The 107,659-nt window shown below is 33.5% G+C and overlaps 4 protein-coding genes across 4 annotated transcripts; 1 reads left to right on the top strand and 3 right to left on the bottom strand.

Moving 5' to 3' along the window:
• Positions 1-5,511: 5,511 nt before the first annotated feature.
• Positions 5,512-11,839, bottom strand: LOC134271670 (arrestin domain-containing protein 3-like). Its single transcript, XM_062753882.1, has 7 exons — positions 11,526-11,839; positions 11,209-11,322; positions 10,080-10,306; positions 9,657-9,839; positions 8,686-8,868; positions 8,251-8,470; positions 5,512-5,826 (listed from the first exon to the last, which is right to left on the bottom strand). Exons 1-7 carry the CDS (start codon positions 11,650-11,652, stop codon positions 5,690-5,692), a joined length of 1,191 nt encoding a protein of 396 aa, XP_062609866.1. The 5' UTR covers positions 11,653-11,839; the 3' UTR covers positions 5,512-5,689.
• Positions 11,840-26,466: 14,627 nt separating this feature from the next.
• LOC134271672 (lysophospholipase-like protein 1) lies at positions 26,467-29,451 on the bottom strand. The gene is made up of 5 exons (XM_062753884.1): positions 29,327-29,451; positions 28,181-28,280; positions 27,931-28,100; positions 27,437-27,552; positions 26,467-26,844 (listed from the first exon to the last, which is right to left on the bottom strand). Exons 1-5 carry the CDS (start codon positions 29,412-29,414, stop codon positions 26,620-26,622), a joined length of 699 nt encoding a protein of 232 aa, XP_062609868.1. The 5' UTR covers positions 29,415-29,451; the 3' UTR covers positions 26,467-26,619.
• Positions 29,452-36,348: 6,897 nt separating this feature from the next.
• Positions 36,349-37,903, bottom strand: LOC134271673 (lysophospholipase-like protein 1). The gene is made up of 4 exons (XM_062753885.1): positions 37,827-37,903; positions 37,569-37,738; positions 37,072-37,187; positions 36,349-36,546 (listed from the first exon to the last, which is right to left on the bottom strand). Exons 1-4 carry the CDS (start codon positions 37,901-37,903, stop codon positions 36,349-36,351), a joined length of 561 nt encoding a protein of 186 aa, XP_062609869.1.
• Positions 37,904-42,151: 4,248 nt separating this feature from the next.
• Positions 42,152-98,030, top strand: LOC134271671 (neuropeptide receptor 15-like). Its single transcript, XM_062753883.1, is given in 4 exon segments — positions 42,152-42,247; positions 79,282-79,683; positions 79,686-79,770; positions 96,859-98,030. Coding segments are annotated over 4 exon segments (1,233 nt in total). The 5' UTR covers positions 42,152-42,222; the 3' UTR covers positions 97,580-98,030.
• The last annotated feature ends 9,629 nt before the right edge of the window (positions 98,031-107,659 follow it).

The raw sequence follows: 107,659 nt of genomic DNA, 5'->3' as shown, positions 1-107,659 counted from the left end.
TTGATCAGATTAACCCCAGTAAAAGGTTTAAGAAGTCTGAAAATACAGTCAATAAAAAGAAGACTTTATTTGTTTTGGCGTGCTTGTCATGGCCATTTAATAATAAATTAGATATAACACAATGTATGCGCCGATCATTATGATTATATGGCAGCATAGGTAAATGAATATAGATGATGAGCAAGAGAAATACCACCTTGATCCAAGGAGTCAGGAAAAAACAGTACCCCCCGGAGACAGCATTCTTTGCAAAATTATGCCAAATGGGTCAAGGGACAAAGTCACGTGACCCATTCGCCACAAACTAAAATTGGGGCGGCAATTTTGCGGCCCATAGTAACAACAGCACAAATCGTGCACAAATTAGGTACAAATCGCACCAAAATATATGCATTAAACCAAATGGGTCAAGGGACATAGTCGCATGACCCATCCGTCTCAAACTAAAATTGGGGCGGCGATTTTGCCGCCCAGATCAACAATAAAAGCACAAATCGTGCACAAATTAGGTACAAATTGCACCAAATAACCAAATTGGTAAGTGAAAGGCACAAATTGCGCCTTAAGATTGAAATTTTAAAATGGATGCAAATTGCATTGAAAATGATAAATGTGCAACTCGCACACAATGGGGCTCATGACAAGCATCGCAGAAATGTTCACAAAACAAAATTACACAATTGATATAATTTCTCAAAGTACAAATAAAAATTCTGTTTCCCAAATCTGAAAATTGAACTCCATTATCTCCCTTGCAATGCGTCCTAATATGTGGATAACTGATTGATGCACCACGACCCTTAAACTTACTTACCACAAATGTAGCACATGCACTATTAATCCTATGTCTACACTTCTGTCATTCTGCATTTGCAAGGCAATTTATCAATTATTTTGAGGCAAAATATGTGACCATATATGTAATAAAAGATTGTGGGAATACTCAGTAAATGTCAAAGCAATATTTGAATTGCAGCGTTGTGTCATAATATCAAACAATACAATGTATATAAACAGAAGGTTAATCTACGACAATGGTCTTATGTAAGATTTGTAGGCTGCTGACTGTAGGGTTTTATCAATTTATCGATACGTATCAATATACAAGAAACATATCGTATCGAAAATTAACTTCCAATACGTATCGGACAGGCATTTTTTTTTTTTTTTTTTTTTTTTTTAAATTCTGTTAAAAAGATGGGAACTTCAATCACCAAAGATCATATTTCACTTTTATGAATTAAATCTGTTCAATAATCATTCAATTTTTAAGGCAATAACACAGTTTTTAGAATTATTACTAAAGCTTAGACAATTTTAATTTAAAATGTTGATTTTACAGTCATTAAATGTCTTGATTTGATAGTCATTAAAAGTTTTAATTTGAGGTGTAAGTTGTAATGACAATGAAACACTTCATTTTTTTTTTTTTTTTTTTTTTTTTTTTTTTTTAAATTCATACGTTAAATAATTTATAAGCCTTTTATGATTGACTTGTTATAGAATCCAATATATCGCATATATCTTAAGAAATAAAAAATTATTGTAGCGTATCGTATCTAAATTTTTTGCTCAATACACAGCCCTGGCGCCCGACTGCCACCTTCCCATCTGCGTAATATTTTCCTCTGAAAACACTTTTGTATACAAGTGGATTGCAACCCCAATGTGAAAAATCAGTGCGTCTTAACTTCAGTTGACTGAATATTTAAAAACTGCAAAGCTTTGTTTAAAGTTTATTCTATGTATAACGACCATATTTTGTACCTAAGAAATGAATAGTCCGATATTTTAAATCATGGTAGCAAAATATTTTGATTAATTAATTATTATTGTTCTACGCCAAGTCGGCAATATTTTAGTCATAATTTGAAGATGTTGTAAAACAAAAATGTTCCAACAAGGAATTTACATGTTGATTACTAACCAATTAATTGCACCTTGATTTTAATATTCAAGTCTATGGACAGCGCATATGTTTTTGTAAGATATTTTAAGAAGTAGTCTGAATTTCAAACTAATCCAAGTATTATCTCTTGGTGAAAATATGCGTTTGTTTGTTTATTAAAATATGATATAAAATGAACTTTATACCGAAGAAATTTAGATAAATTAATTTTTTTTTTTCTTCAATCAAGGTCAGATAACTCTTAGGAACTTTCAATGTGCAAAATGACCGTCTCTGTACATGTTATTAGTCTTGCGAATTTTGGTTCATTTCACTTTTATCTTTATCTAAAATCGTCGAAAATTCCTTCATTATACATTGAATACCTTAAGATGGACGGAGACTGATATTGGGATAAGAGTTTTGAGTTTAAATGTGAAAACTGAGACGCCCTTTTAATATTTGTACATAATACAGCAAAAATCTGCAAAGATTGAAACAATCACATTGTAATATTTTTCAACATGCAAACATGTCCCCAAATCAGTTTGGCCAGTCTAAAATGTTGTAACAAAAACAACAAGAGACATTTATATGCTTGATACCCAAAGCCACTATTTTACTCACTCTTTAATAGTAATGCAAAGAAAGCTCATGTAAAAGCAGGCTTAAATAAAGCCGCTTCAAAATCATGTAAAAGTAAACTTAAATAAAGCCACTTCAAAATCATGTAAAAGCAGACTTAGATAAAGCCGCTTCAAAATCAGAACACAAATATGGCAAAGCACTGACAGTGTTATCCAACATAGGTAATATAATGGGGTTTTTTTATCCTGAGACGCATTAGTTACAATAATACATCTCTTGAAACCAGCCCATAACTTCTTTATAATAAATGAATCGATTGGATTCTGCCAACCATGTAAGTTGATGACAAAACTGATTCCTGATAAATAACATTTGACTGTAGAAAAAGCCATAATACTCTCTGACATATATGCTATAAAATTAATCATATGATCAAAAAGAGGGGACCAGATCTGCTGAAATGATACCTGTTGCCTGAAATTGAAAAAAAAGACTTTTGCTTTCTGTATTTTGAGATACACCGGTTTGAAGGAGACTGGCTATAGCTAGCTCCTGAATAGCTCTGCAAAACTGAATAGGTACATGTACATGGAGGGAAAAGGTTCTGTAATGAAACCTGGTCCACCGAAACCGAGAAATTGCATCTGGAATTTATTTATTATTATTATTTTTATAATATACCTTGTATATGTTGAGCTTTTAAATGTACATTAAACTTAAAAAGTCTGCATAACTAACATCCCGACTAATGCCATAATTCTTTTGTTTTTAGATGATTTGTGATTAAATTGCTGTAAACCAAAGAAAAAATTGTCAATATATAAAGGTTTTTTTTTTTTTTTTTTTAATTTAAATTAAAATTTCAGCTCAGATCATAATCCTTAATACAACAGATACAAGTTCTAGGTAGGCGATATCCCTGTATTACTCCTCAGGCCAGTCAACAGGTCAATGTGGGCAACACCAATGTTTACTAAACACCACACCGTAACCATTGAACTATCTAAATAAAATTGAAGTGCATGGAGCATTAATTATATAGATTATTCATATTTAGAGATATAGACATACATATAGGTTTGCCAGAAAGGCTGCAAGATGTCCTCGGTAATGCAAATTCGAAAATTTATCTCAGAGGAGATAATGGCTCCTTGTTTAGAGTTTTGCCTCATAGCCACTAGGTTTACCGACTGATATTTTACACGCCAATGCATACACAACCGAAACAAGACTTTAAATGGAGATTCATGCAGTAAACAAAACAAAATACATACATAAGTAAATTTGCTGCGTGTTCATACAACAAAATTTACACACATGAACTAATAATTTGCTACAAAGTGTATGCAAAAGTTAATTTGCACCTTGTCCTGACCAGGTGTAAATTTACTAAACTGTGCAGAATTTGCATATGAGTAAATCAGTTCACACGGCAAAAAATGCACATGTGAGTAAATTTACTTATGTGTAAAATATACTGAGGTATGCAAATCATGTCGTATATATGAATGGGTGTTTTGGTAATTTGAAATTTGAATGTTTGAATCAAAGTTCTAACTTTCTAAAAATCTAAAACATTTTGAAAGTTGAAATTCAGAAGTTTGAAGTAAATTTGGAAATATCAAAAGTCGTCAAACTGTACTGAACTTAAGATTGTTACGCGTAAACGTATTAAATAAACGGTAGGTTAAAAACTCAAAAGTTTAAAATACAAAATTTGTTTTTGGAAATTTGAATTTTGAATGTTTAAGGTAAAAATCTAAAAACCTAAAATTCTAAAACCTGTTTGGAAATTTGAAAATTTAGGTTTTTGAACTAAAATATTAAATTCCAATATACGAAATCAGTTTGAGTTTTTGAAATTTAGAAATTTGGACTATTATATTAACATTCTAAAACTCTAAATCATTTTTAAAATTTAAATGGTTAAGTGTTACACAGACCGAAAAAAATATATATAGTTGGCGATACAAGGATATCGGTTGTCTCATTTTAAGTAAATTTTATGATCGATGGAGTGATCTGGACACCAACTTAACATATATTTAAATATTTGAACCTAGCCGTCTTTAATTAATTTTAAGGCAGAATTGTATTTTAAACTATTACGTATATAGATGCAACATTATAGCGAATCCAAGCTGTTCTTGTGGATATAAGGAGGATAGTCATCATTTTTTTCTTTATGTATAGAAAATACCTAGAAGCTAGAAGTTTAATGTTGAATTCTTTACTTGTAGTTAAAAATGTAAAAATGTTAAATGTCCATACACTACTTTGGGGAGATGAATTATTATCTTTGCAAGAAAATGAAAGAATATTTGGTATTGTTCAAAAATTTATTCAGGATTCTGGTTGTTTCAACTAACAATTATTTGTATTTACTACCTCTTTCGAAACTATGTTATTATGGTTATTGTCGTCATTATAATCAACAGAATATTAATTGATATCTTAGGCAATAATAACTATTATTTTTGTTCTTCTACGATCATGTATATTATTGTAAAATTGTAAATATTGTATTACTTTTGATATTTTATGTATGGGAGAGGACTATCTAAATTTTAAGAACTTGTGTCCAATTCCTTTGACATGTTTGTCAATAAAATATGTTCAAAACAATTTTACCTATCTTCAAGTCGATTTTTTTATCTTCACATTTTTTCATCATTGTGCGGTACTACTGAAGGTTCTTCTTCAAATCTTCAGTACTTTGCCGATGTAAAGAAAATGGTAGAACCACGAGGCAATGTAGGAAAACCCCTCTTAATTTATTTATAGAATTGTAGCAGCTCCACATATACTGCTGTACATGTATCTTTACCATCCGTGCATCGTATATTTTTCAAAATTGTTTTACTTTAATTTTGTACTGAATACTTCGTAAGTAGTGTCTTGAAACTGAAGTTAAGAGTAAAATATAACAGATTCTCATGACTGTGTTATTTTAGTTTTGTAACTAAGTAACCCCCTCTCGGTCATAAACACTACGTTGTTTTTATTTTTGCATTTTATTATCTATAATAATACATTTTTCCATAACCATGCATGATAAGAATCAAAATTATCTTTATTTTATTTTACTCTGAACATCACTTTCATTATATTCAAGTGTAAACGATATACGTTGGTTTAAAACTTTATATAATATGGACATAACATTATATGAGATATTATAGACATGTACAATTGTTTGCATAATATGTGATTTTACATTGTAAGAGGACCTGTGCCAAAATTGTAATAAATATAAGTTGGTTTGAAAGCTTTCTCTTTCTTTTGGCCTTCATTTTTCTCTGTTACGATTGTTCCTGTAAATTCTAAGCTATCATGGTAACTGGGTGGAGCTGAAAAAATAATAAGATGACAAAAATGTAAGTAAGACTGTTCTACAACTTCTTCAACTTAAGAGATATTTTTTATGCAGTTAAAGCTTTTACTTCTTCAAGGTGATTAATACATGTACATTACTTAACAACTATTTTTTTGAGCTAATATCAATGTACTGGTTTCACCAAGAACATGCAGATTTAGAAAAATAACGTATAGTTAAAGACATTGCTTATGTCAAGCGAACATTCCTGAGGTGATGAAACATACCTTATTAAAATCTTTCAAAATGTTTTTGTGCTATCCAATTCTTAATTCTCTATCTATATTAACATTTCTTTTATGGTAGGACTCCAAAGTACGATGGGACTCCAAAGTCCGGTGGTCTATGCCAAACCCCGATGGTTTGACACGCTATACCAAACTGCGATGCCGCTCCATGCCAAAGACCGATTGTTTTAGATAAATACAAAATATCATAAATACAAAGACAAACCCTCATCTTTTCGATATAGGTGTGATACTAACACTTATCTGTCGAAAAATGTGTAACAACTATAGCCTAACTAACCCAAATCAGTCCAATAGTGTACGAGGACTAACCCTAAAATCTCTATGGTTCGAAGAAACACATCAATTAGTGTTCAAGGACTAACCCGTATCAGTCGAATGGTGTACGGGGACTAACCTTAATAGCTCCAGTGGGCGAAAACAATAAACAAATCAGTAAAATTGTATGTGAGACGAATACTAACTCAATGGAATATATTTACATTTGCAAATGTTTTCCTTTATATAACACTACTGACAGCAAGCGTTTTTATAACTGTGTAAATACAGGTACGGGGTCAAGAGGTCATAGATGTGCGTTTGGATAAACGTTTGACGTAATCTGTGTGTGACGTCATAAAGGGTCAACGCGTGTTTAGTGGATTACATACATGCCGTTGGGTTTGAAAAATAACGCATTTCTCACGTTAAAAGCACAGGCCTTTAGATCGCTTAGAAAAAAAATTGAGGTGTTGAAAAAAAAAATAAAGGTATGGAACTCTTTTCATGGGGTACCTACTTTAGCCAATAAAATTCTTTTAAATAAAATGCTTTACAATTTTACTTTCTATCCATATCTATTCAAAAATAAACAATCTTCATTACTACCAAAGTTCATTCCGTAATTCCTTATACTTCTCGAGATATTCTGAAATCAATTCCCAAATTGACAATAATTTTTTTACTCGACATCAGCTTGGGCCTTCACTAATTGTAAAGCGGGAACGACGGGACAAATTTTCCCCGGAATTTATTCTAAACTCAATGAATATTTGCTCATTTGCATTCAAGCTTTACAAGGTTTTTCTTTAATTTGAACATATGGTGTAACTAAGTCATAAACAACATTTTAGCGGTCTAATTGTTTTGAAAATCGAAAGGTATATAATGCATTCCGGGAAAAATTCGTTCTACCATGGCTTCATTTACATTCGTAATCAACATGGCGGTAGTTGTTGATGTAGACGTTTTCAAATTAATTTTTCGCGAAAGGAATATTATTACGGACTTAACGTTACAATCTGGAGTAAGAAATCAACTTTAAATTGTTGAAAGATTTTGCAAATACTATGCAACTCTTCGCCGCACTTCAAACATCGTCTGTTTACATGTGAATGGCCAGGGGCCCAAGCTAATGTCGAGTAAAAGAAAGTAGGTCATTTTTGAAATTGATTTCAGAATATCTCAAGAAATATATGGAATTTCGGAATGAGCTTTGGTAGAATTGAAGAATGTTTATCTATGAATAGATTTAAATAGAAAGTAGAATTTTAGAGCATTCGAATAAAAAATATTTTAATAGCGAAATTAGGTATCCAGTGTAAGAGTTCAGTACCTTTATTTTTTTTTACACACACAATTTTTTTTAAGCGATCCAAAGGCCTGTGGTTAAAAGTAACAATCAGGCAAATTTAAAGTATGAATAAGTCACAAATGTAAATATAAGTAATAAGGTATCATTTTTTGAATTTTATTGAGATGTAAAACGGGTTGGCACATGATCAAATCTTCCATAAAGTCCTTCGGGCTTTATGGGGTTTGATCACGTGACCAACCCGTTTTACATCTCAATAAAACTAAAAAAATGATACCTTATTTCTTAATTGAATGCAGGACAACGTCATGACGTCGGACTATTGTGACGTCATAAACGTTGATTGTTCCTCCGCACCATCGGACTTTGGCGTATCAGACCATCGCACTTTAGCGCAGTGCGTCTCATAGGAAACGAGCCATCAGACTTTGGCATGACTATCGGACTTTAAATGGCGTCCGTAAAGACAGCGAGCCATCGGGATTTGGTGCAGACCAACGGGGTTTGGCGAGACCATCGGACTTTGGCGTCACCATCGCACTTTGGAGTCTTACATATGTATACTATATATACTCACGAGCAGATGGTAAGAGTCCTGGCTGAGTGGTTATTGGGGAGAGTGAAATACCTGCCGGGTCCACCAAGGGTGGATTTGACATGGTAGGGGGTTGGGTCAAAGAAGGGGGTGGCATGAACCCCCAATTGTTTGGCATAGAGTAGACATTACTTAGGGGGACACTTCCAATTAAAATAGGAACCTCATGAAGCACACCAAGAAAACCTATGTCCCCTACAAACTACAAACGCAATGTCATAGTTTTAGCAAGTGTAATCATGAACTAGAGCAACGGTCTCAATAAATACAGTAAGTGCAAAGACAAGAAGGTTGACAGGGCTTCATATGAGTGCTGTATATGAACTTTAAATTTTATATTGATTTAAAAAAATCTTATTGTGCAATATTCCTATAATACAATGCATATAGACAGACTTGCGTAAAAATTTAACATACATGTAAGTAGTACGTAATATCAATAATTGTGCAGTCTTCCATCAGCGTTGGAGGACAGGGTGGAATATGAAGCCTGTCCCGACTCCAAATATCCTGACCCCCGGGGTTTGTCGATCCGTGTCTCAATTCAGCTATCTTGGTTTTTTTCGTTTTTCTATCTGAACCTGCCTTCAGCTTTAGTTTCTAGAGTATGAAAAATTATTTGATTTTTATTCCAATTTTGGGGTAACACCTATATCCTAAAAGTAGAGTTTTTTTTTTCAAAAAGCTTACCGTCGTTTGCAACACCCTTAAACAGTAAACTAACCATTCGTGAACGGTTATAACAAATTCGACAATTCTTTATATCAAATCAAAAAAAAAATCTTCATAGATCCTAAATGGGCTTCCGTAAACTTTATATCTTAATTGTTGAAACAAATTATTCAATTCATTAGAGCGAATTAAATTCGTTTTAACAACTCTACAATTTTTTTTATCGAATTCTTAAATATTTTACTATGAGCCCTAATGGTTGAATTTGAAAAAAACAGATTTCATTTCATGTAACATAATTCTTAAAGAAATTGTTTTAATGGATTAATTTTGTTAACAATTTTTTTCTATTCATCATAGCAGCATTATTTCAGCGAATATTTTGATAGGTCCTAAAGGGGCTTCCATATTATTACTGTTATCTCGCTTTGCTCTCAGAACATCCTTCTACTTTTGCATTTAGATTCATTATGCATTTCTTTACAAAAAGACTCCAATCTATAAAGGGTTACAAGTACTTTCGAGGGAGTTGGGCAAGATCTACTATCATTTATTTACTATATAAGTGTTATAAGTGTTTATATAGTTAAGAATTCACAGTGATAACCAATAGGCGGCCAATCTCTACATCAATCCTATTATCAAAAGAAATCTGCCCAGGCACTCGCCAATATTAAACGTTTATTTATAGCCGTACATCAGACCTAATCCCTTACCATCCATAGCTCCACCCTTGACTCGCTCATCACCTTGGAGGTTCTGTTGTCGATTTCAGCATTAATGCCAATATATTCCCCCGGGACATAACCAGCCCTGTCGACCTTGAACTCTGACCTGATAGGACCTTCAGCACAACAGCAGCAACCAACAGTGTCAGTATCGGTAGAATGCACGGGTGTCTATCAACCACGAAAATAATAGATACCTGATTGTTTTTCTTACCTTGTGAATAATTTTAAAATTTTATCATGATAGTTAAAATCAATATTAAACATAATTTCTGTTAATTTACCTGGACTGTTTTTTTAAAAGCACAAGCATATTATTATCAACTTTTCCCTAACTCACATATCAAAATCTTTATTTCATCAATATTTTTTGAAAACTGAGTCTTTTTAATGAGGTGTATAAAATTGCACCTGGGCCTCCGGTATAGTGTTTAGGTCTATAATAGTCAGCACTGTGAATGGTTCCCGGAACTCGTAATCTTTCTTCCAGCCAGGTCGACTGAATTTGGCACAGACAAAATAACGCACGTATGCATGTTTGGATTCAAAGGATGTGGGTAAATCCTCTCTTAATTTGAACGAAAAGTTATGTGTGTGTTCACCCACGTGAAGATCTTGTTTAAAATCATTAGAGTCTTCTGACAAAGAAAAAGAAAGCAAGGAGACAATAAGAGAAAAATTCATTCCGAAAGGGAATCTAAACATTCTATTTTTACTGTAAATTATACTTAAAATTGACAATTAAGGAATGTTTTTAAGTTTTGTGTGAGTTATTGGTGTGTGAATCACACAGACTTGTCACGTAGGCATATCTCATGAGGCGCGCTATAAATTTTAAAGAAAATTGACCACTCAGCAAGGATTCCGCAGACAGATATACACTTACAATTTTTAAGATTGGATAAAAAGATTGGATAAAAGAGATAATTTGATAAAAAATATATATATGTATATATACAGCAGATTTGAAATATACTGCAATTATGAAATTCAATAATAAATATTACGGATATTTCCTACCTGACTAATGACATCATTACATTTTTCGAAACACAGACCTTTTTATTGAAAGGCTGCCCACCTCCGCTTTATTTAAGCGTATATTAATGATGTTTATTTGTTGTTAACAGGTCGAGAATTTTGCCTTCATATGGAAACGCCACCACTTGACGGTGGAGAGCTGCAAATTTTGTGCTATAATCGGTACTTACGGCCATTGAGCAGTGAGGGATCTTTTTCGTGCCAGCACCTACTGCGAGACAGAACTTCGCATCCAGAGGGATTCGAACCACGCAGTAAGGATCAAGACAACTGCGATTCTAGAGCAATCGCTCTAACCATTGCGCCAAGCGAACGAGTCAAGAATTTGGTCATGCATAAAATAATATTCAAAATAATATTTAAAATTCTGTTTGGGGAAAGAAGCATCTATCCCCTCTCACCTACTAATTTGGATATTAATTTGGGGTTAGGATAGGTAGTTATTTTTATTTTTCAGTCGTTCACAAACCGACACTGGGAGAAAGTTATGTTTACGTACCAGATCCAACAAGATAGACTTTCTCCTCCATGTACAGTTCGTCATAGTGGATAGTTTTATCATCATCATTCTCCCATTTCACGTGGGATTTCCCCTTACATTTCAGAACAACGCCTACAAATAATGGCTTTCATAGTAACAAAAAGTTGGCTTAATTTCAGGATATTTACAATAAAATAAACTTATCAAAATCTTCCAAAACGCTTTGAGGGCTCTAGTTCTGTCGAATTCTTGAATGAGGTGAAGGCTTACATTTGGGGTCAAACAAAGTTCAGTCTTGAACAATCAATATCATTTGTAAATTAATTAATACTTACTGTTAACAGGAAACTCCTCTGCCACCCGGAACTTCAGTACTCCGTTTACCGTCTGTCCAGCGAAATAAACGGACCGTGGCTGACCCTGATCATCCGTAAACACGGCCTCTACATGTTCAATCTTCATTATGCTGGGGCAGCCTTATATCTTTTATGGTTGAGATGATCCGCGCAATCGGGCAATGCACGGTCATTCATACACGTTCATAATTATCTGACCGCATGACATACGTTTCCATTTTGTTTGCACCACTGTCATTATTGAGGGTAGCAGGACATTGAATTGATTTTTCATCAGAAAAATTCACCTCGGAATCGGTTTGTTTGTATCGAATTGCAGTAAGAATGTACGGAGACTCATGAATGCAATATATTGTTATGTTCTTCGCCCTTGTGTACAATTATAGTCCTTAATGAGGACCTTTAATCTTTTCAAATTATAAAAACATCTACTGTTGTAGAGTTCATTCTATATAAAGTGTTTTTTGAGTTTTATTTATAAATAATTTATGTTCGTTTGAAATGGTGAATTTAGAACATAAATACTAGTAGTTAATAATGAGGACCTTAGATCACTAATTTTTATAGCTCACTAATTTTTAAAAATTGTTTTGATTACTCTAAGTGTTATGAGGGTTTCTAAATGACAAATTATTAATTATCAATATATTTCTACATCAATGTTCTATGATTTTTCGGTCTTGTTTGACATCTGTATTTGAAAGTTAATTGTTTTCATTTGATGTTTAGAAAAGGCATTTTTGCACATGGTACAGTGCTTTAAGCAGTTCCGAATAATTTTAATTAAATAATTAAAATTATGCAAACATAAATGTTTCTGTTTCTAATGATTCTTTACATAAATGAAGCTTTATGTATTGTCCATACTCTGGATGACATAGCGAGATCAAGAACTCCGTCTATCTTACCGTGTCCAGGCTTTTTGTTTACAACCGCAAGCGCTTAAGTGACGTTGACCGACATTAAACACGTGCTATTTTGAAAGTAAAGACGTGCTCTGAAACTGTGGTAAGGTATGTATTTCATTTAAGATATGTGAATGAAACATTGATGTATCTTCTATCTCATGAAATTTCGGTTTCGTTAAAATACGGCGTAAATCCAAAATAAAGAGCAATATTCACAACATCCCATTTTAAGCAGTTCCGAATGAACCATAAACTGGGTTGTCTCAAAAGAGCTGGTAAAACAAACAAGAGAAAATACGTAAACAAAAAGTCAGAAACATGAATTTATTTTACATTCAGAGTTTTATCATAAATTATGTTGATTTTAAAAGGCTGAGAAAGTATTATTAATTTCAAAGTCATGGCTTTAAGTATCTTTCTCTCTCCCCCATATAGCTTCTCTCTCTCTCTCTGACGACTCTCTCTCTCTCTCTCTCTCTCTCTCTCTCTCACACATGCTGTTTACAGAAGATACTACAAATTCAAAGATCCTTAGAAGAAAATACATATAAACAAATTAATAAAATTGAATCGAGAAACTGTAAAGAATGAACAATCTCATTAAATATTATACAATGTAGAGTGTTTTTTTTTCCAGTGTTTGCTATATCTAATATATCACTGAGTCCAAAGAAACTTAAAGTAGTCAAGGGAAGAAAAAAGAAGAAAATATCCGAAATCAAAAGAAAGCAAGAACTTTATGAAACCACCAATGAAACCAGAAGAGGGTTACTGCTAATTACAATGTATGTAGCAGGCCTTCTGATAGGTCATCAGTGTGCCGAAAGTTTTATCAAATTCTTTTTAGACAATTCTGGATTAAAATGGAGAATTTTTTGCAGAAGTTAATAATGTATATTACACGTAACATGTATAGTGTTTGTCATGTCCGTCATCTGTCCTTCTGTCAATCTGTGACACTTTGTGTTAAGCTCAGTTTCAAAGAAATTTTTCAAGATATTTTTATCAAACTTCATTTGCTGACACATATAGTGAGAGGTATTCAACTGCTTAAAGATTTTTTTTTACCTTGACCTCACTTTTTTCAAATTTGCAGCTTGCTAACTTTCAAACCAAAAAAACTATTCTAGATATTTTTGTAACTTATACATAATTTTAAATTTGGTAAGAATTTATCAACTGTGTGTATTTTTTTTAAAACTGACTTCCCCTATTGCCTTCAACTTTCTCATCTACTGTGTATAAAAATGATTTATTTTGAAAGTACATGTACTCAAGTTTAACCTTTTCTTCAAACTTCACACACTATATAAAGCAAAGTTTCATGTGCATTCAAATACAATTAAGTGAACTGGTGAATTATATGTTGGGCATTTATGTCCTATTCCTCGTTTTTTGTATGAAATGAACAACAATTCCTTGATTAATTATATTTTTTATTTTGATGATTTTCTTCTAGTTTTTTCCAATGCAATTTTCTAATTTTTATGTTTTTTTTATTTTTTAAGATATTTGATAGTTTATTTTATCGTTAATAAAGTTGTTGAAACATGATCTTTTCTTCTTTATATATGATATAATTGATATTCCATTTTCGAGCTCAAGTCTTTAAAAAAGTGGGGAAAAATATTATTGTCCCTATTAACTTAAGATCTGATCGTTAAAAATGAATTTTGAGACGACCTCTGTTGTTACAACTATAAATAACAACGATAGGTGGCGAAAACCGGAACTACTTGAAATCATCTAAACTGCTTGAACTCCAGCATATTTTAATTGGAAAACTTCGATTATAAAGTATAACGTTTTAAACAAAATATTAATGTGGCTTGAAAGAGTAAATAAAGGACTATTTATTTCAATGTAGAAATCAAACACAGGTCCTGCATAAATAATTTACCGAGTGTTTTTCCCGTTACGATCCGGAACTGCTTAAATCACTGTAGCAATATCTAATTCTTGATATCTCTTTCCTGCCTCACGACACCAGTGTCATTTACTCATACTTGTTACCTACTTTATGGTTAGATCTTAAGATTGTGTTCTTTCAGTTTGAATTTGTTATGCTTAGCTCTACCTAATTTCAGTGTTGTAAATTAATGTCTTACGGATTCCCCCTGTTCACGCAATATTCTATTTAATTGTCTGGTCAGTACGAAAGTGGGCGGAGTTGTCAAAGATTAGATGTGAGTGAGTTTGCAAGTGAGTCAATCTAAGAAAAATGTTGTGTTAAATTCAGTTTGTTCCATCTAGGAAAATTCTTTGTTAAATTCAGATTGTTCCATCTACGAAAGTTCTAAATTGTATTTTGTGAAATTTATATTTTTGGACTTACAATAAATTCTAAAACTTTAAAACCGACTTATCAATTGACTATATTACAAATTTCATATAAATATATGGAACCCCGATTCTTTAACTTGTGTAGGAATTTCATAAATATTATGGATTCTGTAGAAGATTACGCGAGGCGATGGGCCAAATATGAAAAAGAAGACCTTGTCACTGTCAGAATGGATTAAATTTAAAATCACACATTTAAAGATTGAGGTGCAATTTTACGAAAATTACTAGTATCCTTCAATTGAAGAAAGAATAAGAACTGTTTTGTCCCTGCTGACAAAGCAGGTAACAACATTGTCTTTTTTATAAGACTCATTATAGATGATTGTTTGATTGTATATTGTTCAACGTCCCTCTCGAGAATTCTTCACTCATATGGAGACATCACCGTATGCCGGTGAAGGGCTTCAAATTTTGACCTATAATCGGCACTCAGAGCCATTGAGCAGTGAGGGATCTTTATCGTGCCAACGCCTGCCTCTGACACGGTCCTCGGTTTTTAAGGTTTCATCCGAATGACCCGCAACTTCACTTCAAAGTGGCGAGCGCATGGCGAAGAAACAGTTGCTACCCACTTTTTATCGACTTAGGTCAGTCGCTGCCGAGATACGAACTCACGACCTCCCGATCACGTTGCGAGCGCTCTATCGAATGAGCTACCGTGAACGGTAACTCATTATATAAAATGTATATTTTAAAGAAACTGGGATTAAATTCTACAACATATACTGATAGTTCCCTTTCTAAGGAAGAAATTCCTCAAAATCATGTGCCAGTTTTGAAAATTTTTCGCTCACCTGAGCCAAAGGCTCAAGTGAGCTTTTCTGATCAAAATTTGTCCGTTGTCTGTCATCGTTGTCGTTGTTGGCGTCGTTGTAAACTTTTCACATTTTCATTTTCTTCTCAAGAACTACTGGGCCAATTTCAACCAAACTTGCCACAAAGTATTCTTAGGTGAAGGGGATTCAAGTTTGTTCAAACGAAGGGCCACGCCCTCATCCAAGGGGAGATAACTATGAATTAGTGAAAAATTAATGGCGTTTTAAAAAAATCTTTTTCTCAAGAACCACTGGGCCAGGAAAATTGAAACTCATGTGGAATCATCCTCAGGAGTGTAGATTCACGTTTGTTCAAATCATGACCTCCGGGGTTGGGCGGGGCCACAACTGTTATGCAAAAAATTGTTCTTCCTTTAAAAAAAAAGCTTATTCTTACTTATTCCTCTTCCCCTTATTACTCCCCCATAATCGAAGATTCGAGGTATATATAAAGTTTTAGTCCTGTCTGCCTGTTTATCTATTTTGTCCACAAAAAACTTACATTACCAATAACTTGACGGGGCTATGGCTTTCAAATTTTACAGGTGTATTCTTCGTGACAAGATCTTTATTTGGATACCACCAATTTTTGACTTCTTGACCTTGGAGTTTAACCCACTATTACAAAAGATTACCTAACATTAACTTTTGTCATTAGTATTGTAACAGTTGGTGCCAGTGCTATCATACTTCACATGTACGTGGGGACAAGACCTTTCAATGTGTATAAATATTTTTCCCCTTGACCTAAGAGTTTAACACACTTAAGGACAGATGATACCAACGAACTTATATAAGAAAAAAAAATTGAAAATAACAACTTGGGTCATGTTTAAATGAGTAAAATGTGTAAGTTTCACCGCATAGTTTTTATTTTTTTTATTCAAAATTCCACAAAAATAGGATATGAAGTGAAAAATATTTGTATAGATTACTAGTATAAATAAGGATGGTTTCAGAAGGGTAGGACATCACAAAAGGTTTTCAATCTCTTTATATTCTAGAAATTTGTTTTTTGCATCATTTGCAACGAAATTAGGTCAAAAAATATATACCGATCCAGGCATCCATTTTTGTTTGTATCATCTGGCCTTATAAAAAACTTTACTCTTCAATGGTCATATCTTTTTCACTGTTAGTGTTAGAGTTTTTATACTTCACAGGTGTATTCGTTATGACAAGAACCCTCTTCTTGATGCCAACAACTTAACCTTTTGACCTTGGCCGTGTAGTATGATTTGGGAAACTTCAACCTTGTCTATAAGCTGCCAGACTGAGGCATCAGTGTTTCACAAACTTCTTAGTAGTAATACATTTTTTGAAAGAAATTAGGTGACGTCCTGTAAATTTGTAACAAATAAGGTCTTAAAACGATGCTCATTTTTATATCTAAAAATGGGTTTCGAGAATTGTTCTCTTTTTTTCATCAGTATTCTTTTTCCTGAAGATTATAATACGTGTAATGTATATGTGCTAAAAGGTTTCTTATTTTTATTTTGCCCTGAAGGCAAAATGGTTAGGACTTTTCTTCCAGCTTCCCAGAATTTCTTATATATATATATTTTCTCTTTCTTTTATATACAATTTTATATACACATAGATGGTGTCCTTTGCGGAAAGTGTGGGGAGCAAAGCATAGATATCGTTCCCAGAACTTTCATAAATTTAACTATACAGGAGCCAATTCATTTTTAGATGATGATCCATGGTTTCCGGCAGATGCGAGAAAATTTTTTTTCTTATTTTTGCTTTGAGCCAAATGGGGGATTCGAAAAAATAGATATTTTTTTCTTCGAAAATATCTATGATATCGCACAATATTTCATAATTTCTCTATCAAATATCTATGTCCTTTCCTGAAAAACCATTCATTTCAAATTGGGATAACATGGAAATTAAAATAAGGAACATTAATTCTGCTCTAAAAGCCTTTGGTAGTCCAGTAATATCAGTTAATTTCAAGGGCGATTTTCCACGGAAATTCAGAAACTGTTTTCATAGAGCACACCACTTTGCCAGACATGTTTAGTAAAAATTTCACTACACAAAATGTTTACGTAATTTGTTAATGCATGGTTGTATTATGTGGATGCATTGTCTATTCCAATTACCCAGATATGGTGATAAGCAAATCGCCCTGTTCCCGCGAATTTCTATAGGGAAATTATTAATTGGAAGTAGCGAGGCATCGTGTCCAATGAAATCATTATTTTGTTTACTTCCTATAATTACTTTGTTGATTTGTTATTGAGAGGGAGTACCACCGTAGTAAACAAACTCTGGAAAAGAACTAAGGCAGTCCTTCCGGAACTTCACAACATGATGAGGGTACGTTTAGAATTAATGTAAAATTTTACAGGACACTTATTGAAAAACAAATATGTTCTGAAGAAACAATCATTTTATATTCTAAACATAATGAATAGAAATTGTTTATGTTATCGCTTCAATACTGGTTGATTGTTTTTAGATTGTTGGTTATGGGATCATTTTTCTTACAACCGTCGTGTTTGTTGTGGAACCACTGTGCAAGAACTGTAACTACAGAAATCAGGAATACTTATATCTGTCCAGTTTCGAAACGGAAGTAGATGAATGTACCCGGGAAGTTTGTTTCTGTAGATGTAACGGAACTGCAGTCTGTCCACCTTCCAAAATTTATTCCATCTGCACCGAAAACTGTGGAATATGTCATCACCCAATAACGCGCAATCCAATATTTGCATATTCAACATTTAATTTTGTGGAGAATTGCATCAGGTATACGTGTATCTGTGATTGTGACGGTACTTATAAGTGTTCATCTGGAGCTGGAAGAATTTCAAATTGTTAAATGGCGGAAGATCAATGATATTAACTCATCTAGTAAAGCTTTATTAATTTTCAATCTTATAGACATTTTATTAATTATTACGTGGAAATTTAAAATTGCATTTATAGAATATTCTGCAAATAAATTCGATAAACTGTCCTCATTATTATAATTTTATGCAAGTAAGTTAAATCTGATTTGTCAAGAAACATTTGCTAAAAAACACTATTTCTGATTGATGAAACCATGCCCACCAGCATAGCAACGGTCAACATTGGTTGACGACGGGTGATCTTTCAAAAAAATATTGACTGCGCAGAATTCATGCGCACGGTTCAGTGTTACATTATGTGAATAAAAATTTCAGTATGATATATTTTTTGTTTGTATGCTGTTTGAAGTCTATCAAGAGAATTTTTCCCTCATATAGAGACGCCAACACTTACTGTTGGCTAGCTGCGATTTTTGTCCTATACTCGGCACCCACGTCCATTGAGCAGTGAGGGATCTTTTTCGTGCCAGCACCTACTGCGAAACGGAACCTTTGTGTATACGGTCTCATCCGAACGACCGGTCTCCACGTCCCACATTGGGATTCGAACTCACGGTGTAAGGATCGACTCTATTGCGACTCTATATAGCAGACGCTCTAACCACTGTGCCATGCGGGCGACAATATTATATTTTATTTGGGGGAAAAAAGAAGTCAACGGTTACCTCACAACAAAGCATCATAGTAAACAAAGTAACTTTAGTTTTTTTTGTCTTCAACTCTATTCTAACCTTATTTCCTTACTTAATCCTGGTCACCACATAAGGCCGTCACCAGAGACCTACCTGTAAACCTGTCTTGGGTCTATTTCACCTGCATGGGGATTAAAATTCTTTCAGTTGATTCTATACGAAAGAGCATGCTTTGTGTACGAACAATTTCTATAACAAGGCAAGCTATCGATAAACAAGTTAATGAGACAAAGATATCAACTGTCTCGTTTGAAGCTATTATTTTGCAAGTTTTTGATCGACACAGTGGCTTTGTCGGCAAAGAAAGCCTATGTAATAAAATCGGATGCTTACTAACGGTTTTCAAACATTGGTATGCCAATGTTTACGGATTTTTCCGTGGACATGGAGCACACGGCGAGTATGATCGATCGGCATGGGATGCTCTCTCCTTCATAGCACTAGATTCCACCTCTGATGTTTTTGGAAGTCCTTGTTTGCACCGCTCCCAATTTGTCTTCTTTGAGCTTAAATAGTGTTAATATCTACATTTAATATTTTCATTGCTCTAGAGTTGCGAAGTAAGAAGTCGATAATTACGTCGCGGGTTTGAATCACACTATGGGACGTGGAGACCGGTCCTTCGTATGACACCGTATTAACCGATATCCCGCGTCGCAGTAGGTGCTGGCAGGAAAAGATCTATCACTGCTCAAGACCCTGAGTGCCGAGTATAGGACAAAATTTGTAGCTCTCTATCGGCAACTGATGCGGGTTCCAACTCCACTGCAAAACATGGAGATTGGTCCTTTTTCTAGAGACCTTATATAAATTGAGGTTCTATATGGCATTAGGTGCTGACACAAAGTAAATAGCCCCCGAGTTCGTCTTAATTTGTAACCCTTCATCGGCATGTGGTGGCTTCGAAATAATTATGTGAAAAGGTCTTGAAAGGTTCGACAAGCAATTAATGTTTCCCACGGACAATTTTTCAAGATATTCTTTTTTTTTTTAATTCTGAATACTATCAGATGTTTAAAATAAAAATTCATCAAATGTTACTAAGAAATTAGACACGATTACAAATGATAAAAAAATAAGAAGAAAAAGATTTACCTGTCATTTAAAATTAATTAGGTGTATAGTATAATAAGTCTTGATAAAAGCAAATCCAAGAAATCTTAAATTAAAGTATTTACTCGTCAGCTTTTTAGGAAATTCCAGCCAGAACCTCTTACTTCAAAGCTTTTTATTATAATTCATTTGGAATTGATGGTATTTCGGCTAAAATTGTTAAACTTAGCCATGAACATATATTGAACCCTGTGACCAATATTGTAAATTTTTGTTTTTCTAAAAATGTTTTTCCAGATCGTATGAAAATTGCACAAGTGGTTCCACTTCACAAGAAGCAAAGTATTTTGGAAAAAGGAAACTATAGACCAGTTAGCATTTTACCTACATTGTCAAAGATTTTTGAAAGGGTTATTCATAGTCAATTGTCTGATTTTTTCAATTGCCATTTTAATGATATGTTATCAGCTTTTAGACCAGGGTATGGTTGTCAGAGTGTGTTGCTAAAGATTGTTGAGGATTGGAAGTATGCCCTTGATCATAAAAAATATACAGCAGCAATTATGATGGATTTATCTAAAGCATTTGATTGTATTCCACGTGATCTAGTTTTAGCAAAACTTAATGCATACGGTTTTACAAATGCAGCTACTAGTCTTTTCTCAAGCTATTTAAGCAATCGAAAACAGTGTGTAAAACTGGGGGAAATTTGTAGCGATTTTTTAGAATTGTACAAAGGTGTTCCACAGGGTTCAATACTTGGTCCTGTTATTTTTAATATTTTTATCAATGATATTTTTCATTTTGTGTCAGATTGTGATCTCTACAACTATGCCGATGATAACACTCTCTCAAACTCAAGTGACGATATTACATCACTAAAAAATACTTTGGAATCAAATTGTTCGAACTTAGTTAAGTGGTTTGGAGATAATCAAATGCAAGCAAATCCCGATAAATTTCAAGCTATATGTCTTGGAAAGAAAACTAAACAGGAAAACATTTGTTTTGAAATTGATGGTAATATGATTCATCCGGAAAACGAAGTAAAATTACTTGGTGTTACTATAGATTTTGAGCTTAAGTTTAGCTCTCATATTTCAAACATTTGTAAAAAAGCTTCACAACAATTAAATGTACTTAAAAGAATAGGGGTACACCTGACCAAATTAGGAAAACTAACTATTTATCATACATTTATCATGTCAAACTTCAACTACTGCCCATTAGTTAGGCATTTTTGTGGTGAACGAGAAACAAGAAAAATGGAAACAAGTACAGGAAAGAGCATTGCGTTTTGTTTATGACGACTATAAAAATTCATACAGTTATCTTCTGGACAAATCAAAATTACCATGCCTCAAACTCAGGCGTATTAGAACAATGGCCATAGAATGTTTTAAGATTTTAAACAAGCAAAGCCCGTCTTACCTGCACGATTTTATTCATATCAAAGAAACACCTTATTCTTTTAGATACACAAAAACTGCTGTTTTACCAAAAACAAGATCAACAACATATGGGTTGAAGTCTTTTAGATATGAGTCTGCAAAACTTTGGAATTCTTTACCAGAATCTTTTAGAAATATTACTTCTTTTAACCAGTTTAAATCCAACATAAATAGTTGGTACGGAAATTGTTGTAATTGCTGTGCCTGTCGCTAATTTTATTTTTTAGAAAGTTGAACTAGTAAACAGGGTTTAAGTTATTTTAGATTTGTCAGTTTTAATGTGGTGAATAATATGTCTTTGTAAAGCACCACGGAGGAATAGTGATATTTTAGTAGTGTGATATCGATGTAATATTTAAAAACTGTTTCTTGTTTATTATGTATGATTGTTGTATTTTATGTAACATTATTATTTAGTCGGAAAAAAGCTCTTCAGAGCTAATGTTCTTTGTTGATGTACCCGACTTTAAATAAATATTATCTTATCTTATCTTATCTTATTACATATTTAAATTAGAAAAACTGCTCGAAAATTCATAAAGAAGCAAGATTTATGAGGAACTATTTCTATAGTGGTGGAAGGATATTTAGCAGAAAATTCTACAAATATGCACATTTCTTAAATTTAATATTTCTAAAATTTAGCCTCAAAAGCCCATTGAAACAATAAAAATTGGGAACAAAGCTAACTTGAACATCGGAAACACCGAGATGGGATCAGGTGCCTTAGAAGAGTAAGCATCCCCTGTCGGCCGGTCGCACCCGCCGTATGCTCCTTGTCATCGAAGCTATGATAAGAGTGTCCGAGAGCTTAAGAACATAATTTTTAGCGAGGTTTGATTTCATTTTCTTAACTATGTAGGAGGGTTGTTCGAAAAGTTCTTGGACTTCTGTCATACCTTTGTTTTTAATTTGAAGTCATATATTATCCAAATTCAGTAGAAATATTTCAACAATAAATGCAAATGATTTTAAAAGATTTTATAAATTCAAAAATCTGATCGCGGAGCAGATCAAAATTTAGTTAGAAACAATCTGTAAATTGGAGCAAAAACGAAAAACAACCTTGAAATTGAAATTAAGAATTGTTACATTGATTCGTATTCCAAATTATGGCTCAATATTTTGCTTTGTTGAAAAGAAATCAACTTGAGAAGATAGGTTGTCCTCGTTGAAACGACAAAAACGATGACGTTTTAGAACGTCACGTATATAGCAGCAGATAACGATGCAGTTTCGTGTTTTACTCATGAAAAATCCCGAATGAACTCTACAAAAAGTGTTGAAGAAATAAAAAAAAAATATGTCACAAGCAAGTTGTGCGTGTGTGTACAATTAGTACAGGCAGTATTTGAGTGACAGAGACTCTGTATCGGATGAGGACAATCTGTGTGAAGAAACGTTTTTTTTTAAAATCTGAACAAAAACTTTTTAAAAAGTTGGAAAGTCAATGAAAGACGTAGGCGCTTCAGAGTTGCTTATCCTGTGAAAGAAAAGTAAAGTAAGAAAAGAAATTAAAACCTTAACAGAGGAAATTATATAACGAGAGCAATTTTTAACAAAAGATGCCAAGTATTAAAAAAAAAGATTTACTGATTGGGCATTGGATTATACTGTGTGAAATGTATAGTGATAGTATTTTTTAGAAATTCTTGACGCTATGTTTTGACGTTACATTGCCGTTAAGGTAGGATTCCTCTCATATTTCTAATATTTAAAAATTAATGAAATTTTCACAGAATCAAGAAGACAATATCAGTAAGCGATATTATCAGTGAAATTAAATTTGACCGTTTTATATTAGAGGCAAGGTCAGGTCAAGGTCATTATCTTTTTTTCTTGACATTAAGAATAAAAAAAATACTGTTGCCAATCATGTGATACCTCCTTCTATTTCAAAAGTTTAAAGAATGTTCTTTTTGCATAAAAACATATTACTATATCGGGTCTATAGCATGATATTACCAAATTTACATAAATAATTTAACAACTGGATATTGGCTAATCCGAATTTTCTCTGTTTTTGTTAATTTTTTAGGATATATTAGTTATTTTCAAATGCTTCCTATATTATGTACAAAATGATACAAAAACAAAAAGTTTTGATCGTTTCATAAGAGAAAAAAAAAACTTTTTATGGATTTTTGGATCAAATCTGCACTTAGATAGGAAGCGTTTAAAAGCTAACAAAGTTCTAGTTTGTTTGGAAAATCATATTTATTTGACATATTTTGAAAGTTTAGTCCCTCATTATTAATCTAACTTACATTTGAAATTTTCTCCAAGTCTTCGATTGCGTAAAAATTATAATTTAATTCATTGTTCTATTATAATTTTGAGAGGCAGAACACAGGTGCTTGAGGACAGGACACCCCTCCCCCCCTCTCGATATAGACCCCTGGGCTTTTTCGATTTTTTTCTCATAAAAAATCTTTCATTACATATTTGTGATAAGATCTATAGCAACAAATCGAAAAATTACCTAAAACAAACGTTCTATTAAATCTACCCTACATTCTTTATATAAAAATCAACAAGGTTAATTTATATATAAAGAGGGTAGATATTTTTATAAAAAAAAATGTAACTTTAAGCAAATTTTCTGAATTGATAGGATAGATTATATCACAAATGTGTCATCCATATATAATTTATGTGAAAAAAGTCTAACAGGCCCGGGGGTCTATATCGGTGGGGGGGGGGGGGGTCCTGTCCTCAAGCACCTGTGAGGCAGAAAAGAAGATATTTTCATACGTCACCATTCCGCCAAAAAAATAGTCCCTGCTAGTTTTCAAACGCAGTTTTCCATTTCTATTTAAAGTTGTACAATTGTGATGAAGGAAGAAAAATATGGTCTTTTAAATTCCTCACACCTCAATATATAAGACATATAAGCAAATATACTTTGAATGTTTCATCTAGTCAGAAACTAGAGAAGAATCCTACCTTAAGTGTGCTCTGGTGGTACAAAACATGTTGATTTTAAAATGAAGTTAATTGATTTCAGTTGAATCGAATGCAATGAAACTTCACACATCAACAAAACAAATATTTATATTATATATGGACATGGATGTATTATTATCCATTGTGCTTATTTTAAATTTCTAGTAAGTAATTTAACGAAGATTGACATCGTCCACGAACAACCCTCGAATAAATGAACACCTATATATATGGGAAGAGTGTTTTTCCTTTATTATTATTATAAAGCATGTTTGTAATGTTACTATTGTTGAACACGAAACGGACACATAATTTTTCCTCAATATAGCACAAAAATGGCATCTGCACATGTGATAACAATTTTTGCAAACGTTTTATTACATTAGACAATTTATTTTATTCTAATAATATCAATTGCACTCCAAAAAGTAAAAGTTGATCTACACCAACTGTAACACATTTTTTTCTATACTAGAAGGTCTTAGCTCAATTTCATTAATAATTATAAATGAAGTTTTGGGGGTAGTTAAGTCTGAATTTTACTTGTACATATTTCATGAGAACTAATATACTTTCATAATAGCATTTCTACTTTTCATCACAATTCTTAGGAAATGGACTATTTCATATAGTATCCCGTAGCAAGTTTCTGATGTGGACACATTTTTTTTTTTACATATTAACACAGGATATATTCAATTTATCCTTATTATTAATAGTTGTGCCACTCTTATATGGTACGCATGATTTACTTGTGCTTTGTCATATTGTAATTTTTTTATCTACCGAGTGGTAGTAAATACAAAAATTACAATATGACAAGTTGTCATATTGTAAATTTTGTATTTACTACCACCCGTTTAATTAAAAAACTACAATATGATAGCTTCCTCAAATGATGGATTTACGGAAAATCCGTTTACAATTTAGTGTGTAAATATTTGCCTAACGATTGATATGAAAAACACCAGGCAGCATTCAACTTATAATGTTATATTGCACTTGCTGACAGGTTTATTGTATCGACCATAGAACTTGCAAAATAATACAAGGCTATTGAATTCCAAGTTTCATCAATTTGTCAAGAGCTTTCTTTGTTTCAAAATTTTTCATTCGAGGAACATGCTCTTGCGGATCGAATCAACTTAGGAGACATTTCACGTGATAAGGGTTTATTGCTACTCAAGCAGGGGAAGTTGACGATAGAAAAATTGAAGTCAGCACATTTATCAGAATGCAATAAATCATTGCTTCTTTTAATTTTCAGATTTTTTTTGTTCCTTATCAGGATAATACAAAAATAATTTCTGTGAGAATCAACCTCGCTTCAACAACTGTTCAAGCCTTAAACTTTTACTTTTAGAATTTAAGTACATGAAAAGTTTCTGGAATAGTAATAATTCATGGTATCCGCTGCGGAGGACCTTACAAGGTGGGCAGACAAAATCTAAATCACCGCCAATTGGACACAATGAGTCGAGATTTACTGTTAGCAATGAATGCAGACGGCAGATGTCGAGATTAGAGTCGTTTTGCAGACAACTGTGTCCTAGAACGCAACAGATTTGGAGGAGTTCAGTTAACCACAATTTTCGCTAACAACTAATCATTTTGAATGGAGCCCGCGCCTCCAGTAGGTAGGTATACGGAATTCTTCAGCCTGTGTTAGCACCATTATTGCAGTAGTAAAGACAAGGCAGGTTAATTTTTCAACAGTACAATTCGATCGAACATACGGCAAGGTTGAAATAACATTTCCTTCAACCGAAGGACATCAACGTCCATGATTGGCTCGCTATGTCCCAAGATTTAAATCCAATCGAGTTAATATAAGTAAAAGATATATTTGCTATAAGTAAAATCAATAAGTTTATAACCAAAAACAAGTAGATTTTCATTTGTCATTAAAAACTTAACAATATTTAAAGTGATTTAAGGTTGTGATTAAATTCTTTGAAGATTGTATGAAGGAAATATATCACACAGGTATTAAGGTGTTTAATCTGGAGGTAATTTAGTAAGTATCCACTCTCTCAGTAGTGTCAATTCCTTCTTATTGAATTCATGAAAAATGTTAAATTCTTGAAATTCTCCAGAAATGCCCAAGTTTGTTAATGTTTTGAATGTCTCTGTACCCCAGTCAAACAAAACTAATTCATCTCTGGTCCCATGACACTGAAACAACGGGGGAAGGGATGACTTGTTTTGGATATTTTCAACTTCCTGTAAATAGAAAAATTAAATTAAGAGAAGGTTCAAGACTCGGTGTATCCATTATGTATAGCCAGATATACACCCATAAAAGACAGTCACTAATAAAAGTTAAAGAGGTGTTCAATGTAAGGTAAATCTAAAGTACAATTAATCTTTATTTACTAGTACCAGATAAGCATTGTTTGTACACCATTTGTAGAGAGAAGAGAAAAAATAATTCTTAATTGTTGCATTACAGGATTCTTGGAATTAGCTACAGTTTGGAGGAAATTAAGAAGTATTGGCAAGTTTACTTGTTTACGAGCTGCACAGGAACATGTTTGGCACATGTACAATGTATTCCAAATAAAAAATCACTTTTGAAGAGCAACAATCGGGAAAACTTGCATGTAATACATGTATATTTCATCTTGAAAAAATCCTCTGTTGAATTTGTAATTAAACATGGCTAAATTGTTCTTTAGGAAACGTTTAAAAACTCTAACATAATATTTGTGTATCAGGAAAGACAAGTGTGCATATTTCTGTGATTAATTTTAGGCTATGTGTATTGTTCATAAACATTGATCAAAAGAAATATGCATACTTTCAGAATCATTACCTTGTACACTAAAGAGCCTTCATTTAGAAAACTTGACAGAGCAAAACAGCCAGCTACCTGCTTCTGATACCTGTAGACTTGATGTAATGCCATGGCACCACCCATAGAAAAACCACCTGAAGAAAACTGCATATCTTTAAGGTATGTTCACAGTGGAAAACTTCTTTAAAAACACAGATGAAATTTCTGTATTTGACCAAAAATTGCATATATATATCAGATACAAATTTGGTTCTATTCTCTTAAGGAAATTATTTTTTACCAGAATTTCTAATTCTTCATTACTAGCATTTCCTTTAAACAACCAACTGAAATCTTTCAATGATAAAATTAATGATAATTTTTGTACTAACAAAATAGGAACAAATTGTATTTGAATGATCTTTAAAAATCTACAATGAAAACAAATGATATCCATGAAAATGTTGTTATTGCAAATTCTAACATTTTTTTTCTATTTTGGTAAATCTAAAATATGTAAATAAAACAACAACCTATGATAATCCTTGAGAGTGGAATTCCACCATCAACTTCTGCTTGAATCAACTCATTCAGTTTTGTTGCTGAGGCATCTATAGATGATAAATTTTCTGGCACAAAGGGTGAAATTTTTTGTCTATCAAACCACACCGTAGAAACCTGACCATTATTAGGAGTGTAAGGACTTTAAAAGTGAATATATATAACGTTTGAGTGTTCTTTAAACTAATAAATTAAGTACAAAATCTGAGAACAGAAACTTACACAGGATCAGCTGATGGGAATATTAATCTAATGTGTGGAAACTTAAACTCTTCTTTCCATACCATGTTTATCCATTCCAAAATACCAGGCCCTGTGTCACCTTGACAATAGAATACATGTAACATTACACAAAATATATACAAAATGTATTTGAAAAGATTCAAACTTATTTTACAACAAAATTTAATTAGTGAGTTATCTGATTAATGGTTAGAAGTATCCTGGCGTATTGTATTTTCGACCTATTTAGATGTAATTTATTAATTTTTTGCAAACTTTATAGAGGTTGAAAAACTTTGGGCCTAAAATGTTAGCATACGTGTCTATGAATAAAATTATATAACTCAAATTGCAGTTTTGTGTTTATTTCATTTATATGCCACAATATGGGGAGGGTTCATTTTTACCTACAAAAATATTAGCGTCTTGTGTTTTCGACCTAAATATAGTATCAAAGCCCAATCAGTATTGGCTATAAATATCCATTGGATATTCCAAACAATAAAAAATATGATTGTCTGTCCTTCAAAAAATCATTGAACAGGTTGCATATTTTGGTTGCAAATACATTTATTCGTTGGTTGAATCCATCTGTCAGTAGCTGTGCATTTCCCAAAAAAATCAATGAAATTACGTTGCATTTTTCTGTAAAAATCTGTAAGAAAGTGCTCATTTTTAAGGAAGAAAAAAAATTGTTTGATCCACCCATTCATTTCAATATTCATGCCTATCTTTGACAGAGATCTTAATTTTCTTTCAGAAAAATGTCTTCAAAAAATCTTTGTAATTAAGCGATTACGGCTTTGATTAATCAACAGATAAACTGTGCATGAGTAAAAAGACTAGAATTTCTGACATCGGACTAAAACCATCGGGGAAAATCCGTTGAATTAATTATTTTGGGTATTTTTACAACATTTGTGCTTCAAAGGTATTTTTCCAAGTGTAGCAACCGAAAATAATGTTCTACCGCGCGGAATCTGCACGGGAAGCAGATTGGAAAAATAGGTCGAAAATAGAATACGGTCGAAAGCAGGATACTGAGATGATACTATTTTTTTATAGAACTGTAGATTCTGTAGTTAATTATGTCCATTATTCCAAAATAGTTTGGGGGTAAAGTTTAAGATCGGTCTTTTGTAATACCTGAACCATGCAGCCATATCACCGAGGCGCTGTTTCTTAGCCCTGATTGAGAAATTATTCTAGGTAAAACCCTCCACCTGCTACCCATAGTATGATAGTAAGTTCTACCTGTTGAACTAGTCACCGGAAACTAGAGAGCAAGTCTTATTTACAAAACCAATATACATGCATGGGATTATTCCGAAAAAATATATTAAATTAAAAAACAGCCAATAAATTGGGAGAAAGACCACAAGTGCTAGAGGTCAGGACCTCCCTCCCCGGGTCCATATATAGACCTCGGAAGAGAGAGAGATAATTTATGGGGGGAGTGGGAAAGGCTCGGTATCTATATAAGAGGGGCGGGGGGTCTTAACCTCAAGCACCTATAAGTACACTCTCTTCCATGTCTGAGAGAGTAACGAACGACATGGGAGATTGCTGTGAGAAGGACTATTATATAAACTTTGCCAATCTTTTTTTTAATAAAAATAAAGCATCTTATTCATGTTTGAGTGTAAGTTAGTAACTTGCAAATATGTTATAGACAGTCTCGTTTGAAGTAATTTTCTCTCAAGTTTTTTGGTCAATACAATGAACTTTGCAGCAAATACAGCCTATCAATGAGACAAATGCTGACTGATGTTTTTCATACTGATTGCTACGCCATTGTTTTACTTTGAAGTGTCTTTGTTTTTTCTTCCATTTCTCTTATCATGACAAGGAATACACGAAGGTTGTGACGGGTCTTCAGGGGATGCTCACTTCTCCATGGCATCTGATCCCATCTCCGATGTTTTGGAGGTCCGTGTTTGCTCTGCTCCTATTTTGTATTGTTTAATGGACGTTTTAGCTTAAATACTGTTCCTTATCTCCATATATTTCACAAAAGACATACTTCCCTTGCCAGCATCTGTTATAAAAGTTAAAATCATCTCTCCTTTTTGCATCAAAATATGATAATACACAAGGTCTATCAGATAATTCTTTTGAATTGTTATACTAATTTGATTTAAATCGATAATCACCTACCCGAAAAACTTCCTTTATTCTTTCCAGGAAATTGTAAAATAAACTTTTGCTTTTTTCACATATGTTAAGGTATTGGTGTAAGCTTAAGGATACAAAATAATGCAGTAGTAATAGTTAAATTTCTAAACTATCTATTCCCACTTTTTGAAAATCAGGTAGAAAAAGGCAAAGATTTTGTTTGTGAATAGGTTGAATTTTTGTGTAAACAAATAATTAACTATGAAAACATATAATTACTGTGCAATCAATGATTAATGAACACCTATTGGAATAGAGGACAGGTATATTTGCTTTATCAAATTATAAATCAGACTTTTTACTAATATTTGAAAGAAAAAATGGATTTTTAATAGAATTAAATTATATTTTTCTCCGTTAATATATTCATGCTAAAATCCAACTACTGTATTTGAATGCCTTTTTCAACAAATCTATTTATCTTATGTTCTTAAAATTAATATATTAAGTTGCTTTTTCTTGTAAGACCTTTTCATTATTTTAAAAATCCGAAATAAATAATATTTTCTCATAAATGTATTCATCATTTTCTGTCTTAATATGTACAAAATACATGTAAATCTAAAGAGCAGGTGTAATTAGTCTAGTTACTGTAAAAACAAATTAACTATCTAAACATCTGTTGTTATTTGCAAGTGGGAATAGGTGGAATTGAGACTTTTAAAAAGTGGGAATAGGTAGAAGACACCAGTCTTATGACCGGTGTAAAACTGCTAAGTGGCAAACAAAGTAAACCGACAAAAATAATTTTACTTAATGATATTAAAAACAATATTATTATATGATATGATATATGATACAATATTAATATTATGATTATTATATAATATGATTAAAACAATTCACGGCTAAAGATCTCGAAAAACATACTATAACGGTATTAATTTCACATACTTAAAACATTTTATGGCTTCGATCGTATAAAATTAAAATTATTCATTTTTCAATACTAACATTTTGCTACACAAGTGAATTAATTGTATCCTATCGTACGAGTATAAACAGTTTTGAGGTAATTAAATCTGAATCTTGTTATTTTTTTAAATGAAAACTTGCATACTTGCAGGAGATCATTATAGATATCCACTCTTCCTCACAATTTTTAAAAAAGTGGACTATTTTCTACATAATCCCGTAGCAACTGTCTGATAGAAAACATAAATATCTTACAGATTCACACAGCATAGGCGTCGGAAGCAAATTGAAAGTGAGGGGGGACTAATTGAAAGTGGGGGGCTAAACCAACAAAAAAAGGTAAACCCCAATTTTCAATGCCTATATTATATAATTATATATTTGCAAAAAAGGGGAGAGGCTAAGCCCCTCTAGCCCCCCCCCTCCCCCCGGTTCCGACGCCTATGCACAGAATAACTTCAATTTATCCTTATCAATTAATTATTTGTGCCAGTCTCATATACGCAAGATATTCGTGTGTTCCCTCTCATAATCAATGATAACAGGATAAACGGAAAATCCGTTTACGATTTAGTGTGTAAATATTTACCTAACGATTGGTATGAGAAACATCAGGCAACATTAACCAAGTATAATATATAATGTTTATATATTGTACTTGCTGACAAGTTTATTGTATCGACAATAGAATTGCGAAATAATAACTTTAAACAAGGCTTTTGAAATCCCTGTTTCATCATTTTGTTTGTCAAGAGCTTTCTTTCATAACTTGTTCGTGACATTTAACGTTTCATTATAAAGCAATTAATTATTGCTAGTTTATACTGTGTCAGATTTTTTCTTATGATAATATAAAATTAATTCTTGAGAGATTCCTAGCTTCAACGGCTGTTCAAGCCTTAAACTTTTAGAATCTTTATAAATAACATGCATGGCCGTAGGAACCAGCCCCCCTTCCCCCCGATAAATTTGGTGTCTTCTAGCTATTCCCACTTTTAAAATATCTCAATTCCACCTATTCCCACTTACAGACAGAAAATAATGAATACAACTATGAGAAAATATGATTTATTTTGGATTTTTGAAATAATAAAAAGATCTTACAAGAAAAAGCAACTTAATATCTAAATTTAAGAACATAGTTAATTATTTGTTTACACAAAATTCCACCTATTCCCACATATGATCTTACCTTTTTCTACATGATTTTCAAAAAGTGGGAATTTAGGTAGAATAAACCATAAATTTGCCGACATATAGTATACTTTAGAAAACATACAGTATACTATAGTGAACTTTAGTTATACTATGAAAACATTGCTACTACATGTTTAAAATGCCTATAATGCCTGATGACGATTGTTCTTGCTTGTCAAGAAATTTTAGGTTGTTGATAGTGCCCCAGACTGAAAATATATAATAGCTGTGCCCATCCCCCAACCCCCTGACCCAAACTGAAATTGCTTCCTACGGGCCTGTAGCCAGTTTTACTAAAGGTCGTAAGTCAAATCGTAGACGTAAGCGTAGACGTAGCCGTAACTTACGCCGATTTTGCGTTTTACTAAAAGTCGTATCTTACGATTTGACGTAGATTTACGTGAAAATCTACGTGTGCCCTATAGCAGTCGTAGGAAAACACGTAGCCTTATAAATATTACTATAACTTTATAAATATGACTAGTACTTTAATCTGAATGTATCTTTGGGGGATAAAAGTCATTAATTTTTTCATTAATACAATCTCATGTTACAATTTTTATTTCCCGTGATTTTTCTGGAGTTTATCGAATAATAATAACATGTCAACTTGTGCAATATAATGCCCTAATGGACATACTCGAAAATTTACGTAAAGATGAAATAAAAAAAATACGCAATTAATTTTGAAGTGTAGAGTATTCATAAAACGATTTGTTGTTTTAAAATCTTATAGGCACAAGTGCGGGGGAGGGGGGTACAGAATCAATTATTAAATTTATATACTGTATCATGTAAAAAAAAAAAATAAATAAATAAATTAAAAAAAAGGACTCGTAAAAACGGGGAATCCCATGTTAAATTGGTATTACGTTGTCACATGAATTTTTAAGAAAATATAAAGTTGAAAAAAACAAACAAACACAAACCTCGATTTCAATCGCTATAAATAAAATTTGAGCACTTGCAATTTATTTTACTATCATGTTACACCTATAAATATGAAGCCTGCATGTACAAGTACATCTTTACGGAAGAAAACTTTTTTAAAAAAGATATTGCAAAATTATATTTGTCACGTAAAAATGACAGAGTTTCTTAACAAAAGCATTTTAATAAAAAATACCGCACACTGTAAAGGCCTATCTTTTTTCCCGGAGCCATATGACGTCATAGAAGAATTTACGCAATGGATACAGAAAATTACGTCATAATTTAGAAATGCAAAATAGAATGCACCTCTTGTAAAAGATTTTTTTTTATTATATGCAGACATGTTACATGATACAGTGTATACTCTTATCAGTGCTTTGTTATTCATTGTATGTAAAGAATGAATTTCTAAAAAAAAAAAAAAAAAAAATTCACGGATCATGTGCTAATTTCTGTGACATTTTATCGCAAATCACATGGCCTTCTTGTACATTGATAACATAAAAAAAAAACTATATACGTGAGAGAGAGAGAGAGAGAGAGAGAGAGAATTAGAAAATAACAATCTATGAGGGTCGATTGTAAGTTTTTTTTCTGTTTTCAAATTTTTACAGAAAAGAAATTAGAGAAAGTTTTAGCAAACCAATATTGCATATTGTTATTAAGAAAAATATAATTATTAACAGTATGTTTTTTCTATCATGAACAATGCTTGGGCTTTTAATCTCTAAACACTTATAATGCACGACTAAGTAAAATATTTTCAGCAATTAATTGAGATATATAAAGAGGAAAGTTTTTTTTCAGAGTTTTATTTTTCAATGCGTGTTAATTTGGCAGTCACGTGTAACGCGCAGATACATGTACTGTATAACTTTTCAATATGCCCATAACCTAACTCGTACTCTTATGAAAACAGCCTGAAAAAAGTAATTTTTGAAAAAAAAATTATGCAATTAGTTAGTTCATAACTCTTGATTGGCTTATAGATTTTTAATATCTTTCTCCCATTTTAGGATTATATTTCTAGAATAAATGGATAATCAAAAATCACAACTGACATCTATTCTGATTTTTTTTAAAATAAAGACTAATTGCTTATTCTTTTGATAGCAAATTAATTAAAATCATTTTGTAAAAAAACACCTCGGAAAATTAATTTTTTATCGGCAAAATTAATTGAAAATCAAGAAACCCCATCTTATTTCTATTATTTCTTTTACTGATAATTATTTAAAAAGATTAATGATGCTGCCTGTTCATTTCAGTTAATTAATATTTCTTCTTGATTCATCTGAATAAATGTAGCTCATACGCATGCGTAGCTTCCGTTACTAGGTTAGTTTTTCTACCTTTTACTGAAGAGTTCCTGTCGTAAGTTACGGGAATCTTTACGTGTAGCGCTACGTTTACGGGCGCAGATGCGACCTTTAGTAAAACGCTATCTACGCACACGTAAATTCAGTCGTAAAGTCTACGTTTACGTCTACGTCTACGGCAAAATTTACGACCTTTTGTAAAACTCGGTACTGACTTACAAGAATAGAGTTTAGAATACTAATACGCCATGGTATGATGGTACCGCTGTTACAAAGAGATACAACGTAGACGCATTACTACAGTTACAGATTGCAATGGGCCAGGCAAAATCCGAATCAATGCTAGAATTGGACACAGATTGACTTTTCCAATGATTCGAGATTTAATGTTAGAAATACAGACGGCAGATGTCGAGTTTACCTGTGTGACATCAGCCTTTTGTTGACAACTGTGTCCTGAAACGCTACAAATTTGGTATGGGGTAGCGTCATTGTCTTGAGTTCAATTAACCACCATTTTCGCTCATAAAACTGTTATTTTGAACGGGGCCCTCGCTTCCAACAGGAAGGTAGACGAAATTCTTCGCGGCAACACCGAACAGGTTAATTTTTCATCAGTACTATGCGATCGAACATACGGCAAGGTTGACACGAAATTTCCCTCGACCGAGCGACACCTACGTCCATGATTGGCCCGCTAAGTCCCCAGATTTAATAGCACTGGCCCCGGGATCATGAAGCATCTTAAGCTTAAGTCAAAAAATGCCATAGTTGCTGAAATTTTTTAAAGGTTAAGTAGCCCAAAATGAAAATGCTTTCCGATTTTGTATCATCAATTTGCTGTCATATTCAAATTATAAGTGTCCTTTAACAAGTTTTAAAGATTTTATAGATTATTGAAACTTTTACTTAAGTCTAAGTCTGTTTTATGATCCTGGGGGCCTGGTTCTCTGCCCTTGATTCCAGTCGCTGCCGCTAGTAATTGGTTTTTCAGGGCGCTTGCGCCCTTTAACCAATGTCAGGGTACCAGTTTACAGATTTAAATCCGATCGAGCATTTGTGGGACGAGCAGGGGAGACATGTTCGCGTCCGCCAGCTTCCAGCCTCAGAACCCGGAAAAATCTGTTAGAGCCTTGTTGGAGGAGTGGCAGTCACATCGTCTTCGCGCCGTCATCAATAGAGGCCGTACTGGAGACCAAAAGCACATTTTTAGCGTAAACGTTTTTGACATTCCTTACAACTGTATCTTTTTTTGTTGAAAATCAACGTACATTAGACATTGAACATGGTAGATTATATACTTGAAATAATTTCTTCATTAGATTTATAAATACAATTAATTTGCAATACAGAAAATTTTCAAGCATTGCGTTTCTCAAGTCTGTCAGTATCTATATTAATAGTTATTTTCCGGGTTAAATCAATTATTATTTATAAAATCTTATGTAGATTCCTACATAGCCTACTTCTGAAAATATTTTGAGGACATAAAAACAAACTTTAATCAAGTACATGTATCTAACAAAAATTAAGTAATGTTAATATAAGTATATTAGATAAGTTAAATGGCATGAATGAAATATAACAGAGGTAGCAAAGTCTTTAATCCGGAGGTACTTTTGAAAGTATTCACTCTCGCAGTAGTTTCAGTCCCCTTTTACTGAATTCATGAGTAATATCATATTGTTTAAATTCTCTGGGAATGCCTAAGTTAGTTAATGTTTTGAATGTCTCTGCTCCCCAATCAAACAAAACTAATCCATCTCTGGTCCCATGACACTGAAACAACGGGGGAAGGGATGACTTGTTTTGCAAATTTTCAACATTCTGAAAATAGAAAAATTAAGGAAAAAGAAGTAACAATGGTTAAAGGGGAGTTCAATATGTAAGGTAAATCTAAAGCACAATTTATATTAATTTACCATATAAGCATTATTTATACACCATTTGTGGAAAAAAGTGGAAAAATGAAGTTATTAATCTTGTGACATTACTGGATTCTTGGGAAAATTAACTACAGTGTAAGGAATAGAAATATTGGCAAGTTTACTTGTTTACAAACTGCACAGGAACATGCATAGCACATGTCCATTGGATTCAAATAAAATGCAAATAAAAGTTCTTCGCCTTTGAAAGATGACAACTGGGAAATTTGCATGTATATTTTCATCTCGAAAAAATTCTTTTGTTAATTTGCAACTTGGCAGAGCTTAATTCTGCTTTAAGAAACGTTTGTGATCCAAGAAAGACAACTGTGCATATTTCTGTCAAATGACACAGGCCAAGAGTATTTTTTCATAAACATAAAAACTAATTGATCAAAAGAAATATACATACTTTCTGAATCATTACCTTGTATACTAAAGAACCTTCATTTAGAAAACTTGATAGAGCGAAACAGCCAGCTACCTGCTTCTGATACCTGTAGACTTGATGTAATGCCATGGCACCACCCATAGAAAAACCACCTGAAGAAAACTGCATATCTTTAAGGTATGTTCACAGTGGAAAACTTTAAAAACACAGATGAAATTTCTGTATTTGACCAAAAAGTCGCATATCATATCAAATTTGTTTCAATTTTTTAAGGTAAGGATTTCTTTGTTTCATAATAATTTCTAATTCTAATCTTCATTTTCTTAAGCTTTAAACATTAATTAAAATCTTTCAATACTAAATATATAATTTTTGTACTAACAAAAAAGGAACAAAAATTGTATTTGTATGTTCTTTAAAAATCTACAATAAAAAAAATGAAATATACATGTACTGTATTAAAATGTTGTTATTGCAAATTCTAACATTTTTTCTATTTTGGTAAATCTAAAATATGTAAATAAGACAACAACCTATGATAATTCTTGAGAGTGGAATTCCACCATCAACTTCTACTTGGATCAGCTCATTCAGTTTTGTTGCTGAGGCATCTATAGATGATAAATTTTCTGGCACAAAGGGTGAAATCTTTTGTCTATCAAACCACACCGTAGATACCTGACCATTATTAGGAGTGTATTGACTTTTAAAAAAGTAAATATTTATTGTTTGCTCATTAAGCTAAAAAAAAATTAGTACAAAATATGACAACAGAAGCAGTTCAAACTTACATAGGATCAGCTGACGGGAATATTAATTTAATGTGTGGAAACTCTGCTTTCCATACCATGTTTATCCAGTTCAACATACCATCCCCAGTATCACCTTGACAATACAATAACGTAACACACAGGTTATACAAAGTTTTATTGCAAAGGCTAGCGCTTGTGCTTATTTTTTACAACAAACACTGACAAAATCTAGATAGTCATATAGTGAATTATCGAATAGGCCATAACAAACTAATAACTAAATGCTATAATGACTAGAAGTGATTCAAGTGGAGAGTTAATCAGAAAAATAAGTATTGAAATTTGTTAATTTAATATGTCCACTGAATTACGGTAGGCCTAGATCCGTCTTTTGTTCTACTACCTGAACCATGTGACAATGCAGCCAAATCACTGAGGCGCTGTGTCTTGGCCCCGATTGAGAAATTATCTGAGGTAAAACCCTTCTTCTCCATCAGCTAGGCCTACTCATCGTGAGTTATCTATAACTACCTATTGAAGCCCAAGCTAGTGACCAATAAACTAGCGGTAAATATATGACATATAGGTTGATGTTGCAAGGTACTAAGGGTGCATATTTCGTGCAGTCTTCAATTTTCATGTTTTTCCTCAAGATAGTAGCATTAACCCAATCTTAGTTACTGATTTTTGCTTGGTTACACTGTGTTACCATGGCAACCGTAAAAACTATTTGTAGGATAATATTGCTTATACCTATATATTTATGGTCGGTCAAAAATTTTCATGTTTTTTGTGAGAATTTTTTGTTTGCTTTTCCCATTTTTTATTAAGGCTCAAAAAAGATAGAAAGTAGCTTAAAATCTCAATTTCTCAAACTTTCCCGGCTGTTACCATGGCAACCAAGACACACAGCAACAAAATTTCATTTGATATATGTTTCTGGTGCCAAGTGCTAAGAATTGGTTAAGATTCACCAAAACTGGTGACCATTCAGGGAAAAGAAGTTTTAGTGGTTACAGAGAATGGCTTTTTACTTTTCAAAGACGAACTCCAGTATCAAAATTCAAACCCCATAATTAGCCAAAATTAAATCACGTTCATGTATGTCAGTACGTATGTAATTCCCGATAAACGTTTAAAAATCATACTCTTTTGACTGATTTATAACAATTACCCGGTATTTCGGTTATACTTCACAAACTTCACCGGTATTAATTGACTTTGTAGAAAACGTCAACTACTTATGGCGTCACTGACTAGTTTATGGCTAAACAAAGAATTTATGCTCATAACATAAATCAGATGCTTCGATTTTATAAAAACATTGGCGTAGTTTATAGTCATACAGAAACATCGGCAGTGTATCGGCCATTTTGGGAACTAAATTATGGCCATTTACTATAGTTTATATAGTTGTCCTATTATTTTGTTCTAATAATTCCGTGCATGTTTTGTAAATATATCAGAGGTGTGTTCTCTAGTTCTCTAGTACCCGTTCAACAAGAAGAGGCCAATTTGCATCGGGTTCGATAAACGCACTTTTCTAGTCCATAAACAACAATTTGATGAAGAAAACAACACCAGTCCATAAACAACAATTTGATGAAGAAAACAACACCATTGCTATGGTTACCAAGAAGGGAAAATGCTCGATTTTGTAAACTTTATATATCAATATTAAACCGTATTTGCCTATATTACAGAGAATGGCTCTTAACATTAACTTTGTGTAGTCTTCGAAGACTGTTTTATATTAGGATGAAAGAGACGTTAATGATAACCCTATAAAAAAGCCTTTTGATAAACGTGATGACGATATAAAGCAATATAGCATGCTCTATGTATAAACAATTTCTACAACGGGACAAGCTATTGACAAACAAGTCGAAATAAAGATTTAGGAAAACAAATTATTACATGTATTCAGTCTAATGTCATTAATCAGAACGGAAATCGACAAGCTTTTTTGTAGAGAATAAAACCAAGCCCGGTCCTATAGGTCAGATACCTATTTATAATGAAGTGATCCTTAAAGGCAAATTACTTCTCTTGCCTATTCTATTTCTACAAAAAGAATTAATATATTTCTTTAACATCAATTGATGACAAAAGAAAGATATTAATTCTTTGACCATCAGACAATTCTTTCGGATTGTTTTAATATTTTGATTCAAGTACATTGTAGATAACCGAATTTCCTCCTTTATTCTCATTTCTTCAGGAAATATATATTTTTCTATCCGGTATATAAAATTTTGCTTTTTTCACATATGTTAAAGTATTTTGGTGTAAGGATACAGAATGCTGCAAAATGTATTAACGATTAAGTAAGAAGACCGACTTCATTTTCCATGACGTTCTGACGTTCCTGAAGAAGAATGATCTCAGCTAGAGTTTAAATAAATTTTCAGTGAAAATGCAGAACTGTTTGATGAGAAGAAAAAGGTGTTTTCAATAACGAAATATAAATATTAAAATCATTTAATCAAATATACTTTATACATGTATATTGTATTAAATCATGAACCAGAGAAGAATCCTTCTTTACCCTTGGAATAAACAGTATGTAAAAATCATCTATGGATATTGAATGGGGAGAGAGAGAGAGAGAGAGAGGAAAATGTGTATATCGACTCAAGAGGGAAAATCTTTCCTTACAAAGTATTATCTTAAGGACATACGCAACGTACCCCACCTACTGATAATTTTTCAAGACATTCTAAAAAAAACTTACAATACCATTACATGTTCTTCGACAAAAAATCAGCATGCGTTACCAGGGGTTTTGAAAGATATCAATTGTGAAAATTTTTGCATTATTGAAAGAAAAATGCACAAAAATGACAAAACATAAATTCCAGATTTTTTTCATCAAAAATTGCTTTAGAAGAGGTGTACAAATCCATATATAGACATTAAAAGTATTGCACACGGGTCCTTCATTTAGTGGAACTCTTCAACTCCAGGGAAGAACCCAATAAAGTTCAAACTACATTGCGTATGACCTTAAGATCATTTCTTCAAGGTACATTATAAAAGACGAAATTTTAATGAAAACACATATAAAAAAAATTCTCATAAAGAAATGTCTTTAGAATTTTTGTAAATGCATAAGAAATTTGTAATGCTTTGATTTTTTTTTAATAATAAAATGATTTGAACAATTAATTTTATAAGATTAAATGAACGTTTTCGGCTTGCTTTTGTTACAGAAACGACCTCCAGTATGGTATGAGAATATAACTCACTTCAAAATCAACATCATCAGGTATGCTTTCCCTTAAACGTCAACAACCCTTTAATTATCAAAAGTATTCTATTTGTAAACCTGCTTTGGAGCATATTAAATACGTGTTTAATCTAATTGTCTAATCATACTATGACAATCGTCATTGTTACAAACCAAATAAAACCAAATATGTATGAAGTTTTTATGAAGACCATAGACAATAAATCAGTCAAACAGTCTATCAATTAGTCCAATAATCAACTGTAAAAAAATGTCTAAAAATCGAGACATAATCTTGAAGTAAAGGTGTGACGCACGAAATACTCGAAATTTGAGGGGGAAAAAAAAAGGAAAAAAAATCTCGAAACAAGAAACTAAAAACATATAGTTAAATATCAACAGAGAAATAATAGACTTTTAAAGCCAGTAATCTGTATTTTTGAGAATATTGTTTTGATATTTAAATATGTCATTATGGAAAATTTGTAAGTAATTTAAGAAAACAATAGTGCACAGGACAACAATAATATAATTTTGTATCATTAAGAGCTTGTAAATAGTTCCTCTACTATACATAAAGCAACATACTAGTAAGTGTTCTTTTTCTCTGTCCTTGAAATAGTTGATTTTTTGGAACACAAAATTATGGCATCAAAGTTGCAGCTCATATTGTTTTAAAGTATTTTGGTGATTTTTTCTATAGTTGATTTAGACACCCTGGAACCCTGAAAAATCATTGTGCATCTTTACTTTTTCAGGTAAGACATTTCCATAGTCAAAATCTAAGTATTTCATTTGCAAAGGTGTAAATGTACCAAAATCGCATACATAGTCCGTTTCTTTGTCCTAGTTTATTTTGTTGTCATAAAACGGATTTCGAGCAAGTGTTAATTAATTCAGTGTTGTAGATTTTGGAATATGAAAGACGGAAGAGTCAGCAAGCCAGCGATTAGAGTGCAACAGAGAGACCTTTCAGTCATGAGATAAAGTAACCTATGTAAATTAACATTCTTGCATATCAGAAGACTTTTGTTTGATTGACAAGTTTTATTTAATGGCGGTCTAATCAAGTTTTTATTTTATGCCCTTTATGAATTTATAATGTAGACCTAATTAAATAGGACTTGCAGTTGACTTGGATGCTGTCAGCCCGTGCATGGCGCCTTACGACTCCTTTTGTTGGGTTGTCGATGCCCAGAAAACACAATGCTCTCGGGATTTTTCATAAGTGGTAAGTTTATTTGCAATTAAATTTTTATAACAGATAATTTTTAGCCCCATTATATGAATAAAAAGATAACAAAATGGTTTATGTTTTAAAAAATGGTTACTACAGTGCTATAATCGGGAAGATAAATATGACTTGAATGATTGTGTTGTAAAACGAATTTTTTCAAGTTGTTCCTAAAGTTTTCTTTTTTCAAATTGATTAAAATGCAATTGTGTAGATAATGAACAGTTATCAGGATCAAAAATCCATTAAAATAACTTAAAATCGGGTGCAGAGCAGGACGATCCTATACAAACATCCTACATTTACTCACTGTCGCCCATATGTTTTCCTGCGATTGTTTTATCGGAGTAAGGTAGCATCGTTTGTTTGATTAACGCCCTTATTAGATTATTTCACTAATTTAAAGATGTCACAGCTTGTCAGTGGATTGCTGCATTTTAGATCTATACTCATCTCTTAGAGACATAGAGCAGTAAGGGGTCTTTTTCGTGCCAGCACCTTACTGCGGCATAGAGCCTCGGTTTATATGGATTCATTCGAAGGATCTGATTCCGCGTCCGCAGTGGGTTTCAAATTTGCGACGTAAGGATCAAGTCCTTATTCTGCGACTCTGTAGAGCAGACGCTCTATAGCTACGGCGCCATGCGAGTGGTCACTTTCTTGGTAGTTTGTTAGTAAGTTCTACCCCCGGATAGGATGGTTTTTTTCAAGAAAAAATTTGCTTTCTCTGATGGAACAGCACAAAAAACTTAAACAAGTTTAAATATTATTTAATAAATTCGTACGGTTAACATCAGCTGGAGAGTTTAAAAGTTGATTTTATGATCCCTTAAGAGACTAATCATGAATCTTTAAATTGTCTCATGATTTTTAAAGATACCTTTTTGGTGTTCATTTTATCTTATCAGTATGCTTCTGAATATGATTTATGTTATTTTTCACTGTTCGAAGCGAATTGGTAAGCAATGGATATTTTTGAACAATGAGAAAAAAACTTGCGTGCTTCTTCGTTTACCGATATTTGTCGGAGCCTCGTTCTACAATCTTCAGTCCGTCTGTCTGTAGGTCCAAAAATCACTTGTAGGGACTATATTTTCCCTCTTCTTAGCGCACTCTCGCTTTCCCCTTGTCCTATGTAATCTTAACGAAGATGTAAACTGAAGTTCATGATCAAAGCAAATATATTCTGTAAAATCAATTTGTGGGCATATTTCTCTTTCCTTTCACCAATATGGGTCTGTTTCATACGTTAGTCAAAAAGTGTCTGTGATTAGTGTCTACACCGACCTTTAAAGTTTTTAAGTAAATATGTATTTTAATTCATGTAGAAAAAGAGGGGTCAAAAATGATGTAAAAATCAAAAGGTACAAAAACATGCAACTTCTCAAAAGCATGGAATCTATTATTTTTGTTTTGGAAGATATTGTTGATTAGAAGATTTTTTTCAGGAAGAAATCTCTTCATACATGTATCCCTTTGTTTAACTGAGTAAAATGTAGGAGATTTCATTTTTCGCTGAAATTAAATGATGATTTCTTATTTAAAGAGGCAAGCTATTGTTAAACATGTCGAAGGAAGCCCACATTTCGCGAGTTCTTTTGTCAATAAAATAACCTTGTCAACTCATACAATCTATCATTAAGTCAAAAGCTGGCTGTCATTTTTATAACATTTTTGCCGTTATTTACTAAATGAATTGTTTACGTATTTTCCCGTTGTTTTACCGATCACGAGAAGAAGCACACGGTGTGTATGCACAGTTGACAGAGATTGCTTACTTGTCTATACGCATTTTGTTATTTTCATGATCATGACAAGGAGCACACGGTGAGTGTGACTAGTGGACACGGAGTGCTCACTCCTCCATGGCACCTGATCCCACCTTTGATGTTTACAGAGGTCCGTGTTTGCTCTTATTCCGATTTATATTGTTTCAATGGACCTTGGCTTTATTACTATTTGCTAACTCTATATTTCTTGGGAAAACATTAAAAAAGCAAAATGTGTGCAAAACGGTTTTTTTTTTAAATCTTAAGCTGAAGGATGTAGTCGTTTAGCCAATTTTCAAATTTGAATTCCCGAAATCTTTACATTACCTTAGAGTATTTCCAGTAGGCTTGTTCATATCTTCAGACACCTCTAGTACTTTAATTTTATTTATTACACAATAAGACAAGAAAACATTTGTGATATGTCTGCATATAGTGTAAATTAATGATATATCTGTATACCGGTCTACAAAAGAAGGCCAAGTAGGTAAGAAAACTATTAAAAAGAAACATAAACCTAACAGAGTAACCTGATTCGCTGACATGCGAGGTAAATACTGTTACCAGACTTATTAGCATTTCTAATTGCAAAGATAAATAATGAAGATCTGACAGTCGAACTTGGTTCATGAGAATCTCCCCAGAACATTGTCAATATCCCGACCATTTGTCACGGAACACTGACGTTTCTTAGTAGTCAAAAATAGATTTCCTTTGATGAACATTGACTCAAATTAATAACGATAAATTAACATGCATAATACAATTTTCATGTATATTAACCATACAAAATGTTATGTTTTGTTCCAAAACTGAATGACAAATTACATACGATGGCCAAGGGCTAAATTAGATTCCTCATTCTCTTATAGTATGATTTAATGATTTTAAGATATTTTAATTCCATTGAGAAAGGAAAGTTTTACTATAATTGAATTCAAGCTATAGTATTTATCGTATAATAAAAAGTTTTAAGGCCAAACTTAATTTTTATTCATCGTATAATAAAAAGTTTTAAGGCCAAACTTAATTCATTAGCCTCTACGGGTGTTTGTCCCAATTTTTTCACGATTAGCACTGATTTAGAATGGGTTAAGACTACCTTAGGAAAAGACAACCCGTTTTATGTCTTGTCAAATCCTTTTGCAGCTGTAGGCTTTTTCATCTATTTTATGCGATTTTCTTCGGGTTAAAGATGTACGTACACCTGGGTATTTGTATATTTCTGGTTTGTTACAAAAAAGTTGCTTGTTATTTCACATTTAAAGCAGATTTACAGATCACATTAATTTGCTTACCATTTCCAAACTTCTTTAATAGAACTAATAGTTGTTTAATGGTGATTTAATCCGCTGAATCTTCGTGATCTTGTGGAACTATCCAGAAAAAATTGCAATGCTACACTACCCCGTGTCCTATATTTTTAATCATTCAAAATGCATTCCTGTTGTTTTTAAGGGTCCTCATACGTATAGGTTTTTTGCCAAAATAACTTGCGAGTCAAAGGAATATTATACTAGTATTCCTCATATCATACTCGGATAATTTAAAGTCACAAACTCTCTATAGATCATCTGGTTATTAAATACGATTTTTAACAGACAAAAGAAAATCATACATCCGCTACTTTAATTAAAATTATATTATGCATGTTCCTTTTACGCCACTCAAAGGTTTAGTACAAGATTTTGATATCCATCTTATAAATTTTTTGTCATTCTCAAAGTTTCCTTCATATTTAGCCCTTCATTTGGAATAATCATTCACAGAATTCATATCACCAATTGAAATATAAGAATTCCTTTAAAATTAACGTTTTCTTTCTATCCATTCAGAATACGTGCTGTTAATTTGACTATACATTAAAGAAAGAACTTTATACAAAATTGTTGGAGGTACTGGTTACTAGTTGTGTGTTCCAAGGGTCCAAGCAAGTATATGAGCCAAGAGTATCTGTTGATTAAATATAACAAAGTTTATATAAATATTTTAATGTTTGCAAAAGAGAACGAGGATTGTTTGAATTCTATCAAGGGAAAAGTAAAGATGTCCTTATAATATACATACGTAACCACTAAGTTTCATCTATTCCTTGTCAAGAATTAATATTGATCTTCCAAATTAATGTCTAAAACAAAGGCAGAGCAGGTAATCGTAGATCAACCACAACAAACATAGTGTCAGAACCAAAGGTAATATTGAATACCAATTGAATATTTATTACACTGTTTTATCGGTATCAACAATCCCTTAATATTTACTTCCAATGAATAAACCTTATGGTAAAGCCTTTAATTAGTGGACACAGATATATAAGTATTTGTTTAGGACAGTAACCTGTTATCTGAGAATGCTGGAATTGTCAGACTTCTGAACGACACACCAATTTGTCGTGTTTATTCTGCACTTTATGTAACCAGCAAGTGCAACAAGAGTGTGATATTTATATAATTTACATAACAAATGTCAACTTAAATGAATTTGTCGACAATCAGAGGTAAGCTGTGCCATTGTCTCCTAGCTTTGTTTTTGTTCATAGTTTGTGTTATTCTTTACAAATATATGTATTTTATTCTCAGCTTTCAACATAGTTAAAATGGAATGTTTTTTTTTTTTAATTCGATATAGACGTCAGAATACAAAAAAAAAAAAACCAATGTATTTTGAAGGCTAACTGTTGGCATTAAATGTCATTTTCAATGAATTCTCTGTTTGTTTCAGGGATAAAAATTGAATGCAGTATAACTATTCCATAATCATTTAGAAATTGAGGTCTTGAATTTTTTAAAATGAATAATTAAGATTCATTTTTGGAAAAAGCAAAGATTAACAGTGAGTCAGGAAAGAAGAAAATTATTTTTGATCAGAGAATAACTCATTTATTAGTGTAATAATATATATAATATAAAAAACACAAATGATGTTTTAAATTTAATAGTACTGTAAAATCACATATTTTCTAGGTGACGAATTTTTAAAGTTTGAGGGAAAATGGTTTTAGAGGATTTGATGTTTGGTTGAAGTTCAGCTTTTTACATATTTATACTCATATTTACAGTAAGTGTAGGACATAAAGTTGTCAGTATTTTTTTAACTACTGATACAACGAAAAATAAAATATCACGGATATAAGTGAGTTCAGTATGCACTTCACCTGGGTACATTCTCATAGCCTGTTTGGGATAGCATGTTAGGCTGTCTCTTCAAAAATTGTGATTTTTTTTCCGGTCCATTGAACTCTGGTGATAGGGCAGAGGTCGTTTGATTATCCCTGTATATACAAATACATTAATGCTTTAAAAAACCTTCAGATCTCTTCTGTTTAGAATAATGCAAACAAAATGCAAAGCTATGTTGAGCAAGTGTGCTTCTTCCAAAATTGTGACTTTCATGGCTTCCGGTTAAGGGGGTTCTTGGGTAGGGTTATGAGTCGCGTTGAATCTATATAGTGAGAATGAATTGTTCTTTGGAAATCTTCTCTGCTCCTTGAAATCTAGCAGGCAAACATTGTAAAACAAGAGTATTTATAAGTTTGTGGGTTTTTTTTTAAAAATTCTTGATTTAGTGTTCTGGTTCTGGACATGCCTCTTTTGATTCGTATACTGGAAAGTTAATCCCCTTCACTTCGTATTTGGATATTTTACTTGAAAAAGACATTAATGGTAATCTAACAAGCAAGCTCTATGATAAACGTGATGACTTAAACTTTTCTATCGTCAACTTCCCTTACTTATGCAGCAATATACTTTCATCACCTGCATACGGAGTATTTTTCGCTTAATCACCGGTGTTAGATAGTGTGAGATTTTTCTGTCTTACACTATGTATTACTACGCTATAACGGCACTACTTTTTAAATGTAAACAAATATCGTCTGCAATAAATAAATAATTATCATGGAGGGTGCAAGTACAAGTGTGCGATTTGAAAATGTGGAAACATCTACTTTTATTGAAGCAAATGAAAACTCAAAACACTTTACGAAAAACAATGGGCCATTTGAACATTTTACGTGAGTATTTTGAAATTAAAGGGGAGTCAAGAGAAGATTACAATATATCCCCAAATGAGTTGGACCCTCTCTTGTCGAACTTTATTGTGAATGTCCGCACAAAATCTGGCGAAGAATATGAACCTTCAAGTCTTAGGGGAATGATAGGGAGCTTTGAAAGACACTTAAATCGTCATCATTACCAACTTTTAGATGGTGTATTCAGATTTTTAATTAGATGAAAAAAAATGTAATTTTTTTAGTGGCGCTGACAGACCATTAAATGGGTAAAATAATACGAGAAAAATAATCATTCATTACAAACTCGTGTGGGATAGTGAAATTCCACCTCGGGGCCAAGATTCACGGTCTAGGACTCGGCAAAGCCTCGTCCTAGACTGTGAATCTTGTCACCTCAGTGGAATTTTACTATCCCACACTGGTAGTAATGAATGATTCTATTAATCTCAGTTGCTTCGATACGCAAGAACATGCCCTACGTATGAACAATTTCTAAAACGAGATTGATTATTGACAAAAAAAGTTGATGAAACATGAATTTCAGCAGTCTCGTTTTGTAATTATCATTTCGTAAGTTCTATGACCTTTTCAGCAAATAGAATTTATCATTGAGTCAAATGCTGACTTGTGTTTTAATATTTATTGAAAGTCCATTATTTATACACTGAACAGACGACGGAATTTCTGTTCTTTCCCGATCATGACAAGCAGCACACGGCGGATGTGACCGGTCGGCAGGAAATGCTCACTCCTCCATGGCACCTGATCCCATCTCTGATGTTTTAGAGGTGTTTGCTCTGCTTCTATTTTGTATTGTTTTATGGGCTTTTGATCTTGCATGTGTTTCATTACCTTTTATAATTTGAAATCACTGTAAATAATGCAATAATTATTGAAAATTAAATGAAATGATATTTGCACAAAAAAAAATTGTTTTGATAAGTCAGAATGGTGATAGTGACAAGTGAAGGCAAGTACATGTAAGTAAATAAATGTAACGGTATTATACCGACTATTGTTTTCACTATAAAATGTAAAAATAGAATAAGGGTGAAAACACTATTTCTGATAAGAACAACAAATGTCTATCATGTTTTGAACGAACTACAGTTGACAAAGTTCATTTTGACTGGCCAATGACCGACGTGACAACTATAAGATTTGTTCCTGAGTGAAAGACATAATTTTGTTGATCTCTTATTATCCCATTTCTCCTGTTTTTGGCACCATAACTTTATATATCAATTTATTTTTTTTTATTTTTATCAATCTCTTGATCCTTTGCACTATATTGTACTCCGTTGACGGTTAATTAAGGCCCCTAAGCTTCTTGTTTAATACATAAGAACTCTGACATATATCAAAGGCATCCATTTTGAAGAGAAAAAAAAAAGATTTGTTTGGAATTTTAGTACACTTGACCTCAAAGTCGGGTAAACTAAATTGTCAACAGTTATAATTGCCTTATTTAAGTGTTAGGAAAAGAAAGATAAATGTGTTTGTTATCATAAGAATTAACAACATTACAGGAAAAAATAATCGCCTTCATTCCTTTGACATAGAATCGTTTTTAAGAGTGGGGAGGGCAATCAGAGAAAAAGAAAATTCTTTATTTCGTGTGTCGGGTGGGGAAGGGAGTGTGTAGGTCCCAACCTCATTCAAAACCAAGTTTATTCATAGATTGCCACACTACCATGATTATACGGCAAAAAAGTGCGGAGTCGCTCTTTTGATGAAATGTTTCAATATTAATGAAAATGTTTTGGGAAGGGGGGACCTGACCCCCATTCCACGACCCTTCTCACACTACTGATCCAATGTGCATGGATTTAGAATTTAATTTCTAGTTATATTCATATGTATAGCAAAAATAACGGAAAAATCCTTCGTCAATTTAGTGTGTAAATAATGGACGAAATATTAGTATGAAAAACGTCAATTAGTGTTTGACTCAATGACAAAATGTATTTGCTGACAAGGTCATTGTATTGACATAGAACTTAAAAAATGATGACTTTAAACGAGACTACTTTAAAAAAAAAAATCATGATTTTAATTTTTCAATGGTCTACTTCCTCTACTTATATACCTTTAATTAACAACTGCATAAGGGTTTTATTTTTCTCAGTTGAAGCATATTGTAACGGAAATAGATAATCAAGGGAAGGAGACAGGGCGTTCCGAAGGGACCCTGAGCTCGTAAAACGCCGAATGCCCAGACATTCCGAGTGGGTATGTCACGTGATATACTCATAGTATATATAAGGCGTCGAGACTCGATAGAGTCAGTTTCTGATGCAGTTACTGATGCGATAAAGCGCCAGAGAAGAAGTCCGGAAAGCCTTTATAGTTTGAGATAGACAACAGCGGTAAGTCTGTTCATAAGTCATCATTGCTATGCGATGTGCAGAACGGGTTTTACCCAGTAATCTAGTAACAGTCTACGTGAGCGTTACATAAACGGACTTTCTGTATTACCGGTAAGCTAAGAGCAACCTGTCGCTTCTGGGAGAAGCGACGTGCTGGCGCTTTAGTTGTCTCTTTGGGCGCTTCCTAAAGTCGCTTCTGAGTTAGAAGCCCAATTGATTAAGAGTCAGTTTGATTAATTATTCCGTTTATTTGCGTGCTAGGGAAGCACCCGATATCTGTATATTTTGCATTTGTAAATAAGTTCCAGTCAACAATCAAATTCCTCAGCAAGGTATCTGAGGGGGCCCTAGACCCTGAGAAAAATCATAAAGTATATGTGTTAGGCAAACACGTTACAGAAAATGGCGCCCAACGTGGGGCTTGATTTGGTTGCTTGATTGAATTAAAAATAGTAAACTTAATTTATTTCTTATGTTTCATCATTTGTAAAGTTTCGTTGCTTTAAAAAAAAATGTCGAGCTTAGATGAAGAAATAGCAAGGTTGGAAGCCGAAATTACACGTTTAGGAAGGAAGACGCTTGAGAATTCTGAAATATCCTCGGGCAATCACGATCAGAGAACGTCTACTCCAGCTACCGTAAGAACAACAGCCGCAGCCAATAGAAGCGACTCTGGAATAATGACCCAAAGTCCTATAGAAGATGTTAACCAAGCTTCGACTAGAATCCATAATAGAGTTCTTCGTGAGACACCAAGAATTCGCAATTTAGAACAAGATCCCAGTTTAAGAAGCGACACAAATATCAAGGCCAGAGAGGATGAACCAGGAGTAACAGTCAGACTACGGCGCTTCCTTGAAAATACTGACTCTAACGAAGGAAAACCAAAAGAAGAGAGTACGGTAAAGAAGCCATCTAATTATATTAAACCAGCCACGTATGACGGGATTGGGTCGTGGCTTGATTATAAATCACACTTTGAGGCGTGCTCTTCATTGAATGGTTGGAGTGTTAAAGAAAAAGGTCTTTATTTAGCAGTCTCTCTGAGGGGACAAGCACAGGGAGTGCTTGGGAATTTGAGTAGAGATGATGGAAGGAACTATGATGAACTGATTAAGGCGCTTGAGGACCGTTTTGCCCCTGCAAACCAGACAGAACTATACAGAGTTCAACTACGAGAACGAAAACAGAAAGCGACAGAGACGCTCCCAGAATTAGGACAGTCAATTCGGAGGCTAACACATCTCGCCTATCCTACAGCACCAAACGACGTTCAGGAGACTTTATCTAAGGAACAGTTTATCGATGCTTTGGTTGATGCAGACATGCGTCTTAGAATTAAAGATATGTATGCCGTGTTAAACAGTATTTTTGCACAGCTGAAACCAAACAAAAATTTCTGGAGTATGATAAGCTACCAAAAATGAAGCATTCTTGCAAATTCGATGAAATTTTATTCGGTATTAACAAAGTACTGGTGAGGAAAAGAACTCGATATTCTCATGCATATTTATAAAGGATTGACGTTTATCCTGGATCTGCGCATGTGCGCGGGAAAAGCATCGCGAGAATCATCGGGTCAAGGAAAATATTTTTTGTGACGTCTGTTCTGTGAGGGACACAAATAGACCAATCAGCTCAATGAGTTGCATTTAATGCATTTATGGGTTACTACATAAAATACTACATGTGTTTTTCAAAAAGGCTAGTTTTTCAAATCGCTCTCAGGAAGACTTGATGCATTGTGTACATTATTATCTACTAATCCCATGCTCATATTTGCATACAAATGATTAACAATGATGAAAATTTCCCAACTCCATTGTACAGGTCCGTTTGTTTAGAGTTTCCCCGTGCTGTACTGCTAGTGGACATTTTCGGTTGGGTGAACATTTACGGATCTTCAGTATGGAGCGCATTATGCGCAAAAAATATTGTATGTCAAGTACAATGTATGTCGATGAACACCATTAAGAAAAATTAATTCAGGTAGGTACAAGTAGCATCGGGTTTTTTTAAAGTGGGTGGAGGGATAGAACAGTTAGAATAAAAATCAACTAGCTCGAAGAAATCTGACAAGTAACCCAGATAGCATGACTATGTTGGGCCAACATTTGTTAAAGGTTGTATGGTTGGCGTTGGGGGAACAACGTTGGGCCAACGTTAGACCAATGTTACCAAGTCAACCTTCTCGACCATGACGGAATTCCTATGTTGGCCCATCGTTGGTCCAACGTAAGCAACTTCCATTCACTTAAGTTTCCAAAGAAGGAAGGATCATGGCGTTGGCCCAACGTTGGCCCAATGTTTATAATACACCCTTAAAGAAAGTGTATTTACAAGTTGGTAGTAGTATGTTGGCCCAACGTTGGCCCATTGTTTGTAATACACCCTTAAAGAAAGTGCCTTATCAAGTTTGTAGTAGTATGTTGGCCCAACGTTGGCACAATGTTTGAAATACATCCTTAAAGAAAGTGCCTTATCAAGTTGGTAGTATTATGTTGGCCCAACGTTGGTCCATTGTTTCTAATATACCCTTATAGAACAAGTCCTATCAAGTTTGTAGTAGTATGTTGGCCCAACGTTGGCACAATGTTTGAAATACATCCTTAAAGAAAGTGCCTTATCAATTTGGTAGTATTATGTTGGCCCAACGTTGGCCCATTGTTTGTAGTACATCCTTAAAGAACGTGTCCTGTCAAGTTGGTAGTAGTATGTTGGCCCAACGTTGGTCCATTGTTTGTAATGCACCCTTAAAGAACGTGTCCTATCAAGTTAGTAGTAGTATGTTGGTCCAACGTTGGCCCAATGTTTGTAATACACACAAGTGTTATTTTGTTTAGGTCTTTCAAAGATGGGATATTTATATTGGGCCAACGTTGGCCCAATTATTATACTGCCAACTAATTGATGGTGTCAATTTTATAATTAGCTGCTGAGCTTTACGTTGGGACAACGTTGGTATATTCTGAAATAATTAAGAGGACTTTCTATGTCCATGCTTATCATTGGATGACTGCTTTTGTTTAGATATGATATTTTCAACATTTTAAGTTTGCACTTAAGTGATCAAGCACCAAAGAGTGTTTTATTCTATTTTCTGAATTGTGTATATGCTTATTTATTTGAAATAACCCAGATAGCAGAACACCGTTGGCCAAATCTTACATTATGGTTGGGTTACCTTGATTGGGCCAACAATGGCCCAACATGGAATATTGATAGCTGGTTATGTATAATAGTGCGCTAATGTTGGGCTTACTGTTGGCATTATATCATAAAACTATTATCATGAGAGAAAATATTTGTTTGGGGATTGGCATCGGCCCTACGTTGGCCCAATATACCATGAATCAGACTGAGCATCATGGGTAGACAACAACCGGGCTACTTGTAATATCCGCGCCATTTTTAATCTGACACGAGCGTAATGAGACTGATACCTTGCATATCTGCACTCACTTTGTAAGTATTAATTATATGTTTGCCTCGGCACAGCTGAATTAACGTTAAGTTTTTAAACGATATCATGTACAAATCTGTGTAAATCAGACACGGGGAAGTGTAGTGGCCAGGTGCTGCTGGGTCAACACTGTACAGATAGCATGCTAACATTGGCCCAACGTTGGGCCAATGTAATTGGTTACATCGGGCCAATGTTGGCAAATGGCATTGACCCAATTTAAGTTTGCTCATCGACCCAATGTTGGCCCGATATGTTGGGCCAACATTTGCCTAATGTAGAGTGTTATTTCTACAGATATTGGCCCAACGTCGCGCCAACATTGGCCCAATGAATGCGACATTGTTGGCGAAACGTCAACAAGAACATTGGGCCGATGTTGGCAAATGACGTTTACCCAGTGCCATTTTGCTCCTTGGCCCAATGTTGGCCCGATATATTGGACCAAAATTGGGCCAATGTGTATAAACATTTAATTGTTACAAATCTGTATATTAACAATTCTGATCGTCTCTACAATCAGAAATAAATCTACAACCAATCCTACTTGAAAAATCAAGCTAGCTAAAATAAATCTAAAATTCTTATAATTTATTGAAACAAAATAAATTATCAATGATTAAATTTTTTGTTTATATACAAGAAAAATAAATGAAAATATAAAAATGTATAAAAATGTGTTTTGATACAGTTAAAACAATTAATAATTTGCTCCTTATTTAAATTGAAATTTGTGTCTAGTAGAATACATTTCCGAAGTCTACCACTTAATTTACTTATATACGCTTAACGTCGAGAACATGATCAAACATTTTGAAAATGTTGAATTTGCTGAATTTATTCAGTACTAAAAACAAATTGGGTTCTTTCATTTAAAATTTGTTCAGTGTAACGGCAAATTTTCAATACATGTATTTTATATGGGGCAACATTGAATCAAAATTGTTTTGATGATGATTATCAAGCGTACAAATATTATGCATAAATGCCTTCATCACGCAAGCTAATCACTTAATCACACCATGAAACAAAAAAGACGGTTAATATTATTCCTTAATTGACAGCTTAAACATTTAGTGATATACTTGTAAATTTAATCGTATGTTTACTCTTTACTGAGAAAAGTAACAAATGTATTAAGTACCAAATATTATAATTTTAGTGCTACTCGAGATTCTAAAAAGACATGGAGAACGCAATCAAAGAATGGCTAAGGTATGCCAAGGACAGGGATGAGGGAGGAAGAAACGGAACGAGAAGAAAAGAAGGGGGAGGAGGAGATTCGAGAAGAGGAAATGGAGACTTATTTAGGAGAGAGATCCGATGGAAAGTGGCAGTGCCTAACTTTTTTCTGTGATATAGTGGGACATACCTGTAGTTCTACCCTTTTTTTGTGTCTGTTTGTCGGTTATAAACACGATGCAGATGTCAGAAACATTTTTTTGTGTAAGTAAACAAAATGACGGGATTCATTTTAGTATTATTTTAAGAACAGGAGGGCTTTGTTTATTTGTTAGACGTGCTTATTGATACCTGTAATTTACTGAACTTGTGCATAATTTACATCAGAGAGGGGAGTATACAGTCATGTAACCCTACATGTATCGCTTGAAGTGAGCATCAACTTTTAATTCTTTATTAATGTTTTCTTCATGCACTGAGCAATAAAATTATAGTATGCTATAATTAAGGTCTTCCGTCTTCACGGAAGACCTTATAGCGATTCTATTGTTTCTTATTATTAAGGTCTTCCGTCTTCACGGAAGACCTTATAGCGATTCTATTGTTTCTTATTATTATTATTATTTTTCTGACCATCTAATTTTGTGCACGCGATTTCTCGAAGACTACTGGGTGGATTTTCACAAAATTCTCAGAAACAATGTGTTGTTATCTGAAGTTATTTTATCCGAGATATTTTTTGGAAATTCCCTTCCGGTGCCAAGTTACAGACCTTTTCCTGATTTTAAAATGACATTTTGTCTGTGGTTAATCTCAAGAACGGTAAAAGATATCAGTGTGAAACTTTCAGGGATTATAGATTGTGATAGATACTAACCAGGACGCGACCTTTCGTTCGTCGTCTATACTTCCTGTCGTTCGGAGATGAGAATTGAAAAAAGCGTATTTTCTAACTTTTTTGTTTTTCAATATTTTTCATTTATTTTTGGAATGTTAATAGAGACCATTCTATTGATGTTTACTATATAAGTTGTTTGAATATTGGGTTATCTGAACTCTAGATATTAATATTTGAAAATCTGAAGCGGGCCCAAGATGGCGGCTGCCTCTGTCAACTCCGCCATTTCGCGAGTAGGGGTTTATGGAGGCAGCTGAGCGTTTGATTGAACGATTCTGACATAAGGATACATGAAATGTAAAAAACTACTTCGACTCTCACGTAGTAGTGAAATGGTTGGAGGAGTTACGTCCCGTTACTTGTTTATATTACAATAGCTAATCAATAAAAATATTGTAATTAATTGGTCAATTGACAAAAGAATTATACAAGTATCATTGATAAATGATGTTCTGTTAGAAAATAATAATAGTGTTGCCAAAAGAAAGGCAGTCTTTTGTATTTTATCAATATGATATCTGATAACTTATGATCATTGATTAAGTTGAGGTACAAGGGGGCAGTACAACCTACTGGCTTGTGTTTTCACTATGGTACAGAATCCATTTGGTGTAATGATCAAATCGGATTGTGCAAAGTTGCTGTAGTTAGTGACTAGTTAAAACACAGGTGTGTGACGTTAGATATAGGTTTGTCATTAGGACAGAGAAGCTCTTACAAAGTTAAATCATACTTTGTAAGTATATTGTAGCCACTTGGCTAGAGTTATACGAGTATAGTGAGGCAATTATCAGATGGCACCAGGCAGGTGCCGGTATTAACTGAAGATATATAAATAATTATACAAAGCACTTAGGTCATTTGATTTAAAGACACCAGGCAGGTGTCATATTATTATGTGTATATATTGCATTCAATCATATCCCCAGTAAAACTCGGTAATCCGAGCACGGACCTACTGACCGCTCAGATCCGACACGTTACATTAGTACGTTGCAATTGAGTCAATCTTAAAACTTAATTTCCGTTTCACTGCTTCAGTGTAACTGGGCTAGATACGATATGTATTGTGTATAATGTGTTACATATACTTTCTTAACGTCGAAATAAAATAAAGGCGCTAAGAATGTTTTATTTTTAAAATTTAATTGATGCTATCATACCTATCTAATAGATCAGTCCAAAGAAAAGGCGCGAATATTTACTCGTGGCGTTTGGCGCGAAATTATTAATGCTTTTTAAAATTCTTAGACTGTTGCAAAAGTACCATGGTATACACAAGTATATTTAGAGCAGTACTCCCAATAGCTTAATGGTTAGAGCGTTGGGGATATAAAAGTAAAAAAAAAGAGCATTCACGTTGGCGACATGGTTTCAATCCTCCTTGTGATCAAAATTTTGAATCTCTTTTCAGCTCGATTTTACGTGGGTTTCTTTTCCTAAAACGGACGGAAGACCTCTCGTTGCTCGCAACGAGATCGTATCTAGTTATTATTATTTTTCTGACCATCTAATTTTGTGCACGCGATTTCTCAAAGACTACTGGATGGATTTTCACGAAATTCTCAGAAACAATGTGTTGTGATCTGAAATTATTTTATCCGAGAGATTTTTTGGAAATTCGCTTCCGGTGCCAAGTTACGGACCTTTTCCTGAATTTAAATTGACATTTTGTCCGTCGTTAATCTCAAGAACGGTAAAAGATGTTAATGTGAAACTTTCAGGGATTATAGATCGTGATATTCTCTATCCAGGACGCGACCTTTCGTTCGTCGTCAGTACTTCCTGTTGTGTCCAGATGAAAATTTAAAAAGTTGAATTTTCTAACTTTTTTGATTTTCAATATTTTTGAATTATTTTAATATGTTTAATAGAAACCTTTCTAATTAGGCTCAATATATAATTTGTTTATAAATTGATGAATCCAAACTCTAGATATTAACATTTGAAAATTCGAAGCGTATCCAAAATGGCGTCTGTCTCTGTCAACTCCGACATTTAGCGCGTAGGGGGTTATGGAGTCAGCTGAGCGTTTGCTTGAACGAAACTAACATAAGGATTAATGAAATGTAAAAGAGTACTTTGATTGTCACGTCGTAGTTACGTTGCAATTCTGTTTTAACTAAAGTTTTAATGCGAGGTCTTCTCAAAGTAGTTTTATCTGGTTCTCAAGGTAGAAAAAGACGAGACTACATTTACAAATGAAATACATTATCTACAACCTTTTGTTTTGCATCATGGAACAACAGATCTTGAATCACGATTAATATACATGTAAGCATAAGTTTATCAAGAAACGCTATATTCAGTGAGTATAAAATGCGGCCACTGTTTTCCCATGCAAACTAAATAAGTGAACAATTTTTTCAAAAGATCGTTTAAAGAAGTTTATGTAAACATTTATTTTCTAATAGATCTAATTCAAGTTAATGAACATAAATGGTATCTTAATTCTTGACCGTCGTTGGGTGAGGCACGTTTTTCAGTTTCAGTTTTTTAATGAATGTGAAACTGATTGGCAAATTGAAATATGTTAAAGAATCATAGCCATATTCCACTGCTTTCGTATTACTTGCGTATGAACGATATGTTTTATGTCTCGTACATTGAACGTATTAAATGACTTTTAAAACTCAATTTAAGCTATATGAACGTTCTTATTTTAATTTGATTGAAGCTATCACACCTTTTTAATAGAACTTTCCAAAGAAAAGGCGTGAAGATTTATGCGTGCTGTTTGGCGCGAAATTATGAATAGTGACCAGCCTTTCACAATTTCAAAACAGATATACTGTTGCAGAAATATTTACAAATAAATTTAGAAGAGTGGTCCCAATATAGTAAAGGTAAGCGCGTTGGAAATATTTGCTGGTAACCCTGGTTCAATCACCCATCTGTACAAATTTTTCAAATTACATTTTCAGCTCGATTTTACTGGGTTTTTTTTTTCAGAATCGGACGGAAGACCTCTCGTTGCTCGCAACGAGATCGTTTCTAGTTTAATTTTATATTTTGATTTCTTTTTCCTCAGCTTTTTAATTAATGTAGAGCTACTTACAATGCAATACTTCTTGATGGCAAATCTATGAGAATATTGAGAATATGTATTAAACTATTAATCTAGCATATATAGCATATATAGATAGTATTAAAGGGCTTTTACCATTTAACTGTACAACAAAACTAGTATAACCTTATTGTATATATTTGTTTGTCAATTTTGAGGACAAATGGCCAACCAGTGAAGAGCAAATGAGTTGTCATGATGGAGAGCCAATAAGATACAAACCAACGTTGGCCCAAAAATGATGTTTTCCTAATTTTGAAAGAATAAGTGGCCCAACAATGGCTCAATGATATCCGTTCGTTGGTCCAACAATAAGCCAACAAGTTGGTCTGATTAAGGGCCGATGAGCAAATTACCGTTGGCCCAACATTAATTGCTTACAATGGCCCAACTGTACAAAAATGACGTTTGCCCAACATTGAAAAAATACACTGGCCCAACAGTGGCCCAATATTAACTGTTACATTGGCCCATCAATAAGCCAATAAGTTGGTTTGATTAAAGGCCGATGAGCAAATTATCGTTGGCCCAACATTTGTTGCTTACAATGGCCCAATTGTAAAAAAAATGACGTTTGCCCAATATTGAAATAATACATTGGCCCAACAGTGGCCCAAAATTAACTGTTACATTGGCCCAACAATAAGCCAACAAGTTGGTTTGATTAAGGGCCGATGAGCAAATTACCGATGGCCCAATGTTGAATTCAAACAGTGGCCCAACATAAGGAGCGTTGTTGGCCCAACAAAGGTCCAATAACATCCTGCTATCTGGGAAAATAGGTTCCAATATCTTTCACTACTAAATTTTATTCAATCACTACAATTTACTGCCAAACTCCACAGTTCACTTTCGACTTAGCCCGAGCCAATGCTGATAACCTACTTGCAAGATTTTTTTGGTTCATATGTTAAGTGTTTGTATGTATGTAGGCCCCTATGTCTGTATATGTACTATGGTTCATATGTAAAGACATGCCAAGAAATCTCGTCCGGTTTACGCACTGATGAAGTCAATAAAAGTGTAATTGATGCAAATCACCCATATTCCCCAAACGCTAGCAAGACATTACGGCAGCAGATTTCGATTTAAGGTGGGGGGATCATAGGTTTTCAGCTTTCTAAGTTAAAGAAAATAAACTTGATATATTCCACCATTTATTTCTATCAGTGATATTTTTACATTAAAATGAAAAAATTAACATAGCCAATCAGATTGCGTCACACGGGTAATTGTTTTGACTGTAAAATTCCATATAGAATAAAAAGTCTTTAAAAAAAATTGGTAGTTGTTTACTTGAAAAAATATCTAGCAGGAGGTGTTAAACATTACCTGTCACACTAGCTGACACACTCTCACACACAAAACGGTACCTGCACGGCATTTTCTGACTTTTTCTATCTGTAAACAGGGCTACCCTCAAATCCACGTGTTTTCAATGTGTCTATAAACATTCCGAGTGTACCGCAGGAAGTAGCCTCCTATTCCCGAGAAAAAAATAGTTCCTGTCGAAAACCTTTATCTGTTCAAAAGTACATAAAATTTACTAGGCACACAATCGGCAATCCTCGGCTGACTCCGCTACGCTCCATTCAAACCTCGGATGTGATTAGTGGAGGAATACGCAACAGATCCTTACATTTCTCCGCCGGAAACTGCCTTATCACTCATTTCATATCTCGCTCTGCATAACGTTCTTCGAAAATGTTTCTTAATTTGTGCAATTCTTTATCGTAAACAGGTTTTGTTTACATTCTCATGTTAATAGGCTTTGAAAGCAAGAAGAAACTGTTGAGTGTGCCATAAAATAACTCCGATCTCAAATGTATGACATTTGAAAGAAATTCAAATAAGATCACATGACTGAATCGGCAAGATGGTAGATCACCGTTGACGTCCGAGGTTATGTGCGAGGTACGAGTCATCCGAGGATCTCCGAGTGCTAGGCACAGGTACCAAAGTTGTAAAAATGGCTTGGAAGAGAATAGAAAAACGTCACAAAAGAAAGGAAAATCAATTTTAAATGTATGGACCTACATTTCTAAGTTCATTTTGATTGGTTAATTACACCGGGTTAATTACCGGTGTGATACCTCTACCCCACTCGGAGATCCTCGGATGACTCGTACCTCGCACATAACCTCGGACGTCAACGGTGATCTACCATCTTGCCGATTCAGTCATGTGATCTTATTTGAATTTCTTTCAAATGTCATACATTTGAGATCGGAGTTATTTTATGGCACACTCAACAGTTTCTTCTTGCTTTCAAAGCCTATTAACATGAGAATGTAAACAAAACCTGTTTACGATAAAGAATTGCACAAATTAAGAAACATTTTCGAAGAACGTTATGCAGAGCGAGATATGAAATGAGTGATAAGGCAGTTTCCGGCGGAGAAATGTAAGGATCTGTTGCGTATTCCTCCACTAATCACATCCGAGGTTTGAATGGAGCGTAGCGGAGTCAGCCGAGGATTGCCGATTGACCTCTACCCATTTAGTACTCCTCTCCCCTCTTGTTTAACCAGGAAATGATGTCAACTTCCGGGAATCTGGTACCCCTTTTTCCCATAATTCGACGCGCGCTACTTCCACAACTACCATGTTCATCGTACCCGACGTTAATTTATGCTCAGGAAAAAAAACTATATGGAATTACGTAAAAAATTGAAAGACAGCTTATTTCTACTGACGAATGAGTTTACTATAATTAATAATTTTTTACTTTCTTTTTCTTTAACTTACTTTTTTTTTTACAGTATTTGTTAAATATGACCCCCCCCCCCCCCAAAAAAAAAAACAAAAAAAAAAACAAAAAACAAGCAAACAAAAAAAAAACAAAGAAGGGGTACAAAGGCTTCCAAATAATTAGTTTTGTACCTATGTTTCAAACCCAGTAAAACTTAAGATCCCTCCCTCAAAACTGCTGACATTAATTGCCTCGCCAACATCTCTGGGAGGAGTTTCACAGATTAACGTTAATTCGGCTTTTATTGAGTTCGCTCTCCGGACAGACTGCTAAGGTTTTCTTGGCATGGTAAAAGATCTCAACCCCCCTTTTCTGTTAGTTTGAATTCCATTTCTAATGCATCAAATTCTTTTGATATAATATATTTAGACATAAAATGACTTATACCGGTAATAATTTTGATTTAATGGACCAGGCGAAATGACTGAAATCTGCAGAACACCATAATATACATATAAAAGTAACACTCTCAAATATTTTTATGCAAAAATAATTAAATTTAAATATTTGAAAAAAATCCTTAAACGAGCAAAATTCAAATCACGACAAGGTCAAAAATCTTTATATGTATCTCACACAACTTTTCTGGCTGATTTTCTGACGGTAAAAGATCTCAACCCCCCTTTTCTGTTAGTTTGAATTCCATTTCTAATGCATCAAATTCTTTTGATATAATATATTTAGACATAAAATGACTTAGACCGGTAATAATTTTGATTTAATGGACCGGGCGAAATGACTGAAATCTGCAGAACACCATAATATACATATAAAAGTAACACTCTCAAATATTTTTATGCAAAAATAATTAAATTTAAATATTTGAAAAAAATCCTTAAACGAGCAAAATTCAAATCACGACAAGGTCAAAAATCTTTATATGTATCTCACACAACTTTTCTGGCTGATTTTCTGACGGTAAAAGATCTCAACCCCCCTTTTCTGTTAGTTTGAATTTCATTTCTAATGCATCAAATTCTTTTGATATAATATATTTAGACATAAAATGACTTATACCGGTAATAATTTTGATTTAATGGACCGGGCGAAATGACTGAAATCTGCAGGACACCATAATATACAGATAAAAGTAACACTCTCAAATATTTCTATGCAAAAATAATTAAATTTAAATATTTGAAAAAAATCCTTAAACGAGATAAATTCAAATCACGACAAGGTCAAAAAACTTTATATGTATCTCACACAACTTTTCTGGCTGATTTTCTGACCGCGGAATATATTTATATTATTTAGCAGTATTCTGGTTTTGACATTCGGTATATTGTGCAGATTTATACATGATATTCTGTGGAATACTTTTTTGTTGTTTTGAACCATTAAGAAATGCAGAATCGAATGTATCTAATAACCATTTTGATTGATCAAATTATATCATTTGTTTGTATTAGTTATTTCATTTTGGCACAACATGGTTTCCACACTTCTTTATCCATAGTCGCTGACATCTGTAGACGTTCACCCAACCGAAAGACAATTGCACGTGATTATTCCTCGGTACAAAGAGTTACCAACTCTGAGGTGCTCTCAATATTGACAATCCCTAACTCACGTCTTTGTAGTATAAACGTAGTAGACCATCATGCTTTTCGGTTCATTCACGAGATTGGACCATTGTTTGCTGTAAACATGCGAGACAACGTGATCATGAATATTTCAATAAGAGGCGGGTTTTTATCCGACACGGAGAGAAAATAATTTTTACCAAATAATATTTCATAACTTTTAAAAGTGATGGAGTGGAATTGTCTTATTTGCAGAAAGTATATAACTTATATAACTTGATGAGACACCACATATATTTATTACTTTTAAAATAAAACATTAATACGGCATATATAGCTTTAAACAAGCTAGACCCCAGAGTTTGAACGACGCTATAAGGCTAGCGGTTGAATTAGAAGCCTTTGTCAGAGCTGACTCCCGAAGATCGGAATACAAGTCACACTTGCGTGTAGTTACAGAAACAGATCACGATAATGTTCAGTTCAAATCCCAGATAAATACCGATGAGCTGACCAAAACTCTTAGAGATTTGCAAAGTTCTGTTATGGAACTTAAGACAGAAATGCGTGAAATGAAAAGTAAGTCACTTGGCTCAATGAACTGGACGGATCGCAATGACAAGAAGCCACGGCAACCCCCAAGAACAATAAAGTGCTACAATTGTCGTAAAGAAGGACACATAAGCAAACATTGTCCTTCGAAGCAGCTAAACGAAACAACAAAGAAGTTTGGCAAAAGCTCTAAAGCACCGGGTCATCGTTCTGGTTCTGCTAAGACAGTTAGAACACAACGTAAGCTGCAACCAATTGCTTACAATAGACCCAGTGAGGCAGGAATGTATCTCTCAGCTAAAATAGAAGATGTAGACACAAAAATGTTGATCGACACAGGAGCGACCGTTACGCTCATTGCAAAGAATGTCTTCAGTGAAATTCAAAAGGTTCATCAAAATCTTGTTTTGGATAGTATGCACCAAGACATAATGTCTGCTGAAGGTAGACCTCTAAAACTTTTTGGTAAAGCTACATTAACCTTAACAATCGGTTCGAGTAACTTTGTGAGAACAGTGGTGGTCGCTGATATAACAGTGGATGGAATCCTGGGTCTGGATTTCATGAATGAACAAAATTGCACGTTAGACGTCTCCAAGAAAGTAATGTCAATAAATGGTGAACATTATTCTTTATTTCTTCAAGGTATGTTAGGATGTTATCGGGTAGTAGCTTCAGAGTCATTCACTATACCACCAAGAAGTGAAATGATTGCAAGCTGTGACGTATGCGTACCAGAGGGCAAGAACCTTCCAAGTGGATATGGTGTTGTAGAGCCAAGGAATTGTTTGCTAGATTCAAATAAAGGTTTGGTTGGCAGAACTCTGGTGAGCAATCATAATAAGGTTCCAATACGAGTTATGAATCTATCGACCGATGCACAGACGATTTACAAGGGAACAAATATGGGACAGCTTAGCCCCGTGGTAAAGATATTAGAAGGAGAAAATCAAGATAGCGGTCATAAGAAACCTTTTTCAAAAGAGCTGCAGGTCTTAAGTGAAAAGTCAAAAACGTGCTTAAACCAAAAACAGAAGACTGAAGTAGATAAACTGTTATCCAGATATGCTTTTCTGTTTGCTGGTTCGGATGATGGACTTGGCAGAACAAATGTTGTCAAGCATTGTATCGACACGGGAGACGCACGCCCAATAAAACAGCCACCAAGACGGTTACCGGTACACATGAGAGAAGAAGCAGATAGGTTGGTGGACGATATGCTTGAGAGGAATGTAATTGAACCTTCGTCTAGTCCATGGGCCTCGGGTATCGTTCTAGTTAAGAAGAAGGATGGATCAACTCGATTTTGTATCGATTATAGGCGATTAAACGCGGTTACTTTGAAAGATGCTTACCCTCTTCCGAGGATCGACGACATGTTAGATAGTCTAAGTGGTGCTTCGTGGTTCTCAACTCTCGACTTGGCTATGGGATACTGGCAAGTAGAAATGGAGGCCAGTGACAAAATAAAGACTGCTTTTGCCACAAGAAAAGGATTGTATCAATTTAAAGTGATGCCCTTCGGCTTGTGCAATGCCGGAGCGACATTTGAAAGATTGATGGAGACAGTCCTTGCAGGGTTGAACTGGGAAATATGTTTGATTTACTTGGACGATATCATCGTCATTAGTAAGACATTTGAGGGCATGGTGGAGAACCTGAGCAAAGTGTTCGACCGATTGGCAAATGCAGGCTTGAAACTGAAGACCAAGAAGTGTTCCTTGTTTTGCAAGTGTGTAGAATATCTCGGACACATAATTTCCGAGAAGGGTATTACTACGGATCCAAAGAAGATTGAGGCGATTAAGGAAATGTCAGTGCCAGCCAATGTGAGTGAGCTACGTTCATTCCTGGGTATATGTAGCTACTACAGGAAGTTTGTGAGAGACTTCGCGAGCATAGCAAAACCCCTTCACAAACAGACAGAGAAAAGCAAATCCTTCGTTTGGAGTGAGGATTGTCAAAGAGCTTTCGAAAAATTAAAATCTACACTGACAAGTGCCCCCATCCTTGCCCATCCTGACTTTAGTAAGCCGTTCGTATTGGATACGGACGCAAGTAACTTTGCAATGGGAGCAGTATTGTCGCAAGTGCACGACAGTAAAGAACGTGTGATTGCTTACGCCAGCAAGACTTTTACAAAGTCTGAAAGGCAATACTGCGTGACGAGAAAAGAATTGCTGGCGGCGGTATATTTTACTAAGTATTTTAAGCATTACCTCTACGGACGTAAATTTATTTTGCGCACGGACCACAGCTCGCTGAGATGGTTGACCAACTTTAAAAATCCAGAGGGTCAGCTTGCTCGCTGGCTTGAAGTGCTGTCCACGTATGACATAGAGATCCAACATCGACCAGGCAAGTTACACCAAAACGCTGACGCGCTAAGTCGTCTTCCTTGTAAGCAGTGTGGATTCAAAGTAGACTGGGATAAGGAAGAAGAAGAACCCAAAGTAAGAACTGCAACAGTCGACGTCCCAGTTATTCAAGAAACCTATCTCCATAAGGTCCAAAGCAAAGACAAAGAAATTGTTCTTGTAAAACGTTGGATGGATCAGGAAAAGAAACCATCGTTTAGAGAAGTTGCCAGTCAAAGTGCATTTCTACGTTCTCTATGGTCACAGCTAAGTTTACTTACCATTCAGGACAATTTACTATATCGAAAGACAATAGACCAAGAGGCAAAGACGGAAAAGCTCCAGATAATAGTGCCTATGTCTGAGAGAAGGCATATTCTAACGGAATACCACGACAAGCGTACCGCAGGTCATTTAGGCATAAACAAAACCATTGCAAGGGTAAGAAGTCAATTTTATTGGCCAGGGCTTAACAAAGATGTTCGTCGGTATATAAATGGATGTGACATCTGTGCCAGAAGAAAGCCATCATTTACTAGCCAGAAAGCGCCGATGCAAATTGTTCAGAATGGTTTCCCCATGGATAGAATAGCAACAGATATTATGGGGGAACTGCCATTGACAGAATCTGGGAACAGATACATACTGGTAGTTTCAGATTATTTTACTCGCTGAACTGAATGTTTCCCGATGCCAAATATGGAATCAAAAACTGTGGCAAAGATTCTGGTTGAAGAGGTCATCACTAGATTCGGAGTACCATATACAATACACTCAGATCAAGGACGTCAATACGAGAGTGATTTGTTCCATTCGGTGTGCGAACTATTGCAAATAGAAAAGACTCGCACTACACCCTACCATCCGCAGTCAGATGGTATGGTGGAAAGGTTTAATCGAACTCTTGAAGCCATGTTAAGTTCCTGCGTGAACCAAAATCATACAGATTGGGACGAACAGTTGCCGTATGTCATGATGGCATATAGATCAGCGGAGCATGACACCACTGGCTTCTCTCCAAACTACCTTATGCTTGGTAGAGAAGCGACAACACCTCTAGACCTCGTATACGAAATGGAGGTACAGCGAAAGCCACTTCCACAGAATAGATGGGCCTGGTTGCTTCAAGAAAGACTGGAAGAAGCACACCGTATTGTGAGAGAAAATACTAAAGGGGGAATGATGCGTCAAAAACGCTACCATGACAAGAAGTTACGGTGGCAGAGATTCTCCCCTCGAGACCACGTTTACGTATTCTTTCCTCGCAGACGTATGGGTACTTCGCCAAAGTTAACCAGCTTTTGGCAAGGACCTTTCGAAGTTCTAGAAAAATGTTCCGAATTTACGTACAAAGTATCTTGTGGTAGTAAAGGGTCGCCACAGGTGATACATGTAGACAGAATGAGGTTGGTTAAACCTCAGATTCTGTCTGGTGAGGTAGAACTAAGTGATTCCGGTGATGTCGATCAGAATGAAAGTATCACTTTACAGCAAGATGAGTTTGAAGAGTTAGGCATTGATAGAGAGGGTGTTAATGATCCAGTAATCGACCAGAAGCCTCAAAGATCTGGTAGAAGCAGACGGACTCCTGCTTATTTATCAGATTATGTGGTAGATCTTTGCTAGACAGCTTATTGATGTAATACTTGTATATAGTGTTTACCTTGTCAAAGGAATTGACAGTATTTGAATCATTGTAAATAAGAAAAATTGTCTTTTATATGCCTCTTTGTTTTAATTTCCTGTGCAAGCGAGGACGCTTGAATCTGAGGCGTGGGTAATGTAACGGAAATAGATAATCAAGGGAAGGAGACAGGGCGTTCCGAAGGGACCCTGAGCTCGTAAAACGCCGAGTGCCCAGACATTCCGAGTGGGTATGTCACGTGATATACTCATAGTATATATAAGGCGTCGAGACTCGATAGAGTCAGTTTCTGATGCAGTTACTGATGCGATAAAGTGCCAGAGAAGAAGTCCGGAAAGCCTTTATAGTTTGAGATAGACAACAGCGGTAAGTCTGTTCATAAGTCATCATTGCTATGCGATGTGCAGAACGGGTTTTACCCAGTAGTATGTAACAGTCTACGTGAGCGTTACATAAACGGACTTTCTGTATTACCGGTAAGCTAAGAGCAACCTGTCGCTTCTGAGAGAAGCGACGTGCTGGCGCTTTAGTTGTCTCTTTGGGCGCTTCCTAAAGTCGCTTCTGAGTTAGAAGCCCAATTGATTAAGAGTCAGTTTGATTAATTATTCCGTTTATTTGCGTGCTAGGGAAGCACCCGATATCTGTATATTTTGCATTTGTAAATAAGTTCCAGTCAACAATCAAATTCCTCAGCAAGGTATCTGAGGGGGCCCTAGACCCTGAGAAAAATCATATAGTATATGTGTTAGGCAAACACGTTACAATATGTTCTACATACGAACAATTTCTAATGAAACAACTTGAGCTATTGATAAACTAGTATAAAAACAATCTCTTGATTTTATCATTTTGCATGCATTCTGGTCAATACAATGAGCTTGTAAGCCTGTTTTGAGTCAAATGCTTACCGATGTTTTTCATACTAATTGTTAGGCCTTATTTACGAGGGTCGTTCAATAAGAGTAAAAATACTAACAAGCAGGAAATTTAATATTTGCGGGAATAAAAATCATAATTAATCATACAGTGTACATTGTATAATTCTATGAAAAATTATAAGGGTAAATTGAAAATTACTTTATTCTGTTATTAGATTCGAAAACAGTAGTTTTTCATTCAAACATAAAAATCAGTAATTAATAAAGCGGATAGGTAGACAGTCATACTAATTTCACGTATGCTGGTGAACGGATCAACATTTAACACGTAAGTGTTGTGTTTGTAAAACAATTTATAATAAAACTTCTGTTACTAGAAGTTCTGATACCCATTAGAGATGCGATGTTATTACGTATAATACTTTCCAAGAAATCAAACGGTCGCGATTTCCAGCTAATTGACCAAATTGCGAACTTTTCAGACAGCGATTTTGACCTGCTGTACAGAATAAGAAACAAACTGGTCGAAACCAAAAAATGTCAATGTTGTGTGTCACATGCTATCTGAAAAGATGTTAGGAAAAATATTATAATATTTCTATCAGATACATTGTATGTGCAATATTTTCTTACAAACACGCGTTAAATTTGCCGCCATGTGCTCCTTTGTTCATACGTAGAGCATGCTTCCGTATCTATTCAGCATAAGTAAGGGAACTTGACGATTGAAAAGTTTAAAATCTTCACGTTTATCATAAAGCTTAGTTGTTAGATAACCATTAAAGTCTTTTTCTAGTAAAATATACAAATACAAAACAGTGTCAGACTCTGTGGTATCTTTTATCTCAAGCTCACCAGGATATATCGTATCGACATTAGAATGGAATGACGCATATGGAGATAACGCACAGTATTCAAGATCAAAAGTCCGTAAAACAATTCAAAGTAGGAGCAGTGGGATCAGTTGCCATGGAGGAGTGAGCATCCCCTGCCAACCGGTCACACCCGCTGTGTGCTCCTTGTCATGATCGGGAAATAACGGGAAAATCTGTCGTCAATTCAGTATATGAATAATGGACTAACAATAAGTATGAAAAACGTCAGTCAGCACTTGACTTAATGATAAATTGTATTTGCTGACAAGAACATTGTATCGACCATAGAACCTACGAAATGATAACTTTAATCGAGACTGTTGAAATTCTTTTTTTTTTCAAAACGTGTTTATCGATAACTTACCTCGTTTTAAAAATTGTTCATACGTAGAGCATGCTCTTGCGTATAGAATCAACTGATATATAAAACTGCAATTGAAAGTATATTGCTGCATAAGTAAGGGAAATTGACGATAGAAAAGTTAAAGTCATAAAGTTTATCATAGAGCTTGGTTGTTAGATAACCATTAACGTCTTTTTCAAGTAAAATATCCAAATATGAAACAGATGTGTCAAATTCTGTGGTAGCTTTTATCTCAAGCTCACCAGGATATATCGTATCGACATAAAAAATGGAAAGAAGAAGGTATGGTTTTAGCTTTATTGCGCCCTAAAAATGTAATGACATCATAAAAGTTTTAAAACTGGCTTAAATATTAGTTAAATAAATGACTCTGAGAAATCAGGAAAGAATATGGCATGAAGGTTTACCATTCTGCAAATATGACGTCATAAATGTGAAGCATTTCTCTACTTTCAACAGAAAAAGACTCAAAATGGCACATTTCAAGGGTAATTTTCCTTTAGAAAACAGTGTCCACAGCCGTCGCCCACGTTAATTTTTTGTTATTTTGTGCAAAATTCAATAATAAATCAAATATCTCAAGATCTTTGTGTGCGATGCCTGTGGACAATGTTATCTGAAAGAAAATTCCATTGAAAATTGGTGTTTTCTGCAACTTTTTGAGAAAATACGGGAAAATGCACACGTTTATGACGTCATGATTAGCATTTAAAAACACATGTGAGAAAAATGACTTGTGTGATTTTTCTGCATTGAATTTCAATTATTTAAAAAGCATGAGTTTTCAACTTTTACACCAGTTTCATTTTTAAGAAAATCACAGGGCAAAATTTGTATGGAAACCATACCTTCTTCTTACCATTGTTAATTGACAGTACGCCGTCGATATATCTAAATTTCGAGTTGAAGGCCACAGCGTTTTCGTCTTTTCCTGTAAAGGTATTTGAATAATTTCTGCTTCATATGAATACAAAAATAGGTATGCTAATAACGGGGCGCAATTGGTACCCATGGGAATTCCAATAGGTTGTTGGAACACCAGGTCTCCAAAAATCACATAGATATTGTCAATCAGAAACTCGAGCATCTTTTTGATGTCAACTTCAGAGTACCTGTGTGTACAACCAGATTGTTTTATAACATAGTAATTTTGCAAATGACCAACAGGAGCATTTTTATGGCCGAAAGAGAAAATCAGTAATAAAAATGTGGAATCAAATTAAAAGGTGTAATTTTATTATGGTAAAGAGAAGCATGGGGTCCATTCATGTTTTAGTTTTCGTATATTTCAAGAGATCCAGAAATACATGTACATACACCCAAATGAAGGATTAGCAATGGTAATTTAATGTTCAAATTACACGGAAAGTTAAACCTGTCAGATTTTCTGAAATTCCAAACACCGGGCCCCAGGGAAATGCACCTGACAACACAGCTGCAAGTAAACTAAGAGAATTAAATGAGATTATAAAGAAAGTATGCAGAGCTTTTTCATCACCCATGTAGGCTACACCTCAGCCATTGTGAAATCTTTCTATTCCCAAAACGTATAAAACAGTCAAAGGAAGTTTCTACAAAATTAGATATGTCGTGGGAAATTGCATTCTTCGGTGTCTCCCTAATGATGAGTATGCTGAGGATTTCTGTTTATGGGTACAAAGACATAAGACGTGTGTAAAAGGTAAAGAGAATGACTTGAGGGGTTGAAACTAGTAACATTTTGTATTACGTACATTCCGCAGTTTTAGATGACATGCAGTTTGCATTATTTGTTGAATGACTCTAGTACACACTAAATTGTTTACGATTTTTTTTGTCCAGTCATGATAAGAGCACACGACAGTGGGACCAGTCGATAGGTGGTGCTCACTCTTCTATGGCACCTGATTCCACCTCTGATGATTTTGGAGGTCCTTGTTTATTCTGTTCCCGATATGTAATGTTTAAACAGACTTTGAGCTTGAAGTTTGTTCGTTATCTAATTATTTCATGAGGAATTTTGGTAAAAAATAAGGCGTTAGCCGTGATGTGAAGGGAAGTTTTAAATAACAATAGAGCTGTGAATTAAATTCCGTCGTTTTACCACGGTTTGATTGTTAGAATTCCAGAAACATATACTATAGTATCTCTCTTTTTAAAAAAAACAAATATTGAAAAGAAGTCTATTATATTTCCAAAAAAGAAAAATGTTTACAATCGACTTCTTAATCTCCTCGTATTAAAAAACAAGCATTTAAATATTAATCAAATCTAAATATACATCTGAAAGCCACATGTGTAATTTAAATAAGTTGAAGATTCTTAGTCTCATGGACATCAACTGATGCCAACATATATGCTATTTACACAGTTCTCTTTCGCCACACTAAGATTGTATTGAAAACAAATTTTCAATTTCTTCTTTATTATTAGATTTCAATAATTGAAAGGATTTTATGATTGCTTCACTGAAATATGTGAATGGATTGGTTTTTGCGCTTAATTAAAGGATTTGTCATGAGGCACCACATTGCAAGCTTGATTTGTATTTTACCCAGCCCTGTGCATAATTACATTAAGACGATCAGGCCCCTTGGGCTTCTTTGGTATTCTCAACTTCAGTAATTTTGCTTTTCCAAAGGAAATTGAATAAAGCCCATAAAATTTCTCTATCTGGACAGAAAGCTACAACTAGCCTTTGGCAACTTTTTTTGTGTAACCTTTTTTCTCTCTCGCTTTTTTTTCTGGGAAAGTCATACAAGGATAGTTACCAAAAATGAATACTAGTGTCTTGACCAGTATTTTGTAAACCTCCCTTGATTGACCTCTTTGAACGACTCAATATTTTGTTTGTTTTCATTTTTTGTTGTTGTTTAACGTTCCTCTCGAGAATTTTTCACTTATAAGGAGACGCCATCACTTGCAGTGGAAGACTGCAAAATACCTTATTCGGCAATGAGAGTCATTAAGCAGCAAAGGATCTTTTTCGTGCGAAGAACTACTCCGAAGGACCGCACTTCCCGCAGTGGATTTGAACCCGACGCAATTTTCTGTTTATGATTTGGGTAAAAACTTTGGTGTGGACAAGATAATTTCTACCGACATTTCTTACATATGCAAGCTATATTTTTTAGAAGAAAAAAAATTATTTTTTTTAATAAATACGTGTATTTTTTACTTCTATAAATTTGAAAAAAAAAATCATATTGTATAACCTGTGTTGTCTACCTCACAATGACCTACAACATTAACGTATTAGTCCGCTTGATGTTAATGAACAAATTCGGAGACATTTTTGAAGGAGAAATTGACTTATCTTCTAACTTTAATGATGGCGTACAAGAAGAAATGTTTTGCAAAGAGTTTCACTGTCCTTATATTTCTCTAACATTTTTTTTAAAAATTAAGAGCAAAACTAAACAATTTATCTTTAGAACAACGTTAAAAATGTTTTTGGCAAAACTTTAACCTTCGTCATAACTTTTGAACCGTGAGAGATTCAGACTTCATATTTGGTATGCATACCCCACTAATTAAGCTCTTTCAAATGACATCAAGCTCAATGACCTTGTGACCTTGACTGTGGCCTTTCTGCTAAAAATAGCTTTTTCGAACTTCGCCATAACTTTTGAACCATAGGAGATAGAGACTTCATATTCAGTATGCATACTTCAATATTTAAGTTCTTTCAAATGGCATAAAGGTCAATGACCTTGTGACCTTGACTGTGACCTATATGCTATAAATAGATTTTTCGAACTTTTTTGCTCTCATTTTTTCTCTCATTTTAAGCCCACGATTTGAGTTGAAACAAGAACATGCTACACATAAATCGAAAAAGTAAACCGACACATTGAATAAATCTTAAAGACAGATGTTGCAGGCAATATTGTCAAATATATATCCCTCTTTGTTCGACTTTTTTTAATTGGTTCGTCAGTACAAGACTTCGGGAGGAAGATTGCACCATATACCTCCATCAGCCACCATCTCTCAAAAAATGTTTGATTGCCCTTTCGCGGCCGACTGTCTAAAATGGTCCGACTCTTAACTTTTTATCCTCCAGGAAACATTTCTTGGTTTGCATTCCGAAAAATGGATTGTGAAAATTCAGCATTGATTATGAAATTTTTGCAAAAAAAAAAAAAAAATTCCCCACCTACTTAGCTACCCAATTTTGTGTTCCTGAATTGGGAGGGGACAGACAATTTTTTTAGTTTAACGCGAAATAAGATAAAAAATTGTTTGTTTTTTTTTAAATCTTATTTTTGTTACATTGAGTGTTGCAAAAGTAAAAAAAAAAAATAAAAACCCCGTTATCACTAATGCAATGGTACTGGCCATTTTTTTTTCGGTTCTTAAAGATTACTTAAATTTTTGTTTTATATTTTCCCCTAATACATACAGGGTTTTTTTTTTTTGGGGGGGGGGGAGGCTTTAATTCTAGATTTATGTGGTAAGGTATACAAACTCAGAATAATCACAACATACACCCCTCTCAAGTCTTAATTGGTTTAGTTACAGGGAAATTTACTTACAAGAAAATTGCTCCTTAAAATTAAAGAACGATCGGAGAAAATACACTTGTTAACCCTTGGGAAGGCAATAGAATCGATCAGTGTTATCTATAACATCTGATGATTCTTCTAACAGCTTAACAATTTATGGACCTAATACAATAAAGTACTACTCAGTATCAGCTTTCTTCCTTGAGGACATAAGAATGCAGTAATAGAGAGTTTATTGGTGTTCGAAGTCATGTGGCTTAATGTTTACTAGCACACAATAAAAAAGATTGTAAGAAGTTTTTATATACAAGTAGATTTGCAGCATAGTATCAATACAATTTGGTTTAAATATTATCTTAAAGACGAGTAATATTTTTATAGTGAGATATATTTGTCTCCTATGTGAAAATTAACAGCAGTGAAGGCAACACTTCAGACTACTGTACAATGATATTTTTGAGAACTGGTGTAAATCAGCTGCGGATATAAGTTTTAAAAATTCCGAGGAACTTTAAAAAAAAATGAAATCACCGAATTTTACCCAAATCAATATTGTCAAAACTTTAGAATTTCTCAACACTCTATACAACTATTCCCATGACAAATTAAAATCCAGTCATATTAACATCATTTATAGCTTAGCTCGTAAATTAATGAACCTTGTCATTGATCATTTGCAAAATTGTTGCATAACATTTTGTATACTATATATATCACTTCAAAGTTGCTTGAATTCCTGATTCTTATCGTGCCCCTGTTATCAACAGATCTAATTTTCTATTATATGAAGCAGAATTTATTCAGATTTATGAAAGAAGAAGTCTCTTGTTATGGCTTCAGTGAGATACATTTAGGTATTTTGACGACGTTTTATCAATTGCCAATATTTATTTTCATCCATACCTTTGATTCAGTACATCCATTTGATGAAACAAAAAATACCACGGAGTCTGACACATAGGTTTCATATTTTGGTTTTTTTTAAACTAGAAAAGAACGTTAATGGAAACCTAACAACAAAACTATTTTACAGTTAAAGACTTTCATTTTCAATGGTCATCTTCACTTATTTGTATTGCAATATACCCTTGCAAATGGGGTTTATAAATGTCTCGGCTGATTTGATGCACAGGAGAATTGCTCTACTCCAGTTTCATTTGTGTTTATATATCGTTACACTTTGTAAATATAAATCTTATAACATTTATCTGAGAGTCAATCTAGACAAAAAGTGAAGCATTTTTAAAGCAGTATGAGCTGCAACTTTGATGTCGAAATTTTTTTGTTGTGGAATGGTAAATCAGAACTGTATACAGGGAAATTTTCGCCTCCGTTTCATTTTCGCCCATTCCGCCCTTGTCAGAAGTTGGCGAATTTAAAACGGGTGTATACAAAGAAATTCTTAAACAGAAGTGGAAATGGGCGAATTTAAAACGGAGCATTTTTAAGCAAGTGTAAAAGGGCGAAAATAACACGGGGCGAAAATAATCCTGTATTCAGTATTTCAATGACAGATAAAAATAATGTTAATAAACTCGTGTTTTTCATATTTGCGGTTTTTGAGGAACTGTTGCCGTGGTTATTTATTCTTTCAAAGTTCTATTGGCATAGACTACACTAAGATACATAATTCTGTGCATCGGTTTTTGATTTCGATGAACGGTGTTGCCGTTTACTAAAAATAGAAATTTCTTTGAAATTCTTTCAAAATGCTACTCCTCCTACAGTTTTGGTCCAATTTCAATATTACTTGGCACACAAGTAGACTACACTAAAATACATAATTCTGTGCATCGGTTTTTGAATAACGGTGTTGCCGTGGTTACTAAAAATTTTCTTTGATTCTTTCAAAACTGCATGTATATTGGATTGTTTATCGGTTTTTGATTTCGATAAACGGTCTTCATTGTGACTTTCAATGCTACTCCTCCTATGGTCTGATTTTGATTAACTTGGCATACAAGTAGACTACACTAAGATACATAATTCTGTGCATCGGTTTTTGATTTCAATGAACAATGTTGCCATGGTTACTAAAAATAGAAATTTCTGTGAAATTCTTTCAAAATGCTACTCCTCCTGCAGTTTTGGTCTGATTTCAGTATAACTTGGCACACAAGTAGACTATACTAAGATACATAATTCTGTGCATTGGTTTTTATTTTGATGAGTGGCAAGGATCATTTTTCTATTTATTGCTGATTTAAAGTCTCAAGTCCCAACTGCTACTTTTCTCTTCCTTTGTTTTAAGTATAAACCAGTAGAGCTACAGTCTCGACAGAGACTTCTGGTTCATATTTGCGGTGGAGGAACTATTTATAAAGTTCTATTGAATCAAAATTACATTATTGTCGTCCTGTTCAATAATGATTTCTTATTTAAAACTGTATATTGGATTGTTTAGAAGTCTTCATTGACAATCATGGTTGGATTTTTAGTCAACCTGCCGATTGCTCTCTCCGATACCTGTCTAGGAAATCACCAGCTCATCATATTCTTCATGTATATCATTCCCAGATTCTGTCAATAATCATGATCAAGAACAGAGAAATCAAAGTTAGCAGTGAAAAATAATCCTCAAACCTTATCACTGTATGCACAAATATATGAAATCAATGGCTCTGAAATCTCTCAACCAGACATATACATGGCCTCTAATTTAGTTATCATATTGTGTTACTATGAATAAACAGCAAAATCACATCTTTTATCAATAAAACAAGGGACAAGAATTCCAATTTAACGACTTTATTTCGTATTTTTCATATTGGAATTTCCTCTTCAGATCTTGGCTCGGAAAACGGGCTGCTCCCTGAAATGCTGTTATGTTCATTAAGTCTGGTTCAAGAATGTTTGGGATTTTATCCGTACAAGTATTGCTCAAATACCTTGAGAAATGAAAATGGTTTGACTCCCTGGTTTAGGACACACATAAGAAGTATACATAACACCTGTTCATACGACAGGATTGTCAAAAATCTTGATAATTTCTGAAACTTGACAAAAGGTGCATGATTTGTTTGCAAAAGCTAAAACTGACCTGTAAATTCAAATATGAAATTTCCCCTTTAATTCTCTGAGAACTTTGTACACATAGTCAGAGCATATTTTCAATTAATTAAACCAATAACTTCTTTTACTAAGTCTTAGAAAACAATTAAATTGTTGTGTACTGATTTCAGCTGCATTTATTTCTGGAAAGCTTTAAGAATAGCTGTTAAAAATATAGTTCCCTATAAAATAAATGCAATAAAAATAGAGTATAAATCATACTATGTCACGAAATTTGTTTTGATGTAGATAATAAACGGGAACATTTTTCCATTACTTTCTTATCGATACGAAATGGTGCAGAAATCCTTGTTTTATCGTGTGGATTGCGTGCTCAGCTTCCTAAGCCCATTTGAGACGGTCATGACGGTGATATTGCTGAACGTATTCGTTTGCTGATATACTTTAATGACCATACAGTTTATTTATGATGAGAAATTAATTGATGAGACTCCTTCTGACGTGAACAAATTGAGTAACGAAATCATGCTAGCCTTCATTGATCACAACTTAACACGAAATTATAAAACTCAGACCTGAGATGGTATGGTTAATTCCGTTATTGAGAATCTGTCGACCCGAGCATCTGTTGCACGGAGAAGACGAAGGATCGCTCGGTCAATTATATCTTTGGTCGGAATATCAAGCTTTATGAAACGAAATTTTTATTCATCATGTTGACTGTTTCATAATCTGAAGAGGATATAAATCCATAAAAAAAAATATATCGAACAACCAGAGCGCACTTGAGAGAAATGAGAAAGGAATTGAAATTGTGATGAATTAATATAAAAGAAGCGGAATATTGAATTATTATATCTTTTTTGAGTAGCATTATCGGTTAAATGAAAGTGCTTTTAATTTTTCTTCCTGTAGGTTTTATGATGCACTAACAGGTAAAAGTGTTGTGCGCTGCTGGTAAGATAAAGTTAAATCTGTTTTGACGATATGTGATAATGCGCTTCAGATACAGCAGTAGTACAATTTGATGACTTCTGATGGTGCACCTTCTGGCTTTATGATATATGTTTGAAGTGCATTAGTATCCAATCAGCATATGCCATTATGTTTAACGTTAATCCTTGCTCTAAGTGAAACATTTATCGTGTCTCGATCAGCTTCCGCAGAAATTAACTAAAAATCGGATCTTTTAACTCTTATTTAAGCGTTCGAGTAAGTCTTAAGCATTTTAGGATTTTTTTCTTCTAGTTACTGGTAAGTTACTTTCCGGACAGGAATATTCTTTGCACAATGATTATTTTAAAATCTTATTTGCAAGAATAATCGATCCTTAAGAAAAATTGTCGATCTAATTGCGATCTTATTCCACTCTTTTTTTCAACCTAGCATCAGCTATACAGATAGACTTTGATTAATAATTTTATAATTAACAACATTCCCTAGAGAAAACTTTTACACCTTAAGCAAAGCATAATGAAGGAAAATGCTCGTTGGAAAATAATTTCGTTTTTCATTAAAAAGAGTTTGAGGCATCTTCTCAGCTTAATGACTCGGGCTAGTTTGTTCGGAAATAAAACTTCGGAATTCCAATTTTGAGTGACGGATGTTTCTCGGAGAGAAATAAGACAGGGTGTAAGTTCGATGAAGGAGGACCACCCTTTGGTTTATTAGACCGACTAGCCGTCAATAAACAGTTTACTTCGTTAGGACAGCGTATTTACTTAGAACCGAACAGCACAAAGGAGATTGGACTATTTTACATAAACAACACATACAGACACTGCATATATATTTTACTTATACGTGTTCTCATTGTCTTGTAGATGGCGAGTCGTCTTGGGAGAGGATGGATACATCTACTGCTAGTTCGCTTGGTCAACTGAACTTATCTGACAGTGGACTTTATATCTACAATCTGTCAGAGACTTCTGTAAACTCAACAGCTATGGAGAACGTCACTAGCATACTTAGCTCGCCTGGAGAATCCCTAGTACCACCTGTATCCTTGGGAACAATCATAACTCTGAGCATTTTATTTTTCATTATTGGTGTACTAGGCATTGTGGGAAATTCCCTGGTAATAACGGTCATCTTAATAGACAGGAAAATGAGACAATCTGTGACCAATGTCTTTATTATGAACCTGGCAATAGCTGACCTCTTCATTATGGTTTTCTTCGTCCCTGATATAATTCAGTTTATTCTCAATCGAGGCTGGATGATTGGAGTGGGATGTGTAAATTCAATAGATACATCCAGGTGACGTGCCTGTACGTTTCTGTTCTTTCTCTGGTGTCTGTCTGCATAGAAAGGTAAGCCTCTACACATAAATCACGCTAAATACCCCTCTTTGTTTTTATTTCATTTATTTCTCGAATGAGCTTGAAATATATTCACCCAGGCTGTGTAAATGTATCGAGGGAAATGTCGGAAGTTGTGGTGGAAATTGAAAAGTAATTTGTTTATGGCATTCATATCTGGTGGTAATGGCAAAAGATAAACATTTGCTTTGTAATACACCAGAAGTTGATTAATTTCCAGTATCAATAAACAACGCTGTCATGTTGTACATCGCTAATATACAAATTTTATGCACCAATTGAGCGATTCTTTCAATGTTTTAGGATATATTTATATATGTATGCGATATAAAGAAATCACTTTAACGTATTCTTGTGTCGAGTGGTCTATAAAAAAAGATATTTATATAATATATAAGAATTAGACTAAAATTTAATGAATTTTAAAGAATTCATTTTAAACTTTTTATATACGTTTACTGATAGGACTTTAAAAAAATTGCTTGAGGAATGGAACAGACTTGTAAATCACGTTGGGTATAGTGTAATAAACACTAAGTACTAGTGAGCATATCGACCTTTATTTGTTATATTACATACTCTCTCAATCCTTATTAAAATAGATATAATTAATTTTACACGATTGAGAAAGTGTCAGCCAAAGAGCATCATAGTTCTGTTGACTTTCTTGAAAGTTAAATAAAGAAATAAGAAGCCCATTACCTTGACTGAGAGTTTCACTAATTGAGTTCAGTTTACCCCCGTGTGGGCTTACAATGGGAATTCTCAAAGGAAGATCGAACTATCCATTTATAATGTTTATTTTCAAAGAGAGAGTCTAACCTTCTAATAGGATGACATGCAAGTCTATTTCTTTAAATTCAATTAAGTGCCGAGTTTTCAAAAAATTCGCAATCAATTCAATGGACTGCGCTGTATTCTAATACACAGGTACTCTGGGAGTTTATTTACTCCTTGCTAGAAATATCTCGCCAAGAAAATGAGTTTATTTTTATTGATCACGTATTGCAATGACAGAATCTTTTATGTCTAGTTCATTTCTAATGTTTTCCTTATTTTCACTTGAGAACGGTATTTCATCATAAATTGGAGACCTAAATACATTCTGTACACACTAGTTACCTTGACGACAAAATTTGAGGTTAAAACTTTTTTCCTCTTTTTTTACAAACCCTCTCTTCTGATATTTAGCAACATGTTGCAATCTTTAAAAGAAGGACATCAAAAGTGAGATGTGAATATTACGGTGACAAAACATTAATGTACCAGTAATTGTAACAATAATTGGAACTCATGTTTATACTTCGACTTTTTAGAATACTATCGTCTTCGCCTTGGCGTTTGACCTCAGATTTGTCAGCTATAACGTCTCCATCACATTAGTCCATCGTTTTAATCAATGTTTAAAATTTATGTGATGAAGAAATAATAAATGGAGATACTAGAAATAATTCAATTCCACGGAAACAAAATCTATATTTTCATTTATAAATTGACACTTCATGCCCTTTGATTAGAATCATAATATTCTACCGAGGTTTTAAAGTGGTAGATGAAAATAGCATGAAACTCATTTTGATACTATGTCTAAGGAAGTTTTGCACGAAATCATCTCTTACACTGTGTCTACGACGGTTCTTTATTATAAAATTATATATACATGCATATTCTTTTTCAAATTGAATATTTAAAAACTGTAGAATTAAGTAAAGTAAGGCAAAATGTAATTGGAATAAATATTTTCTGAAAATGTTTTTCCTTTCCTTTATTTTTTAAAATGAGGTTTACTTGCTAATTGAGTTTTATACTAGTACTATTACTATATATCTCTGTGAAGAATTCGTTAATTGTTAATTCGTTAAAAAAAAGTAATGGCTTTCTTTCGTGCCATTAAGAGTTACAGTTTTCGTCTTTGTGCGGAAGTGCGAAGGTTCTAAAAGCAACATGAAACACCTTAAGTGATTATTCTTTAGCCAAAATTGACCAAGCGTGTTCGAGTTGACGACCGGAAGCACAGATTACCGGTTCGTATAAATGTTTTTGATTGTGAATGGTAGGCTTTATATTACATTGCATCAACTAAGCAGCATCTTACTTGATACCAAAATTTGATATCGTATCGCTGTTAATGTGCCCCTAATTACAAAAATTAACCAATTTTTTTCTCTTTCAAACGGCCATTTGACATCTGGTTATTAACAGTTCCTCGATTTTAACATCTCTGATTAAAAGAAAATCGCGGGCGGGTTTTACACCGGAAGTGACACTTTTTATCTGTTTTGCAATTGGCGAAAGCAAGTTTAGAAACCACTCGATGTTTTACGCTTGTCGATCAGTAAGTTAGGTTACGGTTAGTAAAATGGTTTGGATTTAATTATTCAACCTGTACACCGTTTTTCGACGTGAATTAAAATGCTCATCTTCTTTGGCAGAGATTTTTTTTTTGGTATTTACCACAGAGGTCACTATCTTTAAAGGATGTCTTTGCTATTAAATCCATGTTATAACTGGTGAGAAAAAAATAAATATTTATTTTGATTATTTACATTTTATCTTTATTAGTTATTTGGGCAATTTGCTATAGATAAGAAAGTTAAAACACTCATGTACATTCTACAAATTAATATATCGGTAACTCACGACTTTAAGTATTAAAAGAAAAAATATGAGAATACGTACCCAAGTACAATGTAAACAGTTTTTAAAAATGTTTCCTGTTGATTAATGATGAAAAAGAGTACGTTACAAAGTTGTTTAATTTCGTACAACATAATTGTAAAAGCATTTCAGCTTATAGGGAAAACAGCGGATCTCAAAGGTTTTTTTCTCTTTCCGATTTTAAAACGAAAATTCGAATTGAATTGACAGAGGATTATTTATTCTAATTATTACGCGGGGATCAATTTCTATTTTACGAGGTGCACCTACATGTAAGAGTACTGTAATGCCATTTTTTCATGAAGTATTTATTTACTTAAAAAATCATCTATCAATTATGGAACAGTATTCAACCTCAAACATCCATTAAAATTAGGAGCAGGGCAATCACAGACATCTAAAATATAAGAGGTAGGATTAGGTGCAATGAAGGGATGAGCTTCTCTTGCTGACCGTAAAAACCCGTTGTGTGCTCCTTGTCATGATCGAAAAAAGGAAAAATCCAAAGTATGCAAATAACGGCCTAACAATGACAATCATTCATCAGTATTTGGCAAAATTATAGAGTGTATTCACTGACAGGACTACTGTTGTTTAAATAATGTAATGATCATGATGATATTTGTTTTATGTGAATAGATACACAAGAAAGTATTTTTGTTTTTAAGATTAGACAGGAATAAAGTATGCCTTTGGTGTGTGATGAAATGTAATTTTTTTTATTACACATATCTGTGTCGTCATTCTTGTATTCTCGATGTTCATATTTTCACTTTAGGGGGCCAATAATAATAATGCACGCTGTTTTTGGAGTGAAATTGTTTTTTGTCTATGGCCTTCTTATTGAATTTATCTTTTGAACAGTTTAGAGATGTTATGAGACCAGAAAAAGAGGATTTCAAACAGTGTGATATTTTTTTATACAATGCTGTATTTGGCATAAATCCATTACGTACTACGTTCGCTTTTGACATAAAATGCATTTTATTTTATTTTCAGTTGGGGTTATGTTTAGCAAAATTATACAGGCCTTATCTTTTTTTCCTGTACTTTTGCATTATTTTGTGCATATTTTGCATAATGTTGATATAAATAATTTCAGTCGTTTTTGATAGGAGAATTTAGATTAGAATCTTTTAAAGAGAAAAAAGTGCGATTCATGATTTAAGGGGAAAAGGAACAGTACGTATTTGAATGGTTTTACCATGTTAATGTGAATATCACTTTCCAGGTCTTCCAATAAACTGTTGGATTTCCTTTTGGCAATAACTCTGATCCTTTATTTGTCGACCTGTTTTATATTCCTATGAAGCAGAACTCATTCAGAACTTATAAAATTGTACAAGAAAATTTTTGCCTTCATCATTTAAGAGGGTCGTTCAACAAGGTGTGCAATATAAACAGTATGTCATAATTAATGTAGAAGTATTAATTTTTATTTTTTGGCGTTTGAAAACAGCTATTAAGGAGCTCCTAATCACAGTAAATCCCATAATTTTTTTCTATTGTCATTGCAAAGAAATTCACTTGCACTGAGCTAAAAACTGTACATAAATGATTTCTGCCAAATAGATGAAAATGAAGAACTAATATTAAAGATATGATTTTTACATGAGGAAAAAATAATCTTTACCGCTGTATAGTTTTCAGATGAATCAGAAGGAAAAGAGGAGAGTTAAAATATAAAAGTCAATCTGGTCGATTGGAATTTGTAGGCACACCAAAAAATATCAATGCTATTTGCCACATGATATCTGAAAATGCTAGATTTACATTGAAAGAAATTGTTAAGACACTTAACACTTCATCATTTCAACATTTTATTGAATTCTGACATAGAAAAAAAATATTAAAATATTTCTATCAGATAGGCTCCCTATTTCCCTACATTTCTTGGTGAATATACGCGTTCATCGTCACTGCGGTCTATTAAAAAACAAATGATTTAATAAAATAGAAGATTTGGTAACCTTGTTTGATGGATGACAAAACAATTAACTTTTGATATAGCCGAAATATCAGACCGGTAATGAAAACATGTAATAAAAGAAAAAGATGTCATTTTATTTTGGTAAAGAGAAGCAATGGCTCCAAACATGTTTTTTTTTTTAATGTTTTCATGTACTAGTATTTCAATGAGTCCAGTAAAACATTTACATGCATCCAAATGAAGAACTAGCAATGGTAACTTTTATGTTCAAATTGCACTAAGGAAAGCTTAACAGATCGTCCTAATACCGGCCCCTAAAGTAACTTTCCTTTACCTAACACATAAACTGCAAATAGGTTTTGAGAAATAAATAAGATTTTGAAGAAAAGAAAGTATACAGAGCTTTTCCATCACCCATAGTCGCTAGATCTCATTCATTTTCGAGATTATTTTATTTCCCATATCTCATGAAAGATTGTTCATTGCCATATATGGAGATACCGAACAGTATTCAACGCTCAAAAGTCTCTAAAACAATACAAAGGAGCACAGCAAACATGGAGCTCCAAAACATCAGAGATAAGACCAGGTGCCATGGAGGAATGAGCATCCCTTGCCGACCGGTCACAACCACCATGTGCTCCTTGTCATCATCGGGAAATAACGGAAGATCCGTCGAAAATTCAGTGTGTATTACAATTAATATGAAAAAAGTCAGTCAACATTTGACTTACAGAAAAATTGTATTTGCTGACAACATCGACCGTAGAACTTACGAAGTGGTGACTTTAAACGAGACTGCTGATATTCTTCTTTCCATAACTAGTTTGTCAATAACTTACCTCGTTTTAGAAATTGTTGCGTATTGAATCAACTGAGAGATATATACACATCGTATGCAGCTGATGAAGGTATATTGCTGCATAAGTAAAGGGAAGTTGACGATTGAAAAGTTAATTCATCTCGTTTTTCATAAAGATTGGTTGTTAGATTATCATTAACGTCTTTTTCAAGTAAAATATCTAAATAGATAAAACAGATTTGTCATGGGAAGTGATATTCATCAGTGTCCTTGGGACATCCCTAAAGATGAGTATGCTGAGGTTTTATGGTCATGGAGACCTAGAGCATTTGTAAAAGGTAACAGGGAATGCTTTGAGGGATTGAAACTAGTAAAAATATGCATTACGTACTTTTCTGATTTTAAGATGACAATTTTGAATTACTCCTATTTATTGAAAGACCCTCGTAGATTTTTGTAGAAAATATCTTACGTCTTCACTTATTGGGTTTTTTTTCAATCTTTTTCTTACAAAGAACAGTGGTAATCCTACTTATACTCATACTTCCCTTTCTCTTTTTAAGAAATTCTTCAAAATCATAGGATTTTGTGTGTACATATTTTTAAAATTCCACAATCAAAATGAATTTGAACTACCTTTTTTAAATATATTTGATTCCGAAACTTCATAAAAATCCTCACAAACAAAGATACATTGCGGGTTCTAGTAAATGTTCAACCAAGCCTCTTTCGTTACTCCTCACTAAGATATTGACAGTAGTGAAGGAAAAACTTCAAGAGTACTGTGCAACAATATATTCAAGAAGTTTTGTGAATCAGATGTCAAAAATTCCAAAGAACTTTTTGACAATTTGAAATCACAAGATTTAACCAAAATCTAAAAACTTATGACTTTTCAACTTTATACACAACCATTCAGCACGATAAATTAAAGTCCAAGCTTTTTGATATCATTATCAGCTGCTTTTTCAATAAAAATGGAACTCGTAAATTTACTTACCTGGTCATTGGTCATTTGCAAAATTATTTTGTTAAAACACATTCTGACTGCACACACAAGGACTTTGAAGTTGACATCAAAGTGATGTCTGTGTCGATTTCTGATTGTGTTACAATATCATTTTGGTTTTCTGGAAACCGCAGAACCAATTTCAACCAAATTTGGTATACAGCATCTATGGGAACCAATTGTGAATTTTACGTTATTGGGGCCACCTATTTTTTTTATATTAATATGACAGCAAGAATTTGTGCAAAACTGTTATGTGTGAATGAACATTGAAAACATTGTTATGGCCTTCAACTTCATTTAGATATATGGACGGGGCTATATAGATTATATAGTGAAAATGCATAATTCTTTGAAAACTTCGTCTCCGCTCCTATATATAAACTAACCAAACACATAGTTATGATATAAAAGTTACCAAAATTGTGAATTTTATGACACATCTGTTCTGGTGTTACTTGGATATTTTACTTATATAAAAAATGCATTTATTGTAATCTAACCACCAAGCTGTAGGATAAACGTGATGACTTTAACTTTTCTATCGTCAACTCCCCTTCCTTATGCAGCAATATACCTTCATTACCTGCATACGGGTTCTGTATATATATGGGGCCCTATTGATTATATAGTGAAAATGCATTAATTCTTATGAACAATCTTCTTCTCTGCTCGAGGTAAAATAAACTACCAAGCAAGTTGATGAAACAAGAATATCAGCAGTCTCTTTAAAGTCATCATTTGGTATGCCCCAGGTCAGGGGTTCTGACTTTGTCAGCAAATACAATTTATATAGTGAAAAATGCATTAATTTTTTCAAATCTTAATTGTTAGTCCATTATTTAAACACTAAGTACATAGTTATGATGAGCAAGAGTTTTCCAAAATTTCCCGATCTTGACAAGGGCACACGGCGGGTGTGACCGGTGTTAGGGCGGGGATGCTCTATTGGTTATATAGTGAAAATGCATTTATTCTTTGAAAATCTTCTTCTCTATGTTCTGGGTATTAAATAAACCACGTTTGCTCTGCTCCTATTTTGTATTGTTTTACAGAATTTTGATTTTGTGGCCCCTGGGTCAGTTCTCTGTTATGGGGCCTTCTGATTATATAGTGAAAATGCATTAATTCTTTGAAAATCTTCTTCTTTTTCTGGGTATTAAATAAATTTCATTATCATCGATGATGCATGCCTCTTCCAAAATTTTTTTATATTTGAGTTTTGGTTATATAAAAAGCATTATTTTCACCACTGATGGGTATTAAATAAACTAACTATACATAGTTATTGTTCAAGCTTCCAAAAACATAAAGCAACAAATTTAAAGAAAAAAAAAACAGTTATTTTTAAATTTCATTTTTGCTTTGCGTGAATTTATTTTACATCTTTAACATAAATGTGTCCTTTTTCAGAATTTTGAATTTTGTGGCCCCAGGGTCAGGGGTTCTGGTGTTAGGGTGGGGCATTATATAGTGAAAATGCATTAATTCTTTGAAAATCTTCTTCTCTGGCCATTATTAAAGCAATACCAAATGAGGCGAGTGCGCTTTCCAAAATTGTGAATTTTAAACATTCTGGTGTTAGCTGTTCTATTGGTTTTATAGTGAAAATTCATTTATTCTTTGAAAATTTTTCCTTTGCTCCTGGGTTTTATGCCAAATTAAATATATATATATATGATGAAGAAATTATCTCAATATTGGTTTTTTTTCCCCCCCCCCCCCCGGGGGGGGGGGGGGGGCGGGGGGGGGGGTACAAAGTCTGAAAGTAAATTAATGCTTTGAAATCTGCTCTTTGGTATTAATTGACCATTGTATGATAAAATTTGCACAATTTTGAAATATGTGGCCCCAGTTTATTTTATTACATTTTGTGGAAGTATTTTCTCTTATGTTACTTACAATCTGGCACATATTAGCTTTACAAAAATAAGCATTTTTTAATTATGATAAGAAATTTCTTTCAAAATTGTGAATTGTGAATTTCATGGCCTCTGCTTTAAAACACGAACCAAATTTAATTGTTTGAAAGTTGTTGCATAAAAATTTTATATAAAAGAAGTCGTTAGTCTAAGATACACTTTGTACATCTGTGTACTGACAAAGGGTTCAATGTTCGAAATAGAATGACTCACGCAGACAAGTATTATAAAAAGATCAAAATGTGATCCCATTTTAAAAAGCTTTGCTATTTTCTTAAAAGCAGATTTATCTATTGTGCGTAATCGAACATAACATTCCTACATCATGAAAGACAGCATGAAAACATAGCACATTAACAAACTCCGTATTTCTTTTCTTTTTAAACATGCGAATTAAGTAATTAAAAAAATAGATCTTTCCTAAAACCTCATCTTAAAGGGACCACTTAAAGGAAATGTTCAAAATATTCCAAATGTTCTCATGTTTGTTTTTAATTTAACAACGACCGATTTGGCAATTCCTCATACATTGGGTACACTTTTACACATTCATATTATATAGTTATCATGGAGAAAAAAAAAGTAATCCATGGTTAAGTAAAAGTTTTGTCTATCCAATTCTTGTTCTTTTTGTAAAAAAATAAATTTAGGGTGCACAATTAGATTTGTTGATTGTAAAGATCTGAGGTTTTAATTAGGATTGTTCAAGGATTGTTCAAGGTCACAAGAACTTCTGCGGACAAAAATATAAATATAGAATAATTACCATACTCTTTACAGGCTTCGTTCGGATGACATCTTCAAACAGAATTCGAACGAGATGTAAAAAAAAAAATCTCATATTTTACAAAGTAAAGTCAGTGGTTCTTTTTCCAGCTGAGTCAATAATTCGTTTGAACCCAATGGATTCCAAAAGTTATTTGGGTCGTGGATTGAATTTTTTGCCAATATCTTTCCAAGGACATGTCTGCTAACTGTATTAGAATACGGTTTATCTTCTTTGGAAACAGCTTTCCAAGGATACCAAACTTTCTTATGGCTGGTCTGTCCTCAAGGACATCTTAAACGATAAACCACTGAAAATGGACCTGACTTTGGCAAAACATGAGTCAGGTTGGTTTAATATCGCCGACTGCATTGAAAAAAAAAACTTGGGCATCGAAAAAATTTTGTCATCAAAACAGGCTAAAATTCTGTATGCTCTCACATTTTATTTTCATTTTTAAGATTTCTATATATTTCAATAGGTCTTAAGTTATTGATATCTTTCGTTGATCTCCGAAAACCAGAAAGGAAGTTTAATTTATTCACTCAAAACCATGTAAATGGTACATGGAAATATATATATACATCTAATACAGCCAGAATGGTATATTTTAATAGAACACGGAGATAACGAACAGCAAGAAAATCATAATTAATTCAATTTTACAATTTGTTTGCTTTCTAAACAGAAGCTATTTTAATAGAACATATCGTTTTCAATTTTACAAATTTGTATGCAACAGAAGCCTTTATTTATTTATTTTTTTATAGTAAACTTTCTGTAATAATAAATGAGGGAGAACTGTGAAATGATGTATTTTATGACGATAGATAGACACATGTAGGTCAGAGCAAATACTTTTAGAGTGGTACGATTTCCTAACATTCACTCCAATTACTCAAAAGCTAACATATTGATAATGACAACCTATTGTTTGAATCGGTGGAATGCCTAGGTTCCCGGTGTTATCCTTCCTGACTATGTGATGCTCTAGAGTATTGGCGGGAATTCACAGTAGGAAATAGTTCCACTCTAACTACAATGAACTCTATGATAGTGTACCCCAGACAGCAATTCCTATTGAGTAATTAATGTTGATTTGCAACATTCTCTGACGATGAAACGCGGAGTTATGGCTGATTTTTTAAAAAAAAGAAAATTCGGTCGTAATATGGAATGATGATTGTACACCCCATGTACCAATATTTTGACTTGTGAGAATAAAAAGAACTTTAACTATATATATAAATATATTTAAAAATAATTATTGAGTCTTATTAATGGAAGTGATTTGATTACTAAATGATTTTTATACATGTATAAGGTATAGAGAAAATAAACACAATCGATGTCGTCAGTTTTACTGCAAGGCAAAAAAAAAAAAAATAATGGAATAATTTTTTTCATTTCTAGATAAATAGTAGCAAATTTCGTTTTTATAAAACGAATACTAGTGAAAAAAGAGAAGAGAAAAAAAAATAAAGCAAAATAAATAAAAAAAGCTAATTTATTTTAAAATAAAAACGCAGTACACTCAAGTAATTTTCCTAACTCTGCACGCAAACAAATGATCGTTTTACAGATAAATATAAGGAACGAATCAAAGACAACTATGCACTGCATATCCTGTTAATAGAGGCAGTTCATGTGATTCGCCATTATAAACAACATGCAGTTTAATGTTTCCGAGACATAATCTTTGTTTTTCACGGGTTTCCTCCGATGAATTTTGTTTGGTTCTCTTTGGTCAAATGGAGTGTCGTGAAATACTTGTCTGTAATTTTTCCTGGGGGTCTTAGAATAATCCCTTTTTCGGAAATGTAGATCTGTTGAAAACATTTCACGTTTAAAACAGCAGACTTTATTAATCACCAATGCAAAAAATTATACATTTTTGAATGAAAATAACAGCAAATATATTTACCCAACACCTACTGTATTATTACGCAACTTTTAGTGAACATCAAGTATACTTCATAGTGAGTGTATAAGTATATTTTTAAAAAAGATTTTTGAATAATCTAAAGAGTTAGTACTGCTTATTATTTTTATATCTGAAGTACTTGAGGCTTTTTCATTAAAAGATCCAGTTTTAGGAAATTTTAGGCAATCTTACCATGATGAAAAATCATTTCGTTATCTACGCAGCATAGGATGAGAGTTAACAGTGTGTACTGTTAAGGATTAAGTTGCAGAGTTGCGGAAACCCTTTTTAGGAAGATAGGGTTATACGCGAAGGCCTGAGAAAGAAAATCGAGAATTTGTTGTGTGTTGAAATAGGAAGGTAATGAGCAGAAATCATTTTCAAAAGTATAATAAGATGTAAGAAATTGAGAGCAGGTTTGACACAGACCAATTAAAGAAACATCAGCGGTGGGATGAGTTACCATGAAGTTGGGATAAGTACATATTTTCACTTCGCATTGCCCTCAATCGTTTAACACCCACATGATTTTTTACATACTTTTTCTCCATTCTGACAAAGTGTAAACATGGAATCTGTAGAAATCGAAAAGTAATCAATCTGACAGTTTAAACATCCGAAAATGTCGGAAAATAATCAATGTGGCAAAGTCTTTAAGGAAATTAACAGGGTATATATTCTTGAGAGGAGGTTTGACGAAACATGGAAACTTTAATTTCAGTGTAGCTCCCAGTTAGTATTAATTAAGTGACAATTCAAATCAAAAGATAACCAAGTAAAGATATAACTTTGATATCCTTTTCATCTGCAAATTTTGATATCCTTTTCATCTGCATATGGAGTTTACATTTTTCGATTCAAGACGTAAGAGCACGTTATACGTATCAACAACTTCTAAAACGAGGCAAGCTATTGACAAACAAGTTGATAAAACAAGGATGTCATTAGTATTGTTTGAAGTCATAATTTCTCAAGTTTTGTTGTCGGTAAAATAACTTTGTAATCAAATATATCCTATCATTAATTAATCTGAGTACTGACTGGTTTTTTTAATACTTATTTTTAGGTTATAATTTTACACACGTGATTGTCGACGGATTTTCCCGTTATTTACCGATCATGACACATGACGGGTGTGACCGGTCGGCAGGGAATGCTCACTTCTCCATGGCACCTGATCTCACTTCTGATTTTTTTTTTTGAGATCCGTGTTTGCTCTGCTCCCTATTTGCAGTGGTTCAATCGACCTTTAACTTGAATACTGCTCGTAAACTCCATTTCATATCAAGCTAAAATCTCTCCACCCTTGGCCGAACTAAAAGTTCAGAAAAGACTCAACACAATAACTAAAATTAATTCAACTGATCAGAAAAGGGATTTTTTTCATTTCTACAATTAATGAACATATTTACAAAGTATCAAAGCTAGAGATTTTGAACTTGCAGAGTGTTCTGAAACAGGAAGTAACTAAAGAAGAGTAGGTTAATTAACGAAGTCATGAATCATTGATGATTTTAGCGCAAGACAGAAGAAGCGTACAGTATTCAATGAAGATTTATATTTCGAAGTTTCCGACCCATCATTTGTTAAAAAAAATGAAGAGATCAAAGTATCGGTAATATTTCCGATTGTCCTCTATTAATACACCAGTGATTTATAGGAACCTTTAATTTAAAAGAAAAAATGTCATGAGTCTCATTTATTTTTCCATTAATTGCTGGTAGAAGTAGCTTTAAGGGCTCTTAAAAGTCCATTTACTTTGAGTTTGTGCCATCCTCATTTATGGAAATAACTCAATGTATAGTATAAGTAATTCACGATAATCCCAGGGGATTTTTGATAAAATTTTCAAAAACATTGAAAATAAAAACTGTGTTTTATTCTAGTAACTTTAGATTTGGATATCTTCAGATCTTGATTCATAGTGATCAAATAAAAAAATAAAATATAGATAAAGAAAATGCCTACGCAATCAAATATAGAAAAGGTCTACTCAATAAAATATAGATAAAGAAAATGCCTACTCGATCAAATATAGAAAAAGTCTACTCGATAAAATATAGATAAAGAAAATGCCTACTTGATCAAATATAGGAAATGTATACTCGATAAAGTATAGATAAAGCATTTAATTAATATCATATCGGTAATATTTTCCTTTGTACGTTTTCAACAAAAGGCTAATTACTACAATATTAATACAATATTAATACCACTTTTTTGTTCCTTCTAAAGAGGATTATATTTTTCACTTTTTCCTTTTATACCACCATTTGATATATATTAATTTGTACTTTTTGAGAGCAAATATATCATTTTTTAAATATCGCTTTGTTTACATTCTGTGTTGTTCCTGCACTTATAATATTTACAGTTGCTGACTTTTTTATATATTATAAAATTGAAATTCCAAATATATCATTTTTTAAATATCGCTGTGTTTACGTTCTGCTGTTACTGTTCATGCAAATTATAATAATTTTTGAGAATAATAATGGATATACTCATTATAGATGTAATAAATAATGAAGTAAATAATTTTTAAAAATAATAAATGGATATACTCAGAATAGATATAATAAATAATGAAGTTAATAATTTTCAAGAATAATAAATGGATATACTCAGTATCCAACTAATGAACAACATTTGCTGTCTGTTTCGCTAGATTACGTTAAGGTAGGTACGTACTCTACTTGACATCCGCAGAATTGAAAAAAAAGTTTTAAAAATCCAAAAACACAGTTGGATGATTTGCTAGTAAGTATTTGACATCAAATTCACAAATCTGAGACACAATCTTTAATTATTCTGATGATTATATATCCCACTTAACATGTGTTGGAGGTCTGTGTTTGCTCTTCCTCATTATTTGAATGTACCTTTGAGCTGGAATACTGTTCGATATCTCTGTATATTTCATTTCAAATCATATCTACCTTTACGACTAGTAGACTTTCTGTGAATTTTAAATATTTTTATTATGTACCTATTTCGATCACACTCTCCAATTCACATTCCCCTTTGATGATTTTTTACTTCTCTGAAATACTTTCTAGATTTTCTAGTGCAAAATTGAATTGAAACTCTCACCTATCCGAGTTGCACATTTGACAATTTTCTGAAACCTGTTTGAAGTAAAATTTACCTGTCAAATATTCTTTAGGATTTTTTTCTAGTAACCATCTAAATCAAAATTCCCAATTAATAAAAGGTTACTTTTCCATCATTGTTTAAATATTGAAACTGTGATCACTGAGATCGAAACGATTCTCAGGTATCGAGCGCTTTAGATCATAGATCATCAGAAGAACTTATATTAGAGAGCCCAAATTGGAGAAATCTTGAGTTAAACTTCATCATTCAGTTGAGTGCTGTTCGTATTCTCAAGATCTGCATGGCATCAAACTAATTGATCCCTTTTCTTTGATCTTTTGTTCCTGACAAGGAGAAAATGAGTCGGTGAAAGACCACTGTGTGTATTATAAAGCTATGTCTAGTGCTCTACCGGGGGTGGGTCAATGTAAATAAAACTTCTCAGCTTACAAAAGGCATATGTTCCAAGTGTTTACTCGATAATTATGTCTAAAAACAGCTGCAGAGTTTCACGCTTAAAATGATTTCATTTCCTATTTCCATTCTTTTCATCATTGGTATACCAATTTCTATTTTTGAAAGAGACATACAAAATATTTATGATTTTTTTTAACTGAAATGATATATTTAGAATTAAAATGATCTCTAAAGTATTCTCTGTTACAGAATGTGACTGTTACTAGAGCTCTCTCAGGTGAAATGCAAATACAGTTATTTACTGTAAAACATTGTTTGCATTCCTATATTTCTTTTTTTTTTATTTTTCATCAACTTTCCTTCTTTATATAGCACCTGCATGGTATTTACACCTCCCAACTTTTTTTTCGGTTTTCGATATAATGCTACGAACACGATCAATTATTCAACCGAGGCAGGTTACTGACCTGTAAATAAGTAACTGTTGCGGGAATTTCAAAAACTTAAAATAAGCAAAACGTAAATTATGTAGTCTTTCAATGATTTTGTTTGCAAATATAACCAATCAGTGGGTCGTATTTTGGCTGAGTTGTTTCATACCAATTGTTAGGCCTTTGTTTTATACCGAATTTGACTACTTGATCATTACATGGTGCTCACGTGACTTGTGACCAGTCAACATGAGGTGTTCATTTTCCAAGAAATATGATCCTACCTCTTTGGGCCTGTGTTTTATGCCTTCTTCAAAATTTTGTTCATAGATTTCTTAAGATTGATCATATTTCGTTATCTTTTTGCTTGAAAAGAAGGAAACACTTGCTGTTGCCTTCAATTCGACATTTAGATATATCGACGACGTACTGTCAATTAACATTGGTAATTTCCATTCTTATGACGATACGATATATCCTGATGAGCTTGAGATAAAAGATACCACAGAGTCTGACACATCTGTTTCATATTTAGATATTTTCCTTGAAAAAGACTTTAACGGTAATCTAACAACCAAGTCCTATGATAAAGGTGATGACTTTAACTTTTCTATCGTCAACTTTCCTTACTTTATATGCAGCAATATACCTTCATCACCTGCATATGGAGTTTATATATCTCAGTTGATTCGATACGAAAGTGCATGCTCTATGTATAAAGTATTTCTAAAACGAGGTAAATTATTGACAAACAAGTTGATGAAACAAGAATTTCAGAAGGCTCTTTTTAAGTCATCAATTCGTAAGTTCTATGGTCGATACAATGACCTTGTCAGCAAATACAATTTGTCATTGAGTCAAATGCTGACTGAGGTTTTTCATTGTTATTCCATTTTTAGCCGGGCTTATTGCTCAAAGAGCAATTGCCGACTTATGTCATCCTGTTCAAGGCAGGAAGTCAACCCCATAGTCGCCATTTTAAAGTTACGTGCAAAAATATAGTTCTTACTCTCAACCGCTTTTGAGATAATAAAAACGCTAAAGAAAGCAACAGAAATAAAACGAAGTTTTATCTATATAAATAAACATGAGTAGTAATGACTTTGAAAACTTCAGTCCTAAGTCAAAGAACATAGTTCATTAGCGTAAGAATTTTTGATAATCAGTGTTATCGTAGTTCTCTACACATACAAGGTAAAGCAGGAGAGGGAACCAGACTGGCCTGTTTATTTACATTCAGCTGCGGTACCAGATTAATTCTGATTCTGACAAATTAGGACCGTGATATTAGGATTGAAAAACTCACTGTCAGTGTCTTATCATTGATACTGATAGTTTTAAAATAATTTTTTCATCAGAATATAAACGTGATTCATGTAAGAAATTCCTTCTACTCAGTCTGTAAATGAGCCCGGCTCTCTGTACTTCTGAGTACTTTGATTTATACACTGAATTGACGACGGATTTTTCCGTCATTTCCAATGCTCACTCCTCCGTGGCACCTGATCCCACCTTTGATGTTTTGGAGGTCCTTGTTTGTTCTGCTCCTAGTTTGTATTGTTCTATTGACTTTTGATCTGGAATACTGTTCGTTATCTCCATATGTTTCACTTCACCCTTTTCATTCTATTTATGTTAAATTTTATACGAGTTAATCTTTTCAATCATTCTTAATTGTTTAAGGAAAAAGAATATCAATATAAAATGTTATAGAATTTATAAAACAGTTTGTACAGGTTTTGTTTTAATCCTTAATTCTTTTTAATGTAAAAGTTGGGGTTTTTTTTCATTCTTCACAATCCGTCAATTTATATCTTTTAAAATCTAGTATAATTTTAAAAAAAAACATCAAAAATTGAAATACATGTATTCTCCAAAATAAATGCAAATTACTTTTTTTTCACGATGTAAAAATTAAATTTGAATCTAATAAAATGATACAAAAATGCTTTAACCCTATTTTTTGGAGTTATCCGAATTATTCCAGTTAAAACCATTGATATTCATTTATATTCAGGTATGTCGAAAATGTCAACCGTGTGCACAAGACAAGTTTTTACTGCACTACTGTCTTAATTACTAGTATTAAAATATCATGTAATGTGTTGTATTCATTTATTTCAGATTTGTGGCTATCGTGTTTCCTATCAAAGCCCAGATTTTGTGTAACCGAAGAAAGAACTTCATAGTCGTGTCATTGATATGGTCCGTCGGCATAATGTATGGCTTACCAACTGCCCTGTACAACCGAGTCATCCCTGTCCCTCTTCTGAATTTCTCGTTATGCTTGACGTCATTTCCGAACATGCTCGATCAGCACATTTACAAATTTTCAGAATTTGCATTGTTCTACTTTATTCCTGTCTGTATTCAAATTGTGCTTTATGCGATTATTGGACAGCGGTTGTACGTCAGCACAAGTGAGCTTCACACCAAGTTCCAGATGAGGAAGGAGTCGGGCTGTAAATCTGACCGAGCAGGCGACACCATTAAAGCCAGGAAGGGTGTCGTCAAGATGCTGGCGGCTAGCGTAATAGTGTACACAGTTTGCTACGCCCCGCCCCAAGTCTTGCTTTTCTACAATGTTATCTCCAACACAAAGTTCCAACAGACTTGGGAATTTGTAGCGATAGTCCACGTGATTGCGTATATTAACTCAGCTGCAAATCCTATCTTGTATAGCATATTTAGTCAGAATTTCAGGAAAAATTTCAAGAAATGTTTAAAATGCATTTGTTTAAAAAGCAAAAAGAAGTATACTCGAGTTATGTTTGACTCGTCAATAGAATCCTCACGGATGCTTTCCGGAAAGAGTAGCCAAAAGACCTCTATTTCTCGTGTGTAATGAGTAAGAAAATTCAATATTTTTTCAACTCTATATGTCCACTTTAATGTGTATTTATCTTTTACATTTATTTTTGTCAATGCTAAACGTTATTTCCACTAGAGTTTTCTGTCTTAATGTCGATCATATTTGATTTGAAATTTCTATAAAAATTTTGGAATTTTGCTATTTTCAGAGTAATTCAAGGTCAAATACTTTTCTTCTTCTTCTTGATAATATAATATAATATCTAAAACATTTCATTTGATTACATATCATTACAAACAAATTTATCTCGCAACAAACATCATACCAGATTTGAAAGTATAAGGCATCCCTGCTTCAATAATGCCCCTTCACCCTTGAATTATTACTCCACGATCTTAATCTCCAGAGTCTGTCGAGGTTAAAGTTGTTCCGTATAGAGGTATCACGTGGTTGATGTTGCATCCATAACATTAAACTGTCCTTAAAATGTCTGAGATATTTTTACGTCTTAAATTTGCAAAATGGCACATACGTTTTGTTTCATGTTTCTCTTAAATCTCCAAATGACACATAAGATTTGTTGAATGTTAGAATATTTATGTAATAAACTTAGTTGACAAATTAGTACTTTTTGTATGCAGTTAAAGTGGTTTTCATGAAAAAATTTATTAGAAAATAAAAAAAAATTAAATATTTGTTTAGAAAATTAGCAAACGTGACATTTAACACAATCTTGGAAAGAAATGTTTAATTATGCCACATATTTTAATAAGATTATGCAATGAAGTAAAATGAATAAAAGAAATGGAATGCATTAAATATATGGAGATAGCGAACAGTGCTAGTATTCAGTCTCAGAAGACATTAAACAATACAAATCAGGAGAGAGCACGGACCTCTAAAACATCAGAGTTGGGATCAGATGCCATGGAGGAGAGAACATCCCCTGCGGATCGGTCACCCCCAGAGTGTGCTACTTGTCATCTTGTCACAATCGGGCAATAACAGGAAAATCCAAAGTCAATTCGGTGTGTAAAGTACAGTCTAACATTAAGTATAAAAAAAACGTCAGACAGTATTTGATGATAGTTGTATTTGCTGACAAGATTATTGTATCAACCATAGAACTTACGAAATGATTAATTTAAACTAGACTGCTAATATTCTTGGTTCATCAACTTGTTTGTCAATAAGTTACCTCGTTTTACAAATTTTAATACGTACAGCATGCTCTTGCGTATGGAATCAACTGAGATATATAAATCCCGGTGATAATGGTAAGTTGCTGCGTGAGTCAGGAAAGTTGGCATTGAAAAGTTAAAGTCTTCGTGTTTATCATAAAGCCTTGTTATGAGATTACCATTTACGGCGGGTGTGACCGGTCGGCGAGAAATGCTCACTCCTCCATGGCATCTGATCCCACCTCTGATGTTTTGGAGGTCCGTGTTTGCTCTGCTCCTATTTTGTATTGTTTTATGGAATTTGATATTGAATACTGTTCATCTTCATGTTTCATTTGAAAAAAAAGGTTTGGGAGACAAGTCGGTGGACCCACGTTTTGTTTGAAAAAATATGCCATCTTTTCCAGATTTAAAAAAATCAAAATTTAGAACCCTTATAATATACCTACAGGACATCCCAATCTTTTCCGAAAGATGAGTTGGCTTCTACAGAAAAGTAAAGAAGTTATTGAAATCGGGTTTTATCAAAAGACGAGATTATTACTAGTATTTACAAATGCCCCTATGGTGATGATCGAAAGTGTAATTATAGGGTGGAGGGGAATTGGTTAAGGAGCAAAATGATCCTTTGGGGTATGGTTGAGAATGTCTTGAAGATTTGTACGAAGGTTTTCCTTTTGGAAAAAAAATAATCTTTTGTGGATACTCTTTTTTCAACACAGTTTGATCCCAGTGTTTTTTTTTTAATCTTTCTTGAATATTTCAAGATTCCAGCAATCATATTCCAAAAGATGAGTTGGCTACTGTTTAAATTGTAATAGTAATTGGGGAGGGATTTTTTTGTAAATAATGAATTTGGTTACCAGGAATCGTATAAAAAGGTTTCAGAATTTTCATTTCCATCCTGCATGGTATCAATGTTAAGTTTTTTTGTTTAACTTCCCCTTTCAGAATTTTTCACTCGTATTGAAACGTAAAGGGTGTATGTATTTAAAGGCATATTATTCGTACGTAAGGGCATAACTGTCTTATGACGGCATCTTCTTTAATCCGCAAAATTAATATTAAACAATAACTTTTGGAAATAAATTACTTCCCAGGTACTTGTGCAGGAATATACTAGTACCTTCGTAGCCTGCATGCGGAGTTTATATCTCTCAGTTGATATACGCATGCTCTTCATATGAACAATTTCTTAAACGAGGTAAATTATTGACCAACAAATTGATGGAACGAGAATATCATCAGTCTCGTTTAAAGTCATTATTTCCTAAGTTCTATGGTCGATACAATGACCTTTTCAGAAAATACAATTTATCAATGAGTCAAATGCTGACTGACGTTTTTCATACTAATTTTTAGTCCATTATTTATACACTGAATTGACGTTTTTTCCTGATCATGACAAGGAGCATACGGCGGGTGTTACTGGTCGACAGGGGATGCTCATTCCTCCATGGCACCTGATCCCACCTCCAATATTTTGGAAGTCCTTGTTTGCTTCGCTCTGTTCCTGTCTGGTATTGCTTAATATATTTCTTAAAATGAAACATTTTGAAATTAATCTCAAGTTTTTTTTACGTCTTTGTGTCAACAGTGGGGCTACAAAATATATGCACCAGAAGAATTTGTTTTCATGAAATATATGTAAATGACGAACCGTATTCAAGCACAAAGTCCATTAAATCATACAAAATTGGAGCAGAACAAACACTGACCTCGAAAACATCAGAAGTGGGATCAGCTGCCATTGAGGAGTGGACATCCTTTGCCGACCTGTCACACCTGCCATTTGTTCCTTGTCATTATTATGAATTTTTCTGGATTTACAAAATGTAAAGCTAACCAGTTTTTTCCTTTAATTTTGAACTGAAAATTCTGGAAATTGGAATCATTTATCCAAAACATGATCATCATATATGGCATGGGTTAGTAGGGGCAAATTGTGCCACCCAGTTGAGTTTAATATGACTTAAAGAGGGAGTCTTATTCTCTATGTCTCTCATTGATTAATTTATGTGATTTAAAAGATGCACGCTTTACTGAAGCTGTTAAATAATTACATTTTTCTGTAATACTGTATTCACTTTACTACATTTTTTTAATTTCATTTCAGTACAATACTACATCATTAACATCACTATAAAAACGTCCTACTATTTCGGCGCTCATTGCCTAGCCCTTCGTGTCTACATAGTTAACATAGTTAAATCAGGGCTGGTAACGGTTTCCCTTGAGGTGATTTAGGCACTATGATTTCACATCAGTTCATTAATGCGCAACTAAAACGATTTTACGTTGCTTCGACTTGTAATGTGATTTGTAGAACAAATGAAGCTACTTTAATCTAGATGTAATTATCACTTCCCTGGTAGAAAAGATTTTAACACATTAGAGAAAAGATTTCTGGGCCATAGTGCTTGTCTTTGTCTCATTTCCTACGCTGCATATTGTGTGTTTGTTTCATGATCTTAAAACTTGGATACATAACTTTACCAAATATTATCTTTTTGAGCTGTTGCAGAACAACCTTAAGTTGCCAATCCCTCTTTACACTGCCTCGTGACCTTTATAATCATACTGTGAGGTGCTGTCACTGATTCCTCATATAGACTGATATAATACATTGATAATGTCGATTTACATGTATTCCATGTCCTCAGTTGACATTTTTCTGCCAGTCTTTGAGTATTACCAGGGGTTTTTACTGGGGAGCTGCGCAGGTCTTACAAAAGAGGAAGCTCCTTAAGCTGAACTTATGAGTAATTACTTTCTGAGACGTTGCTTTCGTGGTTATTTTACTGAAACTGTCAAACACAGATATATTTTGTCAAAAAATAATATGATTGAGCTTTGAAGTAAACCTGGGAAGCACAATGTTTCCATGCAGTTGACAACGGACTACAGCTCCTTTCTATTGTATGAAAGGATTGAGGAAATGGTTGCCTTATATTCCACAACTAGAATTAACAAGTATATTAATAAGTACTTTTCACTTTTTCGATTTTACTTTGTATTGTATGAAATTTTAGATATTTTTCTTCAACATACTAGAGGTACTGTGAGCAATGAGCTCACTAAATGATACCCCCTCCTCCCACATGAATATAATGCAGTGTCCATGTTTTTCTATGGGAAACCCAAAATATGTATCGGATCAAAAAGTAAAATAGAAGGTGCACAATGGCAATATATAATCAAGATTCTGTGAAAGTTTCATCAAATTTCATTCAGTGGTATGAGAGAAGTTGCGGATAAGAGATGGGTACTCCAAAGCGTAACAGACGGACGAACAGACAGACGGACGGACGGTTACTATATACCCTCCCGCTTTTCAAGCGGGGGGGGGGGGGTATGAAAATTAGAAAAATGGACCATCCTGACTTCCACATATATTATTACTAGTAATAACTATACTCACAGCATTTTTATCACATGGATTAGAGTAAATAAATAATTATTCATCATGAAGTCTGATATACTGAGTAGGGACATCCTAAGTTATAAAACACATATAATGTGAGTTCGTGAAGTATGGCTTCAATAGAAGTAATGATATAATGGAACAATTACTTCCAGCAATGTTTTGCCAATCAAAATAGTTAGACTTTGAGACTTGTGTAAGCATAAATGCTTGTCTATCATCTGACGAATGGAGTGATCTAACATTTGATTAATTTTGAATCTTGTGTTTACATGCGCAAAAAACACAGGCAATCTTTTCTAATCTTAAATAAATTATTGTAAAATGAATATACTGGTTGATACATCTAAATGTCGAACTAAAGGACATGGTAATAGTTTCCTTCTAATTTGGTATTTTAAAATAAATTCTGCTTCAAAGATCTTCTTAGATAGGAGTACAATTAGTGCACAACGTAATTTTAACAGATTGTTTGAGGACTTAGTATTTGGCACACCACAAGATCTGCCACGTATATTGTTATCTGACTATAGACGAAAAGGGCGAACTATAACAATCTGTTTGACGCTATAATCCAATTTCTATATTTTAATTACATGAATATGAAATTATTTGTTGTATTTTAAATAGTCATTTTGGAAACTGCTTGACAGAACACTTATAATCTTACTTTAAAAATACGTTTGCTTCCTTTTTAAAAATTCAGCACATTCTAAAATAAAGTCATTGCAGTTTTTAAAATCAATTTTGAATGTCTAAATTTGGTCATTACTTGAAAGACAAAAGTAAATACCCAGGCAACATCAATTTGATGCTGCAAGGTTTAATAGTTCTTTTTTTTCCATCAAATCTGTTTAAATCTGAAGTATTTCAGCGCAATATAGCATTACTGTAGTAAGATGCCTTTACATATGTTAAAAAATGAGCCACCATAAAGAAAGTTTCATTTGTTTTTGTAAGTCTACAGTCTATAATTTTGTGGGTTTATGAAGAGAATTCAAAAAAAAAACCGAATGTGTATTTTTTAAAGTAATTTTTTATCGTTATATTTTAATGACTAATGTCTAATTCTTTCTGTCAAAGCGAAGGAAACAAAATTATTTTAAGCCACTAGAGAGATTTTATTTTTAACACTGAATTGTCTTTACTATACTTCGTACAAGTATCATACATGAACAAGGTTTGTATCTTCATTGCGTTTTAAAAAAATCATCCGTATCCCATTTTAGTGGGTCGAGGATTCCTTTATTTCCCCTAGGGTAGATAATAAAAAAAAATAACCTAACTACAGTGTATTTTAACTCCCCTATTGTAGATGTTGAAAATCAACTTACTACTAATCAAATTTACGTTCACAATACAAATTACTGTCGTACTCACAACAGCTCGATATTATTTTTTTCCCTTAATAGTGATAAGCAAAACAGAGACTCCCTCGAGCACTCTGTCCATATCAATGGAAGATTCTATTTCAGTGCTATAATATGAGGTATTTATAACAATCACATCCAAAATTCATTTAAGCATTGAATTCATATTTTTGTCTGTCTTCGGTCCTATAACACACCTGGCCGTGCCGACAAATTGAATACCGCGCGTTAGCGCGGTACCGTATGATAAATTTGTCGGCACGGCCAGGTGTGTTAAAGGACCGAAGACATTTCAAAATATGAATTCAATGCTTATATTTACATTCTCTAATTTTCCTTCTTCATAATTGCTTATTTCGTTAATCTTGAATGTGAATTTGACGCCTTTCAAAACTGACGCGGTTAATAGACGTAAGAGCCGTTTGTGACGTCAGATGACGTTGCAAAGTTAAATAACGCAAACAAACATTGCGAGGAAAAAAAGTGACAAATTAATTTTAAACGCACATTTGTAGTATTTTTACGTTAATTTAACAGGATTATAGTTTTTAATTAAATTGAGTCAAAACATTGTACATTTTGGTGTTCCCAGATTATAGAAAAAATGCATATACAATGTATATAGTTCCTACTGTGTATTCTAACGCGAGTAGACAAGGTTTCGCGTGTGTTATAGAAATTTGAACATTGGCGGATCCAGAGGGGGGGGGGGGTCCGGGGGTTGGAACCCCCCCTTTATTTTTTGGAGAGAGAGTGAGAGGGGATAAAACGTTTTCCGAGATTATATACATTTGTATTTGTACGTCCCACTTATTTATTGAATACAGAGATTCTCACACATTAAGTTTCCTCCAATCACCTTCTCTATTATACTTTTTTATGAGAGAATGATAGAAAATATTCTACTTATTTTTATATATCTAGATCTTGTATGTAGCATGCGAAGTTTAAAATGATATTGGATTCCCGCGATCTTTGGCTGTGTTGGCTATACTTGTACCGTTTTTTATCATATCTAGATCTATTGAAGGAACTAACGTGTAACTCTGTTTTAAGGCCCACCCGCATCCCACCCCAAAAAAAGTTTTTCAAATTCTTAAAGAAAATTCTTTATACTCTTCGGAAATGATACAAATCCATTCAATTTTAAGGCTTCCGTAGTTTTTGAAACGTGTTTTTTTTTTGGTTTTGTTTTGTTTATTTTGTATTTGTTGTTTTGTTCGTACTGGGGGTACGCTTAAAAAAAAAAATAAGGCCATAAAACAAAGATAGTATTTAGCACAACCTTAGATATTTCCATACAAGTCTGTGAATCTTTGCTTAAGAGTACGTATGGAGGGGGGGGGGGGGGTAAGAGGGAAACAACCCTGGAACCCCCCCCTTTCAAAAATTGCTGGATCCGCCCCTGTTGAATGTCGTGGATTTCTAATGAATTTCATAAGGAAAAATACACGGAATGTAAATATTTGATTTTATTTGTCCCCGCTTTCACTGATAGTTGGAGGTTTTAACTCCGGTCTGTCTGTCTGTCAGTCCGCCCGCACCTCTGTCTGTCGCGGTCTTTCTCTCATGTAAAACTGTTGATTCCGGGTGATATCTCATGAAGCCCGTGAACTTTTGCAATAAATTTATATTAATTGCTTTACTGATGGGATAGACAAGATCACTTTTACTTTTTTAGGTAAAAGGTCGAGGTAATATTAGTAATCTTATTCGTTAATTCACAATATTTGTGAATGTCTTCAAAATTTTTAAATGATTTTTTTTTTATTACAACTCCTTATGGTTTAAAAAAGATCGAATATCCCTTTTAAAAAAATATCAGGTCAGAAACACGTATCAAACCTGAACAATTCAAATGCATGTTTAAACAGCGTTGAAATATAAAAGCCTCAGTAACGCCTCAGCTTTTATCTTTCAAACAACATTTCTTGACCTCGGAGGTTATCCTGCAACATTCACGAAAACGCGGATTTTATTTCTTAAATACACCCCTGTTATCAGCATATGGGTTTATATCTATAAGTTGATTAGATACACAAAAGTATATGCTTTACGTATGAACAAATTCCAAAACGATCTTTATTTAGTGATAGACAAATTAGTTGATAAAACAAGAATATTAACAGTATCGTTCAAAGTCATCATTTCGTAAGTTTTATAGTCAATACGATGACTTTGTCAGCAAATACAATCTATATCAAGTGAAATGCTGACTGACGTTTTTCATACTGATTGTTCGGCCGTTTTCACACTGAATCTTTTACGGATTTTTTTCCGTTACACTTTCAAGTGCAGTATTAGAAAATCAGGGGGACTCTATAACGACGTTGACGAGAAAAGTTCAATGATCGAAGGTATAGTCCTGCCGTTCTCGCCGCAGCAGGTACGTGATATTATCACACGTCTTAGCTGAGGGTACTGTCTAGTATTGTACAGGATAATGATTTCCCCATCTACAGAAAATCACACCGTATTAACAAATAACCCAACTGAGACAGACAATGAGTCTCCCCCGGTCAAAAGATAATAAGAAAATATGGTTGTCGTTACGACCAATGAAACTAATTTGAAGACGAGATTCAGAGTATCATATTGAAAAGACCATGTCAACAGCTGGAACAAGGCAAAGCCTCTGGAAATCCGCATAGATCTTCATCAAAGTGTATACATTTTTTTTTCTCCATGAAAATCCATCAATGGATATAAATAAGGTCCATCGAAAAGAAGTAAACAAGGTTCCAGTGATCCAAATTACGATTAAACAAATGAGACTTTCAGTGTCATGAAAATTCTGCAGACAATTGCTTTCTCTGATAATTGGTTGAAAATACATATTTCTAAATTTTACTGATTAAGACGATAAGAACTAGAACTAACCACTAAATTGCAAACTAACATTTGTTTGTGTCTTTTGTTAGCTAACATTTGATTTTGGTCTTTGGTTAGCTAACAGCTGTTCTGGGTCTTTGTTTAGCTTCTTTGGTAGCTAACATCTTTTTAGATCTTTGGTTAGCTAACGTCTCTTTAGATCTTTGGTTAATTAACGTATCTTTAGATCTTTGTTAGCTAACTCCTGTTTAGGTCTTTGATAGCTTCTCTGGTTTGCTAACGTCTCTTTGGGTCTTTGGTAGCTAACGTCTGTTTTGGTCTTTGGCAACTTCTTTGGTTAGCTAACGTCTGTTTGGGTCTTTGGTAGCTTCTGTGGTTAGCTAACGTCTGTTTAGGTCTCAATTTAATGACATTAGTCTCACTTATACCTAAGGAATTAATAGCAGCAATCTAGCTGAGACATAGATCAAAAGAGATCTGGCCCCGGAGTCGTTTAGGCTTTTATTTACATAAATCTCTTTGGGTCTTTTGTTAGACACTCTTAAAAAAGTTTTACTTAGTAGTCATTTTTTACTTGAAATAACAAAGATAAGTAATAGATAATTACTAAGCCTTTACTTAAAAATTTAAATCAATTACTGAAACATATGTAAATTACTAGATTGAAATGTTTTACTTGATTTTTGTATTTTAAAGAATTGATTTACTTTGTATTTCCTCTTTACTGAATTTTGTTTAGATAAGTAATTAACACTTACTAAATATAATTAAAAGAGTTACTTATACATGTCAATTACTTAAGCATTGTCTAATTTTAAGTTTCTGAGGAATTCTGCAATGATAAATGATGCAAATAAGTTTGTAATTATAAATAAATTAATATATACCATGTTTACCGGTACATGCATCAACTTTATTCTTTTGTCGTAAGGAATATTAGGATGCATGTCTCGAAAACGTCAAGTGCTTTATACATAAATTTCCTGCCGTAATGTTAAGTATGTGCAGCTTTATGATTTTATGCATAAAATAAATTGAGCAATTATAATGCAGTTGATGATTTTATGCAGGGAGTTTCTTGGGGCTTTGGCGTTTAGGCCATTTGCCCTTGACCTTGGAGATTTCAATCCTTGTGAAAAAAACTATTAACCTTGGCCATTACTTTTGAACGATAAGGGATAGGGCTTTCATACTTATATAGATATAATTCCTGTGAGAAGACCATTCATTAGATACCAAGAACTTTGATCCTTGACATTAACCTTGGAGTTTGACCCACTTTTAAAAAGCAGACCTTGACTTTAAC

This window comes from Saccostrea cucullata, unplaced genomic scaffold (genome assembly GCF_032062105.1).
Source record: "Saccostrea cucullata isolate Sc308-1 unplaced genomic scaffold, CSIRO_AGI_Scuc_v1 ctg1823, whole genome shotgun sequence".
Lineage (NCBI taxonomy): Eukaryota > Metazoa > Mollusca > Bivalvia > Ostreida > Ostreidae > Saccostrea > Saccostrea cuccullata.
Note: the sequence above shows the minus strand (reverse complement) of the source record. Positions and strands in the feature narration are given on the sequence as shown.

Excerpts from the sequence above, each read along its gene's own strand:
- LOC134271670 (XM_062753882.1), bottom strand. The coding sequence starts at position 11,652 with ATGAAGATTGAACATGTAGAGGCCGTGTTTACGGATGATCAGGGTCAG. Across the intron at positions 8,869-9,656 it reads CAAGGGTGGAGCTATGGATG|AAACTAAAGCTGAAGGCAGG; the intron begins GTAAGGGATTAG and ends TTCATACTCTAG. Across the intron at positions 5,827-8,250 it reads AGGACTCTTACCATCTGCTC|CTCCACCCAGTTACCATGAT; the intron begins GTGAGTATATAT and ends TTATTTTTTCAG.
- LOC134271673 (XM_062753885.1), bottom strand. The coding sequence starts at position 37,903 with ATGTTGAACTGGATAAACATGGTATGGAAAGCAGAGTTTCCACACATT. Across the intron at positions 37,739-37,826 it reads TTCCCGTCAGCTGATCCTAT|TCAATACACTCCTAATAATG; the intron begins GTAAGTTTGAAC and ends CTTTTTTAAAAG. Across the intron at positions 37,188-37,568 it reads ACTCTCAAGAATTATCATAG|GTGGTTTTTCTATGGGTGGT; the intron begins GTTGTTGTCTTA and ends AGTTTTCTTCAG.
- LOC134271672 (XM_062753884.1), bottom strand. The coding sequence starts at position 29,414 with ATGGGTAGCAGGTGGAGGGTTTTACCTAGAATAATTTCTCAATCAGGG. Across the intron at positions 28,281-29,326 it reads GATATGGCTGCATGGTTCAG|GTGACACAGGGCCTGGTATT; the intron begins GTATTACAAAAG and ends TCTATTGTCAAG. Across the intron at positions 27,553-27,930 it reads ACTCTCAAGGATTATCATAG|GTGGTTTTTCTATGGGTGGT; the intron begins GTTGTTGTTTTA and ends AGTTTTCTTCAG.